Raw genomic sequence first — 143,139 nt, 5'->3', positions numbered from 1 at the left:
AACAGTAAACATTACACTCATAAAAGTATTTGGGTTGTATTTACAATGGTGTTTGTTATTCACTGGTTGCCCTTTACTTGTGGCAACAGATCACAAATCTTGCTGCTGTGATTGCACACTGTGGTTTTTACCCAATAGATATGGAAGCTCAGTTTCCACCTCATTTTGTGGGCAATGTGCACATTGCTTGTCTTCTCTTGAGAGCCAGGTCTGTCTATGGTGGCCTCTCTCTAGCAAGGCTATGCTTACTGAGTCTGTACATAGTCAAAGCTTTCCTTAAGTTTGGGTCAGTCACAGTGGTCAGGTATTCTTCCACTGTGCACTCTCTGTTCAGGGCCAAATATCATTCAGTTTGCTCAGTTTTTTTCTTAATTCTTTCCAATGTGTCAAGTAATTATCTTTTTATTTTCTCATGATTTGGTTGGGTCTAATTGTGTTGTTGTCCTGGGGCTTTGTGGGGTCTGTGTTTGTGAACAGAGCCCCAGGACCAGCTTGTTTAGGCGACTCTTCTCCAGGTTCATCTCTCTGTAGGTGATGGCTTTGTTATGGAATGTTTGGGAATCGCTTCCTTTTACGTGGTTGTAGAATGTAACGTCTCTTTTCTGGATTTTGATCATTAGCGGGTATTGGCCTAATTCTGCTCTGCATGCATTATTTGGTATTTTCTGCTGTACAATGATTATATTTTTGCAACATTTGGTGTTTGTCCCATTTTCTGAATTCTTGGTCAGTGAGCAGACCCTAGACCTCACAATCATAAAGGGCAAGGGGTTCCATAACTTACTCAAGTATTTTTAGCCAGATCCTACATGTATGTTCCTTTTGATGGCGTAGAAGGCCCTTTTTGCCTTATTTCTCAGATCGTTCACAGCTTTGAGGAAGTTACAGTACCTGTGGCGCTGATGTTTAGGCCGAGGAATGTATAGTTTTTTGTGTGCTCTAGGGAAGTGGTTCTCAAACTTTTTATAGTCCCGTACCCCTTCAAACATTTAACCTCCAGCTGCGTACCCCCTCTAGCACCAGGATCAGCGCACTCTCAAATGTTGTTTTTGCCGTCATTGTAAGCCTGCCACACACACTATACAATACATTTATTAAACAAAGAATGAATGTGAGTTTTTGTGACAACCCGGCTTATGGGAAGTGACAAAGAGCTCTTATAGGACTAGGGCACAAATAATACTATATTAATAATCAATCATTTAGCTTTTTATTTAGCCATCTTACATATCAAACCTTATTTGTTCATCAAAAAATTGTGAATATCTCACCACAAGTTAATGAGAAGGGTGTGCTTGAAAGGATGCACATACCTCTGCAATGTTGGGTTGTGTTGGAGAGAATCTTAAATCATTTTCCACACACAGTCTGTCTGTATTTAGTTTTCATGCTATTAAGGGCAGAGAATCCACTCTCACATAGGTACGTGGTTGCAAAGGGCATCATTGTCTTATTAACAGCGCGATTTGCGAAGGCAATCAACTCCTTTCTAGGGAGTTTTTCCTAGCCACCGTGCTTCTACACCTGAATTGCTTGCTGGTTGGGGTTTTAGGCTGGGTTTCTGTACAGCACTTTGAGATATCAGCTGATGTAAGAAGGGCTATATAAATACATTTGATTTGATTTTAACTCTGAGCACAGCCCAATTATGAAATCTGGCGGTGGCTTCTGATTAAATGTAATTTTCACAGAACCGCTTGTTGCAATTTCAATGAGGCTCTCTTGTTCATATATCGGTAAGTGGACTGGAGGCAGGGCATGAAAAGGATAACAAATCCAGTTGTTTGTGTAACGGTCGTCTTTCGGTGAGAGAGTGGACCAAGGCGCAGCGGGTGATGAATACATAATGATTTATTTGACAAGACGAACACTGACACGAAATACACTTGATAATTACAAAATAACAAACGCACGTAGACAGACCTGAACTAACGAACTTACATAAACACGAAGAACGCATGAACAGGAACAGACTACATAAAACGAACGAACAAACAAACCGAAACAGTCCCGTGTGGTGCACGTACACAGACATGGAAGACAACCACCCACAACAAACAATGTGAAACAACCTACCTTAATATGGCTCTCAATCAGAGGAAACGCCAAACACCTGCCTCTAATTGAGAGCCATACCAGGCAACCCATTAACCCAACATAGAAAACACATAACATAGACTACCCACCCAAACTCACGCCCTGACCAATTAAACACATACCAAACAACAGAAAACAGGTCAGGAACGTGACAGTTTGTGTCATCTGTTTTGGGAAAGTACCTGCGTAATTGTACACCCAACTCACTTAGGTGCTTCGCAATATCACATTTGACATTGTCCGTAAGCTTGAGTTCATTTGCTCACAAAAAATCTAACAATGATGGAAATACCTGTGTGTTGTCCTCGTTAATGCAGACAGAAAAGAGCTCCAACTTATTTATATATATATATTTTTTCACCTTTATTTAACCAGGTAGGCCAGTTGAGAACAAGTTCTCATTTACAACTGCACCCTGGCCAAGATAAAGCAAAGCATTGCGACACAAACAACACAGTTACACATGGAATAAACAAATGTACAGTCAATAACACAATAGAAAAGTCTATATACACTGTGTGCAAATGAAGTAAGATTAGGGAGGTAAGGCAATAAATAGCCCTCCGATTTGACACACTGAACTCTATCTGAAAAGTAGTTGGTGAACCAGGCGTGGCAGTCATTTGAGAAATCAAGGCTGTTGAGTCTGCCGATAAGAATGCGGTGATTGACAGAGTCAAAAGCCTTGGCAAGGTCGATGAATACGACTGCACAGTATTGTCTTTTATCGATGGCCGTTATGATATTGTTTAGGACCTTGAGCGTGGCTTAATCATAGCCTCAATTTTGTTCCTCACATTGAATAAAGTTGTGGAGAGTCCCTGTAATCCTAGATTAAGATCATTCAGGCGAGAAAAAACATCACCCAGATAGGCCATTCTGTGAGAAACTCGTCATCATGCAAGCGGTCAGACAAGTGAAAATTATGGTCAGTGAAGAAAACTTTAAGCTCGTCTCTCAGTTCAAAAAACTTGTCAATACTTTTCTTCTTGATAACCAGCCCACTTCTGTATGTTGTAAAAACGTTACATGGTCACTGCCCATATCATTGCATAATGCAGAAAATGCACGAGAGTTCAAGGGCCTTGCTTTAACAAAGTTAACAATCTTCACTGTAGTGTCCAACACGTCTTTCAACCTGTCAGGCATTCCCTTGGCAGCAAGAGTCTCTCGGTGGATGCTGCAGTGTACCCAAGTGGCGTCGGGAGCAACTGCTTGCACGCGCGTTACCACTCCACTATGTCTCCCTGTCATGGCGTTTGCGCCATCAGTACAGATACCAACACATCTTGGCCACCAAAGTCAATTTTATGTCACAAAGCTGTCGAGTACTTTAAAAATATCCTCTCATGTTGTCCTGGTTTGCAGAAGAGGATGTCTTCTTTAATTGACACCCCATAAATGTAACGGACATACACCAGGAGCTGTACCAGGCCCGCCACGTCTGTTGACTCATCAAGCTGTAAACGCATATAATTCACTGGCTTGTATGCAAAGCAGTAATTGTTTCAAAACATCTCCTGCCATGTCACTGATGCGTCGTGAAACAGTGTTGTTTGATGAAGGCATTGTCTGTAGTTTTTTTGGCCTTTTACCCCAGCATTGTCCCAGCCATATCCGCAGCAGCAGGAAGAATTAAGTCCTCCACAATAGTATGGGGTTTGCCTGTCCTAGCCACTCAGTAGCTCACCATATAAGATGCTTCTAGCCCCTTCTTATTAATGGTATCTGTTTCTTTTATACATGCCTTACTACTCGAAAGTCATCTTTATTCTCGCTCAGAAAACTCCTGTGGCTTATTTTTCAAATTGTCATGTTTCGTTTCCAAATGTCTGCGCAAGAGTGAAGGTTTCCCGCGAGAAAGTAACGGTTCATGTGATTGGATGTTCATTATTTGACTAGGCTACCTGTATTTGACATTGTGCTGTATTTGACATTGTATTTCTCCAAACACTAAATGGTTTAATTTCATTTTTGTCAGTGAAACGAGGCTACTCAGGCGAGAAAAAAACCTCACCCAAATGTATAGCCCCGTTGGAAAATATAAATGTACTGTTTGAAATGTTTTTTTTTAAATGTGAATCACATTTTTATTTGACGTACCCCCGATGGCATTGCTCGTACCTGTAACGATCTTCTTCATCTGAGGAACAGGAAAGATCGGACCAAAACGCAGCGTGGTAAGTGTCCATGTTAATTTATTATAACTGAACACGAAAATACAAAAATAACAAAGTGAATGTCAGAAACGAAAATCGAAACAGTCCTGAAAGGTGCAACAACACAAACAGGAAACAACTACCCACAAACACCAGGTGGGAAAAGGATACCTAAGTATGGTTCTCAATCAGAGACAATGATAGACAGCTGCCTCTGATTGGGAACCATACCAGGCCAAACACATAGAAAAGAAAACATAGAAAAAATAACATAGAATGCCCACCCCAACTCACGCACTGACCAAACCAAAATAGAGACATAAAAAAGGAACTAAGGTCAGGGCGTGACAGTACCCCTGTTTGGGAATACCTGCTCTTGGGCAACGGTGTCTAGATGGAATTATTATTTGTGGTCCTGGTAACTGGACCTTTTTTGGAACACCATTATTTTTGTCTTACTGTGCAGAATATCTTGGTGCTGCTGTAGGCCCTCCTTGGTTGGGGACAGAAGCACCAGATAATCAGCAAACAATAGACATTTGATTTCAGATTCTAGTAGGGTGTACAGACTGTTCTAGTGCCCTCGACAATTAATTTAAATATATAAAACGTTTTACTGTGGTCAGGGCGTGAGTTGGGTGGGTATGATCTATGTTTTCTGTTTCTGTGGGGTTTCTCGTTTGGCCTGATATGGTTCTCAATCAGAGGCAGGTGTTAGTCATTGTCTCTGATTGGGAACCATATTTAGGTAGCCTGTGTTCTATTGTGTTTTGTGGGTGGTTGTCTTCAGTCTTTGTGTGTCTGCACCAGATAGAACTGTTTCGGTTTTCACGTTTGTTGTTTTGTATTTGAAGTGTTCAGTTTTTTGTTTATTATTAAATTAAGATGAACACTAACCACGCTGCGTTTTGGTCCTCTCCTTCTTCCACCGACGACAGCCGTTACAGAACCACCCACCAAAACCGGACCAAGCAGCGTGGTAACAGGCAGCAGCAACAGGAGCGGCAGCGATACCTGGAGTACTGGACTTGGGAGGAAATATTAGATGGCAAGGGACCATGGGAACAGTCGGGTGAATATCGCCGCCCCAAGGCAGAGCTGGAGGCAGCGAAACCCGAGAGGCGGCATTATGAGGAGCTAGCTCGGCAGCGCGGCTGGAAGCCCGAGAGGCAGCCCCAAAAATTTCTTGGGGGGGGGGGGGTGGGGTTAGAGTCAGGAGTCAGACCTGAGCCAACTTCCCGTGCTTACCGTGAGGAGCCGAGGATGGAACCAGAGCCAGTCGGGGTGGAATTGGAGGTGAGCAAGGGGAGTGAAACAGAGACAGTGAAGGAGTTAATGGGGAGATTGGAGGAGAGAGTTATGAGGGAGGTGCTGTGTTGGTGCATGAGGCACGACATCCGCCCGACGGAGCGTGTCGGGGATTTGATGTCACCTGTGCCAGCTTAGCGCACTAGCTCTCCTGTGGCAGCCCCTCGCACCAGTCCTCCGGTGCCGACACCACGTACCAGGCCTACAGTGCGCCTCCAGGGTTCAGTATGCCCTGTTCCTGCTCCCCGCACTCGCCCTGAGGTGTGTGTTCCCAGTCCGGTACCACCAGTTCCGGCACCACGCATCAGGCCTACTGTGCGCCTCCAGAGTCCAGTATGCCCTGTTCCTGCTCCCCGCACTCGCCCTGAGGTGCGTGTTCCCAGTCCGGTACCACCTGTTCCGGCACCACACACTAGGCCTACAGTGCGCCTCGGCAGGCCTGAGCTGCCCGTCTGTCCAGCGCCGCCTGAGCTGCCCGTCTGTCCAGCACCGCCTGAGCTGCCCGTCTGTCCAGCGCCGCCTGAGCTGCCCGTCTGTCCAGCGCCGCATGAGCTGCCCGTCTGTCCAGCGCCGCCTGAGCTACCCGTCTGTCCAGCGCCGCCTGAGCTGCCCGTCTGTCCTGAGGCACCAGAGCCGCCCGCCAATCAGGAGCCGCCAGAGCCGCCCGCCAGTCAGGAGGCGCCAGAGCCGCCCGCCAGTCAGGAGGCGCCAGAGCCGCCCGCCAGTCAGGAGCCGCCAGAGCCGCCCGCCAGTCAGGAGCCGCCAGAGCCGCCCGCCAGTCAGGAGCCGCCAGAGCCGCCCGCCAGTCAGGAGCCACCAGAGCCGCCCGCCAGTCAGGAGCCGCCAGAGCCGCCCGCCAGTCAGGAGCCGCCAGAGCCGCCCGCCAGTCAGGAGCCGCCCGCCAGTCAGGAGCCGCCCTTCAGTCAGGAGCCGCCCTTCAGTCAGGAGCCGCCCTTCAGTCAGGAGCCGCCCCTTAGTCCGGAGCCGCCCTTCAGTCCGGAGCCGCCCTTCAGTCCGGAGCCGCCCTTCAGTCCGGAGCCGCCCTTCAGTCCGGAGCCGCCCTTCAGTCCGGAGCCGCCCTTCAGTCCGGCGCTGCCCTTCAGTCCGGCGCTGCCCTTCAGTCCGGCGCTGCCCTTCAGTCCGGAGCTGCCCTTCAGTCCGGAGCTGCCCTTCAGTCCGGAGCTGCCCTTCAGTCCGGCGCTGCCCTTCAGTCTGGAGCTACCTCTCAGTCCGGAGTTGCCTTTCAGTCCTGAGCTACCCCTCAGTCCTGAGCTACCCTTCAGTCTGGAGCTACCCTTCAGTCTGGAGCTGTCCTTCAGTCCGGAGCTGCCCTCAGTCCGGAGCTGCCCCTTAGTCCTGAGCTACCCTTCAGTCTGGAGCTGTCCTTCAGTCCGGAGCTGTCCTTCAGTCCAGGGCTGTCCTTCAGTCCGGAGCTGCCCCTTAGTCTGGAGCTGCCCTTCAGTCCGGAGCTGCCCTTCAGTCCGGAGCTGCCCTTCAGTCCGGAGCTACCTCTCAGTCCGGAGCTACCTCTCAGTCCTGAGCTACCTCTCAGTCATGAGCTACCCCTCAGTAATGAGCTACCCCTCAGTCCGGAGCTGCCCCTCAGTCCGGAGCTGCCCCTCAGTCCGGAGCTGCCCCTCAGTCCGGAGGAGTTTTTTCAGTCCAGAGGCGTCCTTCAGTCCAGAGGCGTCCTTCAGTCCAGAGGCGTCCTTCAGTCCAGAGGCGTCCTTCAGTCCAGAGGCGTCCTTCAGTCCAGAGGCGTCCTTCAGTCCAGAGGTGTCCCTCAGTCCTGTGGGCCCATTTATTAGGGTTCCCAGGCCAGGGTCGGTGGCGAGGGTCGCCGTTCCTAGGAGGCCACTAAAGCGGACAAAGACTATGGTGGAGTGGGGTCCACGTCCTGCGCCAGAGCCGCCACCGCGGACAGATGCCCACCCAGACCCTCCCCTATAGGTTCAGGTTTTGCGGCCGGAGTCCGCACCTTGGGGGGGGGGGGGGGGGGGGCTGTCACGTTCTGACCATAGTTTTTTTGTATTTTCTTTGTTTTAGTGTGGTCAGGGCGTGAGTTGGGTGGGTATGATCTATGTTTTCTGTTTCTATGTGGGGTTTCTCGTTTGGCCTGATATGGTTCTCAATCAGAGGCAGGTGTTAGTCATTGTCTCTGATTGGGAACCATATTTAGGTAGCCTGTGTTCTATTGTGTTTTGTGGGTGGTTGTCTTCAGTCTTTGTGTGTCTGCACCAGATAAAACTGTTTCGGTTTTCACGTTTGTTGTTTTGTATTTGAAGTGTTCAGTTCACTAACCACGCTGCGCTTTGGTCCTCTCCTTCTTCCACCGACGACAGCCGTTAAATCTCTATGTTTTTGGTTGGATAGGTTTCTCAATTTCTATCTTAGGTCTTTTGCATTCTTCATCAAACTATTTTTTATATTGTGATTCATTTTCTTTGGTTGTCTGCTTGAATTTTTTTGATTTGATAGGGAAGCTGAGAGGTCAAATATACTGTTTAGGTTTCTACTGCTAAGTTTACTCTTTCTCTCTCTTGCCCATTCTCTCTCTTAATTTTTTAAAAACAAAACAATGTTAATGTTGAGAGCTAGAATAGTAGAATACACAATATGCAATATCGAAATTTTGATGTGTATCAGCAGTTTTTCTCTTGTTATGTCGTTGTCTCAATTAGTCCATGTCAGCTAAACATTTCGATTGGTAAGTTAGCCAGCTAATCATGGTCGAATTACAGACCGGGGGTCCCCCTGTAACGATCGTCGTCATATTCCTCCTCCTCGGATGAGGAGGAGCATGGATCAGACCAACACGCAGCGAGGTATGTAGACATAATGAATTTATTAGACACGACGAACACTGACACGAACTATACTTGAATATTTACAAAATAACAAACAAACAACGTAGACTGACCTGAACATGCAAACTACATATAACGAAGCACGCATGAACAGGAAAGAACGAACGAACGAGACGAGACAGTACCGTGTGGTGCAATAAACACAGACACAGCGACAATCACCCACAAACAAACAGTGTGAAAACACCTACCTTAATATGGCTCTCAATCAGAGGAAATGAAAACCACCTGCCTCTAATTGAGAGCCATATCAGGTCACCCTAAACCAACATAGAAACAGAAAACATAGACTGCCCACCCAAACTCACGTCCTGACCAACTAACACATACAAAAACTAACAGAAAACAGGTCAGGAACGTGACATAACCCCCCCCCCCCCTTAAGGTGCGAACTCCGGGCGCACCAGCACAAAGTTTAGGGGAGGGTCTGGGTGGGCATCTGACCACGGTGGTGGCTCAGGCTCTGGGCGAGGTCCCCACCCCACCATAGTCAATCCCAGCTTACGTTTCCCCCTACGACTGACCACCCTCCTATTCCACCCACTTGATTTCTTGGGTAACATCGAGACAAGGGGCAGCACCGGGACAAGGGACAGCACCGGGATAGAGAGATAGCTCGAAACAAAGAGGTAGGTCAGGATAGAGAGGTAGCTCAGGATAGAGGGGCAACTCCGGACTGAAGGGCAGCTCCGGACAGAGAGACAGCTCTGGACTGAGGGGCAGTTCTGGATGGCTGGCTCTGGACTGGGTGGCAGCTCCGGACTGGGTGGCAGCTCCGGACTGTAGGGCAGCTCATGACTGTAGGGCAGCTCATGACTGTAGGGCAGCTCATGACTGTAGGGCAGCTCATGACTGTAGGGCAGCTCATGACTGGAGGGCAGCTCATGACTGGAGGGCAGCTCATGAATGGAGGGCAGCTCATGACTGGAGGGCAGCTCATGAATGGAGGGCAGCTCATGACTGGAGGGCAGCTCATGACTGTAGGGCAGCTCATGACTGTAGGGCAGCTCCTGACTGTAGGGCAGCTCCTGACTGTAGGGCAGCTCCTGACTGTAGGGCAGCTCCTGACTGGCTGGCGGCTCCTGACTGGCTGGCGGCTCTGGCAGCTTCTGACTGGCTGGCGGCTCTGGCAGCTCCTGACTGGCTGGCGGCTCTGGCAGCTCCTGACTGGCTGGCGGCTCTGGCAGCTCCTGACTGACGGACGGCTCTAGCGGCTCCTGACTGACGGACGGCTCTAATGGCTCGGGACAGACGGGCGGCTCTAATGGCTCGTGGCAGACGGATGACTCAGAAGGCGCTGGGCAGACGGATGGCTCAGAAGGCGTTGGGCAGACAGATGGCTCAGACGGCGCTGGGCAGACAGATGGCTCCGACGGCGCTGGGCAGACAGATGGCTCCGACGGCGCTGGGCAGACAGATGGCTCCGACGGCGCTGGGCAGACAGATGGCTCAGACCTGCTGAGGCGCACAGTAGGCCTGGTGCGTGGTACCGGAACTGGAGGTACCGGGCTGAGGGCACGCACCTCAGGGTGAGTGCGGGGAGAAGGAACAGTACGTACAGGGCTCTGGAGACGCACAGGAGGCTTGATGCGTGGTGCCGAAATTGGAGGCACTGAGCTTGAGACACGCACCACAGGAAGAGTGCGTGGAGGAGGAACAGGGCTCTGGAGACGCACTGGAAGCCTGGTGCGTGATGTAGGCACTGGTGGTACTGAGCTGGGGCGGGAAGGTGGCGCCGGATATACCGGACCGTGCAGGCGTACTGGCTCCCTTGAGCACTGAGCCTGCCCAACCTTACCTGGTTGCATGCTCCCCGTAGCCCGTCCAGTGCGGGGAGGTGGAATAACCCGCACTGGGCTGTGTTGGCGAACCGGGGACACCATGCGTAAGGCTGGTGCCATGTACACCGGCCCGAGGAGACGTACTGGAGGCCAGATATGTTGAGCCGGCTTCATGGCACTTGGCTCAATGCTCACTCTAGCCCGGCTAGTGCGGGGAGGTGGAATAACCCGCACCGGGCTATGAACACGTACAGGAGACACCATGCGCTCTACTGCGTAACACGGTGTCTGCCCGTACTCTCGCTCTCCACGGTAAGCCCGGGAAGTTGGCGCAGGTCTCCTACCTGACTTCGCCACACTACCCTTTAGCCCCCCCCCCAAGAAATTTTTGGGTTGTACTTGCGGGCTTCCAGCCTTGCTTCCGTGCTGCCTCCTCATATCGTCGCCTCTCCGCTTTAGATGCCTCCAGCTCCGCCTTGGGACGGCGACACTCCTCTGGCTCTGCCCAGGGTCCTTCTCCGTCCAGAATCTCTTCCCATGTCCAATCCTCCTTGACCCACTGCTGCTGTCGCTGCTGTCCGTTAACCCGCTGCTTGATCTGGGTTTGGTGGGTGATTCTGTAACGATCGTCGTCATATTCCTCCTCCTCGGATGAGGAGGAGCATGGATCAGACCAACACGCAGCGAGGTATGTAGACATAATGAATTTATTAGACACGACGAACACTGACACGAACTATACTTGAATATTTACAAAATAACAAACAAACAACGTAGACTGACCTGAACATGCAAACTACATATAACGAAGCACGCATGAACAGGAAAGAACGAACGAACGAGACGAGACAGTACCGTGTGGTGCAATAAACACAGACACAGCGACAATCACCCACAAACAAACAGTGTGAAAACACCTACCTTAATATGGCTCTCAATCAGAGGAAATGAAAACCACCTGCCTCTAATTGAGAGCCATATCAGGTCACCCTAAACCAACATAGAAACAGAAAACATAGACTGCCCACCCAAACTCACGTCCTGACCAACTAACACATACAAAAACTAACAGAAAACAGGTCAGGAACGTGACACCCCCATTGATTTTGTAGGTCAGATATTATATTAACATGGCATAAGTCAGGCAAAATGTGTAGAATTAAAGGAAATTAGCTTAAAAATTGCAAACATTTCGCTGCACCCTGTGACAAAATGTGTATCATTGCAGGAAATTAGCTGTAAAACTGCCAATATTTCTCTCTGCCCCATGGCAAAATGAGTAGAATTGCATGACATTTCTTAGAAAGTTTCACAAATCTTTTCTCCACCCCATGGCAAAATGTGTACTATTCCTTTAAAACTGCAAAATGTTCTCTACACCACATGGAAAATTTTGTAGAATTGCAGGAAATTAACTCAGATTTTTTTCTCTCCACAGTCAAGAGGGGGGCTGCTAAAATATTTTGCTCTTAAGGTGGGTGAGGCCCCAAAAAGGCTAGAGCTGGCTCTGACTGCATGTCTGGGTATGGATGTTGGTATGCAGACCTGTGAGCCACTGCGGCCCCTTATGATGTATTCAGATTTTTTTGTGACCCCCACCCCAATCAAAGATGTCCATCCTTGGTGGATACTGTTGTGTATAATGTGTATTTATGTGCATATCCTCTGAAATAGAGACCTTGGTCTCACATGACTCCCTGTCAAAATAAATGAAATACACACTGATCCAATTATAAAAGTTCCCCTAAAGGGTCATCTATACTTCGACTATTGTTGCATAACACAAGAGTACATTGTTGTTGACCAGCCACTCAAAAATAATGACATAACTTTCTACATTACTATCAACACACTGTGCACCAAGAGCAAAAAGCTGCTTCCTGCTAGCCCAGACCATAGACACATACAGTAGATGTTTCATCGACCTGTTCCATCCCTGAGTGGCTGGGTAGCGCAATGTGTGTGTGTGTGTGTGTGTATGTGTGTGTGCGCATGCGTGCGTGCGTGTGTGTGTGTCTGTGGTTGGACATGCGCCGGTGCCCTTTATCCGGGCACCAGACGGACACACTGATCTAGCATTTTTTTCATCTAGGGAACATTGTTTGCCTCTGGAAATGTCTGCCATGTTAGGTAACGTAATCACTGTCTGTTAAATCAATACAGTCACTGTGACTCTCCCTGTCTCTCCCTGTCTCTCCCTGTCTCTCCCTGTCTCTCTGTCTCTTTGTGTGTCTCCTATTTTTTCTTTCTTTCTTTCTCTCTCTCTCTCACTCTCTCTCACGCTCTCTCTCGCTCTCTCAATTCAATTCAATTCAATTCAAGGGGCTTTTTTGGCCTGGGAAACATATGTTAACATTGCCAAAGCAAGTAAGGTAGATAATATACAAAAGTGAAATAAACAATAAAAATGAACAGTAAACATTACACTCACAGAAGTTCCAAAAGAAAAAAGACATTACAAATGTCATATTATGTATATATAGTGTTGTAACGATGTACAAATGTTTAAAGTGCAAAAGGGAAAATAAATAAGCACAAATATGGGTTGTATTTAGAATGGTGTTTGTTCTTCACTGGTTGCCCTTTTCTTATGGCAACAGGTCACAAATCTTGCTGCTGTGATTGCACACTGTGGTATTTCACCCAGTAGATATGGGAGTTTATCAAAATCAGGTTTGTTTTCAAATTCTTTGTGGATCTGTGTAGTCTGAGGGAAATACGTGTCTCTAATATGGTCATACATTGGGCAGGAGGTTAGGAAGTGCAGCTCAGTTTCCACCTCATTTTGTGGGCAGTGTGCACATAGCCTGTCTTCTCTTGAGAGCCAGGTCTGCCTACGACGGCCTTTCTCTCTCTCACTCTCTTTCTCTCTCTCTCTTCTATCTCTTTCTTCTGCCTTTCTGTCGCTCCCTCTGTCATGGAACAATGTCAAACCGTCTTTCAATTAACTTCTCTAATGCAACAGCTTTTTAGATCCCTCCCTGAACACAATTAGGAACCCAGTTGGAGTTAGGAATAGGCTAACTAAAACCTACTGCAATCATTCCTCCCCATTAACTCCCAGGACACATAGAGAAAAGCTGCTGAAGAAATCCTTCCCTCCAAAGAACCCCGATAGATAGATAGATATGTCTGTTTATTCTTCATAATGATAAGAGTTCTGTGCATTACAAAATAATGATGCCCAGCAGGTACTTCTCATAATTAGGAAGTCACTGAGAAGCTACTTTGGTGAAGTGTGTCTAAAGTCCAGATCATCTGTGCAGTAGCGTCATATCCAGACACAAACTACATTTAATTGTTACGCAAACTTGAAGTTCCTATACATTTCTGAGTCATTTCATGGTTTCTTCCACCAGAAGCATATTAGAGGAATTGTCAAAAGTTAACACACAATGGTCTTAAGTTTACTGCAATCAGTCACCGCCAGTTCTTGGAAACAGTTGAGTCAATCCTGACACACGTCTGGATTAATCCATTGTTGTTGTGACCAAAGCCTCCAGAAACAAAGCTGCCAACAAACCAAGGTTCCTGATAGTAACTTCCCAGGAAGCCTAGCATTCTGAACACTGCAGCCCAGCCCAGCTGAATCATGGGAAAGCGATTGTTTAGCTCCCCGGTGAAGCCTTAAATGGGACATATTGAAAATGCATCAGCGCTGATCATATTGGGAAACAGTCATATAGAGAAGTGGCCTTCCCCAGGAGGTTAACATTTACTAGTGTGCTCCAACCTCTCTTCACAGGAACATGGGGACTGGGGGGCTGAGGAGGCATAGCTCTCAGACGCAGACTAGTGGGAATCAATATGGCTCCACTCTCCCTACAAACACTGCTTCTCCTTCCCATGTGTGAGTGTGTACACATGTGTGCATGTGTGCGAGTGTGCGTTTGTGCGTGTGTACATACTGTATCTTAGTGTGGGGAGACAGACAGAGTATGCTTGCTTGCGGTTGATGAAAACCTAAGGATCAAAATGTTGTTTCAGTCTTTTCATGGTTTTCTTGGTTGAGGTTGTTATAGAATACTGTAAAGAGATAGATGATGATAATGACTATACAGGTTACAGGACAGTGATGGTTGATGATGATTATACAGGTTACAGGACAGTGATGGTTGATGATGATTATACAGGTTACAGGACAGTGATGGTTGATGATGATTATACAGGTTACAGGACAGTGATGGTTGATGATGATTATACAGGTTACAGGACAGTGATGGTAGATGATGATTATACAGGTTATAGGACAGTGATGGTTGATGATGATTATACAGGTTACAGGACAGTGATGGTTGATGATGATTATACAGGTTACAGGACAGTGATGGTGGATGATGATTATACAGGTTACAGGACAGTGATGGTTGATGATGATTATACAGGTTACAGGACAGTGATGGTAGATGATGATTATACAGGTTATAGGACAGTGATGGTTGATGATGATTATACAGGTTACAGGACAGTGATGGTAGATGATGATTATACAGGTTATAGGACAGTGATGGTTGATGATGATTATACAGGTTACAGGACAGTGATGGTTGATGATGATTATACAGGTTACAGGACAGTGATGGTTGATGATGATTATACAGGTTATAAGACAGTGATGGTTGATGATGATTATACAGGTTACAGGACAGTGATGGTTGATGATGATTATACAGGTTACAGGACAGTGATGGTTGATGATGATTATACAGGTTACAGGACAGTGATGGTTGATGATGATTATACAGGTTACAGGACAGTGATGGTTGATGATGATTATACAGGTTACAGGACAGTGATGGTAGATGATGATTATACAGGTTACAGGACAGTGGTGGTTGATGATGATTATACAGGTTACAGGACAGTGATGGTTGATGATGATTATACAGGTTACAGGACAGTGATGGTTGATGATGATTATACAGGTTACAGGACAGTGATGGTTGATGATGATTATACAGGTTATAGGACAGTGATGGTAGATGATGATTATACAGGTTACAGGACAGTGGTGGTTGATGATGATTATACAGGTTACAGGACAGTGATGGTAGATGATGATTATACAGGTTACAGGACAGTGGTGGTTGATGATGATTATACAGGTTACAGGACAGTGATGGTTGATGATGATTATACAGGTTACAGGACAGTGATGGTGGATGATGATTATACAGGTTACAGGACAGTGATGGTTGATGATGATTATACAGGTTACAGGACAGTGATGGTAGATGATGATTATACAGGTTATAGGACAGTGATGGTTGATGATGATTATACAGGTTACAGGACAGTGATGGTAGATGATGATTATACAGGTTATAGGACAGTGATGGTTGATGATGATTATACAGGTTACAGGACAGTGATGGTTGATGATGATTATACAGGTTACAGGACAGTGATGGTTGATGATGATTATACAGGTTATAAGACAGTGATGGTTGATGATGATTATACAGGTTACAGGACAGTGATGGTTGATGATGATTATACAGGTTACAGGACAGTGATGGTTGATGATGATTATACAGGTTACAGGACAGTGATGGTTGATGATGATTATACAGGTTACAGGACAGTGATGGTTGATGATGATTATACAGGTTACAGGACAGTGATGGTAGATGATGATTATACAGGTTACAGGACAGTGGTGGTTGATGATGATTATACAGGTTACAGGACAGTGATGGTTGATGATGATTATACAGGTTACAGGACAGTGATGGTTGATGATGATTATACAGGTTACAGGACAGTGATGGTTGATGATGATTATACAGGTTATAGGACAGTGATGGTAGATGATGATTATACAGGTTACAGGACAGTGGTGGTTGATGATGATTATACAGGTTACAGGACAGTGATGGTAGATGATGATTATACAGGTTACAGGACAGTGGTGGTTGATGATGATTATACAGGTTACAGGACAGTGATGGTTGATGATGATTATACAGGTTACAGGACAGTGATGGTAGATGATGATTATACAGGTTACAGGACAGTGGTGGTTGATGATGATTATACAGGTTACAGGACAGTGATGGTTGATGATGATTATACAGGTTACAGGACAGTGATGGTTGATGATGATTATACAGGTTACAGGACAGTGATGGTAGATGATGATTATACAGGTTACAGGACAGTGGTGGTTGATGATGATTATACAGGTTACAGGACAGTGATGGTTGATGATGATTATACAGGTTATAAGACAGTGGTGGTTGATGATGATTATACAGGTTACAGGACAGTGATGGTTGATGATGATTATACAGGTTATAAGACAGTGATGGTTGATGATGATTATACAGGTTACAGGACAGTGATGGTTGATGATGATTATACAGGTTATAAGACAGTGATGGTTGATGATGATTATACAGGTTATAAGACAGTGGTGGTTGATGATGATTATACAGGTTATAAGACAGTGATGGTTGATGATGATTATACAGGTTATAAGACAGTGGTGGTTGATGATGATTATACAGGTTACAGGACAGTGATGGTTGATGATGATTATACAGGTTATAAGACAGTGATGGTTGATGATGATTATACAGGTTATAAGACAGTGATGGTTGATGATGATTATACAGGTTACAGGACAGTGATGGTTGATGATGATTATACAGGTTACAGGACAGTGATGGTTGATGATGATTATACAGGTTACAGGACAGTGATGGTTGATGATGATTATACAGGTTACAGGACAGTGATGGTTGATGATGATTATACAGGTTACAGGACAGTGATGGTTGATGATGATTATACAGGTTATAAGACAGTGATGGTTGATGATGATTATACAGGTTACAGGACAGTGATGGTTGATGATGATTATACAGGTTACAGGACAGTGATGGTTGATGATGATTATACAGGTTACAGGACAGTGATGGTTGATGATGATTATACAGGTTATAAGACAGTGATGGTTGATGATGATTATACAGGTTACAGGACAGTGATGGTTGATGATGATTATACAGGTTACAGGACAGTGATGGTTGATGATGATTATACAGGTTACAGGACAGTGATGGTTGATGATGATTATACAGGTTACAGGACAGTGATGGTTGATGATGATTATACAGGTTACAGGACAGTGATGGTTGATAATGATTATACAGGTTATAAGACAGTGATGGTGAGGCAGAAGGGTGTGTGTGCATGTGCGTGTGCGTGTGCGTGTGCGTGTGTGTGTGTTATTACAGGTTGTTATCGCAAAAGAGAATCTGAGAATCTGTTCTCAATGACTTACCTGGTTAAATAAAGGTTAAATAAAAAATGCATTTTAAAATGTGTGTGTTATACAGAATTAGGGCACAAACACATCAGCCAGAATACACACAGCATCACACACTATCCGGTGCAGGAGGCTGACAGAGGAAGGATGGTGTGGGGAAAACGACAGATGGAGGAGAGAGAGAAAGAGAGGAACACCTCTGTGCCTCCAGGGAGATCAGCTTATATCCTCCATAAGCAGTGCCAGCTCTCAGGCTACCCCAGAGGGTCACACACCCCCTCTGTCATGACAAACACCATCTAATCAGGGTTCATAGACAGATTCTCTCTTCCTCTGCATGTGTGTGTGTGTGTGTGTGTGTTTGTGAGACAGAGAGAGAGAGTGAGAGAGAGAAAGAGAGCTAGAGAGATAGTGAGAGAAAGAGAGAGAGAGAGAAGGGGGGGGAAAGGTTGAGTCACTAACGTGATCTTCCGGTTTTGCGCCCCTTCTGGCTCGTGCCGGTGGAGGAGATCTTCGTGGGCTATACTCAACCTTGTCTCACTGTAGTAAGTTGGTGATCTGTTGATACCCCCCTCTAATCCCCCCATAGGACCATGCCTCAGGACTACCTGGCCTGATGGCTCCTGGCTGTCCCCAGTCCACCTGCTGCTACTCCAGTTTCAACTGTTCTGCCTGCGGCTATGGAACCCTGACCTGTTCACCGAACGTACTACCTTGTCCCGGACCTGCTATTTTCGACTCTCTCTCTCTCTACTGCACCTGCTATCTCGACCTTTGATTGCTCGGCTATGAAAAGCCAACTGACATTTACTCCTGAGGTAATGACCTGTTGCACCCTCTACAACCCCTATGATCATTATTTGACAACAGCTGGTCATCTATGAACGTTTGAACATCTTGAAGAACAATCTGGCCATAATGGCCCTGTACTGTTATAATCTCCATCCGGCACAGGCAAAAGAGGACTGGGCACCCCTCAGAGCCTGGTTCCTCTAGGTTTCTTCCTAGATTCCTGCCTTTCTTGGGAGTTTGTCCTAGCCACCAGGCCACCGGAAATCTGTATTGCTTGCTGTTTGAGGTTTATAGGCTGGGTTTCTGTATAGCACTTTGTGACATCTGCTGATGGAAACAGGGCTTTATAAATTCATTTCCTAAACTCCTGCCAATTATATGACCATATTAGAGACACATATTTCCCTCAGACTACACAGATCCACAAAGAATTTGAAAACCAACCCGATTTTGATAAACTCCCATATCTACTTGGTCAAATACCATAGTGTGCCATCACAGTAGCAAGATTTGTGACCTGTTGCCACAAGAAAAGGTCAACCAGCGAAGAACAAACACCATTGTAAATACAACCCATATGTATGTTTATTTATTTTCCCTTTTGTACTTTAACCATTTGTACATTGTTACAACACTGTATATATACATAATATGACATTTGTAATGTCTTTATTCTTTTGGAACTTCTGTGAGTGTAATGTTTACTGTTCATTTTTATTGTTTATTTCACTTTTGTATATTGCCTTCTTCACTTACTTTGGTAATGTTAACATATGTTTCCCATGCCAATAAAGCCCCTTGAATTGAATTCAGAGAGGGGGGGAGAGATAAGGGGGGAGAGGGGGGAAAGAGAGAGAGATTACTCCACACAACAATAAACTGGGATCAGAGCCTGGCGTTAATTACACCCCAGACATTATCTCCTGCTCTATTCTTCTCTCTATCCTTCTCTCTATCCATCCCTCCTCCTCCTCCCTATATAGCAGCACTCAGAGTCAAGCCAGATTAACGGGGTGCTGAGTCCCAGTCTGCCAGAGATTGGCATCTGACCCAGTAACATAAAGGGACATAATGCAGTACATATAGAGATCCCAGCAGTAGGTCAGACTCTCTTTTCTCTGTGGCCCCTGTGACCTGGTCTACACTGTCACTTTCCCTATAGCCCTGCTTGTGTGAGCTTGTGTATGTGTGTGTGTGTGTGTGCTTGTCACAGTGTGTGCGTGTGTCCCAGTAAGTGTCTCAGCTAGTATCAGAGTAGGGTCAGAATGGAGGGTCCTTGCAGCTGTCCCTCATAACCTCTCTCTGTCACTCTCTTTTTCTCTCAATTTCCTTCTATCACTCTCTCTCTCCTTCTTTCTTTCTATCAGGGCCCCCGGCACTCTGCCAAGAGGGATTCCCATCACACTGCCAAGACCAACTACTGGGCAAAGAAGGATTTAAGAGCCATGGAGAGGGAAAGAGAGATGAGGGAAGAGGAGGGGTAGACATGGGGAATGGAGGGGTAGACATGGGGAGGGGAGGGGTAGACATGGGGTGGGGAGGGATAGACATGGGTAATGGAGGGGTAGACATGGGGAATGGAGGGGTAGACATGGGGAGCGGAAGGGTAGTCATGGGGAATGGAGGGGTAGACATGGGGAATGGAGGGGTAGAAATGGGGAGCGGAGGGGTAGTCATGGGGAATGGAGGGGTAGACATGGGGAATGGAGGGGTAGTCATGGGGAATGGAGGGGTAGTCATGGGGAATGGAGAGGTAGTCATGGGGAATGGAGGGGTAGACATGGGGAATGGAGGGGTAGAAATGGGGAGTGGAAGGGTAGTCATGGGGAATGGAGGGGTAGACATGGGGAATGGAGGGGTAGTCATGGGGAATGGAGGGGTAGACATGGGGAATGGAGGGGTAGACATGGGGAGCGGAAGGGTAGTCATGGGGAATGGAGGGGTAGACATGGGGAATGGAGGGGTAGAAATGGGGAGCGGAGGGGTAGTCATGGGGAATGGAGGGGTAGACATGGGGAATGGAGGGGTAGTCATGGGGAATAGAGGGGTAGTCATGGGGAATGGAGGGGTAGTCATGGGGAATGGAGAGGTAGTCATGGGGAATGGAGGGGTAGACATGGGGAATGGAGGGGTAGAAATGGGGAGTGGAAGGGTAGTCATGGGGAATGGAGGGGTAGACATGGGGAATGGAGGGGTAGTCATGGGGAATGGAGGGGTAGACATGGGGAATGGAGGGGTAGACATGGGGAGCGGAAGGGTAGTCATGGGGAATGGAGGGGTAGACATGGGGAATGGAGGGGTAGAAATGGGGAGCGGAGGGGTAGTCATGGGGAATGGAGGGGTAGACATGGGGAATGGAGGGGTAGTCATGGGGAATAGAGGGGTAGTCATGGGGAATGGAGGGGTAGTCATGGGGAATGGAGGGGTAGACATGGGGAATGGAGGGGTAGTCATGGGGAGCGGAGGGGTAGACAGGAAATGGAGGGGTAGACATCGGGAGGGGAGGGATAGACATGGGGAGGGGAGGGGTAGGCATAGGGAGGGGAGGGGTAGACATAGGGAGGGGAGGGGTAGACATAGGGAGGGGGGGTAGACATAGGGAGGGGAGGGGTAGACATAGGGAGGGGAGGGGTAGACATAGGTAGGGGACGGGTAGACATGGGGAGGGGAGGGGTAAACATAGGGAGGGGAGGGGTTGACATTGGGAGGGGAGGGGTAGACATTGGGAGGGGAGGGGTAGACATAGGGAGGGGGTAGACATGGGGAGGGGAGGGGTAGACATAGGGAGGGGGGTAGACATGGGGAGGGGAGGGGTAGACATGGGGAGGGGAGGGGTAAACATAGGGAGGCGAGGGGTAGACATTGGGAGGGGAGGGGTAGACATAGGGAGGGGGTAGACATGGGGAGGGGTGGGGTAGACATAGGGAGGGGAGGGGTAGACATTGGGAGGGGAGGGGTAGACATATGGAGGGGGTAGACATGGGGAGGGGAGGGGTAGACATAGGGGGTAGACATGGGGAGGGGAGGGGTAGACATGGGGAATGGAGGGGTAGTCATGGGGAATGGAGGGGTAGTCATGGGGAATGGAGAGGTAGTCATGGGGAATGGAGGGGTAGACATGGGGAATGGAGGGGTAGAAATGGGGAGTGGAAGGGTAGTCATGGGGAATGGAGGGGTAGACATGGGGAATGGAGGGGTAGAAATGGGGAGCGGAGGGGTAGTCATGGGGAATGGAGGGGTAGACATGGGGAATGGAGGGGTAGACATGGGGAGCGGAAGGGTAGTCATGGGGAATGGAGGGGTAGACATGGGGAATGGAGGGGTAGAAATGGGGAGCGGAGGGGTAGTCATGGGGAATGGAGGGGTAGACATGGGGAATGGAGGGGTAGTCATGGGGAATGGAGGGGTAGTCATGGGGAATGGAGGGGTAGTCATGGGGAATGGAGGGGTAGACATGGGGAATGGAGGGGTAGACATGGGGAATGGAGGGGTAGTCATGGGGAGCGGAGGGGTAGACATGGGGAATGGAGGGGTAGACATGGGGAGCGGAGGGGTAGTCATGGGGAATGGAGGGGTAGACATGGGGAATGGAGGGGTAGACATGGGGAATGGAGGGGTAGTCATGGGGAGCGGAGGGGTAGACAGGAAATGGAGGGGTAGACATATGGAGGGGGTAGACATGGGGAGGGGAGGGGTAGACATAGGGGGTAGACATGGGGAGGGGAGGGGTAGACATGGGGATGGAAGGGGTTAGGCAGTAGTTAGAGAAAGAGAAGCAGGCTAATGTCTAAATGAAGGTGATCTGAGGAACAGAAAAGGGAGAGTGCGAGAGCGAAGTGGAAGTGAGTGAGACAGACAGATGGGGAAGAGAAAGAAGGACAAAAGGGGGATTAATGGGGGAACCAGAGAGGTCTCTGTGGTCAGGGCGAATAGAAAGGGAGAAGGAGACAGTGGGGAAATCAGAGAGGTCTCTGTGGTCAGGGCGAATATAAAGGGAGAAGGAGACAGTGGGGGAACCAGAGAGGTCTCTGTGGTCAGGGAGAATAGAAAGGGAGAAGGAGACAGTGGGGGAACCAGAGAGGTCTCTGTGGTCAGGGAGAATAGAAATGGAGAAGGAGACAGTGGGGGAACCAGAGAGGTCTCTGTGGTCAGGGCGAATAGAAAGGGAAAAGGAGACAGTGGGGGAACCAGAGAGGTCTCTGTGGTCAGGGAGAATAGAAAGGGAGAAGGAGACAGTGGGGGAACCAGAGAGGTCTCTGTGGTCAGGGAGAATAGAAAGGGAGAAGGAGACAGTGGGGGAACCAGAGAGGTCTCTGTGGTCAGGGAGAATAGAAAGGGAGAAGGAGACAGTGGGGGAACCAGAGAGGTCTCTGTGGTCAGGGAGAATAGAAAGGGAGGAGACAGTGGGGGAACGTGACAGATTTATTGAGTTATCTTAGATTAATTCTGACTATTTTGAGGAAGTGTATATTGCCTACAGCGTCTCAAAATGGACAAAACAGTACTATGCCACTTTTTCTTAATTTTCAAACGAAGGTCTTTTAAGGGAGTATGCGAGCACACTCATTCGCCTTTTAAGAGGTTGACCTGGTGACCTGCTCTAGGACTGAATAGCAGCGCTGCGACATCGATCAGTCACCTAAATCACACCTCTCTGGACACCATTTCAAACACAGACCCTGTTGTTCTCTCACATGGCTGTCTTGAAACTCTCCACTGAGACGAAAGGATTTCCCCTCTACCCAGGAGGCCCCACCCCTTTTTCTCTCCTGCTCTCCTGTTTTGCTTTCTTTTTTCCTCCTCTCCATTTCTTTCCTTCCTTCTTTCTTTCTTTCTTTCTTTCTTTCTTTCTTTCTTTCTTTCTTTCTTTCTTTCTTTCTTTCTTTCTTTCTTTCTTTCTTTCTTTCTTTCTTTCTTTCTTTCTTTCTTTCTTTCTTTCCCTCTGCTTCAAATTCAAAGTGCTTTATTTGCATGACAAGTGCACTTGTGTTGTCAAAGCAGCCATACATACATAGACACACTGTTCCTCTTACCGTCTCTCTGTCCCCTGGCTAGTTTTACTAGCCTTCTTTAAGTTCCAGCCCTCTGTTTTGCATGGCTTGGGGGTTAGAGGGGGTGGATGGGAGGGGAGCTTGTAAATGACTTAGCCAGAAAGATGACCACTTCAGTGGGTAGAGACTGCAAATCAGCCACCCCCTGCCCTGGGGGGTGAGCTATGGGGTAGTAGACAATGATGCTTCCAAGCCATGCTACTTCTGAGACATGAAAGCCTCTGCCGTGTAGCACTATTGTTGAACATACCAGCATTCCAGCCATGAGTCGGTGTTGCCCAGATAGCCAGGCTATTTAGCACAGCCCCTCTGAGGGCCAGTGAAGACTGGGGTTGAATAAGACTCCCACAGCCAGGCCAACAGTGAAGACAGGGGTTGAATAAGACTCCCACAGCCAGACCAACAGTGAAGACTGGGGTTGAATAAGACTCCCACATCCAAGCCAACAGTGAAGACTGGGGTTGAATAAGACTCCCACAGCCAGGCCAACAGTGAAGACTGGGGTTGAATAAGACTCCCACAGCCAGGCCAACAGTGAGACTGGGGTTGAATAAGACTCCCACATCCAGGCCAACAGTGAAGACTGGGGTTGAATAAGACTCCCACATCCAGGCCAACAGTGAAGACTGGGGTTGAATAAGACTCCCACAGCCAGGCCAACAGTGAAGACTGGGGTTGAATAAGACTCCCACAGCCAGGCCAACAGTGAAGACTGGGGTTGAATAAGACTCCCACAGCCAGGCCAACAGTGAAGACTGGGGTAAAATAAGACTCCCACTGCCAGGTCAACAGTGAAGACTGGGGTTGAATAAGACTCCCACAGCCAGGCCAACAGTGAAGACTGGGGTTGAATAAAACTCCCACAGCCAGGTCAACAGTGAAGACTGGGGTTGAATAAGACTCCCACATCCAGGCCAACAGTGAAGACTGGGGTTGAATAAAACTCCCACAGCCAGGCCAACAGTGAAGACTGGGGTTGAATAAGACTCCCACATCCAGGCCAACAGTGAAGACTGGGGTTGAATAAGACTCCCACAGCCAGGTCAACAGTGAAGACTGGGGTTGAATAAGACTCCCACAGCCAGGCCAACAGTGAAGACTGGGGTTGAATAAAACTCCCACAGCCAGGTCAACAGTGAAGACTGGGGTTGAATAAGACTCCCACAGCCAGGCCAACATTGAAGACTGGGGTTGAATAAGACCCCCACAGCCAGGCCAACAGTGAAGACTGGCCCTTCCTAAAGCATGTGTGTGTGTGTGTGTGTGTGTGTGTGTGTGTGTGTGTGTGTGTGTGTGTGTGTGTGTGTGTGTGTGTGTGTGTGTGTGTGTGTGTGTGTGTGTGTGTGTGTGTGTGTGTGTGTGTGGAGAACAACAGGGACCCCCGGGTCAGCATAACAAGGGATGGGGTTGGCCATAACGACGTGTCCTATTCACTAGCCCCTGTCTGAGTAGCCCAGTGCTCCTTTCACCGTGCCGAGTAAAGTGCGTCACTAGCCATCATTAGCATCGAGTTCAGTCATAATCACACATTCCTCTGCCCATACCCTCTCTGGTGAAACACTCAGTCACTGTGTTTAGTAGTCACCCTTGCCCCCTCGTCTTCTCTCTTGACAAAGTGCACCACACTGATGCCTGTGGTTATCATCCATTCACTCAACAATAGAGTTGAAAAGTCTCCTGAAATGTTTTACACAGATCATGGAACATAACCACAGTGTATGTTTGACAACAGGTCTCGGCGTTTGTATCCCATACTTGGGGAAAAAGGCATTAACAGTAAATAAATAAACGTTGCTTTATTTTTGCCAAATTGATTACATAATGTGTCATTTCCATGCGGATATAGCTATAATGTTATGAAGGGAATAACATGGTTTTAAACCATTAGAACCATTTAAACCAATAAACCAAAAATATAGGCACAGTTTCACGAGAGGAGGCGCCCTGTGCTGTCAACCTTTGTCATCTTCAACACAGCTGTGCTAGCGCTGCTAATTAGACTAACACGTGTTATATTGCCACAACTGGTAGCCGGGCTCTGGGGTCCTCCTGATGTTGTTGGCTTCTCTCCCTGGAGAGATGGAACTGTTGAGGGGGTGCCTGCAGATAGACAGACAGACCCTACAGACTGACAGACAGAACGGACAGACAGACAGACAGACAGACAGACAGACAGACAGACAGACAGACAGACAGACAGACAGACAGACAGACAGACAGACAGACAGACAGACAGACAGACAGACAGACAGACAGACAGACAGACAGACAGACAGACAGGGGCATACACCTTCTTGCCTGAGGGAAAGGTGATTGTAGATGATGGTAGAACGTGCTCAACTATATTTTCTTCAAAGGACAATGGGGAAGCAAGTCTATATGAAAATCAGAAATGGAGGCCATCACTCCGTTGACAGGGGGGAGACAGGGGTAAGATAGGGGGGAGACAGGAGTTTATAAAAATGGCCGGTAAGTGAACCGGTAAAGAGGAAGGCTGGTGCCATACCCATTACCCCCACTAATGCCCAGACTGTCTGGCCTGATCAATGTTCCCACACCAACAGGATGCATTATCCCATTCCAGGCTTTTCAGGCCTTGTGTGTGTGTGTGCATAGTGTGTGTGTGTGTGTGTGTGTGTGTGTGTGTGTGTGTGTGTGTGTGTGTGTGTGTGTGTGTGTGTGTGTGTGTGTGTGTGTGTGTGTGTGTGTGTGTGTGTGTGTGTGTGTGTGTGTGTGTGTTGAGAGACTCCACCCTGGCACTCAGTCATTGATCCAGGCCATTACAGTATGTGGGTCTTTCTGTCCAGGGTCCTGAATGAGGATGTTCGATATGTCTGAGAATAGTGGCATTGGGAATGTAATGTGCAATGGATATAAAAGATAATAGCTTTTACAGTGTCTCCAGTGGCAGTCCAGATGAGTCGATATTCAACTGAGTATAGCTCGTAGACTCTACAGGACAGAGGTTGTCAAAGAGATGGCTGGTGTTTTCCGAGCTGACATTTAGGGGAACTTGTATATACATTTTTTGATTTTCATCAATTTTAGCAACAAGATCAGTCTATGTGGAAACCTTAGCGATGTTTGTCCTACCGCTGACCTGTGACATCCTGTAACATGTGACCTCTCTAAGTTGCTGTTTACTTACCAGCCGTATAGCTTAATAAGATCAGCTCTTTAGTGGAAGACAGAGCTGTCATCTGCTTACTGACTCTCAGTTCAAGGGTCTTCACCATTAGGTCTATAAGGACAGCATGTCTACTGAACCATTAGGCCTATAAGGACAGCATGTCTACTGAACCATTAGGTGTATAAGGACAGCATGTCTACTGAACCATAAAGTATATAAGGACAGCATGTCTACTGAACCATTAGGCCTATAAGGACAGCATGTCTACTGAACCATAAAGTATATAAGGACAGCATGTCTACTGAACCATTAGGCCTATAAGGACAGCATGTATACTGAACCATTAGGCCTATAAGGACAGCATGTCTACTGAACCATTAGGTCTATAAGGACAGCATGTCTACTGAACCATTAGGTCTATAAGGACAGCATGTATACTGAACCATTAGGCCTATAACCACAGCATGTCTACTGAACCATTAGGTCTATAAGGACAGCATGTCTACTGAACCATTGGGCCTATAAGGACAGCATGTCTACTGAACCATTAGGTATATAAGGACAACATGTCTACTGAACCATTAGGCCTATAAGGACAGCATGTATACTGAACCATTAGGCCTATAACCACAGCATGTCTACTGAACCATTAGGCCTATAACCACAGCATGTATACTGAACCATTAGGTATATAAGGACAGCATGTCTACTGAATCATTAGGCCTATAAGGACAGCATGTCTACTGAACCATTAGGCCTATAAGGACAGCATGTATACTGAACCATTAGGCCTATAACCACAGCATGTCTACTGAACCATTAGGTCTATAAGGACAGCATGTCTACTGAACCATTAGGCCTATAACCACAGCATGTATACTGAACCATTAGGCCTATAACCACAGCATGTATACTGAACCATTAGGCCTATAACCACAGCATGTATACTGAACCATTAGGTATATAAGGACAGCATGTCTACTGAACCATTAGGCCTATAACCACAGCATGTCTACTGAACCATTAGGCCTATAAGGACAGCATGTCTACTGAACCATATAAGGACAGCATGTATACTGAACCATTAGGCCTATAACCACAGCATGTCTACTGAACCATTAGGTCTATAAGGACAGCATGTCTACTGAACCATTAGGCCTATAACCACAGCATGTCTACTGAACCATTAGGTATATAAGGACAGCATGTCTACTGAACCATTAGGCCTATAACCACAGCATGTCTACTGAACCATTAGGTCTATAACCACAGCATGTCTACTGAACCATTAGGCCTATAAGGACAGCATGTCTACTGAACCATTAGGCCTATAACCACAGCATGTATACTGAACCATTAGGTGTATAAGGACAGCATGTTTACTGACTCCTAACATTATTATAAACCCTTATAGTAGAGTCTATTAGAAACTATGAATGTCATATACTTATGGTGGTATAGAGTGTGTCTCAGCTTCTTTATTTCAAAGCACTTGTTGTAAAATAATTTCTCTGACACTGATATTTTTAGACAACCATAGCTTATGAAATTAACCCCCTTTCCCACAATACAAAACAATTTCACACTCTTTATGGGTCTCTGGATGTGAACTGCTTGGAACAATATTGGCTATTGACAAATTATATTTGAGAGGTTGTCACCATTGTAAAAATATGATTCATTGGGAACATGAAAGGACACCTGAGTAGTATGTTTAAAACAATTCAGTTATTACTCAGTATCGGCAATCCTGGAAAGAGGCTGTAGAGTGCTGACTGCTGACTGCGTGGTAAGTGGACTATGCTGCTCTTTAGTGGCTCAATTATAATGGACACATTACCCTCTGCTGGTTACTCCTGCTCACTGCATGCCAGAAAACCTTTACAGATGGAATAAGATAATCACATTTATACAGTTTGATGCAAACACACATTTTTGTTATTCAAATGAAGGTAACAACAGAAACAAAGCTAAGATTTTATTTGAGATAGTCCTTGTTGCTACTTTGCAAAATTACCTTGAAGATGATCCTTCCTTGAAAAACAGAACGACCATCAGTAGTTTCCCATTTCAGGAGTGAATTCCAAACTACTCTTTACAGAGAACATTTAGTATAAACATGCTTTTACAGTGCCCTCAGGAAATAACCAGGTGAATACTTGGCAATAATTACCTGCAATCTCTAATGATGAAATATACTATTTACCTGCTTATTTCATAAACATGACACTCTAAAGCACAGGTGTCAAACTCATTCCACGGGGGGCCGAGTGTCTGCGGGTTTTCGCTCCTCCCTTGTACTTGATTGATGAATTAACATCACTAATTAGTTAGGAACTCCCCACACCTGGTTGTCTAGGGCTTTATTGAAAGGAAAAACCAAAAACCTGCAGACACTAGGCCCTCAGTGGAATGAGTTTGACACCCCTGCTCTAAAGTGTTAAACTGCAGTAAATGCATGATCACCAGTGTAATATTCATCCCAATGTACTAAGCTACCAAGTACAACACTCTCAACTGACATTCATATTATCAGGCAGAGGCTGTCACGTTCCTGACCTGTTTTCTGTTCGTTTTTGTATGTGTTAGTTGGTCAGGACGTGAGTTTGGGTGGGCAGTCTATGTTTTCTGTTTCTATGTTGGTTTTGGGTTGCCTGGTATGGCTCTCAATTAGAGGCAGGTGTTTGACGTTTCCTCTGATTGAGAGTCATATTAAGGTAGGTTGTTCTCACTGTTTGTTTGTGGGTGATTGTCTCCTGTGTCAGTGTCTGTATGTTACGCCACACGGGACTGTTTTCGGTTTTGTTTGTTCGTTTTATGTAGTCAGTTTTCCTGTTATTGCGTTCTTCGTGTTTCATGTAAGTTCGTCGTCCAGGTCTGTCTACATCGTTTATTTGTTTTGTTAATTATTCAAGTGTAGTTCGTTTTTTCGTCTTGTTTAAATAAATCATGTCATCACTCAACGCTGCATTTTGGTTCAATCCCTGCTCCTCCTCTTCGGATGAAGAGGAGGAGGAAAGCCGTTACAGAGGCATAATGCCCATAGGCGGCACAGGGGCACGTGCCCCTTCAGATGTGTCCTATTTTTATAAATAAAAAAATAAATAGCCTCCTAGCAATTTTATGAAGTTGGCTTTAGCTAGCCCAGATAGGTTCCCAATCTCCCAACCTCATAACTAGCTATAAAGAAGCCATTTCAGGCTATCAAACAAGTTAGAGTAGCTAGCTTGTCTAACTATCTTAGCTGGCATGTGTGCTGGCAAGGTTGGTAGACTTTAGAAAAGTGAGGAATTATTAAATGTACTGAATAAGACTCACATTCCTTTCAATATTTTACCCAGATTTTTAGCAGAGATGTAGAGAAGAATATTTTGTTCCTTTAAAAAAAGAACCCCCAGTCAGGTGGATACAGACAGTTCAAAAAGTATGCTTAGATATGCAGAAAAATATACATATTTTAACATAAAATTAAACATAATGATCATGGCTCTAGATTGCAGGAAAAAGCTGTTTCAGGTGTTTAAAAATTGCTAAATTATCCAACCACCCCCCCAGCCATCCTCACATACTTTGTGCCCCCTCAGATTTTTGGGGTACATGGCGCCCCTGTTAAACCTCAGATTTATGGGGGACATGACGTCCCTGTTAAACCTCAGATTTTTGGGGTACATGACCCCCGTTAAACCTCAGATTGTTGGGGTACATGATGCCCCTGTTAAACCTCAGATTTATGGGAGACATGACGCCCCTGTTAAACCTCAGATTTTTGGGGTACATGACCCCCGTTAAACCTCAGATTGTTGGGGTACATGATGCCCCTGTTAACAGGGGCCAGAATTCTACAAGAATGACTGGCGATGGATGCTCCAAAAAATTTATTGGATATCTGATCTCCAGCATAGTGAGGTGAAAGGACTTTTTGTCCTGAGTTGAGTTCCTACAGGTCTGTTAGTCTTTCAGTCTGCAATCTCCAAGGTAAGCATGGACGCCCCAACCTGGTAACTATACATCACCCATGCATGTCTTTTTGAAGACTCCTTACAGGTTTTTTTTTATATTGAGAGGTCAGAGAAGGCTTGAGGATTCCTTGGTACCTGTCGTCCAATCTGTTGATGCTGTTTGTCAGAGAGGGTTGGGGCTGTCCTAAGTTCATGAGTTCCCTGTTTTCAGATGGAGGGGATTGTTCAGTCTTTCTCTATGGTTTGAAGATGGAGGGGGATGTTCAGTCTTTCTCAATAGTTTGAAGGTGGAGGGGGTTGTACAGTCTTTCTCTGTGGTTTGAAGATGGAGGGGGATGTTCACTCTTTCTCTATAGTTTGAAGGTGGGGGGGATGTTCACTCTTTCTCTATAGTTTGAAGGTGGGGGGGATGTTCAGTCTTTCTCTATGGTTTTCAGATGGAGGGTGTTGTACAGTCTTTCTCTATGGTTTGAAGGTGGAGGGGGTTGTTCAGTCTTTCTCTATGGTTTGAAGGTGGAGGGGGTTGTTCAGTCTTTCTCTATGGTTTGAAGGTGGAGGGGGTTGTTCAGTCTTTCTCTATGGTTTGAAGGTGGAGGGGGTTGTTCAGTCTTTCTCTATGGTTTGAAGGTGGAGGGGGTTGTTCAGTCTTTCTCTATAGTTTGAAGGTGGAGGGGGTTGTTCAGTCTTTCTCTATGGTTTGAAGGTGGAGGGGGTTGTTAAGTCTTTCTCTATGGTTTGAAGGTGGAGGGGGATGTTCAGTCTTTCTCTATGGTTTTCAGATGGAGGGGGTTGTACAGTCTTTCTCTATGGTTTGAAGGTGGAGGGGGTTGTACAGTCTTTCTCTATGGTTTGAAGGTGGAGGGGGTTGTTCAGTCTTTCTCTATGGTTTGAAGGTGAAGGGGGTTGTTCAGTCTTTCTCTATAGTTTGAAGGTGGAGGGGGTTGTTCGGTCTTTCTCTATGGTTTGAAGGTGGAGGGGGTTGTTCAGTCTTTCTCTATGGTTTGAAGGTGGAGGGGGTTGTACACTCTTTCTCTATGGTTTGAAGGTGGAGGGGGTTGTACAGTCTTTCTCTATGGTTTGAAGGTGGAGGGGGTTGTACACTCTTTCTCTATGGTTTGAAGGCGGAGGGGGTTGTTCAGTCTTTCTCTATGGTTTGAAGGTGGAGGGGGATGTTCAGTCTTTCTCTATGGTTTTCAGATGGAGGGGGTTGTACAGTCTTTCTCTATGGTTTGAAGGTGGAGGGGGTTGTACAGTCTTTCTCTATGGTTTGAAGGTGGAGGGGGTTGTACAGTCTTTCTCTATGGTTTGAAGGTGGAGGGGGTTGTACAGTCTTTCTCTATGGTTTGAAGGTGGAGGGGGTTGTTCAGTCTTTCTCTATGGTTTGAAGGTGGAGGGGGTTGTTCAGTCTTTCTCTATGGTTTGAAGGTGGAGGGGGTTGTTCAGTCTTTCTCTATGGTTTGAAGGTGGAGGGGGTTGTACACTCTTTCTCTATGGTTTGAAGGTGGAGGGGGTTGTACAGTCTTTCTCTATGGTTTGAAGGTGGAGGGGGTTGTACACTCTTTCTCTATGCTTTGAAGGTGGAGGGGGTTGTTCAGTCTTTCTCTATAGTTTGAAGGTGGAGGGGGTTGTTCATTCTTTCTCTATAGTTTTCAGGTGGAGGGGTTTGTTCAGTCTTTCTCTATAGTTTTCAGGTGGAGGGGGTTGTTCAGTCTTTCTCTATAGTTTGAAGGTGGAGGGGGTTGTTCATTCTTTCTCTATAGTTTGAAGGTGGAGGGGGTTGTTCATTCTTTCTCTATAGTTTTCAGGTGGAGGGGGTTGTACAGTCTTTCTCTATAGTTTTCAGGTGGAGGGGGTTGTTCAGTCTTTTTCTATGTAACCCACCAGACGGGCGCTCTCCTTCCAAAGCCTCTTGGCCACCGCATCATCCCTCCCCTCTGGGGCGGTCTCCGTCATGGCACAGTCACTGAGACACACACACACGCACACGCACGCACACACACACACACACACACACACACACACACACACACACACACACACACACACACACACACACACACACACACACACACCAATAACACTTTACAAACCGGAGCTAAACAACCTTGGCAACAATTGAAAACAATAAAATACTTGATGTCCATGTCCTATCCAGCACTACTTTCACCACAGAGCTTACCTGAAGTAGCTGCCAGACTTGTGCTCCAGCCCTGGGGTGACAGCACAGTAGATGGAGGTCTGGGCACCCTGGGTGGGGGTCTTCATGAGGAGCACGGAGGGGGCTGACAGGATGGCCCTCAGCATGGGGAACCAGGTCTCCACGTGGCGAGTCAGCTCTGTCCTGATCACCCCGGGATGCAGGCTGTAGGACGTCACCCCCGTACCTACCAGGGGATCAGATCCCAGTGTTTTACACCTCTACACTGTGTCTGGGAAAAGTCCTATCTGACAGTGAATTAAAACTCTTATTGGTGACAATATTGTTGTAATAAATGTGTACAAGGCCAAAGACAACCGAGGGTATTTCTGTTTACCTTTCAACCTTCTGGCCAGCTCTCTGGAGAATAGCACGTTGGCCAGCTTGCTCTGCCTGTAACTGACCAGGGAGTTGTACGGCCTCTTGGCAAAGAAGAGATCATCAAACTGGATCTTACCTGGATGTAGGGAAATATACATTGTTTTTTTACATTGCATGGCACCTATATTATGGAAAGGCAGAAAAATGTCCAATAGACCTGTTTACCCCCTTTGTGTGCAATGCTAGATACATTGACCACACGGCTAGGGGCGGAGCTCTTGAGCTTCCCCAGAAGGAGATTGGTCAGCAGAAAGTGTCCGAGGTGATTGACAGCCAGTTGTGTCTCGAAGCCGTCCTCTGTTAGCCACTTAGGGCACATCATCACACCTGATGGAGACAACCATCATGATGAAGCGCTATATAATTGGAATCAACCATCCTTATCAGTTATAACGCCATAGAGCCAGCTTCCCATTCTAGGCTCGTATTAACAAAGCGTCTCAGAGTAGGAGTGTTAATCTAGGATCAGGTCCCCCCGGTCCATGTAATCTTATTCGTTATGATCTAAAAGAAGAATAAAAAATATCCCAGATCAGCACTTTTCCCTCTGAGACGTTTTGTGAATCTGGGCCCAGACATGGCTGTTCCGGTGGTTGCTGAAGCCATAGAGCCAGCTTTCCATCCAGACATGGCTGTTCCAGTGGTTGCTGAAGCCATAGAGCCAGCTTTCCATCCAGACATGGCTGTTCCAGTGGTTGCTGATGCTCACCGGCATTGTTGATGAGTATATCTAGGCGATCCTCACTGGCAGTGAACTCTCTGGCCAACTCTCTGACAGAGTACATAGAGGCCAGGTCCAGGTGCCGCACTACGATGTTGCTGTTCCCCGTGGCCTGACGAATCTCGTCCGCCGCCCTCGCAGCCCGTGTCAGGTCCCGGCATGCCATCACCACCCGCGCCCCTGCAGCACCCCAAAGTCAGTTAGAGAAGGCACAAACACACAACACACGCCATCCCCCCACAGAGCACATCCTGTCCAAAGAGGAGGGTACCCTGCTCCCAGTATTACAACCATTTCCTGGGATGGGATGGTCGAAGGCAGCAATATAACACCCTGCCTTAAAGTAGGTCAAACTGTGTCTGTACAGTATGACACACACATACTTGTGACATTGTGTACATAGCTACATAATGTGATTGTGCCATACCTCTACGTGCCATGTCACGGCACGTTTCCTTGCCAATACCGGTGTTGGCACCGGTGACCAACACCGTCTTGCCGCGTAATTGGACTGAAGATTGACACACACCCCCAGCAATCCATTTTCTCAACAGAACAACGCCTGGCGGTGCAACAAACAAAATGGAAAGAATTGATTCCCTCCCACATTATCGCTTGAAAGCTATACACTTAGAAAAAAAGGTGCTATCTAAAACCTAAAAGGGTTCTTCGGTTCTTCTTCCAGGTAGAACCATTTGGGTTCCATTTAGAACCCTTTCCACAGAGAGTTCTACATGGAACCCAAAAGTGTTCTACCTAAAACCTAAAAGGGTTCTACATGGAACCAAAAATAGTTATCCTTTGGGGACAGCCGAAGAACCATTTTGGAACCCTTTTTTCTAAGAGTGTAGTGGGTTAATTTGAGAGCAAAATATTATGGTGACCCGGAATATGGACTAGAACTCTGACAGTGAAGCTCTGGTGTCTGAGCTGATGATGTGTTTTTGGAGGAGGCAATGTAGGACTCTTAAAATCACATTTTTCTGGGTGGACTGACAGAAACTCTGAGCATTTTAACATGCTCCTGGAATGTATGAATAGGAGTTAACTGTGCACTTGATATTAAGACCTGTGATATGTTTGTGATAAAGAACTGTTAAAAAACATTGAATAACATCAAGATAACATCTTAATAACAGATGTCTGCAAAGAGAGCATAAATATATGTTGGCAAATTTAGTAAGTGTTCTTCACAAATTAGAATTAACACAACCAATTTTGTCTTGTTTAATATTCAAAATAACAACAAAGTTATCGCTCTCTCTAATAAAACAATAATAAGTGAGACAAAAAGACAAACCAAATTGAATGATAATAGAGAATGAAAATTATCTTTAGAGCCTTTTCTTTAAACCGTTAAATCGATTTCATATTCTGAGTGATTTCCTTGCCCCGCCTTCACATTTAATTCAAAGACTATTCTATGTTTTTTTACTTGGTTATTTCATTGTAACAAACACGCTTCAAATAGTACAATGAAAAACAAAGGCCATGACTTACAGATCACTGTGACCGCTATGACAGCGCCATACTTAACCGGCGCAGACGGATCAACTTCATCCCACATTTTATCCGTAGCCTAGGCAAAAACCTGCCAGACTTTAGGTGGACGGACCGAATACCGTCCGCCTTGGGAGTCACCTCGTTCTAATCGAGGAATATTACGATGTTTTGTCGGCTATGATGCTCTCATCTGAGAGCGAGGCTATTCATAGGTTTAAAGCAATTTAAGTAGAGGGATTTAGCGTCTGTCTTCAGATTACGAAGAGATTACAATCGTATTCTCTAATGTATCATGGGCAATACGAGAGCAGCAGTTGTGTCGAAATACAAAGTGTTATGTTACATCTCTAGGTGTGAACTGAGTGAGCCCAGTCCAGCGAATGAAAACGCTGCAAACAAACGTAAACATACCAATGCAAATGAATAGACAGAATTGTTTAACAATGCATTTTACTAGAATACAATTCCTAGAACGTGATCTGGCATAAAAACTATATCCATGTCATGCAATTTAGGCTAATCTGCTGCCTACAATGATAAACTTTGACATCACAATGACGGGCTAATATCCTTATGTTTATAGGCTGCTGTGATAGTTGTTTGGTTAGGTTATTTGAGGTAAGACCTATTGCTGCATAACACATATCCTTTTTGAAATGTAGAGGGACCAGAGGGAGATAGCATGCCTACTGCGCTGCACTGATGGGTTTTGTTTGCTACCTCACAGTAATATTACTGGTCAATTCAGTGTTACAATAACATAAACCTATAACCTAAGATAATAAAATAAAACAAAATATATACACATTTCCAAATACAGTACCAGTCAAAAGTTTGGACACACCTAGTCATTCCAGGGTTTTTTCTTTATTTTTACTATTTTCTACATTGTAGAATAATAGTGAAGGCATCAAAACTATGAAATGACACATATGGAATCATGTAGTAACCAAAAAAGTTAAACAAATCAAAATATATTTTATATTTAAGATTCTTCAAAGTAGCCACTATTTGCCTTGATGACAGCCTAGGCCTATAGCCTATAAGCAGTCTTTTTGTAACATTGGTTTGTTGAGTGGAATAAATGTACATGAATCCAAAAGTGAATAAATTATCCTGGATGATGACCCCGTCTTCCGATTTGGTCCTGCCGTACATACCTACACGTACGCTATGGTCACAAGACGCAGGCCTCCTAATTGTCCCTAGAATTTCTAAGCAAACAGCTGGAGGCAGGGCTTTCTCCTATAGAGCTCCATTTTTATGGAATGGTCTGCCTACCCATGTGAGAGACGCAGACTCGGTCTCAACCTTTAAGTCTTTATTGAAGACTCATCTCTTCAGTAGGTCCTATGATTGAGTGTAGTCTGGCCCAGGAGTGTGAAGGTGAACGGAAAGGCACTGGAGCAACGAACCGCCCTTGCTGTCTCTGCCTGGCCGGTTCCCCTCTCTCCACTGGGATTCTCTGCCTCTAACCCTATTACAGGGGCTGAGTCACTGGCTTACTGGTGCTCTTCCATGCCGTCCCTAGGAGGGGTGCATCACTTGAGTGGGTTGAGTCACTGACGTGGTCTTCCTGTCCGGGTTAGCGCCCCCCCCTTGGGTTGTGCCGTGGCGGATATCTTTGTGGGCTATACTCGGCCTTGTTTCAGGATGGTAAGTTGGTGGTTGAAGATATCCCTCTACTGGTGTGGGGGCTGTGCTTTGGCAAAGTGGGTGGGGTTATATCCTGCCTGTTTGGCCCTGTCCGGGGGTATCATTGGATGGGGCCACAGTGTCTCCTGACCCCTCCTGTCTCAGCCTCCAGTGTTTATGCTGCAGTAGTTTATGTGTCGGGGGGCTAGGGTCAGTCTGTTATATCTGGAGTATTTCTCCTGTCTTATCTGGTGTCCTGTGTGAATTTAAGTATTCTCTCTCTAGTTCTCTCTTTCTCTCTTTCTTTCTCTCTCTCGGAGGACCTGAGCCCTAGGACCATGCCTCAGGACTACCTGGCATGATGACTCCTTGCTGTCCCCAGTCCACCTGGCCGTGCTGCTGCTCCAGTTTCAACTGTTCTGCCTGCGGCTATGGAACCCTGACCTGTTCACCGGACGTGCTACCTGTCCCAGACCTGCTGTTTTCAACTCTCTAGAGACAGCAGGAGCGGTAGAGGTGCTGTCCTGTTGCACCCTCGACAACTACTGTGATTATTATTATTTGACCATGCTGGTCATTTCTGAACATTTGAACATCTTGGCCATTTTCTGTTATAATCTCCACCCGGCACAGCCAGAAGAGCACTGGCCACCCCTCATAGCCTGGTTCCGCTCTAGGTTTCTTCCTAGGTTTTGGCCTTTCTAGGGAGTTTTTCCTAGCCACCGTGCTTCTACACCTGCATTGCTTGCTGTTTGGGGTTTTAGGCTGGGTTTCTGTACAGCACTTTGAGATATCAGCTGATGTAAGAAGGGCTATATGAATACATTTGATTTGGCCTGATTCTCTCTTTCACACACACACACACATTACATTGTTATGTCATTTTCTTGTGTTACTTTTAGATTATTATGACGTTTTTTTCAATTAGGTTTATTTCGTAAATATTTTCTTAACTCTATTTTTTGAACTGCATTGTTGGTAAGTAAGCATTTCACAGTAAGGTCTACACCTGTTGTTTTCGGCGCATGTGACAAATAAAACATTATTTGATTTGACACACGCACGCACACACACAGTTCACTCTGTAAAATTGTAATGTGAGAACATAAAATTGCAATGTGAGTATGTAACATTAATCAGCACATCAATAGTTAGTTCTTGAGAACCCCGCTTTTTAGTTCTCAATTGAAAGTATGGACCACAGCTGGATCAATGAACTACAATCCTGTCACTGTTTTAAAGTTTAGAAACGTTAATAATCTTCACTTCCGATAGGCCTACAGTTTTGGAATCCTTTGTAACTTAACTTTCACATCAGGGTGGAAGAATCTTTTAAATACAAAATATACACTTACTGTATGCATTTTAGCAAAGTTGCATCATTGTTGCACACTGCAGAATTTCAAAAACACAGCCCCCAGCCAAAGTACAAAACTTCCTCCCCTGTTCCGCGCCATTGGAAATTGGAGGGGAGGAAGTGTAGTCTCGGTTTGAGGCAATGTTCTTTCCTAAACTGCACAGTAAATGTAGCTTTTGTATTTGAACAATTATGTCTTGCTTACATGAAAGTAAAATTCCAAATGTTTCCAAAATTGTATCGTGTGAGGTGTATTTGCATTTAGACAGCATTTTGTTAGGGTCCGAGTGTCGCAATGGAATTTGAGTCATGAATAAGGGCTAATCAATAGCATCATGATATAACAAAATGGCTGCTTGCAGCTTCAATTAATTTGCCTTTAGTGAGTGTATGGATATTAGTATTGACATATATTTGGTTGAAATTAATACTATTTCATGTATTTGAGTATTAATGACCGTGTTAGAAATTAATTGAATTGAATTAATTACGTTTTTAATGTATTTTATGAAAACAACGCAGTTTTATGGCAAACCCTATTTCCTGAAAATTTGCTCCGCCTCTCTTCTTTACATTGATGGAAGCCAATCACAGTGCAGATTTTAAAGCGGAAATGACGCAAAACTTTGTTTTGACCAATGTCATTTGCTGAAAGAGGTAAACGTTTGTCTCCTTCTTGCGGATTAATATGCCTCCAATGGGGAACATGTAGCCCGCGAAGAATTTCTGTGTGTTCTAGTTTATTAGCGTTCTGTCTTCGTATTGGAAAGGGTAAGTATTTAACTGTAATAGTTTATGGTTTTACTTTTAGTTTGTGTGTCACAAATAATATATATTTTTGTGCCGTAAATATACCTAATATGCACGCTAAACGTTACAGTGGAAAGGCATCAATAGCGTAGCCTACACGTTGTGAGTCAGTAGTAACATTACGCCGACGCAGAATGTATTTTACCCAAAATGTGGGGGGGGTCTTATCTCTTTGGAATGCGACTATTGCATTACGAGATCATGTCTTCTGCAATACATGTATATAACTTGTTAGACTCAGTGAACGAACAGCTGTTTTATTTGAGTCATGCACCTCAAATCTGTCATGCATGTAGAGAACTATTTTTGTCCCCCGCCCCTTTCGTAAATTTCCTAGTGGTTGCCAGGGACATTTAGCGAGAAATTATATCACAATGAGCCAGAGAAGAATAATAGATGAAATCAATTATGTATATATATTTAAAAAAATACTTTAATATATATTTTTGTATCTTTAGAAATTCATTTTCATAAGATTATTTAAATCCTGGACAGATTTTCTATATTTCTGAAACCCAAGTCTCTGAGTCACATTGTCATCATTCACTCATTAGGCTTTGTTTTCTTTAATACTGTAGATTACGTCAGGTAGCCGGCAGGTAGCCTAGTGGTTAGAGCGTTGGACTAGTAACCGGAAGGTTGCAAGATCGAATCCCTGAGCTGACAAGGTACAAATCTGTCGTTCTGCCCCTGAACAAGGCAGTTAACCCACTGTTCCTAGGCTGTCATTGAAAATAAGATTTTCTTCTTAACTGACTTGCCTAGTTAAATAAAGTTTTTTTTTCAAGTACAATATAATAAATGTATGAAATAAATTAACTTTATAGTTTCATACAAGTTACACAAACACGTGACAGTTATAAAACACTGATATTTACTCAAGCAACAATGGCCTTTTTTTAATGTATGGTGTTCTGACACTGTTCATAGTTCTCTAGCGATAGATCTACACTCATGAGTGTACACTTACTAGACATTTTAACCATTCAGTGTGTTGTAGTTGTTTTATTAGATATTATTTGATCCGTTCAGCAATATGGATGGCGATTTATTCATGGAGTGTGAGGAGGAGGAGTTGGAGCCATGGCAACAGATGTATGACGACGTGGAGGAGGAGTTGGAATTCATAGAGGGCGACAACGACAACGGTGAGCATGCCCATTGGCCAACTATTGCCACAGAGACAGACTGGCACACCCTTTTGACTGTCATCTTGGTGACGGACTGATCACTGCGTCCCTTGTCATGGTCTGAACATATATGAATGGTCAATGACCCAGTCATATAGTCTGTTAGCATAAGACACGCGTCAAACTCATTCCACGGAGAGCCGAGTATCTGCAGGTTTTCGTTCCTCCCTTGTACTTGATTGATCAAATCAAATTTTATTTGTCACATGCGCCGAATACAACAGGTGTAGACCTTACAGTGAAATGCTTACTTACAAGTCCTTAACCAACGATGCAGTTAAAAAAAAATACCTACAAAATAAAAATTAAGAAAAAAGTAAGAGATAAAAAAAACAAATAATTAAAGAGCAGCAGTGAATAACAATAGCGGGGCTATATACAGGGGGTACCGGTACAGAGTCAATGTGCAGGGGCACCGGTGTCGAGGTAACTGAGATAATTATGTACATGCAGGTAGGGTTGTTAAAGTGGCTATGCATAGATAATAACAGAGTAGCAGCGGGGGGTGCAGTAGTCTGGGTAGCCATTTGATTAGCTGTTCAGGAGTCTTATGGCTTGGGGGTAGAAGCTGTTTAGAAGCCTCTTGGACCTAGACTTGGCGCTCCGGTACCGCTTGCTGTGCGGTAGCAGAGAGAACAGTCTATGACTAGGGTGGCTGGAGTATTTGACGATTTTTAGGGCCTTCCTCTGACACCGCCTGGTAAATAGATCCTGGATGGCAGGAAGCTTGGCTGGGCTGTACGCACTACCCTCTGAAGTGCCTTGCGGTCGGAGGCCAAGCAGTTGCCATACCAGGCAGTGATGCAAAAATGTTGAGGATCAGCGTGGCGGATGTGTTGTTATCTACCCTTACCACCTGGGGCGGCCCGTCAGGAAGTCTAGGATCCAGTTGCAGAGGGAGCTGTTTAGTCCCAGGGTCCTTAGCTTAGGGTCCTTAGCTTAGTGATGAGTTTTGAGGGCACTATGGTGTTGAACGCTGAGCTGTAGTCAATTAATAACATTCTCACATAGGTGTTCCTTTTGTCCAGGTGGGAAAGGGCAGTGTGGAGTGCAATAGAGATTGCATCATCTGTGGATCTGTTGGTGCGGTATGCAAATTGGAGTGGGTTTCTGGGATGATGGTGTTGATGTGAGCCATGACCAACTTTCAAAGCATTTCATGGCTACAGACGTGAGTGCTACGGGTCGGTAGTCATTTAGGCAGGTTACCTTAGTGGTCTTGGGCACAGGGACTATGGTGGTCTGCTTGAAACATGTTGGTATGGGAGAGGTTGAAAATGTCGGTGAAGACACTTGCCAGTTGGTCAGGGCATGCTCGCAGTACACGTCCTGGTAAGCCTTGTGAATGTTGACATGTTTAAAGGTCTTACTCACATCGGCTGCGGAGAGCGTGATCACAGTCTTCCGGAACAGCTGGTGCTCTTATGCATGTTTCAGTGTTATTTGCCTCGAAGCGAGCATAGAAGTGGTTTAGCTCGTCTGGTAGGCTCGTGTCACTGGGCAGCTCTCGGCTGTGCTTCCCTTTTTAGTCTGTAATAGTTTGCAAGCCCTGCCACATTCGACGAGTGTCGGAACAGCCGGTGTAGTACGATTCGATTTGATTGCTGAATTAAGGTCAGTAATTAGTAAGGAACTCCCCTCACCTGGTTGTCTAGGTCTTAATTGAAAGGAAACACCAAAAGCCAGCAGACACTAGGCCCTTCATGGAATGAGTTTGACACCCCTGGCATAGGACTATGCTGTGAATGTAAATAAAATCAAAGTTTATTTGTCCTGTGCATAGGATACAACAAGGGTAAATAGTACAGTGAAATGCTTACTTGCAAGCTTTTCCTCAACTATGGAATATTCAATATCTTTTTTTCTTTTTTTCAAAAATAAATTTTACCCCCCTTTTCTCCCCAATTTTCGTGGTATCCAATTGCTAGTAATTACTATCTTGTCTCATCGCTACAACTCCCGTACGGGCTCGGGAGAGACGAAGGTCGAAAGCCATGCGTCCTCCGAAACACAACCCAACCAAGCCGCACTGCTTCTTAACACAGCGCGCCTCGAACCCGGAAGCCAGCCGCACCAATGTGTCGGAGGAAACACCGTGCACCTGGCTCCCTTGGTTAGCGCGCACTGCGCCCGGCCCGCCACAGGAGTCGCTGGTGCGCGATGAGACAAGGATATCCCTACCGGCCAAACCCTCCCTAACCCGGACGACGCTAGGCCAATTGTGCGTCGCCCCACGAACCTCCCGGTCGCGTCCGGTTGCGACAGAGCCTGGGCGCGAACCCAGAGTCTCTGGTGGCGCAGCTAGCGCTGCGATGCAGTGCCCTAGACCACTGCGCCACCCGGGAGGCTGAATATTCAATATCAATGGTAAATTGAGAAATACAGAATAGAAACTGAAAAAAAGAGCTCAGAATCAATACTAGGTCAGATCAAATAAAAACACAGGAGAATGGACGCTAATTCTCATGTAGTTCAACTGTACCTTGCTGTTTATGCCATTGTGTGTTTCCTGCAGTCTGTGAAGCCTCCTTTTTCTCCTCGACATCCCGAGAGACTCCAATTCCCAGCATACCCTCCCTCACTCCCTCAGCTGCACAGTGTGTCCCAGCAACGGTTTCCAACACAGTCCCGTCCTCCTCCTCTGTCTTGCAGCGCACCAATACAGCACGTGAGTTGATGTTTTGGGGGAAGAATGGTGTCTCAAATGCACACTGCCCAAAGGTTAAAATAGCTGTCGTTACTTTCAGAAACACAGGAAAAGCTCAGGAATTGATTTTCATTATTTGATTGTACAGGAGTATTTATAAATGTGTTATACACCTCAGAATCAGAAACTAAAGAGAATGCACAAGCTGCTCCTTTTTAAAGTGGCAACACTGATTATAATATACAGTAGGCCTACCCTTAGAGCCGAGGGCTGAAGCAGTTGTAGCAGACATGAGTCCGGCTCATGGTCTCGTGATGAGGTAGCCCCTGCCTACGACTCCAAAATCAGTGTTATTCTCAGCAAAGGGGGAACGTCCTCTTGGTCTAACGGTCAAGACATTGGATGGTCTACCAAGCTCCCTTGGTAGACCTGAGTTCAGATCCCACCCTGGACACTAACCACTAGGTTGTCCCCCTTCCTCTGTGTCCCTCAGCTCCTGTGTCGTCATCGGTGTTGCCTCAATTTATGTTCCCCACGGGAGTCCCTGGTATGCCCTCTCTGGTACCATCTGGCATGGTCCAGGGACAACAGCTGATCCAGATCCAAACCCCTACAGGTCTGAGCACCATGCTACTGCCCACAGCTGTTAACCCGGGTGCCGGCCCGGCCAATGCCCAGCAGATCTACTTCACCCAGGTACGGACTGCATCAGTGCTCACGGATCTTCTCTGGCCTGCTTTGGTTCAGCTCAGCAAGGTGGAATGCATTTAAAAATGTTTTTAACTTCATCTCATTACTATATCTCACAGGGTTTCCCGGTCCGTAACGTCAGGCCTGGGCAGAACCCTATGGGGATAGTTCTGAATTTACAGCAAGGTCAGATGATTCGACCCATCACCCTACTCTCTGGTAATTTTATATCTTTCATTTCAGCATCTTTATCCAGTGCTGTTTTCACAGAGCTACAATAGACATACAGGGGTCCCAAACACTCATTTTTGAAAAGTCTCCAGGAAGCAAGCAATTTTCGACAACATGGTGTATAGTAACACCATTTTGTTAACAGCCCCCTCTCTCCTATGGTAGGACCTGGAGGGCAGTTCTTTGCTCCGTCTATGGGGATGCCTCAGGTTGTGACCCAGCCTGCACAGATTAGGCCCACTGCTGGCCCCAGTGGTGTTTTACGGCAGGCAGCGCCCAGCACCTTTGCCACTATGCAAATCCCTGCCACCCTTACCATCCGCGGGGCCAGTCACGCCCCCCTCACCACCACGGCTAGCACCATGGGCACCCGGCCCACTCTACTCAACACTTCTTCACAGCCTCAGTTTTGTAAGTTCTTATTTTATGGGTGGGTCTAAATTCAATGAAGTACAGCTTTTGTATCTATAGTGAAATCTATTGAACATCCCCTGCTTTCCTTTGTGCTATAGTGAAATGGAACCAAGTCCCAGTCGCTCTCCAATCGCAGCTTCTGCAGATTGTCAAGAGCAACAGCCAGGCCAATGTACCCGTGGCCACGCCCCTGACACAGGGCAACACCAAAGGTACAGTAATTACATCCTTATCAGATCTATTGCTCATTGTCATATGCCCTCGCTGGTTCTAAGTGTAAAAATGTTGCTGAACATCAGGCAAATGTTTCCCTGTTCTGTTTGTTTTACAGTTGATCAGGAGGTGAAGATGTGCCCCCGATGTGGAGCCCAATTCAAAATGCAAGAAGCACTTCAAGGACATATGTGTGTAAGAAGCTTAATCATATGCACCATAGAACATTCCAGATATTAAACCATGAACATTCACCACTAGTAGCGATGAGCATGATGGCAATTTAAACTGCATTGAATTTCCCCCTCATAGTTCTGCTGTCCAGACCTGGTCAATACTGCTGGGCCTTCCAGCAGCAGTGGCACTCAGAACCCCCTGCCAGAACGGGCTCCCAGCTCCAACCCAGACCCTCCGCCTAAGGTGGTTATGCTAGTGGATGATTTCTACTATGGCCACTTCGCGGGCAAACAGTCCCTGGTCGACAGCCAGCCCACCAAGCTGAACTACTCCTTCAAATGTGTCATCTGCCCCAAGAGGTCCAATAGCAACATTAGGTGAGAATGGGGTCACCTGCTCCACACACACACACACACACAGTATGTACACATACAGGCTGACCATAAAATAACAACATTTAGGGGCTGAAGTATGAATCAAATGTTTGCATGTGATATATTGCCACAAAAGTATCTGTACCACTTATTCAAGTGTTAGAACTATGCAAATGCAAATCTCAATTGATGGAAGGATGTTAACTGTGTGTGCGCGTGTGCGTGCTCGGCAGGCTGATGGACCACATGAAGCAGCACCCAGAGATGACTAAATGGGCGGACCAGCTGACCTCCTGCCAGCACTGCTTCCGCCAGTTCTCTACCAGCGCCCAGCTCCAGTACCATGTGGAGAATGCCCACGGGCTCACTCAGTCTTCCAGTACGCCCTCACATTACCATACTTACATATTCACCTGTTGTTAAATATGCATCCTGTGAGATATATTTTTTTAAACTAAGTTGCATTTGATGGACGATTTCTGATTGTTTTCTCTATTGACCGTGCAGCTTGTTGTAAGATCTGTGAGTGGGCGTTTGAGAGTGAGCCTGTGTTCCTGCATCACATGAAGAACACCCACAAACCAGGAGAGATGCCCTATATTTGCCAGGTTGGTAACCTTTTACCTCCAGTTAAACAGGATAGATGCAAATGCAAACATTTGATTGATACTTCTTCCCTTCCGGTGCCGACAGAGATGGCCGCCTCGCTTCGCGTTCCTAGGAAACTATGCAGTATTTTGTTTTTTTATGTGTTATTTCTTACATTGTTACCCCAGGAAATCTTAGGTTTTATTACATACAGTCAGGAGGAACTATTGGATATAAGAGCAACGTCAACTCACCAACATTACGACCAGGAATACAACTTTCCCGAAGCGGATCCTCTGTTTGGTCCACCACCCAGGACAATGGATCGGATCCCAGCCGGCGACCCAAAACAACGGCGCCGCAGAAGGGGCACACGGAGCGGTCTTCTGGTCAGGCTCCGTAGACGGGCACATCGCGCACCGCTCCCGAGCATACTACTCGCCAATGTCCAGTCTCTTGACAACAAGGTAGACGAAATCCGAGCAAGGGTTGCCTTCCAGAGAGGAAGATGTTTCACGGAAACATGGCTCACTCGGGATACGTCATCAGAGTCGGTACAGCCACCTGGCTTCTTCACGCATCGCGCCGACAGAAACAAACATCTCTGGTAAGAAGAAGGGTGGGGGTGTATGCCTTATGATTAACGAGACGTGGTGTGATCATAACAACATGCAGGAACTCAAGTCCTTTTGTTCACCTGACCTAGAATTCCTTACAATCAAATGCCGACCGCATTCTCTACCAAGACAATTCTCTTCGATCATAATCACAGTCGTGTATATTCCCCCCAAGCAGACACATCGACGGCCCTGAAAGAACTTCTTTTGACTCTATGTAAACTGGAAACCACATATCCTGAGGCTGCATTTATTGTAGCTGGGGATTTTAACAAGGCTAATCTGAAAACAAGTCTCCCTATATTTGATCAGCATCGAATGCGCGCCCCGGGCTGGCAAAACCCTGGATCATTGTTATTCTAACTTCCGCGACGCATATAAAGCCCTCCTTTCGGAAAATCTGACCACAACTCCATTTTGTTGCTCCCAGCCTATAGACAGAAACTAAAACAGGAAGCGCCCGTGCTCAGGTCTGTTCAACGCTGGTGCGACCAATCGGATTCCACGCTTCAAGATTGCTTCGATCACGAGGACTGGATTATGTTCCGCATAGCGTAGGACAATAACATTGATGAATACGCTGATTCGGTGAGCGAGTTTATTAGCAAGTGCATCGGTGATGTTGTACCCACAGCGTCTATTAAAACATTCCCCAACCAGAAACTGTGGATTGATGGCAGCATTCGCGCAAAATTGAAATCAGGGCAAGGTGACCGGAAACATGACCGAATACAAACAGTGTAGCTATTCCCTCCGCAAGGCAATCAAACAAACTAAGCGTCAGTATAGAGACAAAGTAGAGTTGCAATTCAACGGCTCAGACACAAGAGGTACGTGGCAGGGTCTACAGTCAATCACGGACTACAAAAGGAAAACCAGCCCCGTCGCGGACTACGATGTCTTGCTTCTAGACAAACTAAACAACTTCTTTGCTCGCTTTGAGGACAATACAGTGCCACTGACACGGCCCGCTACCAAAACCTGCGGGCTCTCCTTCACTGCAGCCAACGTGAGTAAAACATTTAAACGTGTTAACCTTCGCAAGGCTGCCGGCCCAGACGGCATCTCCAGCCGCGTCCTCAGAGCATGCGCAGACCAGCTGGCTGGTGTGTTTACGGACATATTCAATCAATCCTTATCCCAGTCTGCTGTTCCCACATGCTTCAAGAGGGCCACCATTGTTCCTGTTCCCAAGAAAGCGAAGGTAACTGAGCTAAATGACTATCGCCCCGTAGCACTCACTTCCGTCATCATGAAGTGCTTTGAGAGACTAGTCAAGGACCATATCACCTCCACCCTACCTGACACCCTAGACCCACTCCAATTTGCTTACCGCCCCAATAGGTCCACAGACGACGCAATCACACTGCACACTGCCCTAACCCATCTGGACAAGAGGAATACCTATGTAAGAATGCTGTTCATCGACTACAGCTCAGCATTTAACACCATAGTACCCTCCAAACTCGTCATTAAGCTCAAGACCCTGGGTCTCGACCCCGCCCTGTGCAACTGGGTCCTGGACTTCCTGACGGGCCGCCCCCAGGTGGTGAGGGTAGGTAACAACATCTCCACCCCGCTGATCCTCAACACTGGGGCCACACAAGGGTGTGTTCTCAGCCCTCTCCTGTACTCCCTGTTCACCCATGACTGCGTGGCCATGCACGCCTCCAACTCAATCATCAAGTTTGCAGATGACACTACAGTGATAGGCTTGATTAGAGCCCTCGGAGTGTGGTGTCAGGAAAATAACCTCACACTCAATGTCAACAAAACAAAGGAGATGATCATGGACTTCAGGAAACAGCAGAGGGAGCAGCCCCCTATCCACATCGACGGGACAGTAGTGGAAAAGGTGGAAAGTTTTAAGTTCCTCGGCGTACACATCACGGACAACCTGAAATGGTCCACCCACACAGACAGCATGGTGAAGAAGGTGCAGCAGCGCCTCTTCAACCTCAGGAGGCTGAAGAAATTTGGCTTGTCAACAAAAACACTCACAAACTTTTACAGATGCACAATCGAGAGCATCCTGTCGGGCTGTATCACCGCCTGGTACGGCAACTGCTCCGCCCACAACCGTAAGGCTCTCCAGAGGGTAGTGAGGTTTGCACAGCGCATCACCGGGGCAAACTACCTGCCCTCCAGGACACCTACACCACCCGATGTCACAGGAAGACTAAAAAGATCATCAAGGACAACAACCATCCGAGCCACTGCCTGTTCACCCCGCTATCATCCAGAAGGCGAGGTCAGTACAGGTGCATCAAAGCGGGGACCGAGAGACTGAAAAACAGCTTCTATCTCAAAGCCATCAGACTGTTAAACAGTCATCACTAACATTGAGTGGCTGCTGCCAACATACGGACTCATCTCTAGCCACTTTAATAATGAAAAATTAATGTAATAAATGTATCACTAGCCACTTTATATAATGTTTACATACCCTACATTACTCACCTCATATGTATATACTGTACTCTATACCATCTACTGCATCTTGCCTATGCCGTTCGGCCATCGCTCATTCATTTATCTTTATGTACATATTCTTATTCATTCCTTTACACTTGTGTGTATAAGGTAGTTGTTAGATATTACTGCATGGTCGGAACTAGAAGCACAAGCATTTCGATACACTCGCATTAACATCTGCTAACCATGTGTATGTGACAAATAACATTTGATTTGATTTGAATAAATGCTGGCCACCTTTCCATTTACTCTCAGAACCACACCTTCCTGAAATCCCATCCCTTCTTCTTTTCAAGGTGTGTCGGTACCGGTCTTCTTTCTTTTCTGATGTGTACAACCACTTCTGTACCAATCATGCAAAGACATGCAACCAGCTGTGTATCTACTGCCTGAAGGTGTTCAAGAGCCCCAACTCCTACCAGCAGCACTACATACGACACCAGGTAGAGGAACAACCCAGGCCCATTTTACGTCATTTAGCAGACGCTCTTTTCCAGAGCAATTTACAGGAGTGAGTGCATACATTTTCTCGTACTGGTCCTCCGTGGGAATCAAACCCACAACCCTGGTGTTGCAAGTGCCATGCTCTACCAACTGAGCCACACAGGACCATAAAAAAGTAAGGATCGTTCCCATTTAAAACTGTTGTAAAGAATTTACTTAAAGGAAGGTATTTTCTTAAGGTGCAGAAAAGTATTTATGGCTTGGTTTCCCACACTCATATTATACCTAGTCTTAGATTAAACACCAATCTCAACAGAGAATCTTCATTGTAAGTGTGTATTTAGTCCAGGACTAGGATTAATCTGGGTCTGGGAAACCGGTCCCATATGTTTTATAAAGGCAGTGATACTGCAAAGTAGGCGTTGCAAGAAAGAGTGTTTTGTAAACTCTTGTACAAAGACAAAAAGAGATCACAGTTTCTTCTGCAGTTTATGTATAGCCCTGAAACGCTGAACCCAACTCTTGATTTTTCAGGCCAGTAGAGCGAGTCACTGCAACAAGTGCCGTTTGCAGTTCCTCTCTGCCACGGACAGGATGGAGCACAAAACCCACAGCCACAGGACCTTCCGCAAACCCAAGCAGCTGGAGGGGCTCCAACCTGGGACTAAAGTGAGTTGATGAACACCTTAATTTCACTGATTAGACCTTCTCTTAATTGTGCCACAAAGTGGCGTCATCCACAGAGAAATGTCTTGCCACTTTATCTACACTCTTAGTAGAAAAGGTGCTTTCAAGAACCTAAAAGGATTCTTCTGCTGTTCCCACAGGAGAACCTTTGAAGAACCCTTTTTGGTTCCATGTAGAATCCTTACAGAGGGTTGAACATGGAACCCAAAATAAGGGTTCAACATGGAACCCAAAAGGGTTCTCCTATGGGGATAGCTGAAAACCCCTTTTGGAACCCTTTTTTCTAAGAGTGTAGAGATTCAGGCAATTCACTTGTTGGACAGGACAACGGTTAACCAAAAATAAATGCATGTCCTAGATCAAGAAGGAGTTCTATTAGTTTCGGTATAGTATTCATAAGTAAAATGGGGTTAAACACTGTGTTGTATTTTTGTCTGTGTACTTAGGTGACCATCAGGGCATATTCCCACCACAAGGGACAGTTGCCCAAGAATGTACCTATGGACTATAAGACGACAGGCCCCACTCCTCAGGCGGGCCAGACCTACACCAACATACAACATAAACTGCAACATCAGTCCAAACCACCTCCACAAACAACCAAAACCACCATGAGGAAATCCATCAAGCAGTTGGACCTGCTCACCAAGTTTCAGAAACGGAGGTGAATAATAGTCATATTGTTGTGCATGGAGCAACTACAAATCCCAGGAGGTCTTCTGTCATTCATTTCAGACTTAGTTTTTGATTGAAAAGTGTGACAGTAGCGCTAGCTTGCCCTCTGAGAGCATGTATAAACATAATCATCATTTGGTGGGTGTTTGTATTTGTTATTTTTCACACATGTACAAGTGTGTATTAATACGTGTGTGTGTGAATTGGAAATCCGTTTTTTTGTTGCATATCCCAACTCTCCCTGAGACACCCTTGGAGGCCAGGGTGATGTATAAACGCATATATAGTGTCTGAAGTGTCTGACCTCTGTGTGACCTCTACAGTGTGTCTCTAGTCAAGCAGCGGTGCATGGAGTGCAGCTCAGACGTACCCAGCTTCCCCGACCACTACCCCACCTTCGTCCACTGTGCCGTGTGCCCCTACAGCACCTGCTGCTCGCGCTCCTACGCAGACCACATGATTACGTGAGTCAAGCTTCAATATAGATCATGTTTTATTAGTCAAACAAACAATGGTTCATTCATTGATCACAGATGACTTGGTCAGTTTGATAGTGTTCATTTGTCTTGTTGCAGAAATCATGCACCACGTATGAAAACCAACCGGGTTCCCCTGCACAAGCGGCCACCCCCTTGGTAATGGACACTTTTTCCTCTGTGTTGTGTTTTTATATTTTTTGCCTTGCCAGTTACTAGGGACACGCTCCAACCTTCTCTCCCTCTGTTCCACACAGCTATTTGAAGCTGCGGTGTGAGGTCTGTGACTTCAGCTCTCAGACAGGTGACCTTATGGCCAAGCACCTGGCCCAGGACCCAAGTCACGGCTCCAGCACCTGTACACCAAACGGTAGGTGTCTTCAAGCTCCCCACAGAACTCCAAACAGATAGCCTTTGCATGTCAGTTTTACCATGGAAGGAGAGAGATGCTTTATATTTGCAGTTTAGAAAATGTTTTGAAATTGCTAGCACAATTTATAAAGTGTATACTACTAAGTACAATGCATAAGCATTTAGACATTAACATTTATACATCATTAATGTTATTCATTAAACGTACTATAACGTGTAACCAGGATGACAACACCCTAACAAAATGTATCTATTCAGGGTGACATTTTGTGCAAAATGTCAGCAAAAGAGCCCCATGATTTGACAAAGATAACTAATTGTGGTGTGTTACTGTCGTTGTATTTCTCAGTTTGCTTTGTTGTTTAACTTGGCCTGATGCCAAATGTTTTATTGCACAAGGTGTTGAACTTATCTCCCCTTGTGAACACTGAAAGACATGGTAGGATTCACACCAGATGTACAGTGAGAGACATGGTTCACACCAGATGTTGTACAGTGAGAGACATGGTACACACCAGATGTTGTACAGTGAGAGACATGGTACACACCAGATGTTGTACAGTGAGAGACATGGTTCACACCAGATATTGTACAGTGAGAGACATGGTACACACCAGATATTGTACAGTGAGAGACATGGTACACACCAGATATTGTACAGTGAGAGACATGGTTCACACCAGATATTGTACAGTGAGAGACATGGTTCACACCAGATATTGTACAGTGAGAGACATGGTTCACACCAGATATTGTACAGTGAGAGACATGGTACACACCAGATATTGTACAGTGAGAGACATGGTACACACCAGATATTGTACAGTGAGAGACATGGTTCACACCAGATATTGTACAGTGAGAGACATGGTACACACCAGATATTGTACAGTGAGAGACATGGTTCACACCAGATATTGTACAGTGAGAGACATGGTACACACCAGATATTGTACAGTGAGAGACATGGTACACACCAGATATTGTACAGTGAGAGACATGGTTCACACCAGATATTGTACAGTGAGAGACATGGTACACACCAGATATTGTACAGTGAGAGACATGGTTCACACCAGATATTGTATAGTGAGAGACATGGTACACACCAGATATTGTAGAGTGCCCATAAAATCCCCTCATAGGACACCAGAGGGGGCCTTCAATCATAAATATTTGTACATCTATATTGGTTAGAACAAGGCCTTATGTTCTGGTCATGCGGTCGCACTAAAGCTATACGCCCTACCTAATGTAAATCTATTTTTACAAACTTGTAAACACAAAAAATAAATGAAATGGTGAGCGAGTATTGTGTGTGTGTGTGTATGTGTCTACAGAAAGTAATGTGGCAAAAGATGAACCATACACTATTATTCACAACCACACACAACAGGTGTGTGTTACCACACATACCCCTTCTCTTCATTAATGAGGTAAAAGACCACTACATGGCTGCATCCCATGTTGCTAGTTCACCACTATAGCCGGGATCATCAACTAGATTCAGCCACGTGACGATTTGAGTTTTTCTTGGGATGGTCAGGGGGCCAAAATAATTACAAATAATTTGTTGACTGCAAATTGACCTCAAAGCTCAAACGGATATAATATTTGACTAAAACATAATTTCAAACCTTGCTTACATTTGTATACTATCACATATCTCTCTATTATGCGTGGGAATACGTTGGAACAGAAAATGTAAATCACTTGGCGCTGATTTGCTGGTGTGTTTACAGTCTCATGTCCAACAAAGAGGCCTGCGGGCTGCCACTTGTGGGACCCTGCATTACAGGAACTGACAGATTGTTGTACATCAAGACACACTCCAAAGCATGTTTTGTGCCAAAGTAAATAGTAAAATGTGTGGAGTCTAAAAATGACCCAAGTGCAGAGGAGGAATGTCTTACCAAGGAGACAGTCTGCATACCAATCTGTTTTCCTCTGCCGTTTATGTTGTCTTCAGACTACTGGCCAGCTGAGAAGGTCTTATATTTTTCCCTGTTCTCTTTCTATCCACATGGTGTTGTAAAAGTGGACTTGCACTGACATAATAAATGGCCCAGGGTGTTTATAAAAGAAAAGTTGTGTCAACTTGGCTCTGTGGAGCAGAAGACTAACTGTTGTTCCTGTGATCCCCTTCCTTCCCCTCCCCCACAGAGTCTCTGGAGTCGGACATTGAGTTCTGCCAAGAGGAGGAGGAGGACAAATCCGGGGGGGATGTGGAAGTGGGGAGGTCTGAATGGGCGTTAATGGAGAACTGGAGAGAACCTCTGCTGAGAGGCACCGACTCCGGAACCATCCTCGACTTCACAGAGAGCTGCGGTCCTCGCCAGTCCTTAAACAAAAACAGCGATGCTGTCGACTACTTCAACATGCTCTTCCCGTACTCGCTCATGGAGCTCATCGCCAACGAGACCAACGCCAAGGCCAAGACTTGTCAGTTTCTTGGGCAGCGTGACCCGGACTGGGTCCCTGTCGCCGCTCACGAGATCAAGGGCTTCATAGGTCTCAGTATCCTCATGGGCCTTCAGAGCCTCCCAGAGCCTGCCAACTACTGGTCCTGGCAGCACTACGACAACTGCCACACCTTCTTCAGGGCCATGTCCATCAAGCGCTTCCAGCAGATCTCCAACAACATCTGGATGGGTAGTCTGCTCACCTCCATGGAGGAGGAGGAGGGGGAGGGCAGTGGCAGCGACAGGCTGCGTCTCTTCAGACCTATGCTGAGCATCCTTGGCGACTCCATGTGGGAAGCCTACCAACCCAACCGATGCCTGGCCATCGACCGGGCCCTGCTGCCCAGCCTGGAGACGGAGGCCGGCCAAGCCAAAGGGAACCCCAAGGCCCAACCAGGGGTGTGGCTGCTGTGTGACTCCAAGTCGGGCTACTGCCACCGACTGCTCATCCACATGGGGAGGGAGAAGGAGAAGGAGCTGGGGTTCAATGTAGTTCCCCCCTTAGTGGAGGGACTCCAGCAGAAACACCACCAGCTCTTCCTGGGTAGCTCGCTGGCCTCTGCCCCTCTCATGCAGAAGCTCTTGGACAAGGGCATTTACGCCTCCAGCTCCTTTCCTCCACCAAGCCCCATCCTCCCCAGGGAGCTGTGGGAGCAGGGTCAGCTGGAGAAGCCTGGGGACTTCCTGCAGAGGCAGTTGGGTCCCCTGCTGGCCACTCGCTGGAAAGACACCAAGGAGATGGGCTGCCTGTCCACCAACGCCGGGCCGGGGCAGCCAGACACAGTGTGGAGGAAGTCTCAAACCAAAGTGGGTGAACTCAGCCCCATCGAGCGGCCCTTAGCCTTCCGACTTCTGCAAGAGAATATGCGAGGAGTGGACATCTGCAAACAGCTGCTTGCCTGCAACCCTCTAGGAGGGCTGCCACTAGACAAGCACTGGCGCAGTCTCTTCTGGTTCCTGGTCAACCTGAGCATAGTCAATGCCTTCATAGTGCTGCGGGAGAGCCGCAAAGAGAACCCACCATCATGGGTGCAGGGCGGACTCTTTACCCAGGCAAACTTTCGCAAGCGCTTAGGGCACCAGCTAGCCAAGTGTGCAGAGAGACAAGCACGCATCCACTCTGAGAATAAGGAGGGACTAGCGAGTGTGCGAGAGGTTGCCCTGCAAGGCAATCCAAATAAACTAAGGCACAGATTGGTTAAACTCACCGCCAAGACCAAGAGATGCAAGAACTGCAATCTGAAGAACCTGCGCCATGAGAGCGTGTTTGGATGCATCGTTTGCAAAGCCAACCTGTGCAAGCAGCCCAGCTGCTTCTGGGAATATCATGGCTTCTCACCCCACCACTCAGGTCAATCATTTATTTGATGCTTTGTAGATGCACACACAATAATATCATCTCTTGTGATACCAAAACACATACAGTATATAATCAATCCCAAGACTAGCTTCATATCTATGAGTATACAAGCGTCAAAAACATTGTCTGTGACTGCTTGACAGGGAAACTGTGAAGGATGATATTAATAACACATTATGATAGGGAAAACAAAGTCTACATAGTTCAACCTGAAACAGAAATGTTTATGTTGTAACACTTACATTTAGCTGCGTGCTCTTTCTCTTCAAATCTAAATCTCTTATCCTCTTTTTTTTATTTTTACAGGCTCCCCTAATGTTGGATTCATCATGGAGAACATGAGGTACTTTACGAGACACACTCCAGCCATTTCACCCTGGTTTCACACGATTTACTCCCCCCAAAATATTGTGATTAATTGAGATGTTTTATCTGTCATGCCTCAAATACCACTCATCTTTATTTCCTGCTTTGTCTTTCTGCAGAAACAACACGGGGGCAGACCGCTTTGACGACAGCAGCGAGTGGGGTCCCTTAGGGCCAGAGAGTGACCTGGACGAGGCAATGGCCCCAGTGGAGGACATGGGCTCAGACACAGACAATGAAGAAATGGAGGTTGAAGGTCTTGGCAAGGACGTTGATGAAATTGTTCATGAACGGGCGTCTAAACAGCAGCCTGCCACATCTGATCCTTCCGTCACCCCTCCGACAGTAAGCCCGGTGGTAAAAGAACGAGAGGACACACTCTCTGTGCGTCTGCTGAGGATAGTGCTGTTCGCTCTGTGCTGCGGGGAACGTCAAGCCGCCAAGCAGCTATCCACCCAGTCCAATCTCATCCAGGCCTGGCTGAAGGATAAGGAGAAGCAGCTGGAGCGTGATGGCCGGGGACCTGGCAAGGGAGAGGCGGTGGAGCGCATGGTGGAGTGGGTCATGGCCCAGCGAGAGCAGCAGCTGCCGCTCAACGAGAAGAACCTTTTTCAGAGGGCTTCTGAGATCCACAGCCAGGACGGTCACAGCAGCGCCTTCCGCATCTCTTACGACTGGGCTGTGAGCTTCATGCTGCAGCATAGCCTTGGCTGGCAGGCTGTTGGGCGGACTGCCACGGTCAGCTGCCGCTTGCCACGCTCCATGGAGGACAACGCTAACTCCTTCACCAAGTTCACCCGCAAGCACATCCAGGCCCACAATCTGCCCCACACAGGCATAGCTGCCATGGACGAGCTGTCTGTCTTTGTAGACATTGAGGCGCTTGCGGATCCAGCCAAAGTGGACAAAGAAGAGGCTCTCCAGCTGGTGGGAACCAGGGAACCTCTGGTCACCATCTATCTGTCAGCGCTGGCCGATGGCACCATGCTACGCACCCTGGTCCTAATCAAGGGGCAGCTCCCCAAGATGCAGGGCACAGGCCTCCCCAACTCTGTCCTGCTGGAGGCCAAGGTAGAGGGATTCACCAGGGACGAGGAGTTGGCGCTGTGGGAGTCTCAGGTGTGGCGCCAACACATGCTGGACCAGAACAGGAGTACCAAAGGCATGCTGATCCTGGACGGCCACCGTGGACACGTGTCTAAGGACTTCCTGACCACCCTTGGTGCCACTGGCACCCTGCCGGCCGTGGTCCCCGCTGGCTGCACCTGCCGCCTCCAGCCCCTGGAGATGTGCCTGCGGCCCGTGCTGCAGAGTTTCTTGCTGGCCCGCTGGGCCCGGCTGGCTGCCGAGGGAGGGGCAGCAGGGGCCACACACAAAGACCTTGTGCAGCTGCTAGTGGCCTGGCTAGTGGAGGCCTTGTCCTACCTAGAGGAACAGCCTGATCTGCTGCGACAGTCCTTCCACCTTACTGACTTGGTCCCTGGGCAGCGGGACCAGGAAATGACCAAGACTCTGGCAGAAACCCAGTCAGAGCTGATGAGTACTCTCAGAGAGGCCCTCCTAGGTCCTGAGGTTCTGGAGCCAGAGTCAACAGCAGAGCTCGAGCAGGAAGACAGCAGGGGTACAGAGGACATGGAGGCTGGAGAAGAGAGGGTAGATGAGGAGCAAGAGGCTGGAGAAGAGAGGGTAGATGCGGAGCAAGAAGTTAAAGAAGGTAAGGTAGCTGAAGAGCAGGAAAGTGAAGAAGGAACTTTAGATGAGAATCACAAGGCAGCTATAGAAATGGACACAACAAAGGATAACATCTTGGAAAAGGGAGAAGAAGAGATGGAGCCGCTGCCAAAGAGCCAGGAGGGTCCCATGAGGATGTCTCCCCCTCTTAGTCCTTCCCTTTCACAAACTCTGAGTTGAATACTGCTCTTCGGTCCTACTCAAGAACATCTGCCGTGTTGCCTTAGGCCACACAGCCTGTGGGTCTTCCCTGCAAATGGCCACAGAAGATTACAGTGCATACTGTTAAAGTACAATTGGTCAACCTTTTAACCTTTTTTTATGTCATCAGTGTGGGGAAACTGAGTGGGGATCCCTTGTTGGACTTGACAGGTTCTATGTTTTGCTTTAATGAACACTATGACGCACAACAGACTGGATCCAAACTCCATCAACCGTAAGGCATGTTCTTGTGGTGGTAGAAATCAATTCTAAACAGATCATCAACTGAACACAAAACATTTTAAGGTGCTATACTGTACCATAATGCATTCTTAATTCAGTTTGAGAATATTTACTATGCATTGTTTAGTCTTTTCTAAAAGTTCAATGCCTTTTTGACAGATTGGTGTTGGTTTACAAAGTTTCCCCCAACTTTTGCTTCCTTATCCCTTATTGCACTCAAATGACTTTACATACATTCTTTCCTTACCTTAAAAGTAGCCTAATCTATGGGCTAGAGAGACTCAGCCATATTGCTAGAAGGCTAGTGATGACTAGGCCTACAGCTATATAGAGTATTCTATTTATCTTAAGGACTTATAAACAAATGTGATTTGGGTGAATTACCACGTTCTCTTGCCTGTGTCTGTCAATAGATTGTAGTACTGAGGAAGGATGGACAAGCTTGAGAAATGGTGGGAATGTTGAATTCCCTATGGAGTTACATAATATCTAATGTATTTTGCAGATGTCCAATATGTTCTTTAACAATTATCTGAACTGTACCTCATTTGTCACAGTCATGGACACACAGAAATGAAATTAAATTCATCCTTTTCTGATTTGTCTTTGGTCTGCTCAATACTTCCAAAGAGACATGGGGGATATTGGAATCGTGACAACCTCAGTCCTAAAGATTCTGAATCTCTTGTATGAAAAACATTTTCTACACAATCTGGGATATTTCCTGCAGCTCAATGGCCATTTTGATTAATGACATAGCCTACGCTTACAATTCTTGATAAAATAATACTTAAATGTTTTATGGGTTTGTACAATTATCTACTATCATATCATACCACCTAATTCAAAATATAAGGTTGTAATACTCTACTGTTTATGTTTTTGATGTAATTTGAGCAGTGGTGGGCCGTCAGGGCCTGCAAGGCCTTCTCTGCTGGCCTAAACATCATCAGAATATAATTTTTTTTTAAATATATTTTCCCACAAATATGTATTAAATTATTCCCCAGAGTAAGAGTTATACTCTTCATTTCATAGCTTTCCTCTTGGTTGCACTGCTTCCAGCCCCAGGTTGAGATTTTGAGGGCTGGTCTTTATGTTAGATCTTTTATCCAATCATATTCAGCCATCATGTGTTGCCAGGGGTCTAAAATCTGCCCTCAGGCCTTCAGAATCAACAGTGCGGGCGCTTGTAGCTTATAGTGAATGGAAATGAAAATTTAGTGTCAACCAATCAGCTTTAGAGTTGGCTACTGTACGCCTTCTGGCTGGCTCCAGTGTTACACAGGAGCCAGCTAGCAGGCGTAGTGCGTGCACGTCTTTTGATTGGATTACCAATATTGAGAGGCAGGTCCTATGGAGATCTAGGAAACTGAATTTGATAAACGAATTAATTCGCGTACTACTAAGCTGTTTTTTCAACCCACAATGGCGGAAGGAGGAGAATATATCGATTTGGTCGAGGATATAATTATAACGCCATTCTCAAGACGAACTTTTCAAGAAAAGTTAGACATTGTAAGGAGAGGTCGCCCGACGCCACAAAGCCTGTCACAGGCGGGAAAGTGCTTCGTTCGCTCGCCACTTTCAAAGTTTCAACTACGAGCGCTGTCAATGGCTCACAGGCTCCTTGGCTCCGAGAAGCACTGCAAACTGTACTGCTGGGAATGCCTATTATTTGCAAGTGATCGATTTGGTGTTTGGAGCCACACTGGCTTTGCAAACTTGAGTTGTCTAACCAAGGCAGCAACGAGACACCAAAGTACGGCTGGGCACTAACAAGCAATGGTGCGTTTGCAAACTTTTGGGGACACCGGAGTGGATCGACAGCTCAAAGAACAAACGCGCAGGGCAACGGAGCTGCACAATGAAAAGGTGAAGGGAAATATTGAAAAGACTCATTGATTGTGTCATGTTTTTGGGTAAACACTGTTTACCCCAAAATGTCAATTTGTCAATTTCAAGGTGACGCAACGCCTGGTTATACTGCGTTTCTGTCTAAATGTATAGTTTCTAGAGCCATGGCATCATAATGAGGTGGATTAATTCGGGTGGGACTGTGTAGTACCTCACTGAAGGCCCAGGCCCCAGGCCCACGGCACGCCACTGAATTTGAGTCTGTAATGTATATCTTAAAAATATGATTAAAAAAGCAGAGTCAATCTTATGGATTAAGTCCTTACATTCATAGCTGCGTCTCATTTGAAATAGGTTGTTTTTGTCTATGGACTGAAACACACTATTGTTAAAACTCCAGATTGTGGCTTTAACCTCACATACCCCCATATCGAGTTATGCAAGAGATGACCCCTTGACACAGTTTAAGTAGGAAGGTAGCACGAGTTTAATAGACCGTATATCTAGTCAGTATGGACCATAGGAAATAAACTGTAAAACAACACTTTAAACTGCATATTTATTTTATAGTGCACTGAATGCAGAACATGTTACCTTGCTTTGCGCCAGAAACGTGTCAGATAAATGTTATGTTGCCATCAAAGCACTTGACGAAACCGGTTGTAGAAAGTCTTATCAAACTGTAACAGAGGGCAGGACATTCTCGCTGGGGTATCTATCTCTTCGTTCATATATTAATGAATGATTTCGTTTGGCATCGCCCTGTTCCCCGGTTGGGCGGGGTCTACGCATTTTAGATCAATCTATTGTCCACTGGTCGCAAAACGGAATCTCCACCACCGGGGCACCGGGCCATGCAAAACGAAATGCACTCAATACTTATTTCTACGTGCAACGTTATGCTGATTAAAACACTCCCCTTTTTCCCCCTCAAGCCGTTTACCCTACAAAACCTACACCAGGCATTGCTCCACCTCATACCAGCTGAAAGAAACTGTAGAAAGCGCGGATCCCTGTGGATACCTTGGACGAATAAAGTCTGCGAGATGGGTTTGTCTAATCTTCTTGCTTCTTCACTCATTTTCGTAACTTTTAGTAAATCTGTCAAAAAACGTTAATGATTGAACGTGGACTAGAACATAATGCTAACCACTCCCATAGTGTCAACTTTTAATTAACGTAATTTATCCTAGAGCTGGATGTGTTATTGCATAATATAAATGCATATTTAAGTAAGACAACCAATGAAATATGTCAAACGAAAATGAGTGTGAGTAATTGAGCACGTACGTGCGGCAGTTCTTGTTGAAAATATGTGAATCCAAATGCCATTGCTGAATAGTCCGTTATTTTAACCGACATTTACGTATACAAATGTGTGTGTGTGTATATATATTGGCACTATTGCCTTACGAATGCAAAAGGACTGGATGAAATGGAAGTTACAGCGACATTTCAATTAGATTTTATGATGTAATGTTTCCCTTAATAAGCTGCTTGCTATGTTTTTACTATAGGATACTTTGTCTTTCACACACCACTTTGAATTAATGAATGAAGTAATAATTGTTTTCAGCATGGACCTAAACACCTAGTCACACAATTGCATAGGTTTGGTGGTTTAAATCAGTGGTTCCTAGTACCCCTGGTTGGGAAACACTGGTCTAAATGATGCAGGCACTAGACTGCCAGCTTCACATTGTGTAAGTAGCCTATGCGTTTGAATGGGGTCCTGTTTATTCTCGTGTGCAGTGATGCTAAACTGGGGTTTGGGGTTCAGTGTAAAAGGGATCTTGCTCTAGTACTTGTTGCCTTGTTCATCTTAAATGATCCACTTTATCATGATGCTTCAGCAGAACCACTGAAACAACTTTCTATGCATTATTCAATTTTAATTTCTACAATTAAATGATAATGTCCTTTTGACAGTTAAACTGTAGCCTATTTTCATAACAGAGAATTTGGTAGATCCAACAATGATGCAAGATGCCCATCCACATTTCTTTGGACCTGCAACAGTCAACCCCATTAAATGAACGGAAGCTGCACTTGTGGGCTTGTATATCTTAGAAGGAATTGTGTTGTGAAATGTTGGACTGGAGACTAGTTTCCTGGAAGATTGCTTGATATCTGTTGTGGTTTCCACATGGTTTTTTTCACTTGTTTCTTAGCTGCGACAATGGTTTAGGCCGCAACCATTGTTTGCCATGTGGAAGGGAAAAGGCACAGCTTCGATCATGACAAGCAATTGTTTATTCCAAGTAAAGGCAGCACTAAATTATGGCAGGATTTGGTACAATGTCAAAGACAACCAGCACTCTGGATCAGTCCTTCTAAGTTCCACAGATATACGTAGACTTGATGCCATTATCTCACTTTGCTTTAGCAACAGTAGCCTTACCATTCATGCTAATGAAGCTTATCTGAGATCTATACAGTCTCTGAACCATTGTTGTCTAGACCCAGTCACCGTAGGAGTTTAGGACCCTGCGATGGGCTTTAACCATTGTTCTGTAAATCAAGGTTACTGACCCAACCCTGTCAGTCTCTTGTGAATTGATGTCTGCACTGTTGACAAGTGGATTGCTATTATTCTGTAAATCAAGACCTACGTCCAAGTTGGCATAGCCTAAACCACTTTTGATTACCATTAATGTGGTGGCTGTGATTAGGGAGCAGGAACTCAGTGGGGTGTTAATTTGTCTATTTTTTTTATATATTTTTTGTTGTCAAATCTTACACACATAATTGGCCTAAAAATAGTTAACACTGTTAATCTGTAAATATCTGTATGACCTTGATATAGAATGTTATGATTCTGATGTATTAATGAACAGAATCTGCACACTGATATACTCTCAACAGTGCTCCGTTTATTTATTTTGACCCTATGGTCAAACATTGGCTGGGTAAATAAACTGTAATTTTGGGACCATGTTGTGCAGATTTGATTTGTTCTCTAATATTCACAATCATAACATTGCATTACAGATTTGTACAGTAAAAGTGCATTTACCTACAATTCTGATGGCTGCCAGTAACAGCAACCTTGGGAAAGGAAGACAGTGGACAAGTGAATGTCTCCTTTCACACACTCATTCTGCAACAGTTTTACAACAAAACATGTCTCTCTCCACGACTTACCTGTGATGAAACTTCTAGGTAATTTTAAACATATGCCTAACAGCTGTATGATGAATGTATATATGACTTATAGGTGTGAATGTTTCTGTGGTTGTTACCTGCCATAGATGTCCAGCAGTTATAGTCAACACAGATTGCTGTGTGTGGCAGTAAAGTTATTTTGAGCACTCTATGAAAAGGACACTTGCTGTTTGCTTGTGTTTTTCCAGCAACTAAATGCACAGGCTGTGGACCTGGCTACAAAAGCCCACTGGATGCCATGAAGGGTGAGTGTCGCTTTCTGGGGAACACAAGCTTAGCTCACCCCATGTGTTTTTAGGAGGGATTGACATTAAGGTCTAAAGGGCACTTGCCCATCGGACAAGTCGGGACTATTTATTAAAAAAAAAAACATTTTGGTTGCATGAAAATGTTGTTTACACGCACAAATGCCATATATTGTCTGTATTTTACTTAAACATTGGGAGGAACCAGAATTCTTTGGTTTGATTCTTTGCGCTTTGTGTTTGGTTATATTCAGTAAAACAAATAAACTCCTCCCCCGATGGGAAAACCACAAAGCAGGCTCAACTTACCCGACTGGTCAGTTGACTAGGAAATAGTGCAACCCTTAATATCAATCCCTCTTTGGGATTTGCGGTTGTCATGGTCCTTGTTCTTGTGGTCAAGGAGGAGTGAATGATGGTAGTTTCTCCTGAAACGGGGATCTTGTTTTTGAAGGTCCACGTGAGGAGATTGTGTACCTGCCCTGCATTTATCGCAACACTGGCATCCAGAAGCCAGACTACCTTGCCACTGTCGACGTGGACCCCAAGTCTCCTACTTATTGTCAGGTACTGCTGCTCTATATCAAACAACCACGGCCTTGCTTTTGATTTTCACACCGGTCTTCATTAGTCACAGTGGTCGGTAGTTTAAATACTGAAGAGATGACAGTTTTATACATGATGACCTTTGACCTTGTGGATTAAAGAGTGACCTGGTAATGTCTGACTACAGGTCATCCACAGACTGCCCATGCCCAACCTGAATGACGAGCTACACCACTCTGGTTGGAACGCCTGCAGCAGCTGTTTTGGTGACTCATCCAAGAAGCGCAACCGACTTATCCTGCCCTCGCTCATCTCCTCCCGGGTCTACATAGTGGACACTGGGACAGACCCCCGCGCTCCACAGATGCACAAGGTAAAGGGTCACCCTTCTACAGCAGGTGATGGGTTATAGTGATACTACACTACTCTGTGACCATGTTGCACAGCTAAGGTTATGCAACTTTATTTTTTCCTTCAGAACCTCAACGAATGAAACAGACACATCAAATCCAGTCAACAACCACACAATGTCATACAGACACATCAAATCCAGTCAACACCACACAATGTCATACAGACACATCAAATCCAGTCAACACCACACAATGTCATACAGACACATCATATCCAGTCAACACCACACAATGTCATACAGACACATCATATCCAGTCAACACCACACAATGGCATACAGACACATCATATCCAGTCAACACCACACAATGGCATACAGACACATCATATCCAGTCAACACCACACAATGGCATACAGACACATCATATCCAGTCAACACCACACAATGGCATACAGACACATCATATCCAGTCAACACCACACAATGGCATACAGACACATCATATCCAGTCAACACCACACAATGGCATACAGACACATCATATCCAGTCAACACCACACAATGGCATACAGACACATCATATCCAGTCAACACCACACAATGGCATACAGACACATCATATCCAGTCAACACCACACAATGGCATACAGACACATCATATCCAGTCAACACCACACAATGGCATACAGACACATCAAATCCAGTCAACACCACACAATGTCATACAGACACATCATATCCAGTCAACACCACACAATGGCATACAGACACATCATATCCAGTCAACACCACACAATGGCATACAGACACATCATATCCAGTCAACACCACACAATGGCATACAGACACATCATATCCAGTCAACACCACACAATGTCATACAGACACATCAAATCCAGTCAACACCACACAATGTCATACAAGGAGCTCCAGCACACGACGAATCAAAAACAGACAATTGAATGTACAGATTTGGTCAAGCCTCGTACCCATCTCTCACCAACAGCCCGTAGCCATCTTCTCCAATATGCTTCCCATGCAGGTCGTAATCTAATCTAAAACAAAGGATTGCTTCCTCACAGATTGTGGAGCCCACAGATATCTTCTGGAAGACGGGTCTGGCCAACCCCCACACCACACACTGCCTGGGCAGTGGCCAGATTATGATCAGCAGCTTGGGAGATCCATCTGGCAATGGCAAAGGTAGGAGGAGACAACACGCTGCAGTAGGGGGACACAGTGTGTTCTGGGTGAAAGAAGGCAGACAACACCTGATGCTTCTTTCCTTGTCCTCAGCCTCATACAATGTATGAGACCTAGAAACACTTTACAGCATACAGATAAGGATTAATAAAACACGCCTATATTTAAGCAATAAGGCCTGGGGGGGGGGGGTGGTATATGGCCAATATAACACGGCTAAGGGCTATTCGTAGTCATGACGCAACGCAGAGTGCCTGGATACAGCCCTTAGCCGTGGTATATTAGCCATATACCAAAGACCCCTGAGGTGCCAAATTGCTGTTATAAACTGGTTGCATACGTAATTAGAACAATACAAATACATTTTGTCATACCCGTGGTATATGGTCTGATATACCACAGCTTTCAGCCAGTCAGCATTTAGGGATGGAACCACCCAGTTTATAGTAAGGGACTAAGAAGGCTCTACAATCCACAATGATAAAGAATACTGGGCGGGGCAAGGGAGTGTCATTTAGACGAGTTAATACTCATTTGGATTAGATGACTGATGCAGGATGTGTTTCTCTCAGGTGGCTTCATCTTGCTGGATGGTAAAACGTTTGAGGTGGTTGGTAACTGGGAGCTGCCTGGTGAGGCGGCACCTTTTGGTTATGACTTCTGGTACCAGCCCCGACACAACGTCATGATGAGCACCGAATGGGGAGCGCCCAAAGCCCTCGCCTACGGTTTCAACCCGGAACATGTCAAAGAAGGTGTGTAAATTGAGGTGATACGTGTGTTTGTATTACACTTGTTGAGTAGAGAGAACAATGTTTCAGTGCTGCTGTTGTGTCTGCAGGTCTCTATGGATCGAAGATCCACGTGTGGGACTGGACCACTCACAAGCGGCTACAGTCCCTGGACCTGGGGGAGGAGGGCGCCGTTCCTCTGGAGATCCGCTTCCTCCACGATCCCGCCGCCACGGAGGGCTACGTCGGTTGTGCGCTCCAAGGAACCGTCTTCCGTTTCTACAGGACCCCAGTGAGCAACACATTCATACATAGGAAAAAATAGAATAACATGTCTGATCTCTCTTGCTTTTTGTTTTTGGCTGAGTGTCTTCTAAAATGGTACTGTCTCAACAGAAAGGAGACTGGGCTGCTGAGAAGGTTATCCATGTCCCCAGTAAGAAAGTGGAGGGATGGACTTTGCCAGTGATGCCAAGTGAGTGTGTGGGAAAATGTTGATGGGAGAGTACTGCAGATTAGGGATATATTTAACATTTGGAATTGGGTGTAGCTACCCGTTCCATAATCAAATGGAAATACCAAATTAAATGGGTTTTCCTGAATTTGATGGATGCTGTGTGATCTGTTCATCTCAGGTCTGATCACAGATATTCTGATCTCCCTGGACGACCGCTTCCTATACTTCAGTAACTGGCTGCATGGAGACATACGACAGTATGACATCACAAACAGGAGGAACCCACGTCTGGCTGGCCAGGTGAGATCACAAGTTTACAACATGGCTGATTTTAATTATTTTAAACCCACCAAAAATGTTTCATCTTACAGGCAATGGTCTTGGACAGAGGTATTAAACATGACAAGTGGATACTTAAATGAATCATCTTCATCAGTCTGCCTATGTGATGCGTACCTGTGTTAGGGTCAAGCAAGTGGCCTCCTACATTTACATTTTGGTCATCTAGCAGATGCTCTTATCCAGAGCGACTTAGTCAGTTCATTCAACTTAAGGTAGCTAGTTAGGACAGTCTCCTGAAATGGTTAAAGTTGTCCACTGACTGTTCACGTCTCCCTGTGTATTCAGCTCTTCTTGGGAGGGAGCATCCTAAACGATGGCCCTGTCAAAGTACTGGAGGACCCAGAGAATCAGAGCCAACCACCCCCACGCACAATCAAGGTGTGTAAGAATAACAATCTATGCCCAAACTCACGCTTCACACACACTGGCAGAATGTCTGCAGTAGGTGTTTAGGTTGCGTTTGTAAGGCGCAGACAACGACTTGTGTGTACATGTGATCCACACCAGGGGAAGAGGATCCCAGGGAGCCCCCAGATGTTGCAGCTCAGTCTGGATGGGAAGAGACTGTACGTCACCACCTCTCTCTACAGTGGCTGGGACAAGCAGTTCTACCCGGAAATGATCAAGTGAGGACCTGTTCATCTGTCTTAGATTTTTCTATTACTCAGTGGTGTGAAGTACTTAAGTAGTACTTTAAAGTATATTTACTTAAGTAGATCATAGTATTTTGATACTTAAGCATATTTAAAACCAAATACTACTTGAGTAAAAGTCTAAAAGTATTTTTCTGGGTGACCTTTACTTGAGTCATTTTCTATGAAGGTATCTTTACTTTTACTCAAGTATTACAATTTTCTACCACTAGGTACTTGTGGTCAATGCACACATGTCAGGGACAGGTTTCAGTTGTAAGCTATCAGAACGTGGATTTGTATGCTATCGCTCTTAAGTGTTATTCAATATCATGGGCTGCTTCAATAAGATCTTTTGAACACAAATAGCTGGAAACACTATCAAATGGAATACCTGAGACTCTTATTTGCCCTTGTCTGTTTCTCTCTTTGCCCTAGGGAGGGTTCTGTTATGATGCAGATTGACGTGAACACAGCCAACGGTGGCCTCAAGGTGAACGAGAACTTCCTGGTCGACTTTGGTAAAGAGCCCAATGGCCCGGCCTTGGCCCACGAGCTACGATACCCTGGGGGAGACTGCACCTCTGACATCTGGCTGTAAAGTTACGCAGGAGGCCCCAGTTTTCCCCCTCTCATTCCCACCATACTTTACATAGACTTCATGTAACTCATATTAGTTGGGAACGGGTGGGGAAGGAGGCATACTCTCGATCCTCATGCTCGATAATGCTGCCTATTCATTCCATGCTGCTTTGCTTTAAATGCATAATTGTGCCTTATGTCATTGTCTCATCTATGGACCCAATGTTATTATCTGTTCTTCGTTACTTCCAATGCCAGTGGTGAAACTGAGGTTTAAAAAAAAATAAAAAATAAATCTAACATATGGAATTCATAGACTAACATCTGTTGGCGACGTATAGCCTACTGTTTTAAGAATATGAAGACGTTCTAATTTTTCATCATTCCTTAATGGCCCGAGTGTGTATGTGTTCAGCAGGGTTGAATGAATCTGTATGTCTGGACTATTTGTTCTTAATTTAATAGTAAAATAGATAGGTGTTGTGAAACATGTTGTTTTACAGGGTTAGCCATAGTAGTACAGTGCCCCTGTAGTAAATTAGGGTTAAGTGACTTGCTCAAATGCACATCAACAGATTTTTCACGTTATCGGCGCAGGTATGCAAACCAGCAACCTTTCAGTTACTGGCCCAACGCTCTAACTACTAGGCTAACTACCTCTAGCTACCAATTCTGCTACATTATCAATGGTTTGAATAATTATTATATAGTTCATTTGATTTAAATACTCATTGCACTACATTATTCATACTGGTTTATAGAATGATGATGATAATTGATCACTGAGTCGCATAGCTATGGTTCATTACACTACATGTCTGGAATGACCTTGAAGCATGACCCTTCAGCAAATCTATCAAGTAATATCAAAAGCTTTCTCAAGCTTGGGTGAGTCAGTTACCCACTGGCCCAAATATTATCTAGTGTATCACTGCAATGATTTATTTTAAAGGACTTAACATTTTGGCATTGCTGGTTTGCGTTGGAAAATAACTTCAATTAACTTTTGGTGGTGGCCAAGTTGTGAACTGGAGCAAAGATCCTTTGGCTGGCTGGATTTAGTGGCTAGTGAGCCTTACAATTTATACTTGCTCAACAGCGCCTGCTACAGCCCAGATCAGGCGCAGGTGACCTATAAACTTTTCTCAATTTTACTCCAGGCATGATTTGGGCAGCTCCTTTCCTACATCCCTAAACAGAATCAAGCCATACTTCTTTCAGATCCAATGATGTGGTTAATTAACATCAGAAGTGAGAAAATAATTTGTCAGATAATGCAAATAGATCATTGCTATCAGCACGGCAATCCTATTTTCATGCCAGGCTGGGCTGTGTGTGACAGAGTGGAAATTCCAGAGGGAGGCAAACTCCACACGAACACACCCAAGAAGCACCATGGTCTGGAGCAACAGGACTTCTAGGTCTCAGGAGAGCAGTAGTGATGCACTGCTACATCCGCAGCGGCCAGGCAGAGCACAACTGTGTGATCCAAGCATACTATTGATCCATAAAAGGCATTTTTATATCTGTGGCAACAGTACTTCTACATTTCTGGAAGCTTCCAGCGAGGCACTTAGCCATCCTCTATGACACATTTCTACCTCTCTGGAAGCTTCCAGCGAGGCACTTAGCCATCCGCTATGACACATTTCTACATCTCTGGAAGCTTCCAGAGAGGCACTTAGCCATCCTCTATGACACATTTCTACATCTCTGGAAGCTTACAGCGGTGCACTTAGCCATCCCCTATGACACATTAAACAAGTGTAAAGTAATGAAAGGTATTTTATCAATACACTGGTAAAGGATAGGCCTATGTCAGTGGAGGCTGCTGAGGGGAGGACTGGTCATAATAATGCCTGGAATGGAGATAATGGAAACCATTTGTTTGATGATACCTTTTCACCCATTATTTTCCAGCCATTACCATATGCCTGTCCTCCCCAATGAAGGTGTCACCAACCTCCTGTGGTCTATGTATAATAGACTGGTAGCATAGTGTACCCTACTCTACCCTATTACGCACTTTTGGATGTAGCAAAAAATTTACACGTTCTTCATTCAGCAATTTTCCATGTTTTACAGCAATATTAATAACACTTATTGTGGAGTAGTTTGTCATAATGCACAAATATATTTTACACAGGCACTGAGCAGGCAGCCCTAGTCTGTCTGTCACCTCTCCAAGAAGTTGTTCAGAGAACTCTGCACATTGAGGGACTGAACGTATTTTAAATGGAGCAGAGAAATTGGAGATGAAAAAAGCTTAAATAGCTAACCATCCAATACAATTTTAAGGTAGGAGTTATGTTTCTACTTGTTTATAGCACTCAACGAGTGGCGTGGCCTTCAAGACAACGAGGAGTTTGATACACAAGTTAGCTGGTGTAACGTTAGCTACTTATGTGCTAGCAAGCGAACAAGCTAACGTTAATCCCTCAGGTTTAGGTTAGCAGCTAGTTGGCTATTAACTTGGTTGCTAGCTATTAGATACAAGAACACCCGAGTAAAGAATTTGTCATAATGGTTAATTTAGCTACTATGATAAGACTGGTATTTCTTGTCATCATCGTTTAAGGAAGATGTGTAGCTAACGTTAGATAGTTAAATCTGACCAGGAATGAGAAGGAGGCGGCTATAGCTACTAAGTTATAGCTAACTTAACTAAAATAAATAGTTTACTAATTGTAGCTACCTAGCAAATAACGTTACACTCTGAGCTAGTCAGCAAGCTCGACAACTAGCTGGCTAGTGAACTGTTAACAAACTACTGTCCGTTAGTTAGTTAGTTAGCTAGCTAGTGTTTGATTTTCTACCTAACGTTAACTTATCTGAAGCGAGTTAGCCATCTCTATCTAACGTTAGCGTTCTAGTAAATGTTTTGCCAACGTTAGTTGCTAGCAAAGTTAATTGCAACTGCAGCATATTTATAACGTTAACCACACGTGTCAAATGTTTGTATACCTATCTCCATGACACACCCCCACCCCTTGCCTAGACGGTGTTGGCTGGCTAGACACCTGTATGATTCTGTTTGGACGATTGGGATAACGGTGCTAGTTATGCGTATTTCCCTGCCTTTTCCCTGCTTCTTGAAACGGCTAATTCAACAACAACTTGTTGCAGCCAGCTAGCGAAGGGTTAATTCATATTCCATCTGCTGAACACTGTATACAAACCTGACACTTATGTTCTACACCCACAAGCCTTTTCTGAGATACTAGCCCAATGAGGAAGTACTTTGCTCCACCACCCACACAAGTCCTATACAGCAGGACCAGTGTTATACTGCACCCATTCTTCTCAATGATCGAGGCCCTTAGCCCACATTGTTGATTCAACAATGTGAAAAATGTATTGGTTTCATCTTAGTAGTAGTCGAAGTTTCTGGTAGATCCATGTTCACTGTGTTCCATGATGGATGGCTTGTGATGGGGTACTATTAACCACGTTGAAGATTGACACCTGATGGATAACAGAGGTTTCAGAGAGACAACCCTCCCACTCCCTGCTTTGGGCCTGTAGTGTATGGCACTTGGTAGTGCTGCTGTGGTGCTAATCTGCTCAGTAGAATTAGCAGGTGTGTATGGCCATGCGCGTTACATGGTAGGGCCTGCCGGAACACAGTGACCTCAGTCAGACGAACACGTTCATAGACGGACAGACAGATGGACAGTGACTCATAGAAAAGGTCATTGGCCTACATTCACAGACAGTATGTTAGTTGACTGATGGGAAGACGGACACAGATTGTCAGATCCATTTTACACACTGAGCACTTTGTTCCACTTAGTCCAAACCTGATTCCTGTTCAATGTAAATGCTATATGAAGAATCAAAGGAGCTATGGGCTGTGTTTTCCAGACTTGCGGCCTGTCCAGGGCTGTTGAAGTCACCATATTACCGCCACTCCAGCAGTCATGATTCATGACCGCAGTAGAATTCCATGTGACCGCTTAGTCACGGTAATCTCCGTTTATGCACTCTGGACATGCTTTGATGGTACCCAACTTGCTAACGACCATCAGGTCGCTAACGGCCTGGTATTCAGGGCTCTATTGTCCCTCCAACCACTCTAATATCGATGAAAATGCAGTCAAAAATCACATCAAGAACTTCTGAAAACAGTATAGTGCTTTTAAAACACACCTCAATGGTGATTGACCAATTTGAAGAAAGAAGTTCAACAACAGGTTGAAACTGAGTGTAAAACATGGTCATTGTGGATGTTGTTTCAAAGACTAACACAACGGAATGGACAGTGCTTTCTAAGGTGACGATTCATTCAAAACACCCATTCACATATTGCAGCTTATACATACCTATAGGCTTCTATTATATGAGCCCAAGCCCAAAACAAATGGAATTAAAATAATGATTGTGGCGTTATACAATACATAACTTACCGCATATTACGCATGGCAGAAAAACGTAAAACAAACTGATTTAAGATGTCTTTGGTACATAATTGGTCTAGCCTATACTCCAAAATTAAATGAATTCTAGTAATGTCCTTTCAGTGTGGGCTTTATTATTATGCATACTGGATGGACTGGTTACCTTATGCTACGCTCCAACATTTCTATCCATGAGTCTGCGAGAGAACCTATAGGCCTAGGCCATGCTGTTGGTCCCTTGATTGTGCAGGGCGGCTTACAGAGTTAACCTACAATTATAGTGAATTTGTATTTGATTTTGAATAGCCTAGTAATAGGGCATGTTTTATATTTTAATAATGAATAGGTTGACACATTACCTTTAGCTACAGAATATCTCACCATTGTCTGTTTCCATACCCTCCTCTCTCTCCTTCATTCCTTTCTCCAGCCCGCAGGGAGAGGGTCTGTCTGGCAACAGTTAAATAAAATATGTTTAGTTGTAAAAACGTTACTATCAATGTTCATGAACAGATTTCACTTGGTTTCCCAAATGTAAGCACTGGGTAGCTGCAGGAACAGGGTTAGAGAGGCCATGGCATACAGAGTTTGGGCAGAATATCACCTGTAGCACAGCAGGAGGCTGCATGCTCCTCAAACAGTAGTTGATGTGGGGAGTGAAATAACCGGAGTAGCCTACCTGGCATGATTGAAGCATTTAATGGCAGGTAAGCGGCCTCCAAGTTGCTTTTTTCTTTTTTTTTCTCGACTTTCTCAAATCATCCATAGCCTATAGTCACATCATGCAGCCCATATATGTTTTGATTTCTAAGACATTCTAAGGTTTGTACCATTCACAGCTCAAGTTGCTAAATAACTCTAAATCTAATGTATAGGACTTGTTTCAAATGTTCACTTTTATGCTCAACACAGCCACTTCATTTGCACACTCACTCCGGAATGGGGAAAAATATAATTTCTATTTTATTCAGCTAATTTCAATTATATTCTTCATACTATAAAATCATATCAAATAATGTCACGGGACATATAAGAATATATTTTCTGCTAAATGAACAAGCCTACAGCCTATGGCATGGCGCATAGCCAGATAACATGTTCTTCTCAAATACATTTTCTTCATATCATGTTTCTTAAGACCTGCCTAAAATACAAAATGGATTCATTGTGATTTTTGAATAAATCTATTTAATATACACAAAATAATTTTATGTAGATGTTTCAAACGCTTTTATGCTGCTTGTATGCGTGGAGGCAGTCTTTTGCATGACAATAACCTGCTGACAAAATGTCATGACCTCCACAAACCTAGGCCTGTCACACGTTGAGGGCCAAAAAAATGATGATGAAACCGCTTTCTGTTTCCTATTCTCTCTCACACGACCACCCCCACCCTTTCTCCCCCTCGTCATCATCCTCTCCTCCCCACCTCTCTCTCTCTCTCTGTGGCCCCAGTGGGAGTGCGGTGAGCGGCCGTGATGGGTGACACGGAGCTGGGTCTGTCTGCTGTACAGCCAGAGGAACTAGAACCGCAGAGCCCCTCCACAGCCTCCTCCTCTCTGTCCATCTCCTCCTCTCCCTCCTTCTCTGTGCCCTCCTCCCCTTCCTCTGGATCCTACCACCATCAGCAGACCACCAGTCCCAGCCCCACTCACAGCGATGGTCCAGCCGCCTCCAGCCCACCCCTGGATGTCATCTCAGAGGGCGTGGGCGAGCTGACCCTGGTCATCGATCCCGAGGTGGCCAAGATGGCCTGCCAGGAGGTGCTGCAGAAGGTGAAGTTCCTCAAAGGCGAAAGTGAGGGGTCAGGTTCTGGGTCTGATGGTGGCAATAGCACAGACCAAACACTGGTCAACGGGACTGTACATACAGAGCCTATCAAGCCCCCAAAAATCCCCGGGGAGGAGGACTCTGAGGCACTGCCTCCAGGCTCGGTGAAAAGCGCGCGGCGGCGCCAGCGCCACAACCCCTCCAAGCAGTCGTGGCTGCTGCGGCTGTTTGAGTCCAAACTCTTCGACGTGTCAATGGCCATCTCCTATCTACACAACTCCAAGGAGCCGGGTGTGCAGGCCTACATCGGCAACCGTCTGTTCAGCTTCCGCCACGAGGAGGTGGACTTCTACCTGCCGCAGCTGCTCAACATGTACATCCACATGGACGAGGACGTGGGAGACGCCATCAAGCCCTACGTGGTGCGTATGTTACCTCCCTGAACTACCTCCGTGGCTAGCTACTCATCAGAGTTAGAAATGTATCCTCTCTAAAGCTCCTTTCACATCAAATCATTTTTTTCCACCACAGGTGCACCGCTGCCGTCAGAGTATCTCCTTCTCGCTGCAGTGTGCCTGGCTGCTGGGCGCCTACTCCTCCGACATGCACATCTCCACACAGCGACACTCGCGCGGCACCAAGCTACGCAAACTCATCTTCTCCGACGAACTCAAACCAGCTGCGGTCCGTGCCCGCCAGCCACTGACGTTGGCCCCTTTCTGCCCACTTCCGACTGCTGCGCCATCCCTGCACGGGCACGGCTTGGGCGGAGAGCACGGTCTGTCGCCTACTAAGCGCACGCATCAGCGCTCCAAGTCCGATGCCACGGTCAGCATCAGCCTGAGCAGCAACCTGAAGAGGACAGCGAGCAACCCCAAGGTGGAGAGCAACCAGGACGAGGTGTGTACTGGGACTATATACACGTTTTTGTTTTCCACTAAGTCAGTTTGTTTTTCTGTGTCTTGGCAGGTATCTCACAAAGTGGGATAGCTAACTTTGGAAGCAACTGCTTGGTGTCCAACGGGGGGGGGGGGCATTATACAAGAACAGAAAGAGGTTCACAGTCCAGCACTCTTAATCTGTAGCTGTTATCACCAGTTGTCTGAAAAATAGGCCCGAAGATGACATGCTACTGGGGTTTGGGGTCAATGGAATGCACATATTCCAGACAGAGCAGGGAATAATACTTCCTCTTCTGTCTCTGTATAGAAAGTGTCATGGTTACATATCCACAGAGACTCACACGTGGTCCCATGTATCTCAGTTGGTAGAGCATGGCCGGAGTTATGGGTTCTGTTCCCACGTGGGACCATGTAGCTCAGTTGGTCGAGCTTGGCCAGGGTTATGGGTTCCGTTCCCATGTGGGACCATGTAGCTCAGTTGGTAGAGCATGGCCAGGGTTATGGGTTCCGTTCCCACGTGGGACCATGTAGCTCAGTTGGTAGAGCATGGCCAGGGTTATGGGTTCCGTTCCCATGTGGGACCATGTATCTCAGTTGGTAGAGCATGGCCAGGGTTATGGGTTCCGTTCCCACGTGGGACCATGTAGCTCAGTTGGTAGAGCATGGCCAGGGTTATGGGTTCCGTTCCCACGTGGGACCATGTAGCTCAGTTGGTAGAGCATGGCCAGGGTTATGGGTTCCGTTCCCACGTGGGACCATGTAGCTCAGTTGGTAGAGCATGGCCAGGGTTATGGGTTCTGTTCCCACGTGGGACCATGTATCTCAGTTGGTAGAGCATGGCCAGGGTTATGGGTTCCGTTCCCACGTGGGACCATGTAGCTCAGTTGGTAGAGCATGGCAAGGGTTATGGGTTCCGTTCCCACGTGGGACCATGTAGCTCAGTTGGTAGAGCATGGTCAGGGTTATGGGTTCTGTTCCCACGTCGGACCAGTACGAATAAAGTATAAAAATGTATGCACTCACTACTGTAAGTTGCTCTGGATAAGAGCGTCTGCTAAATGACTCAAATGTAAAAATGTTGAAGAGAGGACCTTTGGCCAATTAAGCTCTGTATGTGTGTGTCCGTGCGTGCGTGTGTATACGTGACTACCACACCAAACTTAATCAGCAGTTCAGTTTCAAGCTCAGTGATTTCCCTCGGGTCACTTCCTCCTTTCTCTCTTAGCTCCCTCTTCGATTTACGGTGGCATCATGACACCCTGACAATGTTATACAAACATGGAGATAGTGTTACTGTAGGGTCCACAGTGCTTCTAGAAACACCATGCCCAGAGGTCTCTATTGAGGTCTGGTGATATCTTGGAGAAACTAGTTCGCTATGGCGACTGACCATGTTGCAACGTCATCAGTACTCGGCTATTAACCTGGTAGCTATTGGATACAAAAACACCAGAGTAAAGAATTTGTCATAATGGTTAATTTAGCTACAAGACCGGTAGTTCTTGTCGTCATCGTTGAAGGAAGATGTGTAGCTAATGTTTACATGCACACAATAGTACAATTATTGTAAATAATCAGATCAATATAGTAGTTTGATTTAAACATTTACATGCTTCGCAAGAAGAACGATTCCCCTAATAATCCAGTTTACATGGACACATCTGAAACCAGGCTGCCTGATGGGACTTTGATCAATGCAGAAAATCACCAGTCAAAATAAACATTTGTGAACCATATTTGAGTCTGAGTTTGGACATATAAAGTTTGAATGTGAAAACAATTTCTAAGATGCATACTTTCAGTTTTTCTGAACTCACTTCACTGGCGCTAAAGGAGGAAGCTTGCGCTGCTCGTGCTAGCATATGTGCAGATCAGTAACACTGCTACAACTCTGATTAAGGCCTTTACATGTCCTAGTCATTTGAAAGATTGCTCAGAAAACCAGCTGTTTTAATTGGTGTATGCTTACTTTGATTATGACTGTACGCCGATTTGAGATAAGCAGAGTAATGTGTTTACATGACTGCTGCCGTGCTTGGCCTACTGCCATAATCAGTTTACTATCTAATTATTAGTGTGCATGTAAAGGTATTCAGTGATTCAGTCATCACTACTACAGGGTGCTCAGGGACTGTCCCTGAAATGACAGAGCTGTCATTATGTAAAAGCTAGTGCCCTCTCCTGATATGGGCTATAATCTAGGATTAGGCAGTCTGGGTCTGTTATCAAACATTTGAACACTTTTTCGTTGTTTAGTTAGTTGTTGGATACACAATTGAACATTGGGGTACAAATCTCTTCATGAGTCACTGATTCACCAGTTCAGTTCCTTTAGTCATCAATGAGTCATTGACACAACTTCCTTATCATTGTTCTTATAGAGGTACCCAAAACACAACCTCCCCACTCTCTTATTGAGACTCCACTATAGAGACATACTGCCCTATTATGGCGTGGATAATACAATGGCGCCAGGTCAGAATCAATTCCAGGCCAAGTCAGGAAGGGAATTTAAATATACTGTTATGTGATGGGCCAACTTCATGTCATCGTGCAGCACAAAATGCTGTCTCAGTCTCACGTGACCTTCTGCAAAGGCTGGTAAAACACATGGTGTGAACGAAGACTGCTATTGCACCATCACTGTTGTTAAGCTGGGTGGAAAGTTCAAGGTGTCTAGTGATTGTGTGGAACCTTCAGAAAATATTCACACCCTTTGACTTGTTCCACATTTTGTTGTGTTACAAGAATTTGCCCCAAACCTGATGCTTTGTATTCAGGACATGAAGTTCATTTCTTTGCAACATTTTTTTGTAGTTTTACTTTAGTGCCTTATTGCAAACAGGATGCATGTTTTGGAATATTTTTTAATTCTGTACAGGCTTCTTTTCACTCTGTTATTTAGGTTAGTATTGTGGAGTAACTATGTTGTTGATCCGTCCTCAGTTCTCTCCTATCACAGCCATTAAACTCTGTTTTAAAGTCACCATTGGCCTCATGGTGAAATCCCTGAGCCATTTCCTTCCTTTCCGGCAGCTGAGTTAGTAAGGACGCCTGTATCTTTGTAGTGACTGGGTGTATTGATACACCATCCAAATTGTAATTAATAACTTCACTATGCTCAAAGGAATATTCAATGTCTGCTTTTCAATTGTTTTGTACCTATCTACCAATGGGTGCCTTTGCGAGGCATTGGAAAACCTCCCTGGTCTTTTGTGGTTGAATCTGTGTTTGAAATGCACTGCTCGACTGAGTGACCTTCCAGATAATTGTATGTGTGGGGTACAGAGATGAGGTAGTCATTCAGAAATCATGTTAAACACTATTATTGCACACAGAGCAACGTATTATGTGACTTGTTCAGCACATTTTTACTCCTGAATTGATTTAGGCTTGCCATAACATAGGGATTGAATATTCGACCTATTGACTCAAGTAATTTCAGCTCTTAATTTTTCATTAATTTGTACACATTTCTAAAAACACAATTCCACTTTGACATTATGAGGTATTGTGTGTAGGCTAGTGACCCAAAATAATTTAAAATTCAGGCTGTAATACAACAAAATGTGGAAAAAGTCAAGGGGTGTGAATACTTTCTGAAGGCACTGTATCTAGTTTGGACTATTCCCACCATCATTCCTCCTCCCCCTGATTAATGTGTAGTGAGGCACTGTCTGTTGTGAGTAACCATTCATAAACACTGGATGTCACTAGACTTTCATAATGGACACTTTTCTCTGCTCATCTCTCAATGTTTTCCTTGTCCTTGCTTCCCCATGCTCTATAGACATAGCTCTCACGTCTCTATTCTGTTCCCCATGCTCTGTCACCTTTAGTATCATGTGAGGGTGTTAGTAGTAGTTCACCCAGATAACCGGGATCATTGTAGAGCTGCAGATTTGTTGTCACTCCTCAGACAAGACCCTGGAATACACAGGCACACAATGCAGCCTCTTCCCATTCACTGGGGGCATACAGTCTGATACTACCTAATTATGATTCTCGTTGCTGGTAAAATAATAATAAAGTAATATTCTTATCTTACCCTCCACCCCCCTTTCCTTTCCTTACTTTGTACTTTAACCTCTCACATTTCCCAGGATCTGAGCTCCAGCTCTGAAAGTCTTGATTGTTAGACTAAGACTGGTACAGTAAGTTAACGGCCTCCATCACCACAGACTTCTGTGGTGAATTCTGGGATGATGGCTGCCTGTCTCCATTGGCAGCCGGGTTGTAGACTACTCTCTGTATGTGAAGTGAGGAGTCGTAAGCATGTATCTCAATATGTAACTTTGGGCTCCAGAGCTAAATAGCCCTCAGGGTTCAGGTCAGGGGTCAGGTCAGGGGTCAGGTCATTGGTGGCAGCAGTGGGATCTGTTCGTCATTGTTTTTTGGGGTCATATTTCAGTTGTGTATCTATGGTTGTTACAGGTGCAGATTGTGATACATGCTTATAAACCTCCACTCTATTGGTTTAATTTTCTATTTTTCCTGTTTTAGAATAAAATATGTTTGTATATGATGTTTTGGGGCTTGTGTAAACTTGGACTTCTTTAAACCACTGCTGCAATAATTTAGCCTCAAATTAATGATTTGCTAATGGTTTCAAGTTCTGGTCTTTCATGTTTCCACTAGTCTTATCTTCTGACATTTGTGTCAAGTTGGTTGCTGAAGTGTTTCGGCTTTTTAAAAGGCTATTTTGAGACTACAGGCGATTATACACATTTGCTCACTTGAATCAGCTGCAATAATGGGCCTTGACTTCTGAATCATTTCAAACGAACTTGACACAAATGGACCAGCGGCTCATGGCTGTAATCTAAGTTGCTGTTGTAATTTGACAAGGGAGTGGTGCTCTGATGTCCCTACTCTGGAGGTCAACACGAGAAGGTGTGTTGTTGTAGAGAGTATTTGGTTCCAGCACAACACTGAACTATTCTTACAAAACACTATTCCTCCAAAGGTCATTATGTTCATCTTATTTACTCTTGCCATGTTTCCTCCTCCTCTGTAGCCGGCGCGTCTGGCACCCCAGAGAGAGTTCATCAAGTCCCTGATGGGCATTGGGAAGCGGCTGGCCACGCTGCCCACTAAGGAGCAGAAGACGTCCCGGCTCATCTCGGAGCTGTCGCTGCTCAACCACAAGCTGCCCGCCCGCGTCTGGCTGCCCACCGCCGCCTTCCACCACCACGTGGTGCGCGTCCCTCACACACAGGCTGTGGTGCTCAACTCCAAAGACAAGGTGGGGGGGAGATCACACACACACAGTGTAGAATGAGACGACGCACCAACACAAACATGTAAACAATCACCTCTACCTCGTCAGGCGCCGTACCTCATCTATGTGGAGGTTCTGGAGTGTGAGGACTTTGAGACGTCCAACGTTCCGTTGCGGATCTCCGAGACGAGGATCCGCAGCACGCGCTCAGTGGAGAACCTTCCGGACTGCGGCATCACGGCGGATCAGCGAGCCGGGGGCTTCTCAACGGTTCACAACTACGATGAGGATAACGAAGCCTGGTCTGTGGACGACATCGGGGATCTGCAGGTGGAGGTAGGGGTCAGGAGCCCACCTACCCTTATCAGGTAGTGAAGGAGTGTGGGCTGTGGACTCACCCTCCCCTGCTCTTTCCCTCTCCTCTGTTATCCCAGCTCCCAGAGTTCCACACCAACAGCTGTGACAACATCTCCCAGTTCTCAGTGGACAGCATCACCAGCCTGGACAGCAAGGAGCCCATCTTCATCGCAGCTGGAGACATCAGGTACAGAGGAATAGCTGGGAGAGCGCTAGCTTTGGGTGGTATAATGTAGTCTTTCAAACTGTGATGTATATGAAGCTTCTTCATTGGGTGGTATAATGTAGTCTTTCAAACTGTGATGTATATGATGCTTCTTCATTGGGTGGTATAATGTAGTCTTTCAAACTGTGATGTATATGATGCTTCTTCATTGGGTGGTATAATGTAGTCTTTCAAACTGTGATGTATATGATGCTTCTTCATTGGGTGGTATAATGTAGTCTTTCAAACTGTGATGTATATGAAGCTTCTTCAGTAGTGATGGTGAATGTGTGCGTTTCCCCCACTACACAGGCGGCGTCTCTCAGAGCAGCTAGCTCACACACCAACCACATTCAAGCGGGACCCAGAGGACCCTTCAGCAGTGGCCCTCAAGGAGCCGTGGCAGGAGAAGGTTCAGTGCGTACTCAATCCCCACAGTGGACCGTGGAGGCGTGGCATGCCTTGATGGTAGCCTCAAGACTAGAGGAAAGGTTTGAGCTTTGCTAATTGTATGTGCCTGTACTTGTTGTGTTGTTCTGAACAGGCGGATAAGGGAGGGCTCCCCATATGGACACATCCCTACCTGGAGGTTGTTGTCAGTCATCGTCAAGTGTGGCGACGACCTTCGGCAAGAGCTCCTGGCCTCTCAAGTGCTGCAGCAGCTCCAGGTCATTCTGAATGGACTCTCTCTAGCTCCACATACACAGCAAAGATGAACCTCTCTTTCCACATATCCACACCCAGCATTTACACGACAGTATAATCTCCTGTATATACTTTATCTGGACTAATTATGTAGCGCTCTCTCCCCTCCCCCAGATCATCTGGGAACAGGAGCGTGTGCCTATCCGGATCAAACCCTATAAGATCCTGGTGATCTCCTCTGACAGCGGCATGATTGAACCCATAGTCAACGCAGTGTCCATGCACCAGGTGAGTGGGCTCAGAAAGGCTCCAACAAAATCACATGCAAAAACAAACATTACTATTAGTAGTATTTAGCATTACTACCTTTCCCCCTCAGCCAGCTAGATCAATACCTTTTCTCCCAGATATTAGGCTTCTAGCGGCACACGGCAGGTAGCCTAGTGGCTAGGGCGTTAGAGCATTGGGCCAGTAACTGAAAGGTCACTAGTTCTAATCCCCAAGCCAAAAAATCTCTTGATGCGCCCATGAGCAAGGCACTTAACCCTAATTGCTCCTGGGTCACCGTTGATAATGCCCTGACCGTGACCCCACTATCCGAGAGTGTCTCAGGGGGAGTTGGGATATGTAAAATAAAATATTTCCAATTCACACATGTATATAATACACACTTGTACATGTGTGAAATAGGGCAAATATAAGCACCCACCAAATGATTATTAAATACGTCCTGCAAACTTCAATGAGTTGGTCTGATGGGATCCGCCCCGTGCTATGTCATGACTGGACCACCTATTAAGATGTGCCTTTTGTTAAGTATAAAAGGTGTTACATGATCTGAAAGGGAGACTGGAGTGGGACTTTGAATGTTAAAGTTCTCTGATATCCCTCCGCCAGGTGAAGAAACAGAGCCAGATGCCTCTGCTGGACTACTTCCTGCAGGAACACGGTACCCACACCACCGAGGCCTTCCTCACGGCCCAGCGCAACTTTGTCCAGAGCTGTGCAGGCTACTGTCTCATCTGCTACCTGCTGCAGGTCAAAGACAGGTCAGACACACCCACTACTTCTTCTCATTCACTCCTCTATCCTCTTTCTCTCTCTCTCATCACTTACATTCTGTTCTCATCTCTCCTCCCTGTCATCTCTCTCTCTCATCACCTACATTCTGTTCTCATCTCTCCTCCCTGTCATCTCTCTCTCTCATCACCTACATTCTGTTCTCATCTCTCCTCCCTGTCATCTCTCTCTCTCATCACCTACATTTTGTTCTCATCACTCCTCCCTGTCATCTCTCTCTCATCACTTACATTTTGTTCTCATCTCTCCTCCCTGTCGTCTCTATCCTCCCTGTCGTCTCTATCCTCCCTGTCGTCTCTCTCCTCCCTGTCGTCTCTCTCCTCCCTGTCGTCTCTCTCCAGACACAATGGCAACATCCTGTTGGACGCTGAGGGCCACATCATCCACATAGACTTTGGCTTCATTCTGTCCAGTTCGCCCCGCAACCTTGGCTTCGAGACCTCTGCTTTCAAGCTCACCAACGAGTTTGTAGACGTGAGTTAATTGACAGGAACGCTAATGCGACATTCTTATTCAGATTTGCACTCTGTTGAACCAGGAGTAAAGCAGAGGTTTGAAACACTTTGCCATCTTCAACAAAGCTCATTGACTAATACAACACTGTTTCTTGTTACTGTCTCTCTCTAGGTGATGGGAGGTCTGGATGGAGACATGTGTAATGACTAGAAGATACTCTGTCTCTCTAGGTGATGGAGACATGTTTAATGACTAGAAGATACTCTGTCTCTCTCTCTAGGTGATGGAGACGTGTTTAATGACTAGAAGATACTCTGTCTCTCTCTCTAGGTGATGGAGATGTGTTTAATGACTAGAAGATACTCTGTCTCTCTCTCTAGGTGATGGAGACGTGTTTAATGACTAGAAGATACTCTGTCTCTCTCTCTAGGTGATGGAGACATGTTTAATGACTAGAAGATACTCTGTCTCTCTCTCTAGGTGATGGAGACGTGTTTAATGACTAGAAGATACTCTGTCTTTCTCTCTAGGTGATGGAGACGTGTTTAATGACTAGAAGATACTCTGTCTTTCTCTCTAGGTGATGGAGATGTGTTTAATGACTAGAAGATACTCTGTCTCTCTTTCTAGGTGATGGAGACATGTTTAATGACTAGAAGATACTCTGTCTCTCTTGCTAGGTGATGGAGACATGTTTAATGACTAGAAGATACTCTGTCTCTCTCTCTAGGTGATGGAGACGTGTTTAATGACTAGAAGATACTCTGTCTCTCTCTCTCTAGGTGATGGGAGGTCTGGATGGAGACATGTTTAATTACTATAAGATGCTCATGCTGCAGGGCCTGATAGCAGCACGTAAACACATGGACAAAGTCATCCAGATAGTGGAGATCATGCAGCAAGGTAATTACTCTTCATTCTTACCTTGTCCTAACCCACAACTGGGTATCAGTCATGACATGTCTCTCTTGTCCTAGTCTGTATAGTAGTCATGTTAGCTTTAGTTAGTCCTGTAAAGTAGCTTTAACTTTAAGGAAAGTGCTTTATCGAGAAGTACACTTGGTTGTTATAAGTACCAAACTGTACTACACTGTACTTCATCAGTGTCCCTCTCTTCTCCCTACCAGGCTCCCAGCTGCCCTGCTTCCACGGCTCCAGCACCATCCGGACCCTGAAGGAGCGTTTCCACATGAGCCTGACGGAGGAACAGCTGCAGGTCCTGGTGGAGCAGATGGTGGACGGATCCATGCGCTCCATCACCACCAAGCTCTATGACGGTTTCCAGTACCTCACCAACGGCATCATGTGAACGTGTGTGTGTGTACAGGACGCGTGTATGGAAAGGATACATGAGTGTATGTTTCTAAATGTGCAGTGGACATACATGGACTGGAGAGGCCGCACCACGGGCAGAGACCACTCCCCCTACTAGTCCCCATACCTCTACAGACAGAATACATTCATAGTTTATAGTTGTGTTTCTAACACCACCTCAACCTTTCCATTGATGTCTTTCCTCACAGGATTTAGACAGATTGGAGAGGTTTCAGCTGTGGTTTTCCTCTTTTCCTGCATCTTTATTCATCTCTTTGTCTGTTTTACCCCCTTATATCTTTCAATGTGCTTTGTTTTCTCCAAGAGGAATGGGTTCTGTTTCTCCCCCTCTCTGTATGTAATGGTACAGTTTCCCTGTGCCTCAGATATACATGACACTCACCAGCCCTTTAAATCAATCTGTCTCACCCCAGTGTGTGATGGTGTTCAGTCTCCATATTTACCATCTCATTCCAAACTCTCTATTATAGTGGCTTTCTCTACACTTTCTCAGTCATGGATTGAACACTTAGTGAAATGCTTAGGAAGCAGCTCTGTTTCCATAGTATTTGGACTGCCATACTCATGACTGTTCTTGGTTGTTGAGGAGTGACATTGTTTGCTAGATGCACATAGTTCCCTCAAAATATGATCTGACAATAGTGGGTTGGAATGAGGCAGCTCCACGCTACCGATGTATCTTCTATCAACCTCATTTCTTCTGTAAGCTTTTGTGCATCACTTTGTATGAAGGGACATGACTCAACTGTGAAGACTTTCTGCCTGGTATAATTTTGGAGGAAGAAGAAGAGCCTACTGCTGTCTGTATTGAGCCACAAGAAACTGGTACTTGTGGGAATGGTCTGAATAGACAAAAGGAGAGCAAAGCAGTTTTACAAGAACACCAGTGTGACTGAAGTACCTCAGAAGAACCCAGTATTTCACAAAAGCAGCAAAGGCTTTGAACATTGAGGAAAATTGTAAATTCACGAATGGTTGGCTTAAAGTGTTACTTCAACATTTCTAATTCAGAATACTTTTGGATCGAGGTTGATAAAGATAGGGTCTATGCACTGTATGGCTGATTTCCTGTGTTTTAGGGCAGGATAGAGATACAAAACCTGTTCTCTGTTTCATCATAACCGTTTTATGTCCATCCACCACTCTACATTCATCTCAATAGAAGATGGATTTTCACCCCTGTTCCAGACGTCAATGTGTAAGGGCAAACCAATTACAAGCTAGAATCCTAATTAACTTTATTTCTCCCAATAGTTTTTCTACTACCTTAGTGTTTTGTCAAACCTTTTTATTTCTTTATGAACTGTTATTTAATGGACCAGCTGTTATGATCACGTGACCTCCCTTGTACATTTTTCTTTGTAATAAATTAAATTTGTCTGTCAGGCTGTTGAAAATGACATTTTCATTTTTACTGGATATTTACTGGACATTTTTACTGGATATTTCAATACGTTACTATATACTACAACTACTACTTTACTCCATTGTCCTTGGGTGATTGGCTTTAAAAAACACCATAATGCCATCTGCAGAGGTATTCCCTTACCTGTCCACACTTGCCGCTATTAAGCAAATGTTTAAATTACTTACAAACTGACCACACCTCCTTAGAAGAAGTCAGGCTAGGCTATTCAATCAACGTTGAAGCACCGGGTGAAAGTTTTTACATTGATAGAAAACAGCATATAATACCGACAATTAAATTAACCCTCTTTAGATTTATAAGTATGATATTACGTTTGAGTTTCACCTGAGCTCGTGACACTCCTTGCTTAGCTCCTCAAGCTTTCCGTGTAAGGTGGATTTCTCAATCAGGAAGTAATATCAAGTTAAAATGGTAAGTAACCTATACTTTTTCTCAATCACCAAATACACACCGAAATTAATTTAAACATCATTAATCGAATGTTTAGCCTACTCGTCAAGTTCTCCCGAATCGAGAATATTTCCTTGAGCCAACAAGTCCGATTGCCTAGTGTTTGTGATACAGAAACCTGGTGGATGACAAGGATTGTAGACAAATATCCTTGGATGCCTGACCGGAGCTTGAAAAGCCGTTGTCCGTTCTTTGATTCATAAATCACTAACTTTAAACAACTGGCACTGTTGGATCCACACGATGCAAATATTAGTAAGTCTGCGCATTTTTTGTTGTTGCACAGACTTCCTTGTCGTGAACAGGTAGACAGTGTCTACATTTGATAAAATCAGCAGACTATTGCCTCAAATGTCCCAGTACTCCTTGAACTCCTTTCCAATAACTGAAAAGTATGGACAGGTTTTCACCGTAGTGCTGCTTCCACCTGTCAAGTCATGATCAGTGGTGCTAGGTTATAGGAAAGGTGACAAGGAAAGCGGGCTATAGTATCTAATAACATTGGAATAGGCACAAAGTTTAGGCCTACCCACAGATGGAAACGCACGACTAGCCTGGGCATACACTTTTCCCAGGGGTCATTGCATGCACACCTAAATCACAGCCTAGGCATACCTGTAGTCTACTACACATAGCCACAGAGAGTAGGGGTGCTGAGGGTGCTGCAGCACCCACTGAAAAATCAGAATAAAAAAGGGTTTCTTTATTTTTTCTTCTCTCTCACAAAAGTGGACAGGTTTTCACCTTAGTGCTGCTTCCACCCGTCAAGTCATGATCAGTGGGCCTTTAATAATCCTGTATTAGTGGATCAATTTGAGCATGCAAAACATTGTTTTCTCTGCTGCCACCCTGTCTACCTCCACAAACAATACCCCCAACTCTCAATTACTTCCCGTGGCTATGCTACTATAGTAAATGTTTTGCCTCTAAATGTTATTGCACTCAGCTAGCAAAATAGTTTCCCTGTCAAAGTGCATGTGAAGCTGATTCAAATGAATCAACCAGGAACAACGTGTCTGGGCAGTGTTATCCCCATTGAACAGGCCCTAGGAGGGAAATGGAATGTAGACAAATCAGGATAGGAAGATTTGTGGTCCACGGGGGACAGACCCCTCTGTGATGTCATGCATACAAAATTATACCTGCTCATAACTTTGGGACTCAACATCGGGACTCTGTATTGGTTGGACACATTCAGGAGGACAACGTGACAGAATATTCTTCCTCTCCCGATCTCATTTTTATCAGTACTGATCAAGTTTGAGAAAAGGAGAACAAACCACTGCTGGTATTCACCCTGTGACCTGTTTGGTTCCTTGTTAAAAATTCCACAGACGCATGACTGTTCTACGAGAACTGGACTGTCTGTTGCAATACCCAAACCATCTGTCTGTCATGGTGATTCATGACTGATAAATCACAAGGTATTTCTCTCGTGGCATTGCCTCTTCTTGCCCATCTGACCATCACAGAGTGAATGAAGAAACAACACAGCCTACACACTATATTGCTGCTTAGCCTTTCTGTTTCTTTTATATGCAGAGTTTCTCATTCAGCACTTTGTATAATGTGATGTGTGTTTGACAATTACTTACACCACTGAATTGACAAGGGTATTTCAATCATAAACGTTTGTCTCTTGGTAGGCCGTCATTGTAATTAAGAATTTGTTATGAAGTGACTTGCCTAGTTAAATAAAGTTTAAATAATAAATAAAATGATACTGTTCTGATTCATCCTGGCATGCACACAGCTATATTATGACAGTTATTACCTCACTAACTTGTGGTCAATATGGCAATATTGGAGGTGATTTTGGTTAGAGTGCGTACATTCACGTCAACGGTTGAGACATTTCTTCAGCTGTTTGAGTATGAACATAGTTCTCATCCTCTTTTGAAATAGAGGCTGCTGTAATTGTGTAATACATGTGTTATGGGCTTTTGTGGTGGGAACATCTTTATGGTCGTGAAGACTGTTTCTTTACTTTATGGTCATAACACTTACATTCAGCTTATTTGTGGCAGAAACAGTCTAACAAGCACAGTCTAAAAAGTGTATTGATTGCTACTTTTATGTAATTTATTGTGTACAAAGTTGGTGACCACTGGTGTACACTGTGCGGCCATTACTATTTGCACCACACAAACCGTTGTACATTTACAGAATTCCACAATGCGATCTTGAAGAGCTCACAGCCTCTTGTGTAAAGTAGTTGGTATGTCAGATTCCGGCATATTCAGTTTTCCCTGCTACCAGCCCATCACTGATCTTTCCAACTCCCACTCCTCAGTCAGTTAATGAGGACATGTGAGTGTTCCTTAATGGACGAGGAGAGGAGTTGAAACAGAAAGAGAGCCAATTTGAATTTGCACAGACTGGTTGCAATAAGTTTCTATCTCCCTCTTTCTTTCTCTGTCTCTCTGTTTCTCTGTCTCAGGGGAGTAAGGAGCGCTACCACTGGCAGACCCAGAATGTTAAGATCAGCGGGGTGGACGACATGGTCCTGCTCTCCAAGATCAACGAGGATGCCATCACTGACAACCTCAAGAAGAGATACATGGACGACTACATCTTTGTATCCTTCAGCTTCAACTTAGTAGTAGAACCAGGACACACACTGTTATATGTGGCAAATACACTGAGGTTTTGTAGATGTACACACACGCCCTATGGACCTACACACCTGTGTGATCACTTCAACCACATTAGCCTGTAATGAGATTAGGCTTAATAACATACTTTAAAAAGTGTAGAACAACATGGAAGGATAATATGTTTGTCTCAACCACCATATTTACAGTACACCACATGTAGCGTTAGGGACTAACACTGTGATTACAACTACACACGTCAACGTTGTTGTGTTCCCTGGCGGTGGTGTATTCTAGATGGATATTCAAGTTTTTCTTAACGTGTCTTCCTCAGACCTACATAGGGTCGGTGCTGATCTCTGTCAACCCCTTTAAACAGCTGCCCTACTTCACGGACAGAGAGGTGGAGCTCTACCAGGGAGCTGTGAGTAATATACACACTACTAAAGCCGCTGGGCTTTCTGCTGGCTGGCTGGCTGCACCTACCTACCAGTTTCAGGATTTGTTTGCATCCCTCGATCTAGACAGAGAAACTGTAGTGTATAAAATGCTGCTTATCAATAGGTGATGCAAAGTATGCCCTCCCACATTCCCACTATCATGAAAATGATCTGTTCAATGCCATTAAGTTGTCCATTGTTTACCTCACCTCATAATCACAGAGTTAATGAATAACCCCAAGGCTTCCTGTTTCTGTTACCTCCTTCATTTCTTTAGTTTCACTCGGGTCTGAGGGACCAGTAGACACTCGATTAACCACTTCTGTTACAAATATGTGAGAATGTATTCTACTGCAGAAGTTTTTGTGAATGCCTTTTTTTTTGTATCACTATTTATCTAAAGTCCTGTAAGTAAGAAGCTTCATCTATTGTGAATGCTGTTTACCGAGCTGGAATAAGTAATTTAGCAGGTGCTCTTATCCAGAGTGACTTACAGGAACAAATAGTGTTAAGTGCCTTGCTCAAGGGCACATCGACAGATTGTTCAGCTAGTCGGCATGGGGATTCGAACCAGCGACCTTTTGATTATTGGCCCAATGCTCTTAACCGCTAGGCTACCTGCTGTGGACACTGGAATAATGCTTTCTCCTCCTTTTCCAGGCCCAGTATGAGAACCCCCCTCACATTTACGCCCTGGCTGACAACATGTACCGCAACATGATGATCGACTGTGAGAACCAGTGTGTCATCATCAGGTCTGACCAATCATCTCACTCCTAGAGATCAAACTTTATACTTCTTGTAACCTGAACTGTCACATAAACCATGCGTTCTGTCAATGGGATACCATCACAATGAGTTAGGGTGTTGCCCTGTTTCCCAAAGCTTTCTGTTGTCTTTGCAGTGGGGAGAGTGGAGCAGGAAAGACCGTAGCAGCTAAATACATAATGGGTTACATCTCCAAGGTGTCGGGCGGAGGTCCCAAGGTCCAGGTATAGGGGATACATTTGACTAATTCTCCCTTCCATTCTCTAATTTCTTCTTCTCAGACACATATTAGTGGGTTCATCTGTTCTCCTTTATTCTTCTTCTTGACAGCACGTAAAAGACATCATCCTCCAATCCAACCCTCTCCTGGAGGCCTTTGGGAATGCCAAGACTGTGCGCAACAATAACTCTAGTCGCTTTGTGAGTAGAACCAGGAATCTGGGAATACCGATAGAATGGATAAGGAATTAGGGGTGCATTTCATTCCAAAATGTTTTGGCCTTCTGCCATTCATTCCCATTGACAGAGCTGATGGGACCAGATAGGTGAAAGCAATAGGGAGGATTTCTAGGTGGAGCTTTGTTGTTGCATTCCTGGTTTAGGCCTTATCTGGACAAGGAACCTTAATCACTGTGTCTGTTTTTACCACAGGGGAAGTACTTTGAGATCCAGTTCAGCCGTGGAGGAGAGCCAGACGGAGGGAAGATCTCCAACTTCCTGTTGGAGAAGTCCAGGGTGGTGTCACAGAACCAGGGAGAGAGGAACTTCCACATCTACTACCAGGTGGGACAGAATAACAATAACTAATTATGGAGAGAATTCCATCACTTAATTAACCTTTGACCTAACGACCTCTGACCCTTAGCTCCTGGGGGGCGCCACTAAAGAGATGAGGGAGAACCTTGGTGTCACCACACCTGACTACTACCTCTACCTGAACCAGTCTGGCACCTACACCGTGGAGGATGTCAACGATAAGAAGGAATTCTCTGACACCATGGTGAGCTCTCTCTCTCTCTCTCTCTCTTTTCACATGTATAGAGAGGCAGTTTGTCTTCATTGTGTGTCTGTGTTTTAGGAGGCCATGTCAGTGGTGGGCCTGTCTGTAGATGATCAGGATATGGTGATGCAGATCGTAGCAGGCATCCTGCATCTGGGTAATATCGCCTTCAGAGAGGAGGGAAACTACGCTGTGGTGGAGAGTGAGGACTGTGAGTTACACACACACACACACACACACACACACACACACACACAATCCCAAACCAACTCCTATCCTATACCCTCTTTGCACTTGTGATCTCTCTCGCTGTACTATATCACTTTCCCTCCTCCATGTTCCGGCAGTCCTGGCGTTCCCGACCTACCTGTTGGGAATCTCCCAGGAGGGTCTGAAAAACAAGCTGACCAGCCGGATCATGGACAGCAAGTGGGGAGGCAAGACGGAGAGCATCGCTGTCACCCTGAACACAGAGCAGGCCTCATTCACACGGGACGCCCTCTCCAAAGCCCTCTACTCACGCCTGTTTGACTTTCTTGTGGATGTAAGTGTCCATTTAATTTTAGAAGGAACCTGTCAGTGAGGTTCCTTTTATCCTCATCAATTTGCTCACCTATATTTTGACTAATTAAATAGCAGAGGGAACATTTAACAGCAAAGCATGGCCAAACATGTTCACAATTACTACAAAGAGTCATCCCTCTTATCGGAACATGTATTGGACTTGCTGTCTGAATTCTAGTCCAGTTGTTTGTCTTTTGACTGCTGGTATGGGAGCCACACAAGACAGAACACGTCTAGAGATGGGAGCAGTAGGGAGGCAGCACAGCTTACACATGTTCTGTCCTGTTGTCTCACAGGTTTACTGCAGTACTGTTGCTACGACCATGACACTTTATTTTATTGTAGTACTGTATCATGAAAATATAGACTAGCAATTCGACTTCTTCATAGATTTCTTTCTTCTCTCCACTCCCCCAGTCTATCAACAAAGCCATACAGAAAGACCATGAGGAATTCAACATCGGGGTGCTGGACATCTATGGCTTTGAAATCTTCCAGGTGGATATTTCTGTGCTGCCTCATACAGGAGTTGTCCCACTGCTACTGTTGGACTAGCCTTCATTTCTTTTGTCACTGCATACATCATATTTCCACCTATAGGCTGTTAGACCACATATCATTTTGTTTAAGATTGCACACATATGTCCTGCACACCTAATTGCCACCTCCAGTTACGTTGAATTGTTACTGCTTTTTATTCATACAAAATGGTTAATGCTACGTATGCTCTCTGTTGTGAAAATGACCACCAGGGAGACCTGAAGTCAATCTTAAATGAGTTATTCTTTATTATCATCAAGCTGGAGAGGTTCCAACAAACAAATGCACCAAGTATTAGCTCTGCCGTGGCAGTCCCGTTAGTTCTCTTATATACTGCTTACACAGACAAGTTATATTTGCATGATTTAGCTTATTCATTATTTATAATTCACTCATCATTAACTTTTGGTTCATGCTTGTGACCGACCAATACCTCATAAGGCTTCTTCTCTCTAAGCTGAAACCTTGAAACGGAGATTTTCTTTCCTTTCTCAAAACAAGGTTCTGGGTGTACTGCCAAATTGCTTATACTGATAGTGAGGATTCCTCCCAGGCATGATCAATCAGTAACTTGCATCAACCCAGGTGAATTGGTTATTAGAAAAGCACATGCATAACATTTTCCTTCACATCTCTATTTAACACTAATAGAAAAACGGCTTTGAGCAGTTCTGCATCAACTTTGTGAATGAGAAACTGCAGCAGATTTTCATTGAGCTCACGTTAAAAGCTGAGCAGGTAAGTGATAACTCTACATTACTTGTTTCACTCTTTCGTCTTATGATACGTCTACATTACTTTGGCCTGTTTTCCCAGATACTGACGTTGTTTCTTGTAGGAGGAGTATGTGCAGGAAGGGATCAAGTGGACGCCAATCGAGTACTTTAACAACAAAATCGTGTGTGACCTCATTGAGTCAAAACTGGTGAGTGATCATATTCGGCCATGGCTGTAGTGCTGAAGTTGGGTGGCCATTTTGTCTGTAATTCAGGTGAACTAGTTACAGTACCAGTAGATGTGTGTGTGTGTGTGTGGTACAGTTCTTGATATGCCCTGTTCTTATTACCCAGAACCCCCCAGGCATCATGAGTATCTTGGACGATGTGTGTGCCACCATGCATGCTAAGGGGGAGGGCGCAGACCAGACCCTGATCCAGAAGCTACAAGCGGGAATCAGCTCCCATGAGCACTTCAACAGCTGGAATAAAGGCTTCATAGTGCACCACTACGCTGGCAAGGCACGGACACCATACAGTACAACACTATGGGCCTTTTAGAATGCATCCTCTTTACAACCTGAACCAACATTCCAAAGATTACAGCTCTTAGATTTCATTTGGTACATTGCCCCCTGGTGGGGGTTTGGAATACATGGAGCCCACATATCCTAAATATCAGAATGTGTTAGAGGGAAAATGCTGAAATGAAAGACTGATAGCTTGTCCTCTCTCTCTCTGTCTCTCTCAGGTGTCCTATGACGTCAGTGGCTTCTGTGAGAGGAACAGAGATGTGCTCTTCAATGACATCATTGAGCTGATGCAGAGCAGTGAATTGTAAGTGTAGTGAGACGTGTTATAATAGGCATACTATATGATCATTCCATAGTCTGCCACTGACCAGCCGCTCTCTCTCTCTCTGTCTGTCTGTGTTTGGGCAGTGCCTTCATAAAAACCCTTTTCCCAGAAAACCTAGAGGCAGAGAAAAAGGGCCGTCCTACCACCGCCAGTAGCAAGATCAAGGTAAGGATCTGACACGGTTGTGTGCTACTATAATCTCTGTAGACCCAGAACAAAGTCTCACGTAATTGGTCAGCTGCTTGATTAAGTTCTGGGTCCATACGTGTGAAGAGAAGAGATGCTAGAACGAGGTGCGGAACCGGAACGTGGAGCGGAACCCTCTCTACGGGCCGAATGTCCCCTTCCAAAATTCGAAAGATGCTAACACCTGCGAAATCGTGATTTATCCAAATAAGCAGTGAGGAAAGACCCACACACTGTAACCACTGCTGCTCATTAGCCCACCCATCCCATTCCTTCCCCACAGATACTACCATACCAGTTATGTTGATGTAGATCTGTCCACTAAATAGTATTGTTGCTATGGAAACAGACATGCCAGTCCAATCTCAGATGAGTGACTCCCCCACCCCCCCTGTCTTCCATAACATCCAGGCCACGGGTCACTGAATGTGTTATTGTACAGGGATGTATTTTCTTCCATCAGTCTGTTTACTACTCTGAGCGCCTGGTCTGTGCTACCAAGCTGTGATTGAACCTCCATGTCCTTCAGAAACAAGCCAACAACCTGGTCCAGACCCTGATGAAGTGCACCCCCCACTACATCCGCTGTATCAAGCCCAACGAGACCAAGAAGCCTCGGGACTGGGAGGACACTCGGGCCAAACACCAAGTGGAGTACCTGGGCCTGCGGGAGAACATCCGTGTGCGCCGCGCTGGGTACGCCTTCCGCCGAGCCTTCGCCAAGTTCCTGCAGAGGTGAGCCCTAAGGTCACAGGGGTCAGGGGTCCAAGAGATGGATTTCCATGCTGGCTTCACAGATTTCAAACGTCAGTACAAATCTATTTGTTCATGTTGTTTTAATCAGCGTTTGGCTTGATCGGAATAAATTCCACCCAATATTTTGTTTCCATTTATTTAAAAAATGTATGCAGGACTTGAGGACATTCTGCCAGTCCAGTAAAATGGCTTTGTGTGGTCCTACAGATACGCCATCCTGACCAGGGAGACATGGCCCCGGTGGACAGGGGAGGAGAGGAAGGGGGTTCTCCACCTCCTCCACTCTGTCAACATGGACCAGGACCAGTACCAGCTGGGAAAGACTAAGATCTTCATCAAGGCCCCAGAATCAGTACGTCTTTCTCTCGTTACCTAGACAACCTCTATACTGACACATAACAGTCTGGTTCTTCTGACTATAAAGATGATCATTTATAGAAGTATTGTGAAATATCTTTCTGTAGTTGTTCTTGCTGGAGGAGATGAGGGAAAGGAAATATAACGGATATGCTCGGGCCATCCAGAAGGCCTGGCGCAAACACATCGCCGTCCGCAAGTACGTCAAGATGAGAGAGGAAGGTAAGTCATTGGTTTTTCTCTGTGGGAATGAGCTTTTTGCCATGTACTGTCAGTACTGCATAATAGTGCACTATATCTACTGTATATGTTAAGCCCTGTATCACACTGTGTCATGTACTGTATCAGACTGTGTCATGTCCTGTCAGTTCAGTACTGTATCACACTGTGTCGTGTCCTATCAGTTCAGTACTGTATCAGACTGTGTTGTGTCCTGTCAGTTCAGTACTGTATCACACTGTGTCGTGTCCTATCAGTTCAGTACTGTATCACACTGTGTCGTGTCCTGGCAGTTCAGTATTGCATCACACTGTCATGCCCTGGCAGTTCAGTACTGTATCACACTGTGTTGTGTCCTGTCAGTTCAGTATTGCATCACACTGTGTGGTGTCCTGTCAGTTCAGTACTATATCACACTGTGTCCTGTCAGTTCAGTACTGTATCACAGTGTGTCGTGTCCTGTCAGTTCAGTACTGTATCAGACTGTGTCGTGTCCTGTCAGTTCAGTATTGTATCACACTGTGTCCTGTCAGTTCAGTACTGTATCACAGTGTGTCGTGTCCTGTCAGTTCAGTACTGTCAGTTCAGTACTGTATCACAGTGTGTCGTGTCAGTTCAGTACTGTATCACACTGTGTCGTGTCCTATCAGTTCAGTACTGTATCAGACTGTGTCGTGTCCTGTCAGTTCAGTACTGTATCACACTGTGTCGTGTCCTGTCAGTTCAGTACTGTATCACACTGTGTCCTGTCAGTTCAGTACTGTATCACACTGTGTCGTGTCCTGTCAGTTCAGTATTGTATCACACTGTGTCCTGTCAGTTCAGTACTGTATCACACTGTGTCGTGTCCTGTCAGTTCAGTACTGTATCACACTGTGTCGTGTCCTGTCAGTTCAGTACTGTATCACACTGTGTCGTGTCCTGTCAGTTCAGTACTGTATCACACTGTGTCGTGTCCTATCAGTTCAGTACTGTATCAGACTGTGTCGTGTCCTGTCAGTTCAGTACTGTATCACACTGTGTCGTGTCCTGTCAGTTCAGTACTGTATCAGACTGTGTCCTGTCAGTTCAGTACTGTATCACACTGTGTCGTGTCCTGTCAGTTCAGTACTGTATCACACTGTGTCGTGTCCTGTCAGTTCAGTACTGTATCAGACTGTGTCCTGTCAGTTCAGTACTGTATCAGACTGTGTCGTGTCCTGTCAGTTCAGTACTGTATCACACTGTGTCGTGTCCTGTCAGTTCAGTACTGTATCAGACTGTGTCCTGTCAGTTCAGTACTGTATCAGACTGTGTCGTGTCCTGTCAGTTCAGTACTGTATCACACTGTGTCGTGTCCTGTCAGTTCAGTATTGTATCACACTGTGTCCTGTCAGTTCAGTACTGTATCACACTGTGTCGTGTCCTGTCAGTTCAGTACTGTATCACAGTGTGTCGTGTCCTGTCAGTTCAGTACTGTATCACAGTGTGTCGTGTCAGTTCAGTACTGTATCACTGTGTCGTGTCAGTTCAGTACTGTATCACAGTGTGTCGTGTCCTGTCAGTTCAGTACTGTATCACACTGTGTCGTGTCCTGTCAGTTCAGTACTGTATCACACTGTGTCGTGTCCTGTCAGTTCAGTACTGTCAGTTCAGTACTGTATCACAGTGTGTCGTGTCCTGTCAGTTCAGTACTGTCAGTTCAGTACTGTATCACAGTGTGTCGTGTCCTGTCAGTTCAGTACTGTATCACAGTGTGTCGTGTCCTGTCAGTTCAGTACTGTATCACAGTGTGTCGTGTCAGTTCAGTACTGTATCACAGTGTGTCGTGTCCTGTCAGTTCAGTACTGTATCACACTGTGTCCTGTCAGTTCAGTACTGTATCACACTGTGTCGTGTCCTGTCAGTTCAGTATTGTATCACAGTGTGTCGTGTCAGTTCAGTACTGTATCACACTGTGTCGTGTCCTGTCAGTTCAGTACTGTATCACACTGTGTCCTGTCAGTTCAGTACTGTATCACACTGTGTCGTGTCCTGTCAGTTCAGTATTGTATCACAGTGTGTCGTGTCCTGTAGCCTCAGACATCCTACTGAATAAGAAGGAGAGGAGGAGGAACAGCCTCAACAGGAACTTTGTGGGCGACTACATCGGCACCGACAACCACCCCGAGATCCGGCAGTTCGTGGGCCGCCGGGAGAAGATCGATTTTGCAGATGTGGTTGCCAAATATGACCGCAGGTTTAGGGTAAGAGTCAAGTATGACCACAGTAACAAACCAACATTGACATGGTCACAGAACGCATAATGCTATTGTTGTTCATGTTAGATAGACGAAAGTGTTTCTACTCCATCAATGGTTTGGTGGATACTGCCAATGCTTGTCTGCTCAATGAACCCCCTATATATTGTGGTTCCTGGTCAGTAAGCCTATAATAGCAACAAGTTATATAATATCCCTCTCCCCATCTTGCAGACTGTGAAGCGGGACCTCATCCTGACCCATAAGTTCCTGTATCTGATTGGTCGGGAGAAGGTGAAGCAGGGACCAGATAAGGGGCAGATCCACGAGGTTCTGAAGAGACAGATAGAAGTGGAGAAGATTCAGTCAGTCTCTCTCAGGTGCAGGTTTAGATACTCTGGAAGTGTTATACCAGTTGATGGTCATGATGCACAGTAGTAGAAATGGGGTTTTCATTGAAAAGATGTGTAACCTTTCCTCCCTCAGCACCCTGCAGGATGACTTCTTCATCATCCACGAGGAGCATTACGACAGCGTCCTTCAGTGCATCTTCAAGACGGAGTTCCTCAGTCTGCTCTACAAACGTTATGATGAGAAGACCCAGAGGAAGCTACCGCTCAAGTTCAACAACCTGTCAGTCAGTCTTTACTCTGAGCTTAGCCTTAGACCAATCAGTGGGGTCTTACTGTTAAACTAAAAGGGCCAATCCGCAGTTGAAACCATAACACTGGTTTCTATAAAAAGCTGAGGGATGGGGCTGGAGAAATAAAAACACTCTCAAATTCATAGACAGATATGGATGCAAGGACTGATCATCCATGATATCAAAAAGAGAGCTTTAACCATGTTTTGAGGCTATGCAGTTTTACATTTACTTTGTATACAAACATTGGAGTAAAGTAAGCGTATATTTTGGGTTCTGACTGCAGTGTATTTATCAGCAACTTAAATGACTAAAACCACATATAAAGTATATATAAAAGATGGAGCTATATATTTATAAGATCATGTACAACCACCAAAATGAAAACTAGACAGTCAGGGAGAATCTAAAATTCCAAAAGTGTCATGGCATAGGTGCCGCTGTGATTTTGTTCTAATGTTTGAGTCACTCAGATAGCATAAGAACATGGCATAAGCCCCACCCCATATTGAAATGTGTAGAATGGCAGGAAATTTGATTTAAAACAGCAAAACCTGCGGCCAAGAGGAGGGCCTTTAAACATTTTGGCGGGAGACACCCCCAAGCTAAATTATTATATTCTTCGAGAATCAATAGGTATATATCATTCATAAGTCCAAAAATGGATGTTGCAACTGCAGATTTCCCCTTAAAACATACCAGTGTCATGCTTTACGACAACGATCATGAATAATCTCAAAGATACATAATGCAAAAGTTATCCAGTTTTGAGTCTATCTTAACCCATATATCTTAACCCATTGCGCTTCTCTCTCCCCTCTCCGTTCCTCGTTTAGACTGGAGTTTAAGGTGAAGAAGGGAGGTTGGGGGCCGTTCTCAGCTGCTGGCTCCAGGCAGATCCAGTTCCAGCTGGGCCAAGGAGAAGAGGCGGTTGTGAAGCCCAGCAGCAAGGTCCTCATAGTCACCATTGGACCCGGGCTCCCAAAGAACTCCAGTGAGTCCATGCACTTTGAATGGAGACTTCTATTAGTAGGCTTAATCTGGGTCTGTGCAACCGTCCCATAGCATTTCAGACACATCACACCTTTTTGTCATGTGTTCCCCAGGACCGACCCGCAGGGACAACAGGAAAAGTCGCTACATGGGAAACCAGACTCCAGGCTCAGGACAGCAGTCACAAGGTGAGAGAACTAGATATCTGAGCCTCTCCAATGATGGCACTCATTTCACTTTTGACCTGACTCAACATCTCCCTCATCTGTCTCAGGCGCCCCCAGGGGCAGAGGCCGGGGTGGTGGTCAGCGGGGTGGGCCGCCCTCGTCCAGGGCGTCTAGGGTCTCTCTGCTCCGCCGGCAGTCCAGTATGGAGCAGCCCACACTACCACGACAACAGAGGTCCCGGCAGACCAACAACCGCTCCAACAACCAGAGCCAGGCAGACACCGCTTTCATGAACGTGCCTGACCAGGGAGTGGCTGGGTGAGTTCTTAGGTCCTGTTTGAATACTTGTTAGGTTGTTAAAATTGATATTCTTCCTGTTGTTGCTGGTGTTTTGTTGTTTTTTTTAAAAAATACTCAAATGGTATTATATACTGTAAACCAAGAAAGGCACTTTTTCTAAATCTCTCTTTCCTCCCAATTTCGCTCAGTATTCATCGTAGACGCTCGAAGGAGGTCAAGCCTTCCCCAGGAGCGGGCCGCCCCAAGCCTGCCCCCAAGCCCAAGCCTCGCTCCCCAGAATGCCGAGCGCTGTATGCTTACGACGCCCAGGACACTGATGAGCTGAGCTTCAACGCTGAGGATGTCATTGAAATCCTCACTGAAGGTACTAAACTCTTACAGTAGATCATCTCTGAAGTTATATTTATATAAACTGAGTATATTAATTACAGTAGTATAAAACTGCTATTAGTCATACACTATAAGTACTGATACATATTATATACTGCTAGTATTGTAGCATTATTAAAGGCATACTATAACCACATTTTCAACTGTGATGCAGTATTCCTGTGCTTCACCTGTAATTCCCTCTGAGGATAGAAAAGGGCTATATAGTCTATAATGGCTAGATTGACCGGTTTTCTCACCTGTCCTCCCTCCAGATCCATCAGGCTGGTGGTACGGTCGTCTTCGCGGGAGGGAAGGCATGTTTCCTGGGAATTATGTAAAGAAGATTTAGGCTGGAGCGATGAGGGACTTGTCTAAAGGTAGAAGATCTAGACTGGATCAAGGGACATAAGATCTAGATTGGAGCGATGAGGGACTTGTCCAATGAGAGAAGATCTAGACTGGAGCGATGAGGGACATGTCCAATGAGAGCGAGGAGTCAGGTGGTAACAGTAGAATTACAACCATACCAAGTCCATTACTACAGAGACAAAACAAAAAAGCATAATTAAAGCATTTCTCCATACCATCTCTCTTTGGAGTCAGAGACAAGGGAATGTGATGATTTTTGCCAAAGATGGTTTGAAGTGCAAATACTACTAACTTTTATCAATGGATTTTATCTATTGTTTTAGCATGGGATAGCTTTTTTTTTAAAGACTGAACAAATAGACGTTTTATCCGGCATCTTTTTATAGCCATTTACCTCGAGTGTTCAAATAAATCTTAGTTTTATTTGCTCTTTCACATTTGTTTAATACATAGGACCAAATGGCCATAATAATCTCAGTTCAGGTGGAGTTGGGATAGAATGGGTAATTACAAAACATTTTTGAGAAGATATATATTGTAAAATATATATTAGTTGTGTATTTTATGTGATTCTCAACGTCTTAGGTAGATATTTCACAATTCTATATCAGTGAAGATTTGTAAGGCTGAGTTTACACAGCATGCGCAAATCTGATGTTTTACCCAATTATCGGCAAAAGAGCTGATCTGATTGGTCAAAAGACCAATTAATGGGAAAATAATCAGAATTGGGCTGCCTGTGTAAACCCAGCCTTACCGATCTTCACTGATATAGAATTGTGAAATATCTACCTAAGATGACAATGAACCATATAAGACTTTAACAGAGCCTACCATTTCCCATGTTTTATAATAGGCTACATGGTACATGTTATTACCCAGAGATAGGCTACAGTTGTCCGTTAAAAAATAAAGAAAAGACAGTTGATTGTTTGTCAACAGTTGACGTGCAAGGTCATCATGAACAAGAAATAAAAATAAAGAATGTAAACCATCATATATATTGAGGGGTTGTTTCTTTGGGGGGGGGTCACCATGACACTCTTTTTACAGCATATGGACACTGGTCATGTCTAGAAGGGATGGCACTGATGTCAAAGTGACTATTGAGTTGCGTCAGGATAATTTTAGCTCACCCCAACCCTTTTCATAACCTTAACCTATTCTCCTAAACTGCTACGTTAATTATACTAACCTGCTGCGTAAATTATCATAACCTGGTACTAAAAGTCACTTCTGACATTAGCGGCATCCCATCACAAACCTCTCGACACTGCGTACCATTGATTTTTAGAACTAACTCTACCACAGAACAACGAGACAGATATTTCACCGGATGTTTAAATGTGAAGCATCCGCTTGGCGTTTCCAATCACTACCAATGAAACATTTGATCTCAACACAGTTTTCTGTTCCCAAAACTGGAATATGTTATGAACAGAGTGGACTAAGGTTTGTAGACTTTACCCTTTACAAAAGTTTTCAAAAGTCGCGTTGTTTAGAAGGAGTGCAAATACAAAATAATTTATTGCACACGCGCACTTCAGAGTAGGCGTTCCCTAACGGAAATGTGAAGAAAAGAACGCTAGAACGCGCCAATAGGATCCCGCTAGCTCGTATTTGGCTCTGCCCCCCTTCTTGCTTGTTCTGCCCACTATGGCTCATTTGTTCCCATTGGAAACGGGAGGCTGTGGTCTATCTTGGTGTAGTTATAAAAATCTTTGCTACAACCGTTCTCTTTGAAACGACCAGTTTGTAAACCATATTTGATACTACACTACCCATAATACCACGTCCTGTCTTTGAACGTCACTTCAGCCCAAGACGAGTCACGCACGACTCTTGGACATTAACATTTCAAACTTACAGTGCAATCTTTTTATTCCTGAGACGTGCAGATACAGCTAACGTTAGCTATATGCAACAAAGACAACCAGCAAACTGTCATTTCAGACTGTCTTTACGTAGTGCACCCGATAACCATGGATACATTTTTAAAAAGCTGTCGCAATGTTCTGAAGGTAGGAACATCGACTGTCTGGTTTGCTTGCTTTATCCATTTTCAATGTTTAGTTTGTCTTAACGGCTAACGTTAGCTAGTTATGTAGTCTTGTAAATAACTTCGACATGTACATTTGATGGACAAATTCAATTAGTGGGGGTTTCAGAGATATCAGGAGAAAGCCAGCTAGACATTAAATTCCGACTAGATCAAGTCGAAAGACTTGTCATTCAAAAACAGTAAGGCAATGTGACAGCAGCCTGCCGCATGGTCACGGTATTGCTTGTGGGCTCGTGCATGCGCATCAAATTAGATCAGACTGAGACAGTTGTCACCGTACACTAGCTACATTTGAACTGTACTGTACATAGACTGTAATTACAGCTAGCTAGTTGGCTAGCCAAGCTAATTAGCATTGTCACGTGATCACATAATTGTGTTAAATATAACTCATACACTGCTGCATTATGTTGTATGATATATTGCATTAATATATTTCAGTGATATTCAAACAAATATAATTGTTCAATTGCAATGGACCATGAAAGTACATTTCTTGTAGGGTCAGCTGCCTGTCAGGTGCCTGTCAGGTGGCAATATGCCCACGTGCATTTTTTTTGCTTTGCATGTCTGCCACACTTACATTTACACGATGGCTTTAATTTCAGGGTCTTGATGTTGTGCTCTTGACCTTAAGTGAAAAGAGCACTGTTTGGGTTCAAAACAAGCCCTGTCAAGATTAGTGAGATCATAGCGTGTTTATAGCGCCTCAGAGCGTCACACCTTATTTACTCAGTGTTCAGTGAGGCGGGAGAGAAGTCAGCACCAGCACACACAGAGGGCTTTTATTGCAGATGTACTATCCAGTGTGTACATGGGTAAGGCTGGGTTGAGAGATGAGTCTAATGGGAAATGAAAGACAGGTGCGGTGCATTTCAATAGTTAACAGTGGCTTCCTCTCCTTCTGCATCAATCTGAAAACATCATGGATAGATGAGACTGGGTTATATTGTGGATATTTTTTCTTTATTTAACTAGGCAAGTCAGTTAAGAACACATTCTTATTTACAATGACCAAAAGGCAAAGGTTATACAGTATCATGGATAGATGAGACTGGGTTATATCGTGGATAGATGAGACTGGGTTATATTGTGGATAGATGAGACTGGGTTATATTGTGGGTAGATGAGACTGGGTTATATCGTGGGTAGATGAGACTGGGTTATATCGTGGGTAGATGAGACTGGGTTATATCGTGGATAGATGAGACTGGGTTATATTGTGGATAGATGAGACTGGGTTATATCGTGGATAGATGAGACTGGGTTATATCGTGGGTAGATGAGACTGGGTTATATCGTGGGTAGATGAGACTGGGTTATATCGTGGGTAGATGAGACTGGGTTATATCGTGGGTAGATGAGACTGGGTTATATCGTGGGTAGATGAGACTGGGTTATATCGTGGGTAGATGAGACTGGGTTATATCGTGGGTAGATGAGACTGGGTTATATCGTGGATAGATGAGACTGGGTTATATTGTGGATAGATGAGACTGGGTTATATTGTGGGTAGATGAGACTGGGTTATATCGTGGGTAGATGAGACTGGGTTATATCGTGGGTAGATGAGACTGGGTTATATCGTGGGTAGATGAGACTGGGTTATATCGTGGATAGATGAGACTGGGTTATATCGTGGATAGATGAGACTGGGTTATATTGTGGATAGATGAGACTGGGTTATATTGTGGGTAGATGAGACTGGGTTATATCGTGGGTAGATGAGACTGGGTTATATCGTGGGTAGATGAGACTGGGTTATATCGTGGGTAGATGAGACTGGGTTATATCGTGGATAGATGAGACTGGGTTATATCGTGGGTAGATGAGACTGGGTTATATCGTGGGTAGATGAGACTGGGTTATATCGTGGGTAGATGAGACTGGGTTATATCGTGGGTAGATGAGACTGGGTTATATCGTGGGTAGATGAGACTGGGTTATATCGTGGGTAGATGAGACTGGGTTATATTGTGGATGCTCCCTGAGAATTTTCTTTCACCTGTCTAGTTGAGTTACTTCAGTACTCTGTTTACTCTTGATCTGCAACAGATGGCTGATGTCCCTTCCCTATACCTCCATACTGTACTACTGAGTGTTCGGGAGGGGGGGCAGCATGTTAATAATCCCCTCACTGACTGGGAACATTTTAGCAGACGCTCTTATCCAGAGCGATTTACAGGACCAATTAGGATTAAGTGCCTTGCTCTAAGGGCACATCAATTCTATTTTTTCACCTAGTCGGCTCGGGGATTTGAACCAGCAACGTTTAAATTACTGGTCCAATGCTCTTAACTGCAAGGCTACCTGCTGCTAGACTTCAGGCTGTAGACTGGCTAATTGTCACATGACCGGCTTTTGTTATCGCAACAAGCTGTCTCTGTTAGCCCCTAGCTCTGGCACCCATGACTCGTGCCGCTGTCACAGACAGCCATGCTCTGGGAAAATGAAACACCCTACTTGTTTCTCAACTCCACATTAAAACGTTCAACAAAAACATGTAGTGGAGTTAGCAGGCTGTAGCTTAGCCATTACATCACAGTCTGCTCTACTGAGGTCATTGATGGAATTATCCTAAGGCTATTTGACAAAGAGCTAGCCAGAGCCTTCAGGCAGGGGAAGGAAGTCAGCCCTTAGCTCATCCACTTTAGGCTACACTGGGATCTGCCATTGACCCTTCAGAAGGCTATTCAAACAGTGTCCAGGGTTTTACTCTAGGATGGGGGACATTGTGCAGAACCAAGAGTACCTAATCTCCAGTGAACAGCATCATCGTGACGTGCATTGACATTACAACACACACACACACACACACACACACACACACACACACACACACACACACACACACACACACACACACACACACACACACACACAGCCTGTCCACATAGCACTGTCCACTCACTAAGACACATCTGATTGCCTTTGAAGGCCCATTACAAGAGTAATGGATAGACTGCCCTGTATTTTCTCATGGTAAATCCCCTCATAGGAGTTGGATATTCTTGTGACTGTATTCATCCCACTCTACCCTCCTCAGGGGAACGCAGAGGGCAGCCCAGGGTTCCATGTGGTCCTGGGGAACGAGGCCTGTGACCTGGACTCCATGGTGTCAGCTCTGGCCTACGCATACTTCCTGTCCAAGGTGAGAGTAACCCACCCCATCATTTGGACCCGACCCATGTGTTGAGAATGGTTCAACAGAGCAAGCGTCAGGTGTTATAACACCTCTCTCTCCCCCCTCCCAGACACTTGATTCTGGGAAAATTCCTCTTCCCGTTCTGAACATTCCCCGGCAAGAGTTCCCGCTGCGCACGGACAATGCCTTCCTGCTGAGAGAGAGTGGCCTCTCCCAGGATGACCTGGTGTTCCGGGACGAGGTGGACCTGGGGAGTCTACACCGGGCCGGCCGGCTGGACCTCACACTGGTGGACCACAACGTGCTGCCCAGGTCAGGGTCAACCATGACACCTTAACCCCTGTCCACTGACAGTCATCCAGGACGTAAACACTTCCCCTTGTGATCATCACCTGTATCTCTATAAAAGCAACACTGACCTAGAGACTCCTTGAAATATCTTGACTAAAGTCCCTGACTGACTGACTGACTGTGTGGCTGTCTGTTGCAGCTCTGACCATGATCTAGAGGAGGCGGTGTTGGAGGTGATCGACCATCACCTCCTGGAGAGGAAGCCCTCACCCTCCTGTCCCGTTACCGTGGAGACGGTGGGCTCCTGCACCACCCTGGTGACAGAACGGATCATCCAGAAAGCCCCTGAAGTCCTCGACCAACAGGTGGCCCAGCTCTTATATGGTAACCAGAAATATAACTGATGTATGTGGAAATCATGTCAGTATTTAGTGAACTATGTCTTTAACTGTGTCACTGTGTGAAGAGACTGACATCCTGTTCTTTGTGATCACAGGCACCATAGTGTTAGACTGTGTGAACATGGCCCCAGAGGCAGGGAAAGTCACCCCTAAAGACAGCCAGTACGCTGTCCTCCTGGAGACGCACTTCCCCAACCTGCCACCAAGGGGCGTCCTCTTCCAGTCCTTGCAGAATGCTAAATTTGACGTGTCAGGTAAACACCCCAGGATTAATACCTGAAGCTCAGCCTTGTGGGTGTGATTTTTGCCTCTCAGATTAGAACGATGGTCATCCCATGATATCAATGCCATGTTTAAGTATGAAGGAGAGGGAGACCTACAATGTTTTTTTGCTCGTATTCCCTTGTTCCCAGGTCTCACCACAGAACAGATGCTACTGAAAGACATGAAGGTGGCATCGGAAGGAGATTTAAAACTGGCAGTCAGTGTGATATATATGACACTGGAGGTGGGTGTGTATCTTAACTATTCAGTATGTGATACAACACAAGGTTATACCTACTACTGGTGGATAATAACATGGTTCAAATACTAGTTATCATGTACCCAGTTCTACTGCAGTATGCCATCTCACAATGCACATGTTTCACCAATTAATTCTTTGTAGAATCTCACTTCAGATCTAAACTGAACACAGTCCTCAAGTTATCAGAGCCTTTCCCTGTGTTATTGCCTGACACACCCTTCAGACACTTCCCTGTGTTACTGCCTGACACACCCTTCAGACACTTCCCTGTGTTACTGCCTGACACACCCTTCAGACACTTCCCTGTGTTACTGCCTGACACACCCTTCAGACACTTCCCTGTGTTACTGCCTGACACACCCTCCAGACACTTCCCTGTGTTACTGCCTGACACACCCTTCAGACACTTCCCTGTGTTACTGCCTGACACACCCTTCAGACACTTCCCTGTGTTACTGCCTGACACACCCTTCAGACACTTCCCTGTGTTACTGCCACACACCCTTCAGACACTTCTCTGTGTTATTGCCTGACACACCCTTCAGACACTTCCCTGTGTTACTGCCTGACACACCCTTCAGACACTTCCCTGTGTTACTGCCTGACACACCCTTCAGACACTTCCCTGTGTTACTGCCTGACACACCCTCCAGACACTTCCCTGTGTTACTGCCTGACACACCCTTCAGACACTTCCCTGTGTTACTGCCTGACACACCCTTCAGACACTTCCCTGTGTTACTGCCTGACGCACCCTTCAGACACTTCCCTGTGTTACTGCCTGACACACCCTTCAGACACTTCTCTGTGTTACTGCCTGACACACCCTTCAGACACTTCCCTGTGTTACTGCCTGACACACCCTTCAGACACTTCCCTGTGTTACTGCCTGACACACCCTTCAGACACTTCCCTGTGTTACTGCCTGACACACCCTTCAGACACTTCCCTGTGTTACTGCCAGACACACCCTTCAGACACTTCTCTGTGTTACTGCCTGACACACCCTTCAGACACTTCCCTGTGTTACTGCCTGACGCACCCTTCAGACACTTCCCTGTGTTACTGCCTGACACACCCTTCAGACACTTCCCTGTGTTACTGCCTGACACACCCTTCAGACACTTCTCTGTGTTACTGCCTGACACACCCTCCAGACACTTCCCTGTGTTACTGCCTGACACACCCTTCAGACACTTCCCTGTGTTACTGCCTGACACACCCTTCAGACACTTCCCTGTGTTACTGCCTGACGCACCCTTCAGACACTTCCCTGTGTTACTGCCTGACGCACCCTTCAGACACTTCTCTGTGTTACTGCCTGACACACCCTTCAGACACTTCCCTGTGTTATTGCCTGACACACCCTTCAGACACTTCCCTGTGTTACTGCCTGACACACCCTTCAGACACTTCCCTGTGTTACTGCCTGACACACCCTTCAGACACTTCCCTGTGTTACTGCCTGACACACCCTCCAGACACTTCCCTGTGTTACTGCCTGACACACCCTTCAGACACTTCCCTGTGTTACTGCCTGACACACCCTTCAGACACTTCCCTGTGTTACTGCCTGACACACCCTTCAGACACTTCCCTGTGTTACTGCCTGACACACCCTTCAGACACTTCCCTGTGTTACTGCCTGACGCACCCTTCAGACACTTCCCTGTGTTACTGCCAGACGCACCCTTCAGACACTTCCCTGTGTTACTGCCTGACACACCCTTCAGACACTTCCCTGTGTTACTGCCTGACACACCCTTCAGACACTTCCCTGTGTTACTGCCTGACACACCCTTCAGACACTTCCCTGTGTTACTGCCTGACACACCCTTCAGACACTTCCCTGTGTTACTGCCTGACACACCCTTCAGACACTTCCCTGTGTTACTGCCTGACACACCCTTCAGACACTTCCCTGTGTTACTGCCTGACACACCCTTCAGACACTTCCCTGTGTTACTGCCTGACACACCCTTCAGACACTTCCCTGTGTTACTGCCTGACACACCCTTCAGACACTTCCCTGTGTTACTGCCTGACACACCCTTCAGACACTTCCCTGTGTTACTGCCTGACACACCCTTCAGACACTTCCCTGTGTTACTGCCTGACGCACCCTTCAGACACTTCCCTGTGTTACTGCCTGACGCACCCTTCAGACACTTCCCTGTGTTACTGCCTGACGCACCCTTCAGACACTTCTCTGTGTTACTGCCTGACGCACCCTTCAGACACTTCTCTGTGTTACTGCCTGACGCACCCTTCAGACACTTCCCTGTGTTACTGCCTGACGCACCCTTCAGACACTTCCCTGTGTTACTGCCTGACGCACCCTTCAGACACTTCTCTGTGTTACTGCCTGACGCACCCTTCAGACACTTTTCTGTGTTACTGCCTGACGCACCCTTCAGACACTTCTCTGTGTTACTGCCTGACGCACCCTTCAGACACTTCCCTGTGTTACTGCCTGACACACCCTTCAGACACTTCCCTGTGTTACTGCCTGACGCACCCTTCAGACACTTCCCTGTGTTACTGCCTGACACACCCTTCAGACACTTCTCTGTGTTACTGCCTGACACACCCTTCAGACACTTCTCTGTGTTACTGCCTGACACACCCTTCAGACACTCAAAACGTGAAGGTGGGATGTTGCACCTAGTTCATGAAGATCACCTCCCCCCACATGTCCAATCAGGTGGAACCACCCACAAGTAAAAAGGCACAAACCCTGTGCCTGCCTCTTCATGTGAACTTATAAAGGGACTCAACAGGTGCACTTGAGTTTATACTGAGATTCACAAACAAACTGTAATATCTATAAATGTTGTCCCTCAGGCTTTTCTACAGAGACAAAGCTTACAGCAAGAGCTCTGTGAGTTCTGCCACAAGCACAGCTACAACCTGGTGGTGGCCATGACGATCTCCTTCAACGATAACAAGGAGCCCTTCAGGCAGCTGGCCGTCTACAGCTCCAGCACCCTCTACAGGGGGGAGGTAGGAACTACAACATCCCAATCAGACATGATCCCATAGAGTTGACTATCTAGAGTTAAAGTAAGTCATTATGAAGAGTTGATAGTAAGCTTTGGGTTTCCAGTGTTGTTGTTTTTTTTACAATCTCTATTTTATATGATCAACTGAATGGTCTTTGTTGTCCTGCAGATGAGCCAAGCCTTGGAGCAAGCCCGGAGCCCCAGTCTGAGCCTGAGTCCAATGAGCAGCCCTTACTCGGACATCAGGGCTTATCTCCAGGGCAACACGTTGGCTTCCAGGAAGAAGGTGCTGCCCATCATCAAGGACTTCCTGAGGGACAGGGAGCGAAGAGAGGTGTATTGTGGGAACCTAGAGGAGAGCTACGAGGCACCACGGCAACGAGCGTGCACTGAGGACGTTGGGATAGAGGAGGACTCCTACTTCCCCCCCACCCCTATGAACAGTCTGGTGGAGGGCTGTCCCCTTGACAACGGGCTGCCCAAGATCAGCGCTGAAGCTCTGACGGAGAAGTTCAGCAAGATGGCCAGCGAAGAGGAGAACGCAGGGGGACACTGATGTCACTCACACTCCTGGTGGTCAGCGGAGCACCCAAGCTCACTAACCTGTATAACAGCTGGATGGCCAGAGAGTTCTCGTAACAGGATTCAGACCAGTCAGTACAGATTGTTTGTGACTGTGCAGGGTGTTAAGGTAGGCACAACATTGATCCGCTGGGACGAGGACTGGGAGTCACACTGTTCCCAATACAGAGGAGTAAACAATCCACTGGCAATCATATTGGAGATGATGGAAATGTATTGAAAATATTAGCGGTCCAAGGCACTGCATCTCAGTGCTAGAGGCATCACTACAGACCCTGGTTCGATTCCAGGCTGTATCACAACTGGCCGTGATTGGGAGTCCCATAGGGTTAGGGTTTGGCCGGGGTAGGCCGTCAGTGTAATAAGAATTTGTTCTTAACTGACTTGCCTCGTTAAATAAAGGTTCAATCAAAAAATATTAGTGACACTGATGCTTTCATCCTTGAATGGGAATAAGACATTTAAGTGGGAACCTTGTTAATGGAAAAATACTCCCGGTTATGTTTCCGGGAAATACATTTTGCTGTAGATTTGAGAAAATAGATCCACTCTCTCTCTTCTCCCCGAGAGTGTGTGTGCAGCCTAGACTAATGTGTATATGAACATTTTTGTGATAGATGCCTAAACCAATATGTGGTCTTCTTACTAAGGAAACAGGGATCTTAATCCAGGAGGGCATTGAATGTCTCTACTGTAACCAAGAAGCTTGATCTTGACATCTAGGCACTGTGCCCTATACTAATGTGTATAGGAAGATTTTTGTTTTAGATGCCTAAACCAATTTGCGGCCCCACTTTATTTGGATAGTCCAGCTGTAGATGCTCTACAGATGGTCAAACTATCTGTTGATAAGCAACTGCTTACTAAGCTTAGGGTAAGGGTTAATAGTTAGAGTTGGGTTTAGGGTAAGAGTTAAGTTTAGGGTTAGGTTAAGGTTGGCGTTTAGTACATAGTTTGTTGAAATGTGATAGTCTGTAGAGCATCTACAGATGGACTGTCCAAATAAAGTGTTACTCTGCATGATATGCAGTGTTGATTTGACATAATTGATAAGCAGTTTGACGTTGAAGTGTTTGTGTTGAATAGTTATTGCTAGAGATAGCTAGACATTATTCCTTGACTGACTGTTTTATTGATAATAAATCAGTTTTGAATGTTCTTCTGACTCAAAACACCATTATAATACTGTATCTTCTCCAAATGAAAGATTTTGTATACTACAAATGTATGTAAACATAATTTAAAAAATATTATTTAAGAATTATCTGATTATATGCAATTGTATTGCAAGAAGATACAGTAACTTCCGTTTGATAGTGGTAAAGCACTTGGTACCAATGATATTGCTGATGTCATGTTAATTTGAATATAATACTTTGATCTCTTTTATCTGAAACTAGGACTCCCCAGAACCACTCAAGGTACTGCCAGGCCTGATGTAGTCTAATTAAATGACTGTTTATTTCATAAAATGCTCCAAACTGATGAGAACAGTGTTCTTTGAGATCTAGCTATAATCTGCACCAAAAGGTAGAGTAGATTTCAGTCAAGGTTAGACCATTGGCAGATGTTATGAAGGACAATCAAGTGAAAAATGTCAGTTTGACCTTTTTAATCATTTGGAAACCAAATGACTAAAGTTTTACAGTTAGAAATGTAATGGTTTCACCTGAAATGTTGAAAAGGGTTAAATAGTATTAAAGTTTCTTATCCTGTTTTGTCGTTATTTCAACTCAGTATTTGTGATGGGGAGGATGTTGGGACCATGGAGGCTCCTCCCAGTGTGGTACTGTCTACTGTCTTCCTTCCTCTAGAGTTAGGCCGTTTCCAAATGTTCATACCGTTTCTGTACCATACCGGGGTATACGTATTACCAGAAGTGCACACCTTTTTTAGGCACAAAACAAATGAGGCAACAGGGATCTTGATCCAGGAGGGCATTGAATGTTTCTACTGTAACCAAGAAGCTTGACCTTGACATTTAGCAAACCAAATGCATAGCTGGAGCCCTCATTTATTTCTTATAGTTATACTTAAGTTGCAACTCGGCAGGCCCTGCGAGGCGGGGGTGCCCCCAACCCAAAGAATGGTATTGAAAATCATACCGTTGGTATTTTTCTAAATACCCTGGTATAAACGGTATATCGCCCAAGCCTGCCTACCTCCCTCCTATCCTTAACTCCTCCCTGACTGTGGGAGAACTGAGGCACATTCAATGGGATGCAATGTTTAGAACACTGCAGATAGAAATGTAATGTATAGAATGGACAAGCCTTCATTATGCAGAGTACAAATGGTTATGTTTATTCTATGCAGTGCATTTCTATCTGCGAGGCTCTAGCTAAACATGTTTCAATCTGCCGACTAAGCACCATAGCTGCCCAGGTGAGTTTAGCCTTAGGCAATAGGGAAACAACCACAACAGGTCCTGCTGAAATGCAGAAAAACCTGTAGGGACAGGAAGAGGGTGAATTCACTGACATAGACACATCCACACAAACACACCCACCCACATCAACAGACTTCCTCATGAGAAAGGCAGATGAGCCAGCAGGCTGTCTTGTTTTGCAAGAAACTCTAGTTCCTGGAGGTACCCATTCAGTGCTGTAATAATCATCTGATCTCACTCACAGGGTGGACGATATGGGGACCTATACAGACCAGGGGGACCAGTATATGCTAAATGGGTAAGTGATTAAACTGAATGTATCTACCACTTTGCTAGTTTATTCTGTGGAAACCCATAGTTTCACAACCAGTGTGTGTAACAAATGTGAAGTGACGCTCATAGCGGTGTGGGTTTTCTGAAACTAAAACAGTGGTATCAGTGTTTCAGCTCATTTCAATTGCAAGAGGAAAATATGGAGTAGTGAATTTCAATTGTTAGAGGGAAAGATGGAGTATTGAAGTGTGAGTGTTGTATCTATCTCCTTTACACCCCTCTAGACTCCATGTCATATGACCTGCTCTCTGGACAATGGACAGGGGTTAACAAAAGGAGAAATGGGAAGTCACAAGCCACTCTGACACTAACCAGGCCAGTAGTGACGATAAAGATGCCATCCGTCCTGGGAGTCTGCTCTAATGACTTCCTCAGTGCTGAATCGCTGGCTTTGCAAAGCTGACAAAGCTTTGATTCATGCACGGGCTTAGTAATTGCCCATGTTTGTTTTATAACTAAGATTTCCATGGACTAAAGGGAAACTTCCACCACTGGATTTGGTGAGCTGTTGACAGGATTCACGAACAGTGTCTGGGGTGATGTAATAATGCCAGTAGATAGAAATTTGGTTTAGGCCTATAATTAATATACCGGTAATTGGAATGAAACATGCCGATCTTAGTCTCTGTCTGATACTTGTACTGCGAAAGACAGCCACTGTATCTCTGATGTCATCATTAGTTGCCTCCGAATTCCTTCCATATCCCTTCTTCTGTATATTGTCATCGATCTATCTGCGGGGGGATAGATTGGAGTTGGAGGTATAGATAGATTAGAGGTATTGGAGTTGAAGAGGCATTTTTTCCGTTGCTTTTTGGAAGTAGGCTACATACCGGCTGTAACGGGAGTAAATGAGATAGTTGCTCAGCGAAACTCCATATTTGGTGATCAAGGAACATATTTTGACATTACAATGCTGGCGGAAAGGGAGTTTGAATCGGAGTTTTCTTGGCGTTAGGTTAATCCCTGCTATCTACTCCTGTCCTCTTATAGGCAGAGGCTTCAATAACTGCCTCGACAGGCCGTGGCCATTACAAGATCAGGTTTCCTTAACATAGAGTATACACCCTAGGCATGCTTCCTCGGGAACAATGCAAGAACAGAGGTTGTCTTCCCTTCCCACCACGAGCAGCTATTAACACCTTTTTTTTTACACGCGTCTACAGGTAACTGCCAAAATACACCAAACGTGTCTTAATATTGCGTTGGGCCACCAAGAGCCAGAACAGCTTCAATGCGCCTTGGCATAGATTCTACAAGTGTCTGGAAAGCTATTGGAGGGATGCGACACCATTATTCAACGAGACAATGCATCATTTTGTGTTTTGTAGATGGTGGTGGGAAACGCTGTCTCATGAGCCGCTCAGAATCTCCCTTAAGTGTTCAATTGAGTTGAGATCTGTTCACTGGTTGGTTGCAACACAGAGACCTTTTAAACCCCCTATGCACCAATCTCACAAGATGTTCAGGTATTCAGTGCCACAACGATCACGTCATAACGGGACGCCCACATTTTAAATAATTAAATAGATAATGAGTTTATACTCAGACCACATCTCACAAACCAACGCAGCTAAACCTTACTGTCACGAGTTCAGCTGGGTTGACTCATCAAACCATAGACATGGAGAGGGATCTATTGATGTGTCATTCTCGTAAAAAAACAAATCAGGAGAAGGCAATACCCTTTTTTTATGATAGTTGAGTAAACAGGAACTGTTATTGTTGCCGAAATGTGTTTCCTTTCAGTGTGGTAAGAGTTTGAGACTCTGCTGCATTGAGATACTCAACTATTTCTCTACGGATCTGCTCATTTTGATGTGTTTACAAGTTGCGATGAGTGATAGATCAGAAAGTTCTCACTCACTCAGGTGTGGTGAACGTGTCACCAGCCGAGCACGTACAAAGCCCTCTGATTGGCTAAGCTAATGTATTGTTTGCTGTGTGGTTGGGTCGTCAGTCAGAACACTGCACTTGTGCGAACGTCGGAGTGTTTACAATTGACGACTTTGAAATGACTTATCTTCTTGATCAACATTTTTAACGTTTTTTTTACCTCATCTTTTAATCATGATGTCTGCATGAGTGCGCGTTTATACAGAGGAAAGGGTGAAAGGTAGGCTATGCTCAGTTGCTTTGTGTATCGGTGTGTCTATCTTTATTTACAAAGGCATTGTGTAACTCCAGTAGAACTAGGCTGTTGGAGACGGGGAAGCTGATGTGGAAGCAATGTATAATCCAGTTGACGGCTTGAACACAGTTGTGCAAAGTTAGTTTACTACATGTTAATACTGTGTAATGACACTAAAAGTGCTTAAACTATATGGATAAACTTACTGTAGTTTCACGATTCTTCATTTCTTTCTATATAGGGCCTACAGTTGGACATATTATAATTATTTTATCATTGCCAATTTATTGGTGCATCTAGCATTTGCTTATCACTCTGTTTGAATTTGTAAGTGACAGCTGGTGGTCTTCTAAACCAAGACAATCCCCCCTTATGACAGTTTACAAATGAGTCTATATTCTGTATCTGTATGTCCTTACAGTGTGATGCTATATTAACGTCATTACTTTAAAAGCCCAATTTCCTTTTTATGGTCCGTAAAGTCTAATTCATATGACAGGTGAGCACTAATGAAACGTAAATGCAATATAGGGAAGTGATCAGCAGACATACTGTACATATGTGCCAAGGGTGCATGCATTATGCATGCAGCTGGTGGGTCTAAGGGTGTGTTGGCCACTTTGTGAACCACTCTTCCATGGAGTACTGGAGGCACAGTCACAGAGGGTGCTGTTTGACTCTTGCAGTGGTCCTGAAACCTTGTCAAGTGTGTCCACTGGCAGAGGCAGTCTAGACCAATGACAGCCAGAGGACACACATGGAGTAAGACAAGTTGCAAGCTTCTACCTCACCTCACTGGAGTGAGGTGAGGGAGAACTTGAGGACTCAGTGTGTGCGTGTGTGTGTGTGTGTGTGTGTGTGTGGGGCGGGTGCTTGCTTGCAAGGTGTGTCTTGACTGTGATAAGGGCTCTGGAAGTAAGAGTGGCTTGTCTGTTAAATGAACAAAACAATGCTATGCCATTGCACAGCCATAGGCTTCTATGCAAGCGCCACTGCTGAGGTTACTGCCTTTTTGAAGATTGTGTTCCACCGTATAATATAACCAGTTGATTTTACAGTTTCAATAAATTCATCTTAAATAGTACTAATGGTTATGATAAATTAGGTATTGTTGCACACTGGTGGCATATAGATAAATGCACATTATGCGTGTACTAGAACAATCAAAAAATGTCAAATGCCCATCCCTATAATCCTGTTTTCTGCTAACAATGCCTGCAGTACCACAGTCGGCCTTGAACTTCCTTGGTTTCAATGAGAGGGGGCAGTCATTCTCCCCTGATGACCAATGAACATATTGCAATGATTCGTGCGTAATGTTTGACAGGCACTTTACAAATAAGACTTTATTAATTTGGCCCCATCACATTAAAAACATGGTACATGCGTTTGGGCAGTGGCCGTCATCAGAGTGTCTGTCACTTTGTCTTATTTGAGCTCTTAAGGACTATAGACTGTTGTTGAATCTTTTGATTATTACAGCATGTACAGCAAAGCATTTGAAGACTATTGAATGTACTGTGATATGCTGTCTGTTCTGTAGGAGTCCAGAGGGGGCGAAGGCTGCTTCCTACATCCAGGACATGGAGCTGAGGGAGGAATGGCAGGATGAGGAGTTCCCCAGGTCAGAGACAAACCTAACCCTGACCTTTAACCTTACCCCCTGACCACATGAACTGTAAACCCCAGCCTGTTCACCATGACAATCTTAAACGATATTTTAGGTCCCTGCAAAGAATGCTTTTTGGTTATGACCTGGTAAGAAAGCAGTACTAAGCTTTTTCAAGTATTTCGTATTCCCCCCTAGACCTCTTCCTGAAGATTCCCATAGTCCTGAGACCCAAGGAGAAAATGCAGAGAGACCAGGTATATCCCTAATACCCATATGTCTGCAAAGGCCTAATTCCAAAAGTACTGCACCATATCCCACAATACCTATGTGTGTGCTACTCCCCCAGCTCCACCCACCAGCCTGGCCCTGTCAGAAAACCCCATAAGGAAGAAGCGTCTGGTGGCGCCCACCCTCAGCCTGACCCTGTCCCGTACCGATTCAGCGGACCGCAGCGTGAGGTCGGGGGACACCGGGTACTCTGCCGCCGCCCTCTCACCCGACGAAGATGACACGGAGCTGGACATCAACCTGGAGGCCCTGGAGACACCCTCGGACAGCGAGTCCTGCAACTTCCCTGACAGCATGCACGAACTGGAGTGGGAGGGTGAGACAAGAAACAAGAACTGGAGTGGGAGGGTGAGAGGGGAGACAAGAACTGGAGTGGGTGAGAGAGGGGACAAGAACTGGAGTGGGAGGGTGAGAGAGGACACAAGAACTGGAGTGGGAGGGTGAGAGAGGAGACAAGAGGATGACAGAGAAAGACGGCTTGCACGAACTGGAGTGGGAAGGTGAAAGCGAGAGTGGGAGGTATGAGGGTGGGGAGAGAGACTGAGGGGGTGTGGGGTAGAATGAACTGTAGTGGGAGGTCAGAAAACAGAGAGAGTAGGAGAGAGATAAAGAGAAATTCCAATTTGGAACATAGTATTCTTCTATTCCATTCCATTTTACAATTCTGAATTCCATTCTGAAATGGAATGGTATGATGCTTGCACAATCTAATCCCACTATTCTTGACCTTCATCTGACCTCTGATGACCAGATGACCTGCCGCGGCTGGGCCGGGGGGAGGATGGTGTCTCAGGCACCACGGTGATGGAGCAGGCAGAGATGGGCTCCATGGAGCTAGACCAGGTGGACAACAGGGGGCGCCGCTGGAGAAGGTTCTGCGTCACAGGACAGGAGTACCACGTCAACATGAGTGTCCTGGAGCCATACCTCCAGGTGCTCTCCCACGGAGGTGAGACACAGCTGAAACTGACTGTCAAGTAACTACTTGAGCAGCCTGTAAAATCAAAGCTTCCATAACTGAGTCCAGCTGAGTGCATATGACACAGCATCTGTTGTGTAGCTCCCACTATATGCATTTGCTGAAAATGACAGGCATCAGGGAAAGGGAATGATTTTCAGTTGCACTATGTCATTCTATCTGATATACAAAACATTAAGAATGGCTCTTTCCATGACATAGACTGACCAGGTGAATACAGGTGAAAGCTATGATCCCTTATTGATGTACCTTGTTAAATCCACTTCAATCAGTGTAGATGAAGGGGAGGAGACAGGTTAAAGAAGGATTTTTAAGCCTTGAGACAATTGAGACATGGATTGTGTATGTGTGCCATTCAGAAGGTGAATGGGAAAGACAAAAGATTTAAGTGCCTTTGAACGGGGTATGGTTGCTCCCAAGTGGCCCAGCGATCTAAGGCACTGCATCTCAGTGCAAGAGGTGTCACTGCAGTCCCTGGTTCGAATCCAGGCTGCATCACATCTGGCCGTGATTGGGATTCCCATAGGGCGGGGCACAATTGTCCCAGCGTCGTCTGGGTTTGGCCGGGGTAGGCTGTCATTGTAAATAAGAATTTGTTCTTAACTGACTTGCCTAGTTAAATAAAGGTTATATTTAAAAAATATATATATATCTTTAAATAGTAGGTGCCAGGCGCACCGGTTTGTGTCAAGAACTACAATGCTGCTGGGTTTTTCACACTCAACAGTTTCCCATGTGTATCCCATGTCCACCACCCAAAGGACATCCAACCAACTTGATACAACTGTGGGAAGCATTGGAGTTAACATGGGCCAGTGTCCCTCTGGAATATGTTAGACACCTTGTAGAGTCTATCCCTGACAAATTGAGGATGTTCTGAGGGCAGGGGGGGGGGGGGGGGGGTTGCAACTCAATATTAGGAAGGTGTTCCTAATGTTTGGTATACTCAGTGTGAATCCAGGTGAATCCATCTATATATTACTGTATATACCCCTAAAATAATAGTATGTTAGGTTGAGGAGGATGGCTTCCTTTGACTATACGATATTTTATGAATAGCCTTACTGGGCCCAATCAAGTTACCTCATGATGTCAAACAACAACAGAGTTCAAACAGAAATACATTTGTCTTAAGTATTTCAGTATTTTATTAGGACCCCCATTAGCAGTACTTAACACTATAGCAGTTCAACATGTACTCCGTCTATACTCCCACAGTTGGAACTTGTCATTCTTCACTATGTAATTCTATGTGATATACATGTGCTGTATCTCATGAGGTATGCCTCTGTGTTTCCTAGGTTATTACGGGGAGGCTATGAACGCCATCATCACGTTCTCCTCCTGTTACCTACCAGAGAACACGGTGGAGAACTATGAGTACGTCATGGACAATCTCTTCAGGTCAGTGTAGACGGACAAACACCCTCTGGTGTTGAGATCTCAATGAAAGTTTTGTTTCTTATTTGGGTGTGTGTGTACGGTGCAGGTACATAGTGGGGACGCTGGACCTGATGGTGTCAGAAGGCTATGTCATGGTGTACCTGTGCAGCATGGCTCCCAGGAATAAGATGCCCGCCATCAAATGGCTGCGACAGTGTTACACCTCCATTGACAGAAGGTACAGTACGTTCCTCTTGCTCTTTCTCTCACAAGGTTCCCTCTGCTGTTGTACTGAAAGAGTCCAGAGGAGGGGGCAAGTGGCCCTATGGTTCTCTGTATAGCACTGCTGTGGTCCAGGAATTGGACAGAATGGGAGGACGTAATGGGAGGGCTCTTATTCCTGTCCTATCTCTGCTTCTCCTCCCCTAGTGTGGAATATCACAGGAATGCTATAATGATTCAGGGCTGTGAGGATCTCTACCACAGGGTAGTATAATGATTCAGGGCTGTGAGGATCTCTACCACAGGGTAGTATAATGATTCAGGGCTGTGAGGATCTCTACCACAGGGTAGTATAATGATTCAGGGCTGTGAGGATCTCTACCACAGGGTAGTATAATGATTCAGGGCTGTGAGGATCTCTACCACAGGGTAGTATAATGATTCAGGGCTGTGAGGATCTCTACCACAGGGTAGTATAATGATTCAGGGCTGTGAGGATCTCTACCACAGGGTAGTATAATGATTCAGGGCTGTGAGGATCTCTACCACAGGGTAGTATAATGATTCAGGGCTGTGAGGATCTCTACCACAGGGTAGTATAATGATTCAGGGCTGTGAGGATCTCTACCACAGGGTAGTATAATGATTCAGGGCTGTGAGGATCTCTACCACAGGGTAGTATAGTGATTCAGGGCTGTGAGGATCTCTACCACAGGGTAGTATAATGATTCAGGGCTGTGAGGATCTCTACCACAGGGTAGTATAATGATTCAGGGCTGTGAGGATCTCTACCACAGGGTAGTATAATGATTCAGGGCTGTGAGGATCTCTACCACAGGGTAGTATAATAATTCAGGGCTATGAGGATCTCTACCACAGGGTAGTATATTAATTCAGGGCTATGAGGATCTCTACCACAGGGTAGTGTAATAATTCAGGGCTATGAGGATCTCTACCACAGGGAAGTGCCCCCTCCGGACATTCCTCAGATAACCCTCTGATCCCTGACTGTGTGTCTGTGCCAAATCAAAATCATATTGTATTTGTCACGTACAGTTTCCAGCAGGTATAAAAGGTGCAGTGAAATGCTTGTGTGCTGGCTCTCGCAACATCACAGTACAATAATCAATATCAATAATACAAAGTCCAATCAAAAATAAGTGTACTAAAGTATATCCACGTGTCGGTATATTTGCCATTTGTCTCATACTGTATCTGTGCTGTTGGTTCTACTGTAATGTAGTCCTCCTTATCACTGAGATGTTTCCATAGCCCATATAAAGGCAGCTCAGTGCTCAGTCTCTGCATGCCTGGCCACTGGCCACACTCCACAGCATAACGTTCCCATACATAAACCACCACATTCACTGTGCATACCACAGTGGCCTCCCAATTGAAGACAATATTCATGAAAAACGTCAGGTTGACCATCATCTTGCTCCTAATATACCTTAGGGCGGGGTTTCCCAAACTCGGGTGCACCTTTTGGTTTTTGCCCAGGCACTACACAGCTGATTCAAATAACCAACTCATCATCAAGCTTGGATTATTTGAATCAGCTGTGTAGTGTTAGGGCAAAAACCAAAACGTGCTCCCAGGGGGCCCCCAGGATCAAGTTTGGGAAACCCTGCCTTTGGGAATTATAGTGCCAAAGGTACAGATGTAGGATCTTCATTTGAGCCAGTTTGCTACAACCGGAAAACAATCTTGAAGCAACCAGAAATGTGAATTATTATGTGGATTATAATTGATGGACATTTGTGTAAGGGTTGATATATTTTTCGTAAGGGAAAATCAAGTCAAAATGTCAAAGCCTTTTTAAACCTCAAATGCACTACGTAAAAAATATCCTGCATTGCAGGAACGTTATCCTGCAAAAGGGTGATCCAATTTAGATCCTACATCTGTAGCATGTCTTCTGGTGAACTTGGACGAGACCAGACCTATTTCCAGACACTGGGGTCTTTGAGAAAACCAGCCCTCAGACGTTACATCACGCGCTCAATTTGGAGGGAGGCAAATGCGGTTGCTATGCGACCGTGAGCTTTTGAGTCATATCATCAGAGTCAGGTCTCATAGCCGTATATCACGGCACTCTTCCCAGGGCGTTAAGAGGAGAACTACACATAGGATGAACATTCTGATTGTATTCAAATAAGGTTGGTGTTTACTGAGGCGTCTAAGTGAATGATTTTCTTCATGTGACTCAGAGAAACAGACATTGACGTCAGGTTTCTGCCCATGCCTAGGGGATTGTTTACGAAATCAGACATTCGCCGTGTTCCATCCAGAGAATCTGCCTCAGCCACTATGTTACTCATATCATGTGGTTGTTTCCGCCTACGTATTTGACACGTATTGTAACTCGCCCTGAATAATGTGGATTCAATGAGTCATGGTGATGGTTCTCCTGGCAGGTTGAGGAAGGATCTGAAGGGGCTCTTTGTGGTCCACCCTGCCTGGTACATCAAAGCACTCATCACTGTCGTCAAGCCTTTCATCAGGTGAGCAGAACCATTAAAGTCATATTTCATTTGAACCACATCAGTCCTCAGAAGATGATTCAACGAGTCCCACTCCATCTGTTGTGAAGATCCAGCTGCAGCATATGCCTTGACCATGCTGATGTTCACTCAAACCTCTGACCTCTCTGTGACCTCCACAGTGACAAGTTCAGCCGGAAGATCCGCTTCATTCACAGCCTGCAGGAGCTGTCCGAGTACATCCCCATGGAACGCCTGCAGATTCCCGACAGCATCCGAGAGTGAGTGATTGGGTTCTCTTGAGAGCTACAGTGGGGCAAAAAAGTATTTAGTCAGCCACCAATTGTGCAAGCTCTCCGACTTAAAAAGATGAGAGAGGCCTGTAATTTTCATCATAGGTACACTTCAACTATGACAGACAAAATGAAAAAAAATAATCCAGAAAATCACATTGTAGGATTTTTAATGAATTTATTTGCAAATTATGGTGGAAAATAAGTATTTGGTCACCTACAAACAAGCAAGATTTCTGGCTCTCACAGACCTGTACTTTCGTCTTTAAGAGGCTCCTCTGTCCTCCACTCGTTACCTGTATTAATGGCACCTGTTTGAACTTGTTATCAGTATAAAAGACACCTGTCCACAACCTCAAACAGTCACACTCCAAACTCCACTATGGCCAAGACCAAAGAGCTGTCAAAGGACACCAGAAACAAAATTGTAGACCTGCACCAGGCTGGGAAGACTGAATCTGCAATAGGTAAGCAGCTTGGTTTGAAGAAATCAACTGTGGGAGCAATTATTAGGAAATGGAAGACATACAAGACCACTGATAATCTCCCTCGATCTGGGGCTCCACGCAAGATCTCATCCCGTGGGGTCAAAATGATCACAAGAACGGTGAGCAAAAATCCCAGAACCACACGGGGGGACCTAGTGAATGACCTGCAGGAGAGCTGGGACCAAAGTAACAAAGCCTACCATCAGTAACACACTACGCCGCCAGGGACTCAAATCCTGCAGTGCCAGACGTGTCCCCCTGCTTAAGCCAGTACATGTCCAGGCCCGTCTGAAGTTTGCTAGAGAGCATTTGGATGATCCAGAAGAAGATTGGGAGAATGTCATATGGTCAGATGAAACCAAAATATAACTTTTTGGTAAAAACTCAACTCGTCGTGTTTGGAGGACAAAGAATGCTGAGTTGCATCCAAAGAACACCATACCTACTGTGAAGCATGGGGGTGGAAACATCATGCTTTGGGGCTGTTTTTCTGCAAAGGGACCAGGACGACTGATCCGTGTAAAGGACAGAATGAATGGGGCCATGTATCGTGAGATTTTGAGTGAAAGCCTCCTTCCATCAGCAAGGGCATTGAAGATGAAACGTGGCTGGGTCTTTCAGCATGACAATGATCCCTAACACACCGCCCGGGCAACGAAGGAGTGGCTTCGTAAGAAGCATTTCAAGGTCCTGGAGTGGCCTAGCCAGTCTCCAGATCTCAACCCCATAGAAAATCTTTGGAGGGAGTTGAAAGTCCGTGTTGCCCAGCAACAGCCCCAAAACATCACTGCTCTAGAGATCTGCATGGAGGAATGGGCCAAAATACCAGCAACAGTGTGTGAAAACTTACAGAAAACATTTGACCTCTGTCATTGCCAACAAAGGGTATATAACAAAGTATTGAGATAAACTTTTGTTATTGACCAAATACTTATTTTCCACCATAATTTGCAAATAAATTCATTAAAAATCCTACAATGTGATTTTCTGGATTCTTTTTTCTCATTTTGTCTGTCATAGTTGAAGTGTACCTATGATGACAATTACAGGCCTCTCTCCTCTTTTTAAGTGGGAGAACTTGCACAATTGGTGGCTGACTAAATACTTTTTTGCCCCACTGTATATTAGCCTAGAAGTTATTACAATTTTACTTTTACTTTGTAGGATTATTATTCCTGTATTAAAAGTGCTTTGTTTTCTCTAGGTATGATGCGAGGATGAACGGGTGAGGGACATATCGTGGGAAGCCAAAGAGCGGACATTTTGAGTGGATAGGCGAAGGAGGGGAAGACAGCAGACAACCAGGAACTATGGGCTGAATTACCATGGAAGTCAACTAGTCCAAATGTCACCCTGCAGGTTTACTTGGACGTGCAGCACTTTGTTGTACAGAAAATGAAAGACTTTGTGTGTACAGACACACCTTTTATTTATTCATCGTTGAATGTAATGTCACTAAAGAAGTTCACTTCCCCAAGCCACTGGCTTTGCAACAGTTTCATAACTGCCCCTATTTTGTGGTACTTGAATGCAACCCTATCATATGTATTGATGCCAGAGTGATTTGTGAGACCTGTCGTCAAGGAGCAACCTACAGTCAGTTTGAACACAACATTTAACACTAGAGTTAAATGAAAGGTCCAGATGGTTTTCTGTTACAGTTACCTTCACTGGAACTCACATTGACATTTACTGCTGCTTCATCTGTAGGGGCTTACTGCACTCTAGTGCCAAGTACAACACTTTTGACTGTCAGGTTGTCAGGGAGATGGGATGTCACCTTTTAATGTTTACTAAAATGTGATTGATGCGCAACAAATACTTTAGGTTAAGATGGAGACACAAAGTGTATTTAATAAAATAAATCAGAATTTACATCATGACATAAATTCTGACGTATTTTACTGACCTTGTAAAACCTAAGCCTTTTTATAGCCTACCCTCAGAGCAAATATTTATGTAAGAACTCTTGAACAACCTGTACTTTAAAATGTAATTTTCTAACCATACTTTCTATAGCTGAATGATCTTCTCACTTTTTAAGATATTTGTTTTAGAGCACTGCTTACCACGTGTGTAAGGGCTTTTACACTATTTAAGGAAGGGGTGTCACCATGGAAATGCTGCAGGCATTCAGGAAATGGGCTTTGACAGCCACAGGAAGTGAGGTAGCTATGGAAGAAGAATACTGCTGCCTGCATTTACTGTAACTCAGGAACAGTGACTTGTCCATTAATTAGGAATGATGATGAATATTAATCTGAAAATGAAAAACATTTTTCTGAAAAAGGGAGCTATTGAATGTATTGTTTTATGTTAGTCCTTTATGCTGATTAAAAAACATGATCTGGCGCACACACAGAAAAAAGTGTTTGTGTGGAGGTGCTGACTAACAACAAATAACTTAAGCTATCAAAATAAAGTCGCACACTCCATATATAAACTCCCAGTAATTTATTGGGAATTTACTAACGTTTCGGCATCACTGCCTTCTTCAGGGTAATGTCATGAGTACTTGAAACAGGTTATGTAGAGAAACAGTGCAATTAGTGCAACCAATGACAATGCTACCACTGGAAATGGTGTTTTTTTCAATGTTACTGCTACTGAATTATAACACCACATTGGGGATGTTTTTAAATCTACAGAAGTCCTCAAAAGACTTCTTTAAAAGACTGGTGGTAGGTAACATTTATGTACACAACAGATCTTAAATACATGAGACGATGATGCATTCAGTATTAAATTAGTATTCAGTAAGATTATATGGTGGTTGGTATGTCAGCGGGGTGTTCTGAAATACTCTGAATTGTGTTGCATTGTGGAGGAGGAAACGGAATGGCCTCAGATAGATATGGTGTCCTTCGTTAACACGACTGGAGTTGTCCTTCGTTAACACGACTGGAGTTGTCCTTCGTTAACACGACTGGAGTTGTCCTTCGTTAACACGACTGGAGTTGTCCTTCGTTAACACGACTGGAGTTGTCCTTCGTTAACACGACTGGAGTTGTCCTTCGTTAACACGACTGGAGTTTGGCTGCTTGTTTCTCAGGGATTATTTTGTACCCCTCTGCATTCACATCTTTGTCCCGGTGGTCTGTCTGCTCGTCAGTTGTTCATGTAAATAAAGTTGTTATCACGGGACTCGTTTTTGGGCTTTTTTTGTTGTTGAAGAGGCTAACGTAAATAAGTGAAGATGGAATAATAATAAACTTCAGGTGTCAAATAAAGACTGCTGGTTATTCTGAGCAGAGCTAGGACTGGAGTTAAAGGTGGTAATACAAAGTACATTCAGTGAATATTACTGTTCAAAAACACTAGACACCCTGTAGCCGTAGCCTTCGCACGTCCTCTACTCGACACCCCCCGTAGCCTTCGCACGTCCTCTACTCGACACCCCCCGTAGCCTTCGCACGTCCTCTACTCGACACCCCCCGTAGCCTTCGCACGTCCTCTACTCGACACCCCCCGTAGCCTTCGCACGTCCTCTACTAGACACCCCCCGTAGCCTTCGCACGTCCTCTACTCGACACCCCCCGTAGCCTTCGCACGTCCTCTACTCGACACCCCCCGTAGCCTTCGCACGTCCTCTACTCGACACCCCCCGTAGCCTTCGCACGTCCTCTACTCGACACCCCCCGTAGCCTTCGCACGTCCTCTACTCGACACCCCCCGTAGCCTTCGCACGTCCTCTACTAGACACCCCCCGTAGCCTTCGCACGTCCTCTACTAGACACCCCCCGTAGCCTTCGCACGTCCTCTACTAGACACCCCCCGTAGCCTTCGCACGTCCTCTACTAGACACCCCCCGTAGCCTTCGCACGTCCTCTACTAGACACCCCCCGTAGCCTTCGCACGTCCTCTACTAGACACCCCCCGTAGCCTTCGCACGTCCTCTACTAGACACCCCCCGTAGCCTTCGCACGTCCTCTACTAGACACCCCCCGTAGCCTTCGCACGTCCTCTACTAGACACCCCCCGTAGCCTTCGCACGTCCTCTACTAGACACCCCCCGTAGCCTTCGCACGTCCTCTACTAGACACCCCCCGTAGCCTTCGCACGTCCTCTACTAGACACCCCCCGTAGCCTTCGCACGTCCTCTACTAGACACCCCCCGTAGCCTTCGCACGTCCTCTACTAGACACCCCCCGTAGCCTTCGCACGTCCTCTACTAGACACCCCCCGTAGCCTTCGCACGTCCTCTACTAGACACCCCCCGTAGCCTTCGCACGTCCTCTACTAGACACCCCCCGTAGCCTTCGCACGTCCTCTACTAGACACCCCCCGTAGCCTTCGCACGTCCTCTACTAGACACCCCCCGTAGCCTTCGCACGTCCTCTACTAGACACCCCCCGTAGCCTTCGCACGTCCTCTACTAGACACCCCCCGTAGCCTTCGCACGTCCTCTACTAGACACCCCCCGTAGCCTTCGCACGTCCTCTACTAGACACCCCCCCGTAGCCTTCGCACGTCCTCTACTAGACACCCCCCCGTAGCCTTCGCACGTCCTCTACTAGACACCCCCCGTAGCCTTCGCACGTCCTCTACTAGACACCCCCCCGTAGCCTTCGCACGTCCTCTACTAGACACCCCCCGTAGCCTTCGCACGTCCTCTACTAGACACCCCCCGTAGCCTTCGCACGTCCTCTACTAGACACCCCCCGTAGCCTTCGCACGTCCTCTACTAGACACCCCCCGTAGCCTTCGCACGTCCTCTACTAGACACCCCCCGTAGCCTTCGCACGTCCTCTACTAGACACCCCCCGTAGCCTTCGCACGTCCTCTACTAGACACCCCCCGTAGCCTTCGCACGTCCTCTACTAGACACCCTTTAGACTTCACATGTCCTCTACTTAGGACTGTATTTCACATGGTTAGACAGTTCATGGAGTCCACTCCCGTTAAATTGTAATCTTCTGTTCCAGTGGGTTTTGCTGCTGGAACATGATCCTTGCACCCATCTATTCACTCAACCCTGGGCTGCTCTTAGAACAAGATTTCCATACCAACTATTTGCATTGTTAGTTGCATCATTTAACATCTTTGTTATGTATGTTTTTTAAAAGAGCGATGTACACACAGACTATAGTGTACATTCCATTTATTTTAGGGCATTTGTTTAGATTGCAATATTTGTGCTATACCAGATGGATTTCAGTGAGATGTGTTTGTTGAAGTAGTTTGAGATTAAAGCTAGAATCCTTAATTGAAACAATGACAAAGCAGTCACCCCGACTGTGTTTTGGTAAAAAGCTGAAGGATGGGCCTGGAGAAATGTAACCGCTCTCAAATTCATAGACAGAGCTGTGGATGCAAGGACTTAACATCCATGATATCAAAAATATAGTTGAACTAAGCTCGTGAGGCATTTATAAGATATTCAAGAATCAATGGGTATATATCATTTCTAAATCCCAAAATGGATGTAGCAACTATCGATTCCCACTTTCACTTCAATGAAAATGATACAATCTCCCAGAAATGTTCACAGCAGAGCCCACAGGGCCACTGAAACCAGGTGGGTGGAATGATAGTATTTCTGTACCAGGCAGTGAAAACCGAGTAACACATTTGGTGATAACATTCACCATCAGCAACAGAAGGAGATTACGCACACAGAATTCTATTCAGAATGTCAACTGTATTTCCAGGAAAAATCAAGAGGTTGTACAAATCATTTCTAATGAACTCAAGCTTTGGTCTAACAACAATCATGATAAAGATGGGAAAGAAACTTAAATGCCAACAGACTCAAATTACTGACGTTACCAATGTACATCATTCAAGAAACGTCAAGGCAGCAGTCATTCTGTTGGGCTGAGAATGTACTCAGTATTACATGCTCTAACAAAGATAGGAAAGCCACCAAGCAATATGCAAAGTCACCCCTTCAGCTGTCTTCAGCATTAAGTAAACATTAGGCCCAGTGTATAAAACAGATAAGGTATTAGTGAAAGGGACAACATACTGTTCATGAATGCCACCATCCATACGCCATATGTTCTGGTATAGGATACTGGCCTAGCTAAATCACATAGGATACTGGCCTAGCTAAATCACATAGGATACTGGTCTAGCTAAATCACATAGGATACTGGTCTAGCTAAATCACATAGGATACTGGTCTAGCTAAATCACATAGGATACTGGTCTAGCTAAATCACATAGGATACTGGTCTAGCTAAATCACATAGGATACAATATTAAAAAAACATTCCAATTCAAACTGAGTTTTTCCCCCTATGGACACACTTGGCAAAAAAACTACAGAGAGTGAATAGTTATTCACAACAGATTGTGTATACTAAGCACGTCAGAAATACAGTTGTGTACAGGAAACAAACTTTCATTTCTACTGTATGATTTAAATCCGATTTTTAAAAACTCCCTCCTGGTTTCAGAATGTATGTCACTATGGTGTGGATGTCATGTGGGACACAAGCCAGCTTCGAGTGCACGTCGCCTACAACAAGCTCAAGTGGGAGGCCATATAGAAATTACAAGGGGAATGCACAGTGAAATGGTTGGAATTTTCCATTCTGATCAAGGGGGTGGACATCCCCCCCCCCGACAAGAGAAAAAACGACCTTATGGAATGTTCCTTGATGCAGTTGATTTAATGAGTGGCATTCCCGAGTAATTCCAGGATAGATCACTGGAAGGCCCGTAACGGTCAGGGTGTTTTGAATTAACAACAACCCGTTACTAACAGACTCTTCCCGCTGACTAATAGTTAGGGGTTTTCAGAGTAGGTGCTAGTAAATTGTGTCACACTGACCAGCTACAGGTAACTGCTCAAATAAAAGGAAACACTTGAGTAAATGAGGGTACTTATTGGCAGCTCTGTTATGGTGTGGAGGTGCATTTTCCTGCCATGGTTTAGGTCCACTCCACCCCATAGAGGACAAGGTCAAATCCAATAAATACACAGCCATTCTGAGTGATCACCTTCTACCTACTGTAGGGTGAAACAGATCTACCTTGATGGGAGTGGTCTCTTCCAGGATGACAATGACCCATCCACAGGGCACGAGTGGTCACAATAGTTTGATGAGCATGAAAACTATGTAAGCCATATGCCATGTCCGTCTCAGTCACCAGATCTCAACCCAGTTGATTCTGGAGCGGAGCCTGAAACAGCGTTTTCCACCACCATCAACAAAACACCAAATGATGGAATTTCTCATGGAGGAATGGTGTCGCATCCCTCCAAGAGTTCCAGACACTTGTAGAATCTATGCCAAGATGCATTGAAGCTGTTCTGGCTCGTGGTGCCCAACGCCCTATTAAGACACTATGTTGGGGTTTCCTTTATCTTGCCAGTTACCTGTATGCTTGCAACTGGGTAGCAGTCCAAATGGGGTTCTATGGCAACTGGGTAGCAGTCCAAATGGGGTTCTATGGCAACTGGGTAGCAGTCCAAATGGGGTTCTATGGCAACTGGGTAGCAGTCCAAATGGGGTTCTATGGCAACTGGGTAGCAGTCCAAATGGGGTTCTATGGCAACTGGGTAGCAGTCCAAATGGGGTTCTATGGCAACTGGGCAGCAGTCCAAATGGGGTTCTATGGCAACTGGGCAGCAGTCCAAATGGGGTTCTATGGCAACTGGGCAGCAGTCCAAATGGGGTTCTATGGCAACTGGGTAGCAGTCCAAATGGGGTTCTATGGCAACTGGGTAGCAGTCCAAATGGGGTTCTATGGCAACTGGGTAGCAGTCCAAATGGGGTTCTATGGCAACTGGGTAGCAGTCCAAATGGGGTTCTATGGCAACTGGGTAGCAGTCCAAATGGGGTTCTATGGCAACTGGGTAGCAGTCCAAATGGGGTTCTATGGCAACTGGGCAGCAGTCCAAATGGGGTTCTATGGCAACTGGGCAGCAGTCCAAATGGGGTTCTATGGCAACTGGGCAGCAGTCCAAATGGGGTTCTATGGCAACTGGGCAGCAGTCCAAATGGGGTTCTATGGCAACTGGGCAGCAGTCCAAATGGGGTTCTATGGCAACTGGGTAGCAGTCCAAATGGGGTTCTATGGCAACTGGGTAGCAGTCCAAATGGGGTTCTATGGCAACTGGGTAGCAGTCCAAATGGGGTTCTATGGCAACTGGGTAGTAGTCCAAATGGGGTTCTATGGCAACTGGGTAGCAGTCCAAATGGGGTTCTATGGCAACTGGGTAGCAGTCCAAATGGGGTTCTATGGCAACTGGGTAGCAGTCCAAATGGGGTTCTATGGCAACTGGGTAGCAGTCCAAATGGGGTTCTATGGCAACTGGGCAGCAGTCCAAATGGGGTTCTATGGCAACTGGTACAATCAAAATAACACTACTCAGTACTGGTATCTAAACAGCAACAAAATCACATAGCATTTGTCACTTATAAACACACACACGAAGACACCTTTAACTATGCACTGTAGGAAAATAAAAGGTGCATCCTCATTCATTAGACAGATACGCAAAATATTTTGTATACTATTTGTTTGGCAGTAGGTCAATGGTTTGCAACATTCAGGTGATCCTTGAGAACATAATCTTCACTTCCTGAAATGGAATCAGCCATGTTAGTCAACAAATTGTGCTAAACACTCTCACCGGCTCTCTCACACACGCTTGCTGGCCGTGACACAGAAACGTTGTTGGCTGAAATACAGTGGAAGTCCAAAGTCCATCAGAAAGACAAATAGTTTTCTTTAAAAAGCATCAAAAACATGTCAGTCTATCGTCCTCTGAGCAGGGCGATTCTTGTGGTGACCACAGAAAGGGCATCGTCCTGTTTGGCTAAATGGATCCTGCAGACGTCAGGATGAGCCTCTCTGCTCTCTAGGGTCCGCTCTCAGGTTTGCCAAGTGCTCCATTGGAAACAGGTTACGCTGCAGTGACTGCTTTTGATTTGGGATGAGAGGGGCGCATAGAGGAGGATGGAAATGGTTCTCCATGCCTACAGAGAGAAGTGAAAACTGTTAGTTCTACAAGTCCAGAGAAGTGAAGGTGGTTAGTTCCAGAGAAGTGAAGGTGGTTAGTTCCAGAGAAGTGAAGGTGGTTAGTTCCAGAGAAGTGAAGAAGGTTAGTTCCAGAGAAGTGAAGAAGGTTAGTTCCAGAGAAGTGAAGAAGGTTAGTTCCAGAGAAGTGAAGAAGGTTAGTTCCAGAAGTGAAGGTTAGTTCCAGAGAAGCTATTGCATTGCAGATATGGCGATAGCTTCATTAACTGGGTACTTACTTGGTAGGCAGCAGCTATAACATGCTCTTGCGGCCGTTGGCACTGGGTCCTTTTGACCTCATCTTATCCTGGACCGGCCCTGACTGCAGGACAGGAAGATAACGACAGAGTTTCTACAGATACTTAGTCATTTTCATATCAAAAGGCAGGTCATAACCTCTTCATGATAACATATGGATGGAGAGGCAGGATCCGAAGCCAGAATTCGAACTATGATTTAATGTGTTGTTTCTATACTGTATCATTGTATGTAACATATTTAACAGTCTGTTTCTGTGGGGTTCATATGAAACATGATCCCATTTGGACTGCTGACAACATTTGATCCATTTGGCCAGCAGCATTACTCATAACCTACGTCTTTACATAATGATGATAGTGACCATATGATGGGGATGGAGTGAGGAGGAATGGGACTTGCTTTATGCTGTGGTTTTTTCCCTTTACTTTTTAACGACACAGCTCAGAGTTGGACGAACGCACAGGTGTGGATCAATCATTCTGACGTCAGTGTTGCAGAAATGGCATGTGCCTGATGAACACTAGAATAACTACAGCCTGGCAGCTTTGGGTCATAACAGAACAATGGACAGAGGGTTACGCAATAGCAGTTGAGGAAATGGAATTATGTAACATGTTTCAGCAACATACTCCTCCACCTGACTGTTCTCAGCCCACGTCATGATAGAATGTGTAAATGTATAATTTCATTTAAAAAATCTGTTGACTTTCGCAATTGGAGGTAATGATCACGACGGAACAGTCAGTTGTTTATCAGTGAGACATTTTACATTTGAGTCATTTAGCAGAGCTGACATACAGTAAGTAGTCCATACATTTGAGTCATTTAGCAGAGCGACATACAGTTGTCCATACATTTGAGTCATTTAGCAGAGCGACACAGAAGTCCATACATTTGAGTCATTTAGCAGAGCGACATACAGTTGTCCATACATTTGAGTCATTTAGCAGAGCGACACAGAAGTCCATACATTTGAGTCATTTAGCAGAGCGACATACAGTAGTCCATACATTTGAGTCATTTAGCAGAGCGACATACAGTAAGTTGTCCATACATTTGAGTCATTTAGCAGAGCGACATACAGTAAGTTGTCCATACATTTGAGTCATTTAGCAGAGCGACATACAGTAAGTTGTCCATACATTTGAGTCATTTAGCAGAGCGACATACAGTAAGTTGTCCATACATTTGAGTCATTTAGCAGAGCGACATACAGTAGTCCATACATTTGAGTCATTTAGCAGAGCGACATACAGTAGTCCATACATTTGAGTCATTTAGCAGAGCGACATACAGTTGTCCATACATTTTAGTACTGATAGAATCAACATCATGTAATAAATTCAGAAATGGACCATCACTCAATTTAACCTACCACTTTCCATACAGTGATTTAAACAGTGACCAGACTAGTGATTGGCTAGTCTTCTGATAGTACTGTATCCAGCTTTATCCATCATAGCATAACAGGTTTCAAACTAAAGTTAATATCCAGATCCTACTAATAGGTGAATGAATTGAGAAACATTTCCCAGCGTTTCTACATTTCCTCCTCTCATTCCCTGTCCAATGTGACTGTATTCCGTGGGAAACCAGGCCAACATTCCTAGCGGCAGGTTGGAAGCTGCAAAGCCCAGCCCATGTACTGAGGAGTAACACACACACACTACCTTCACAATATCTCAACACATTTTAAGACACACCAGCCCCAGTCAGTCTAGGTATCATCTCTCTTACCGGGGCCCGGCCCTCTGCCATCTCCCCAGAGCCAATGTGTGTCAAGTGGACAAAGTTTGTGGGCTCGCCGATCATGCTGCGGTCGATTTTCCTGCGCCTCTTTCTCTGGAAATAATAGAAAATATATAGAAATAGAAAATGGGGACTTAGACAGATATTATGCAATCAAGCCCAGTGGAAGAAAAGCCTTACAGACTTTACAGCTCACACACACTATGCATTTTGGAACCTGAATGGGATGATCTTCCATAAGAGTTTTGATCTTCTACTTGTTTTTTCATACTCAATGGCAGCAGGTCAGGCCGTCTGGCGGCGGTTAAGAGATTTGGGCTAGTAACTGAAAGGTCGCTGGTTCGAATCCCCCAAACCAGGTGAAAAATCTGCCCGGTGTGCCCTTGAGCAAGACACTTAACATGAATTGCTCCTATAAGTCGTTTTGGATAAGAGCGTCTGCTAAATGACATGAATGGAAGTGGAATGTTGAACATCCCCTTCTCTAATACTTGTTTTATTAGAGCATGTTCAGTTCTGTCAGTGTAAAGGCATGTCATCACCTGTCAGCAGTGCTGTGAATAAGCCCCACTTGTTACAACAGGCTACGCTGGGTGCAGACAGATGACCCACAACTGACAGGAATTAATGAGCCATTTCACATTATGGATCATGACCACATTGACTGTATCAATATTCTGACTGTATAGTGCAAATGCCACATAGCAATTATTAATTTGAATAATTAGGGATTTATAAAAACTAAAAAGAATGTTAATTACATTATACACAGGTCCAACGACTTGTAGTCATTGCACTGTTATCAGAAATAAACAATTGACAAAGTAAGCCTTTCTGGGAAGTAACACTTGTTAGTATGCCACCACATGCTATACACACATTCTAGTCTGACCTTCTCTCGTCCCAACAATAGAATAAACAAGGACCTAAAAATAAAGGTGGGAGGAGGAAGGGAGGGAAAAGAATGAGCTCAATAGCAGCACATGCCAGAAGCCCACTTCCCCTCAGAGACCCCATTAATTGTTAGGGGAGGGTTCTGGAGTTACCATAGAGACATGCTGTGGAGGGATACAATCTCCTTATTTGACTTAATGCCAATTCTACGACGACGACGATGACGTGACGACTACAACAATAGTTTTACAGTGCCCTTAAGGTTAAACACAAGGTGAAAGTGTATGGGTGCTTGGGACAGCCTTGATATCTTCTGATCTGGTAATAGTGGAGTGTTTCTTTTTATGAAGTTACACGTCTGAGCTAGACTAAGGTTGAACCCGGCCTAACCTACGTCTTGTTAATCCTGATTCAAGAGGTAATGTCTAATGACAGAGCAGTCTGTCTGGACTGAAGTCTAGCCCTCCAGATAGGCAGACCGTCGGGACTATGTGGGTCACCCACTTCAAAACAACAGAAAACGCCAGAGTCATTCCTTCTTCCACTCCCTCACCATCTACCTGACCTATTTCTCAGGCGACTGACAGTAGCAGAGGGCTCTCTTCTAACTAGTGTTGTCGACTAGCTGAAGAATCAGCTAATTATCATTAGCTGATTCTTCATGTCATCCCATGCCATGCATCTTGAGGATCCACAGCTGGCATGGCTGAACTAACTTCAACTAGTGAAGTTGTAGACATGGTGGTGTGGTGAATCTAATATCCAAACTCTTGGGAGGCAGGTAAACATCTTAAGATCAGGCAAACCCTTAATCTCGACCCATTGACCTTGGAGCTGTAAAAGCAGGGCTAGCACGGAAGCTAAAAAGTTACTGTGTGTTCCAGTAATTTCTCAGAAGGGACAAACTCACCGGTGGAGGTTTGGCCACCACGCAGCAGCCAATCTTGTTCCAGAACTCACTCATCCCTGCTGTGCTGCTGCTTTGCTCTGAGTGGGTCCGGAGGCCCTGCTTCTCTCTGGACGCCCTGCAGGCAGCGGAGGACGTGGTGGAGAACAAGAACGTCGCTTAGGGTGGAATGGCGTTGCAACCAGTCCAGTCCCAAAAAAAGATGGGTGTCCCCCAAGGCTCAGTGCCAAGTCCGGTTCTATTCCTTTCTCTTAACGTTTAGAATGTCACCTCTTCCCTCTCACTGAATCTCCTGTGGATGCTCGTCTCCCCAGATTTCCACTGCCTCAGGTACTGTAGGGCCTGTCGAGTCAAAACCAGATTCTATTAGTTGAAGGCTGACAAGGTATAGGAAGTGAAACAATCTCCACCTGCTAGAATAGCACAATCAATTCAGATACAGTACTATGGGCATGTTAATTTCTACATTTCAGCATCCCCATGCCAAATAGGCCTACATCTCTACAGGCCTATTTGCGGTCAGTCAACATGCGTCCCCCACACACTTGCTTATCACTCTTCCTGTCTGTGACACTCATGCAAGACGAGGGATTCACGCTGCAGTGGCAAGGGACTTCCTGTCATAATGGCAACACCCACTGAAAGATCAGGACCCGGGTAAACTGTCCCTCAGAAAAGAGCTGCAGGCATACTACGGGGATTCTCTCCTCCATCCAGTCACAGTAAACACTAGTCAACTGTCACCAAATCATTATCTAATGTTAGCTACATTGACCAGTCAGTCTTACAAATGGATTTGATTCAGGGTTGAAAGACAGACATTTAGGACTGTGACATACAAGACCTAAGAGCCCTGTGCAACATGGTGGTTTCAATAGGAGATTGATGAATAATTAAACTTTTATTTTGAATAAAGTCATCAGTATTAGCACTGAATTCAACTAGGTTGAGTAAGATCAAAGCATATGCTTGAGATCTTTGATGTACTGGTAATCATATTAGTTCACAGTCTTGTAAAATACTGGTAAATAACCAGACAAGGACATTCTTTCCCCAAACGAGTACCTACCCCCTTGCATCTTTGTAAAACCCAATACATTTATAGAGGTCAAAGAAAGAGGTTTGGGTATAATGTCTCTCTTTACAAACTGAACTCGACTTTGAACCAGGAGATCAAGGTAAAGGTAGTGTGTGAGTGAGTAAATGTGTAGCATATGTAGATCTCCAGCTTTTTAACTGTAGGTCTACTTAAAGATGCCTGGCCTGAGAACACCGGCCATTGATTTACCGTGTTCTGTTATAGCCTCAATTCAACAGGGCAACAGGCATGTTAAATAAAACTGAGTGACTATCCAATTGAATATCCTGAAAAGAGAGATGGTCATTGAATGTGTATTAAATGTGTCCAATATCCAATCTTGATGAATGTGATTTTTAAAGAGTAGGGACAATGATTGTAGCCTAATTCTCAAATGAACATTCTCAATATTTTCTATTGAGGCATTATTTTTGTCTTTCAGTACGCCACCATCTCAACGGAAACATCTGTAAGGCAACACCATAAGTAACATCTGCATTTAACATTTTACTAACGACAAACACTGACGCGAGTTCTCAACCCAAAAACCGTTCACTCAATCCAGTCACTCCGAAATTAGCATAGCAATATATTTACATCTAGATCCCTGCCACAATTAAACAACCAATTTGCCTTTACCGTAACATCAGTGTGGAATCCGCTTTCTCCCTCAAACGAACATGATATCTTTAAAACGGTCAGCTCACGAGTCGAGATGTGGTAAAGTAAAACGTCTCCTATGTTCTGCGGTAGGCTACACTTCTTCTCAGGCTTTTACGGTGGCAGAACTATAGCGCCACAACTGGAAGAAAATCAACAGGCTAATGAAAGCATTGCACAATCTGGTATATTTTCTGCTACGCTGCAACCTGGTCTCAGAGCATTCAGAGCATTTCGTATTACTCTGTACATAAATCTGAGACTCTTAATTTAGTATGATATGTTATGTTTCGTATGGTATGTATTGATTTGTGGATGTCCATCACCCATTTCATATGATTTCATATGACGAATTCATACAATTCGTATTATATGTTACGAATTTGCACAACAAATTAGTGAAACGTATGATATGTTACAAATTCTAGCCAGGAGGCGAGCTGGCTAGCTGGTTAACGTTAGCTAGGCTAGGAGTTAGGGGTTGGGGTTAAGTTTAGGAGTTAGGGTTAGGTTAGCTACGGTTAAGGTTAGGATAAGGGGAATGGTTAGCTAACATGCTAAGTACATTACATTACCATAATTATGTGGACACCTGCTTGTCGAACATCTCATTCCAAAATCATGGACATTAATATGGAGTCAATCCCCACTTTGCTGCTATAACAGCCTCCACTCTTCTAGGAAGGCTTTCCATTAGATGTTGGAACATTGCTGCGGGGACTTGCTTCCATTCATCCACAAGAGCATTAGTGAGGTCAGGCACTGATGTTGGGAAATTAGGCCTGGCTCGCAATTGGCATCCAATTCATCCCAAAGGTTTTCGATGGGGTTGAGGTCAGGGCTCTGTGCAGGCCAGTCAAGTTCTTCCACACCGATCTCGACAAACCATTTCTGTATGGACCTCACTTTGTACATGGGGGCATTGTCATGTTTAAACAGGAAAGGGCCTTCCCCAAACTGTTGCCACAAAGTTGGAAGCACAGAATCGTCTAGAATGTCATTGTATAAAGTAACATTAAGATTTCCCTTAACTGGAACTAAGGGGTCTAGCCCGAACCATGAAAAACAGCCCCAGACCAATATTGTTCCTCCACCAAACCCAGATTTGTCCGTCAGACTGCCAGGTGATGAAGCGTGATTAATCACTCCAGAGTAGGCATTTCCACTGCTCCAGAGTCCAATGGCGCTGAGCTTTACACTACTCATGCTGACGCTTGGCATTGGAGATGGTAATCTCAGGCTTGTGTGTGGCTGTTCAGCCATGGAAACCCATTTAGTGAAGCTCCCGACGAACAGTTATTGTGCTGACATTGCTTCCAGAGGCAGTTTGGAATTCGGGAGTGAGTGTTGCAACTGAGGACAGACCATTTTTAAGCTTACGCGCTTCAGCACTCGGCGGTCCCGTTCTGTGAGCTTGTGTGGCCTACCACTTCGTTGCTGAGCCGTTGTTGCTCCTAGACATTTTCGCTTCACAATAACAACACTTACAGATGACCGGGGCAGCTCTAGTGTGGCAGAAATTTGACAAACTGACTTGTTGGAAAGGTGGCATCCTATGACGGTGCCACGTTGAAAGTCACTGAGCTCTTCAGCACTTTTATTCTACTGCAAATGTTTGTCTATGGAGATTGCATGGCGGTGTGCTCGATTTGATAGACCTGTCAGCAACGGATGTTGCATAAATAGCCGAATCCGTTAATTTGAAGGGGTGTCCACATATGTTCATATATATATAGTGTAGTTGCTAGTAGTTTAAAATGAGATAATTAGCTAAAATGCTAAAGTTGTCTGTGATGAGATTCAAACTCGCAACCTTTGGGTTGCTAGACGTTCACGTTATACACCCATCCATCCATCCAGCCCTACCAACCATCCTACTTTAAATAACCATGTATCCATACCAAACATAATATATCATACTAATCTGAGCTTTCCGGATTTACTTTTACTATATTACGTCTAGTCTATGAGATCAGACTGCAATGCAAGTCTCATTTCAATAATAGTAGGTCTATCTACAGTGCATTCGGAAAGTAGTCAGACCCCTTGACCTTTTCCACATTCTAAAATGGATTAAATGGAAGGTTCACCTTCCAACAGGACAACGACCCTAAGCACACAGCCAAGACAACGCTGTGAGCTGTCAGAGCCCATCTGTAAACAGCCCATCTATCTACCTCATCCCCTTACTGTATTTATTTGATTTATCTTGCTCCTTTGCACCCCAGTATCTCTACTTCACATTCATCTTCTGCACATCTACCATTCCAGTGTTTAATTGCTATATTGTAATTACTTTGCCACCATGGCCTATTTATTCTACTGAATTATTCACTGTATGTTTTGTTTATTCCATGTGTAACTCTGTGTTGTTGTATGTGTCAAATTGCTATGCTTTATCTTGGCCAGGTCGCAGTTGCAAATGAGAACTTGTTCTCAACTAGCCTACCTGGTTAAATAAAGGAGAGACCTGAAAATAGTTGTGCAGCGACGCTCCCCATCCAACCTGGCAGAGTTTTAGAGGATTTGCAGAGAAGAATGGGAGAAACTCCCCAAATACAGGTGTGCCAAGCTTATAGCGTCATACTCAAGAAGACTCGAGGCTGTAATCGCTGCCAAAGGTGCTTCAACAAAGTACTGAGAAAAGGGTCTGAATACTTATGTAAATGTGATATTTACGTTTTTTATTTGTAATCAATTTGCTAACAATTCTAAGCCTGTTTTTGCTTTGTCATTATGGAGTAGATTGAGGGGGATTTAAAAAAAAAATACATTTTAGAATAAGGCTGTAACATAACAAAATGTGGAAAAAGTCATTGACTATATTCTTGAAGAATATGACTTAGGTTAGGTAGCCAGCCTACAGATGTCTCATACAACTCCGTTCCACGTTAGAAGAGAATAGAGTATACGTGTAGTCTTCTGGTCAAATGCATTGTCATGATAATTGAGACTAAAACTCCCTATCCCAAACAGGCCTTCACATCAGAAGGCTCTTCACTGACACCTGGTGAAATAAAAGGGTATAATGAAAGGGAGACGAGGTTTCCTATTACCATAGGAACAAGAGTAAACACGGAAGTTAATACAGTAGGCTATGGATGTTTTAAACTGGTGGAAATAGCCAACACCTGACTGCAAACAGGTGAGTTTGTTTGACAAAGTGGCAATAGTGAAATAGAATAAGCCAGCCAGGATTCTGCTTTCAGTAATCCTACACTGTAACAAGTGCGATGTGCTGCTATCTGACGCGATGTGCTGCTATCTGACTCTGTCTCCCCTGTATTAAATATGTATTTATTTATTTTCATCTGAATTGCGCAAACGTGCATAAAATAAGGAAAAGCAACATGTTTGTGTTTTGCTGAATTTTGCAGTTAATTCTCCTGTAAGAATCCCGCAACAAGATGCCCAAGTTTGAGGAGCTGGAAGCACATTCATCCTGCCATGTCCACTCCCCCTCCACTCCTGTAACTCCTGGCCCCAGTAACCTGATTGCCAAAAGATACAGCATCCTACAGAGATTGGGCAGAGGGAGTTTTGGCACTGTTTACCTCGTACAAGACACTAGAGCAAGGGATGGGGAGAAACTGTGAGTATGCCTCCTGCTGTTGTCCTGCGCTGCTCTTCACATGTCAACTGCCCAGTGCCCACCTTGCCCTCTATTAGAAATGGGTAAAATCTTTCATATTCCGTACACCTCTCCAATCCTTTTAGATAAGCGTGTTGGGGGTCGAGACCAATGACTAGGGGTGTAGGGGTGGTTCTTCTACCGTTGGTGCTCAATTAAAACAGCAGTTCTGTGTTCATCCTCTTGGTGGCAGCATTAGCCTGGGTATACAGATGCTTGAGAGCACCTCACATCTCTTCTCTTCTCCTCTTCTCTTCCCCTCTCTCTTCCCCTCTCTCTTCTCTCTATTCTCTCTCTTCCTCTCTCTTCTTCTCTCTCTTCTCTCTCTTCTCTCTCTTCCCCTCTCTCTTCTCTCTCTTCCCCTCTCTCTTCTCTCTCTTCTCCTCTCTCTTCTCTCTCTTCCCCTCTTCTCTTCCCCTCTCTCTTCTCTCTCTTCTCTCTCTTCCCCTCTCTCTTCTCTCTCTTCCCCTCTCTCTTCCCCTCTCTCTTCTCTCTCTTCCCCTCTCTCTTCTCTCTCTCTCTCTCATCATATCCCCATGTATGGGGGAGAGAATGTTTGCTCTGAGCAGCTGGCTCTGTGCTAATCAAACACATTTGAGATTTTATTAGGATCCCCATTAGCTGACACCAATGGCGACAACTAGTCTTCCTGGGGTCTGACACAATGAAAAGACATTACGGACAAAAATACTTTACAATTTACATACATTTAAAAACATTGACGTAGACATGACAGACTTATAAAATGTAACTGCATTACACGGAACTACATTGCAGAACCCAAGGCATTATCTGGACGAACTTGAGACTCAACATGAAGAGAGTTGGCACTCTGGACTGAGTTTAATTGAATCCACTATAATGACTATATTCATCCACTGTCTGGAACATATACTGTAGAGTTACAACATCAGCGTATGTCTATATTCATCCACTGTCTGGAACATATACTGTAGAGTTACAACATCAGCGTATGTCTATATTCATCCACTGTCTGGAACATATACTGTAGAGTTACAACATCAGCGTATGTCTATATTCATCCACTGTCTGGAACATATACTGTAGAGTTACAACATCAGCGTATGTCTATATTCATCCACTGTCTGGAACATATACTGTAGAGTTACAACATCAGCGTATGTCTATTAATCCAATAGATGGACTGCTTTTCCCACACAAGTCTGTACATACATGTAGCAGTGAGAATAGATTTCCCAGGAGGGATAGAGGGAGGAGTGTGTGTGTGTGTGTGTGTGTGTGTGTGTGTGTGTGTGTGTGTGTGTGTGTGTGTGTGTGTGTGTGTGTGTGTGTGTGTGTGTGTGTGTGTGTGTGTGTGTGTGCCTGTCACGTTTACCTCCTGACCTTGACATAACAAACTCCTGGCTCAACGCCCAAATCAAAACAGCAGCAGGAGTTCATCTACTATGTCTACAAATACACATTTATCGATAAGCCTAAATGGGCACAGAAGGCACACAATGGTCTCACTACAAAGGACATACACGATGAAACTGGGTCTTGCCTAACCAACGCTGACGCATGATGCCTGCTGGCACAGTCCAACGAGCCGGGCCCAGAGTCCCGTGTCTCTTTGAGCACACAGATGCCACAGCAGGTACGCTTGGCTCCTGGGCAAGTATCAAGCCCCTGCCCTGTGCCAGACAGTAGGCTCTGAGACTCCTTTGGCATATCATGTAGTGTGCTGCATTCATAGGGTCTCAGTCATTAAGGAGAGCGTGACAGTAGCCCATCTTTAATCATGGGCCACAATCCAATCGTTGCAGATAGCAGATATGAATTGGAAAAAGTCCTCACTTTCATTCTCTGTCTCGCTGCCACACACACACACACACACACACACACACACACACACACACACACACACACACACACACACACACACACACACACACACACACACACACACAGTAAAGAAAGAAAGAAATGGAGGGAGATAGTGAGTTAAGAAAGGGAGAGAGGGAGACATTTCAGAGAATGCAGCACCAATTAGTTATGGCACCCAGAGGCAAGAGACGTCATGCCACGGGTCATTACACCCACGCTCCAGGCTCAGGGCAAGGCTTTCAACTTGTTACCACAGCCCAGCGGTGCCCACTAACCCCCTGACCTACCACACACTGGCACAGCACTGCCACTCAAAACCACCGCCATTCACAGGGTGGACAGCTCACCTCACACACAGCACACATTAGCAAGTTAGCTACTACCAGGGAGGGAGGGAGAGTTCTCTAAATGGTTTTTGTAGTCCAGATGAAATCCACTAAACATCTGAAA

At 45.2% G+C, this 143,139-nt stretch overlaps 9 protein-coding genes across 12 annotated transcripts; 6 read left to right on the top strand and 3 right to left on the bottom strand.

The window, feature by feature from the left end:
• Window positions 1-19,676: 19,676 nt before the first annotated feature.
• LOC120030958 (extensin-2-like) lies at window positions 19,677-22,013 on the bottom strand. The gene is made up of 2 exons (XM_038976463.1): window positions 19,785-22,013; window positions 19,677-19,694 (listed from the first exon to the last, which is right to left on the bottom strand). Exons 1-2 carry the CDS (start codon window positions 22,011-22,013, stop codon window positions 19,677-19,679), a joined length of 2,247 nt encoding a protein of 748 aa, XP_038832391.1.
• A 10,261-nt stretch (window positions 22,014-32,274) lies between these two features.
• Window positions 32,275-34,275, bottom strand: LOC120031007 (retinol dehydrogenase 13). Its single transcript, XM_038976521.1, has 6 exons — window positions 34,144-34,275; window positions 33,705-33,896; window positions 33,161-33,322; window positions 32,952-33,071; window positions 32,597-32,801; window positions 32,275-32,380 (listed from the first exon to the last, which is right to left on the bottom strand). The coding sequence occupies exons 1-6, from the start codon at window positions 34,154-34,156 to the stop codon at window positions 32,275-32,277; spliced, it is 798 nt and encodes a 265-aa protein (XP_038832449.1). The 5' UTR covers window positions 34,157-34,275.
• Window positions 34,276-38,883: 4,608 nt separating this feature from the next.
• On the top strand, window positions 38,884-58,253 carry pogzb (pogo transposable element derived with ZNF domain b). The gene is made up of 20 exons (XM_038976520.1): window positions 38,884-38,982; window positions 40,054-40,169; window positions 42,727-42,879; window positions 43,352-43,554; window positions 43,668-43,767; window positions 43,945-44,190; window positions 44,292-44,405; window positions 44,525-44,601; window positions 44,719-44,960; window positions 45,191-45,336; window positions 45,465-45,565; window positions 48,934-49,080; window positions 49,616-49,750; window positions 50,215-50,432; window positions 50,767-50,907; window positions 51,019-51,078; window positions 51,177-51,289; window positions 53,455-55,104; window positions 55,420-55,456; window positions 55,599-58,253. The coding sequence occupies exons 2-20, from the start codon at window positions 40,058-40,060 to the stop codon at window positions 57,388-57,390; spliced, it is 5,787 nt and encodes a 1,928-aa protein (XP_038832448.1). The 5' UTR covers window positions 38,884-38,982; window positions 40,054-40,057; the 3' UTR covers window positions 57,391-58,253.
• A 1,229-nt stretch (window positions 58,254-59,482) lies between these two features.
• On the top strand, window positions 59,483-68,079 carry selenbp1 (selenium binding protein 1). The gene is made up of 13 exons (XM_038976639.1): window positions 59,483-59,529; window positions 60,447-60,561; window positions 62,865-62,921; window positions 63,376-63,488; window positions 63,655-63,840; window positions 64,906-65,026; window positions 65,599-65,781; window positions 65,868-66,049; window positions 66,154-66,232; window positions 66,393-66,514; window positions 66,842-66,934; window positions 67,064-67,182; window positions 67,627-68,079. The coding sequence occupies exons 2-13, from the start codon at window positions 60,558-60,560 to the stop codon at window positions 67,787-67,789; spliced, it is 1,422 nt and encodes a 473-aa protein (XP_038832567.1). The 5' UTR covers window positions 59,483-59,529; window positions 60,447-60,557; the 3' UTR covers window positions 67,790-68,079.
• Window positions 68,080-69,952: 1,873 nt separating this feature from the next.
• Window positions 69,953-85,523, top strand: pi4kb (phosphatidylinositol 4-kinase, catalytic, beta). 4 transcript variants are annotated; one of them, XM_038977099.1, is made up of 13 exons: window positions 69,953-70,068; window positions 73,623-74,359; window positions 74,469-74,837; window positions 79,857-80,084; window positions 80,169-80,396; window positions 80,495-80,604; window positions 80,935-81,039; window positions 81,167-81,290; window positions 81,442-81,555; window positions 82,165-82,316; window positions 82,689-82,821; window positions 83,586-83,706; window positions 83,931-84,112. In XM_038977099.1, exons 2-13 carry the CDS (start codon window positions 73,646-73,648, stop codon window positions 84,110-84,112), a joined length of 2,580 nt encoding a protein of 859 aa, XP_038833027.1. In that variant the 5' UTR covers window positions 69,953-70,068; window positions 73,623-73,645. The 4 variants fall into 4 exon arrangements, with proteins under 4 accessions (XP_038833027.1, XP_038833028.1, XP_038833026.1 ...); XM_038977100.1 differs by lacking the exons at window positions 83,586-83,706; window positions 83,931-84,112 and adding an exon at window positions 82,975-83,579; XM_038977098.1 differs by lacking the exon at window positions 69,953-70,068 and having other exon boundaries at window positions 73,646-74,359; window positions 83,931-85,523.
• Window positions 85,524-85,724: 201 nt separating this feature from the next.
• myo1eb (myosin IEb) lies at window positions 85,725-101,068 on the top strand. Its single transcript, XM_038977097.1, has 27 exons — window positions 85,725-85,978; window positions 88,458-88,595; window positions 88,946-89,035; window positions 89,712-89,806; window positions 89,956-90,043; window positions 90,150-90,239; window positions 90,471-90,602; window positions 90,685-90,819; window positions 90,898-91,030; window positions 91,167-91,363; window positions 91,801-91,881; window positions 92,575-92,661; window positions 92,762-92,848; window positions 92,994-93,161; window positions 93,391-93,476; window positions 93,581-93,662; window positions 94,213-94,418; window positions 94,647-94,791; window positions 94,904-95,018; window positions 97,071-97,240; window positions 97,469-97,614; window positions 97,721-97,867; window positions 98,714-98,871; window positions 98,984-99,058; window positions 99,145-99,355; window positions 99,526-99,701; window positions 99,982-101,068. Exons 1-27 carry the CDS (start codon window positions 85,976-85,978, stop codon window positions 100,056-100,058), a joined length of 3,318 nt encoding a protein of 1,105 aa, XP_038833025.1. The 5' UTR covers window positions 85,725-85,975; the 3' UTR covers window positions 100,059-101,068.
• Window positions 101,069-101,896: 828 nt separating this feature from the next.
• Window positions 101,897-110,397, top strand: prune (prune exopolyphosphatase). Its single transcript, XM_038977103.1, has 8 exons — window positions 101,897-102,099; window positions 105,187-105,291; window positions 105,395-105,597; window positions 105,776-105,960; window positions 106,073-106,231; window positions 106,391-106,485; window positions 109,348-109,506; window positions 109,675-110,397. Exons 1-8 carry the CDS (start codon window positions 102,061-102,063, stop codon window positions 110,059-110,061), a joined length of 1,332 nt encoding a protein of 443 aa, XP_038833031.1. The 5' UTR covers window positions 101,897-102,060; the 3' UTR covers window positions 110,062-110,397.
• A 4,365-nt stretch (window positions 110,398-114,762) lies between these two features.
• bnipl (BCL2 interacting protein like) lies at window positions 114,763-125,832 on the top strand. The gene is made up of 10 exons (XM_038977138.1): window positions 114,763-114,925; window positions 116,484-116,564; window positions 116,748-116,806; window positions 116,899-117,156; window positions 117,592-117,789; window positions 119,121-119,223; window positions 119,309-119,440; window positions 121,842-121,928; window positions 122,090-122,188; window positions 123,893-125,832. Exons 1-10 carry the CDS (start codon window positions 114,891-114,893, stop codon window positions 123,915-123,917), a joined length of 1,077 nt encoding a protein of 358 aa, XP_038833066.1. The 5' UTR covers window positions 114,763-114,890; the 3' UTR covers window positions 123,918-125,832.
• A 2,477-nt stretch (window positions 125,833-128,309) lies between these two features.
• Window positions 128,310-137,326, bottom strand: cdc42se1 (CDC42 small effector 1). The gene is made up of 5 exons (XM_038976253.1): window positions 137,190-137,326; window positions 135,476-135,814; window positions 133,660-133,764; window positions 131,901-131,983; window positions 128,310-131,621 (listed from the first exon to the last, which is right to left on the bottom strand). Exons 2-4 carry the CDS (start codon window positions 135,527-135,529, stop codon window positions 131,915-131,917), a joined length of 228 nt encoding a protein of 75 aa, XP_038832181.1. The 5' UTR covers window positions 135,530-135,814; window positions 137,190-137,326; the 3' UTR covers window positions 128,310-131,621; window positions 131,901-131,914.
• Window positions 137,327-143,139: the final 5,813 nt, after the last annotated feature.

Source organism: Salvelinus namaycush, chromosome 37 (assembly GCF_016432855.1).
Source record: "Salvelinus namaycush isolate Seneca chromosome 37, SaNama_1.0, whole genome shotgun sequence".
NCBI lineage: Eukaryota > Metazoa > Chordata > Actinopteri > Salmoniformes > Salmonidae > Salvelinus > Salvelinus namaycush.
This window is presented reverse-complemented; position numbering and strand designations above follow the sequence as displayed.

Coding starts and splice junctions, on each gene's coding strand:
- selenbp1 (XM_038976639.1), top strand. Junction 62,922..63,375: donor CCCACTGGATGCCATGAAGG/GTGAGTGTCGCT, acceptor TTGTTTTTGAAG/GTCCACGTGAGGAGATTGTG. Junction 63,841..64,905: donor GCGCTCCACAGATGCACAAG/GTAAAGGGTCAC, acceptor GCTTCCTCACAG/ATTGTGGAGCCCACAGATAT.
- cdc42se1 (XM_038976253.1), bottom strand. CDS start 135,529: ATGAGTGAGTTCTGGAACAAGATTGGCTGCTGCGTGGTGGCCAAACCT. Junction 133,765..135,475: donor TGGTGGCCAAACCTCCACCG/GTGAGTTTGTCC, acceptor TATTATTTCCAG/AGAAAGAGGCGCAGGAAAAT. Junction 131,984..133,659: donor TGGCAGAGGGCCGGGCCCCG/GTAAGAGAGATG, acceptor CCTGTCCTGCAG/TCAGGGCCGGTCCAGGATAA.
- myo1eb (XM_038977097.1), top strand. Junction 91,364..91,800: donor TGTTTGACTTTCTTGTGGAT/GTAAGTGTCCAT, acceptor CCACTCCCCCAG/TCTATCAACAAAGCCATACA. Junction 98,872..98,983: donor CGGGCTCCCAAAGAACTCCA/GTGAGTCCATGC, acceptor TGTGTTCCCCAG/GACCGACCCGCAGGGACAAC.
- pi4kb (XM_038977098.1), top strand. CDS start 73,646: ATGGGTGACACGGAGCTGGGTCTGTCTGCTGTACAGCCAGAGGAACTA. Junction 82,317..82,688: donor CTGCTGCAGGTCAAAGACAG/GTCAGACACACC, acceptor GTCTCTCTCCAG/ACACAATGGCAACATCCTGT. Junction 83,707..83,930: donor AGTGGAGATCATGCAGCAAG/GTAATTACTCTT, acceptor TCTCCCTACCAG/GCTCCCAGCTGCCCTGCTTC.
- pogzb (XM_038976520.1), top strand. CDS start 40,058: ATGGATGGCGATTTATTCATGGAGTGTGAGGAGGAGGAGTTGGAGCCA. Junction 42,880..43,351: donor GCAGCGCACCAATACAGCAC/GTGAGTTGATGT, acceptor TGTGTCCCTCAG/CTCCTGTGTCGTCATCGGTG. Junction 45,337..45,464: donor CGGGCTCACTCAGTCTTCCA/GTACGCCCTCAC, acceptor TTGACCGTGCAG/CTTGTTGTAAGATCTGTGAG.
- LOC120031007 (XM_038976521.1), bottom strand. Junction 33,072..33,160: donor TAGCATTGCACACAAAGGGG/GTAAACAGGTCT, acceptor CCCTACATCCAG/GTAAGATCCAGTTTGATGAT. Junction 32,802..32,951: donor GCTGGCCAGAAGGTTGAAAG/GTAAACAGAAAT, acceptor ATCCCCTGGTAG/GTACGGGGGTGACGTCCTAC.
- LOC120030958 (XM_038976463.1), bottom strand. CDS start 22,013: ATGTCTACCCCTCCCCTCCCCATGTCTACCCCCTATGTCTACCCCTCC.
- bnipl (XM_038977138.1), top strand. CDS start 114,891: ATGAGTGCGCGTTTATACAGAGGAAAGGGTGAAAG. Junction 119,224..119,308: donor GTCATGGACAATCTCTTCAG/GTCAGTGTAGAC, acceptor TGTACGGTGCAG/GTACATAGTGGGGACGCTGG. Junction 122,189..123,892: donor ATTCCCGACAGCATCCGAGA/GTGAGTGATTGG, acceptor TGTTTTCTCTAG/GTATGATGCGAGGATGAACG.
- prune (XM_038977103.1), top strand. CDS start 102,061: ATGGATACATTTTTAAAAAGCTGTCGCAATGTTCTGAAG. Junction 105,292..105,394: donor ACGCATACTTCCTGTCCAAG/GTGAGAGTAACC, acceptor CCCCCCTCCCAG/ACACTTGATTCTGGGAAAAT. Junction 109,507..109,674: donor GCACCCTCTACAGGGGGGAG/GTAGGAACTACA, acceptor GTTGTCCTGCAG/ATGAGCCAAGCCTTGGAGCA.